Consider the following 141,809-nt stretch of genomic DNA (forward strand, 5'->3'; position numbering starts at 1 on the left):
TGAAAGGCATAAGATGAAGCTATTATGAAGCATGTTGACCTTGAATGAAGCTTCATCAGCTGGCCTTATGGTTATTTGATTATTAAGATGTTGCCATTGAATTTCTTTCAGCATCCATGCAAATGGTCGCTCAACTCAATGCCCTTAATGACGATCGCCATGAAAACATCAACTGCATGTTTGCGAAAGTCCTGAAGAAGGAGCATTATCTTTATGCTGAAGCCTCTAGTTTCTCTAGAGTGACTGCTGAGCTCGACTGTGATCTTTCACCTCAGTCTGCTGTTGGCCTCGGCTCCAAACCTGCTTGTGGATTTGAGAGCCTCAATATATGGGAACCAATAGTCAGCACAGCTTCATCAGCATACAAACGTCTCTTGGATATGGACAAAGGAGACCTTCCTCCCACAGAGAAAGAGTCTCCTCTCATGACCGAAGACACAGCGTTAGGTAATGCTGGAGCATCCATCCACCCAGCTCAGCATGTTGAGGCTCAATCCAACCTGCTCCGCCTTGTTGAGGCTCCATCCCATGAGGCTCAAACTGATGACTTCAAAATCATTGAGAGATTGAGACTGCTTCAGCACTCCCCCTTTGGTTTTGACAATGACTACCACCTGGAGACAGTTGGAAAGAGATACCTCTATGCTCCCCCATGTGACACATCTGGATTTGTGGCTGACTGCTGCTCACCCTGTGGATCCACTCTGGTCTGCCTGGATGAGTGGGAGCCACTGGTCAAATCCCACTTTGACTTGGAGAAGGAGGGATTTGGTGAGGAGCTCCTCTACGCTTCATCACATCTCTCTAGATTTGCAGTTGACTGCTCCCCACAGCATGGGCCATCTCTGGACCAGCTTGACAAATGGGAACCTGTTGTCAGCAGCACTGATTCTCATCTGATGCAGTTCCTCTCTCTCCTCCTGGAGGAGGAGGAACTTGGTGAAAAGCACATGTATGCTTCCTCATCAGTGAGTTCTACATTTATGGCTGCCTGCGCTGCACGCCATGTCCCTACTCAAGATCATCTTGATGAATGGGAGCCAATCGTCAGAGCTGATTCTAAACTGATGCTGTTCCTCCAGGACTTGGAGAAGGAGGAAGAACAATGTCCTTTTATCATCAAGAGGGAAACGGTCAACTCCTGTCCACAGATTGAGGCCGCTGCTGAAAGCTCTGTCCCCGTCCTGCATCAACCTGAATGTTGTGAGGGAACAGAAGTCACGGTCCTCTCTGCTGGACCTGACAATAACTCCACCTCAGAGGAGGCTCTCCCCGTCTCTCTTGCTGAATACACCCTGATTCACCTGCTTAAGGAAGGATCAACCAACCTGCTTCAGGAGTCCCAGGCTCCAGCCATCCAGGTTGAGGTCAAAGCTCCACCAAGTCTTGTGGTTGAAACTGTAAAGAACACCAAGGATCTGTCCGGTCTGACCCTGGAAAAGACACTTCCACCTGTCCAACTGGTCAAACCTACAGTACCTCAGAGTTCCAGTGCCAAAGACAGCCTGTCGACAAAACTGAAGAAGAAGTGTGGCTTCTTTTCTTGGCTATCCCGCATATTCAAGAAGAACAAGAAATCTGCTGACAACATGGCTGCAACAGCAGAGACGCTGCTCCAACAGACCTGCCAGACAGAAGCAGATGAGCCAAAGCCCTGCTTGACTGCCCTCTCACCTGCAGTCCACTTCTGAACTCCTGTCATCTTCCTATCCACTTTACAGAATTGAACAACTGAATCATTTTATTTGAATACATTTATTTGCACACTACTGTTACAGTGTCTTTGCGCATTTCTTCAAAACACACCTTTATTCCTGCAGTTATGGGTAACCTGTAGCCTAAAGCAGTGGAATTAGTATATATGTTGGCCATTAACATTTTCTATACCTCTATTACTAACAATATAATCAATATTTATTCTAAATGTGGTTGTTTTTTCACTGAGAGTCCACTTTCCAATTATTACCCCTTAATTCCCGGACTTCTTGTTTTGTTACCCTGTAACTACAGCATTGTTATTTTATTAGTACCCCATAATTACAAACTAGTTACACCGTAATTAGCGGGCTGTAAAATAAAACATTACCTAACATTTTAGCTTTTAGTATTTTTGTTCATTTCTCTGTCAAATCAGTCTAAAAATAATTGATTGCTTGGTATTTTTTTTTACCTCATTTTTGTTTTTATTGAGAAATACAAAGACTACCTTGGTCAACACATTGGCAAGGTATGCATTGAAAAGAGCATGTGGGAATAACTATGTCAGCAAAGTCTTTCAGTTACACACGTCAGTGGGTTTCTGAGGACAAAATAAATAAATAAAGAGAGAAGAGAAAAACTCCACTTCTTTTCCAGGTGGCAGTCAGTTCCTCATCATACAATTACATTCTGTAACACTTTCATCTGGGGAAAAAAAAAGAAAAAGAAATTAAAATAATAAATAAGTAAATAAAAAAAAACAACTCTCCTTTTCCTCACAATATATTTAAGACTTTGTATATTTCAAACAATGACCCACCATACTCAAATACAATGCAATGTCTACCAATAAGTTTTTCTCTCATTTTTTTTTTTTTTTTCCCAAAAGGTACCTTTTGGGATTGCTTGGTATTTTTTGTTTCTTTCTTTAATCCCTATGCACTCTGTCACCTCCTTTCTGTCACTCTATGTAGGTCTTTCTGCTCTTGCCTGATCAAGCCAGTCGGCAGTTCTCCTGAACTACGGGAGCTGGTGGAGGTCAATCTGGAGTTCCAGGTGGAGTTTATCCCTTTGACTTTATGAAGCAGTTTTCCCTAATGGGAGATAACACTTTAGATAATTATTACCCACCTATCATTCAAAGACATAACTCACTTTCCTTTTGAAAACACAGAATATGTTTTTTGTCGATTCCATGTTCATAATTTTCTGCAATTTATTTGCCAGTTTGCAATTATTGCTAAAGTCAGGAAGTTATTTTCACATCACTTCTCTCTCCAGAAAAGACTGGAGCAGCTGCTCTACAGTGATCGTTTCTTCAGAGAGGACTTTGCTGTTGTTCTTCAGCCCTTTCTGAAACTTGCTGACCCTCCCCGCCTCCCGGTAATCTATCCACACTTTAGCAATATCAAAGTGGCATAAGTGTCCGGCTTCATTAGATAAATCAATGTGAAACATTACACAGTAGTGATTGAATCATTCGGGGAAAGTTGATGGATGCAGCTTGGGGCTTCTGAAATGGGAGAGAAGCCGTGTTCCAACGCTCTCCATCAGGAAATCAACACCGGTTTACGCTTGTGTCCCTGAGCAGAACGGCAAGATCGATATGACCTTCTTCACTCACGACTGCTTCCACTTCACCATAAAGGGACACGAGGAGCTGGCCAAGGGGCTGTGGAACAACATGGTGAGCAATGATATACCTGTTGTTTTTGATGGAAGTATATTAGAGGTCTAAAGTCTGCTGCTGCCCTTCTGCTGCCCCTCTGCTGTTTTTGATGTTTACAGGAAGCAACTTTTTTCATCAGCACTTGAAAGCTTTCCTAGGTCTTTCTTTTTTTAACTTACAGTGAAAATACAAATAACAGTGATACCACAATTCAGTGCTTCCTCATGCCTCTGTCTCCTGCTCACAGTTTCAGCCTGAGGGAGGGAAGTTTATGGTGAGCAGTTTCTCGGACCCCATCAGCCTCATCTGTCCATCTTTGGTAAGACAGGTTTGAATATGAGAATATGTCTTTACTTTACCTTAGGGCATGTGACCAGTTCAGTACCAGATACTTTTACCACTTTTACCAACTATGAAATGTTTTGGGCATTATTCATGTAACAACCAAACCAAGGCACTACATGATAACATGTTGGGATATTCGTCTATTGGAACTCTCTGGTTCTAATCAAGTGATGTTTCATTTTAATTAAGGTGATGGTACTCAGTAAAAACACTAGAACTAGGACTATTTATCTCAAAAGATCAATAATATGTTTAATGATCAGTTTTTCCTCTTTAGTCTTTCAGTTGTTGTGTTGGTCAAAAAGTGCTTGTGGTGCTAAATAGAAAACTTATAAATTATACTGCATATTTATTATTATCCATGTAACTGATATATAATAAAAATTATATTAATAACTTTATTTGTATAGCACCTTTCATGCAGAGAAGCAGCTCAAAGTGCTTTCCAGCAGACAGATAATCAACATCACAAGAGGCAAAGCAATGATGAAACCACAAGATAAAAGAAAATAAAAATAATAGTAGCAGTAATAAATAAATAAAACAGTAGTGACATCATTACTTAATAAAAGCAATAAAACAGTGAGAATAAAAAAAAAGAAAAAAAAGAATAGAACAGAATACTATCATTCAAAATACAGTTTAAGTCATGATGATCTGCTTTGAGACACACCTAAACGTGACTGTAACTGACCCCGACACATCTGTATTCTATTTGTATTCTATTTGCAGGAGCACCCATACATCTTCACCCGACCAAGTGCAGCCAAGTCGGGCCAGTCCCCCGCTGAGTCCGGTGCTCCGTCTCAGGCAGCCCTCCTCCTGTTCCTCCTGCTCCCCCTGGGTTTCGGAGGTCTTGGGGTTCTGTAGCAAGCATGTCACTGCTGTACTGGTTATGGCTGAGGCAGGTGGTACAGCGGCAAAGGAAAGTTTGTGAACCACGTTGTTTTTTTTTGTCTTATGTGGTGTCAAAATGGCATTTAAAGCTACACAAGGTGACATTGCACGTTGGCGGCCCCGAATGGCAGCGAGAGGGAACTAATTGAGTTGAAGTTTGAAGAGCTCAAAACCCAGAGATCATGTAGTGTGACGTCAGTAAACTGCACACTCCTCTGATCTAAAGTCCCTCTTCTTAGTGTCTGGTGAGGGTGGAGGAGATGAAGAGGTTCAGGCATCGTTGGTGAGTCCAGCTTTCTGTGGAAGGAGTGATCGCTCAAACGCTCTTTAGGAGAACGTTTTGCATTTCGCTCTTGAGATTCAATTCGTCCACTTTCCCGCCAGTGATCATACCCGACACTAGAATCTCATTTGGGCAAATTGGCCGAATCTGTGGGGGATCTAGGGGCCGATATTCTCTGTTGCAGTCCCACTTTGTGATTTAGGCTGATAAGACGGGTGTATTGTTATATAAAAATCTAGCCTAGTGCAGCTTTAACTACACAGTATTACTTATTATACATGGCAGATATAGTAACCCAAACAATAGAAGAAGTAAAAACTGTTTAATAATTAGTTATTAATTATTGCAAATTAATTATTTGTGTGACCAAAATTATTTTTTAGGCCCAAGTAGTCCTTGCCCAAAAAAGTAAGTGAATATCTAGTAATTCTGGCAGTGCTTAAGGACATACTTAAAACATAGTTATTGCTGCTATGAAGATTTTAACCTATTATGGAAATTCGGGTTCACTTACTTTTTCTGCCAAAGTGCTAAATGTTCAATCTTTTCAACTCTTGTTAAATAGATAATGAATTAATTTTTTTTTAAGATTATTTCAAAGATTATAATAATTAAAAAAAAATCCATCCTTCCGTCTTATTGGATGTTGCATGCATAAGTAGCATTTTAATCCAAATTCTGACAAAAATTACTAACTGCCTGAAGCACCACATTATTTTTTTTTTTATTATTAATTTATTGAGTTGACTGAGCATGTTTGCTCATTTTTAAGCAGTAACCTGCTTCACATTCACACAGTTCCACACATTCACACTGGAAGCTGCTCAGTTCAAGGGCGTCTTGATGGTGGATTGAAGGAGGGAAAAGCATTTGTCATCCACTTTTCCCACCCAGATCTTCCCAGACGCTCTGAGGGTTCAAACTGGAGACCTTCTAGTCACAAGCCTGCCTCTTAAATCTCCAGGCTGCTGCTGGCCCACTTTCCTTTGCTGCTGCTCTGTCCTCCAGTAACTGCATTATCATGCGTTGAGCACTAGAGGAGGCACTGTCAGCCAGTACAGCAGCACATTGTGTCCTGATGCTGTGAAGAGCAAAAACACTAAATACTGTATATGCTGTTGGATGGCGAGCATGTTGTCAGTGCTATTTATCTATACACACTGAATATCAGCATTCAAAATAAGGAGCCATGCGATATGATCATCGACTACAGTAGACTTGCCCGTTCATCTTCTTTCCCATTACACAAAGCATATGTATTGACTGTATGTAATGACTATAATTACACAAAACAGCAGGGCAGGTGAAAGCTATATTAAGCTCATCTCATGTTACTCGGATTCGCTCAGAAATGTTAATTTAGTTCTGTTGTACCTATTGAATGAAACCACGGGAACCGTGTGCATTCAGCATGGCAGAGTTGAATTGTATATAGTAGAATAGGGTGGTTTTGAAAATCTTGTTTCAAGGTAAACATGTCTTACAGCAGCCGTAACCTTTTGCCTTTGGATGGGATACCTGAGAGGTCCTTTTTAATGTGTTTATTTAGTCAAACATTTGAGGAGGCATTTTTTTAAACAATCTACAATAAATGACACATCTTTGACATGAATTATGCGCAACCCATCAAGATGTATTCAAGGAAGAAATGTATTATTATGACTAATAAAGACATTTGAAACTTGTTTCAGCAGTTACCACCTAATATGTATTTTGATTCATCTTAAAACTTGGGATCTAAAATGTATATTTTCTGTGTAATTAATATTTAGACCTGCTACATCTTATCCACATTTTCTACCATTTCTCTTGGGTGATTCTGTGTGCTGAATTTCAATCAGCACAAGTCTGCCATGAGGTTTCATAATGACCTTATTGTTGCATTCAAAGAAAACCCTCTTCATGTTCAAACAATGCCACCGGCGGTTTATGCAGGACAAATATGGATCCACCTCTGACGCAAATTGTCCTTTATTGTTTCTCTGAAATCATTATGAGATCTTCAGGATCGGAGCATGGCGCAATAGGAAATTTGAAACAGCAAACAGTCCAGCCCACGCCTAGGAAGCCTGTCATTGTCTCGCGTTTTTAATGAATGTGTCGGTAACAAAAGAGAAAATGACCAACAAGGCCAATGCACATGTGAGACTCGATGCTTCGCTAAGAGAGCAAACAACTTTAGGATGATGCTTACTTTGGTCATATATGTAATACATCTCACATATGTTATATCATTCATAAACCCTTCCCAGCTGTAACAGTTTTATAAAAAATATTATCATTATATACATAGGGACATTTGACCTGAATGGGTATGAAATGCATATCCTTGTTTTGTTTAATTGACTGGCCTATCATCAGAATAACATTACAGTAGGCCATTTCAGTATATAGTCAGATATATCCACATCTTATTATTAATATAACTCTAAAACAGTCCTAATGGTGGACTTGCTCAAGGCTTTCAAAATCTTAAAAATACCACATTCAAAGGAGAACTGGCATGTATTATAAACCTTTAACACAGATTCTTTTTTCCATCTTTAGAGTCTTTAGTGCCTATTTCAAGGCTGGCAAATGACAACACCCATCGGCTGTCAAATAACATCAGCTGTATAAAAAGCTGTAAAAATAAATCTGAAGTCTTCTTCTCTCTCCACTTTTTCCATTATGTACTGTAGTATGAGACTGATGAATAGCAGGTTTCTGGAAGATCACTTTCAAAACATTTGTACAGATTAATTTATCATCTACAGATAACCCATGGATTACCCCTCCTCTAAAACATAAAACGATTACTCTCAGATTGATTACTCTTGATTTAGAGATTATTGCTTTTTAGCTTGATTGATGATTGCTTTGCTGCCAAAAATTAAAGAAAATTAGAGCACCAGTTCATGGGCAATGTAATTTGACTATAATGATATAACCTTGTTACCTGACAGAAGGGAATACAGTATGAGTTAAGGATCATATGTCTTTACCCACCCTTGAATAAAGCCTGTCCTACCTGTTGTAGGATTTTTCGGGGTAAATCCAAACCAGACTATATTCAAGACAGTCAAGGAATAAATCCAATATCTATTTTGCATAAATAAATAAATATTAAAACAATTAGGCGGGATCTTTCACATGGATCAGGCTAGATGCTTGTGCATGGAAGAGCCAAAACACCTTATGTGAAATAACCGTACTTGGAGTAGTCACAAAATGTATACCAACTAAACATTGGCTTATACAGTAACATTAGGATATCAGTACACCATAGACAAAAGCTGAGATGGGATCTTTTCTTTTCTTGTCGAAGGCTGGGGGGGAGGGGGGCTTGGGGGGCGTCCGGTCGTTGCACGGCCCTCTCTTGGGTCTTCCTTTCCTCTCTTCTTCTTTCTCTTCTCTTCTTCTCTTCTTACACCTCTTGGAGGGTTTTCCAAAATAGCATCCGTGTCAGGCTTTGTCCCACTAAGGAGAAGATTTTAGGGAGCTGATAGAGCCTGTCTCTGGTTACTCTTCTTCTGCTGAGGCATCATCCTGAAGGATTTATGTGTTCTTCTGTCTCTCTGGCTTCTATGCATTGACATGTTTGAGAGTTCCCCATGTAGTTCAGCCTGTCTTGCTGGAGACAAACACACTCATTCCTTTTTAAGAGATGGTTCACTCTATTCTATTCACTGCTTTAATACTTAATAGGCTATTCACTAATACTACTTTGAATGATTTATATATATTTGAATATTTATATTTGCTAACTTCACAAATCTTACACTGTTAAATATATTTATGTCATGTACACACACTTGGTTCTGCACTTCAGTCCAGGCGCTGTACAGCCTTCTGTTTTGCTAATCTGTTATCTCCATAATTTTGATGAATGTTTCCCCGTATGAAATTCCACATCAGGTTCTATGAGAAAGTAGAAACAGCTGTCAAAGTAATTGATGTCAGTAATTAAGTTCTGTAACAGGAGCATGATGAACACCTCAGAGCCAACTGGAGTCACAGCAGAACTCACATTGACTTACACTGAAATGTAATATAGCTGGAACGACCTGAAATAAGACTTGAATGGGAATAGTTTGTTGATATTTATGGATTTAAGAAGTCATTTCACAGTAAACCAAATGCTTTCTACATACTAAAACGACTATCGTAATGATTCTAATCTTATTCTGTCACATTTGGCACACTGAAATGAAGGACTGTGTACAAAAAAGTTGCAGGTCTAGAATGAAATGTGGCTGAAAATCCCCTGAAGTTGAAGCTTGAAGCCAATAATCTGCACTTTAACCTCACTGTGTCACTTTCAAAATGACAACACTGTGAAGCGGAAACAACAAAGTATGCTGCTGTCCAAAAATGTATGGACTTCACAATATCATAGTTATTAAGATATACAGTATATTATGTCATAGCTTCATTATACTGCATAATATTTTTATTAGTGATGAAGAAAGAGGGCCAAATGCCGTATTTGCCCAACAAATTGAACTTTTGTTTTTAGATAAGATAAGATAAGATAAGATAAGATAAGATGCACTTCATTGATCCCCTAGGGGAAATTTTAGCTGCATTGATGGGTTATGAAATGGAAAAAAAAGTTCAATTCATTTTATCCCTATTCAAGCCACCTGCTCACATGGTCAGAGAGTGGGCACTGTCACAGCAGTGACAGTTCATTTTCAATTAACCGTCACCTAGCAACACATTCAGGTAGTCAAGAGACATGATCAGCAAATAGGACGACAGCCTTTGTCCTAGATAAATATAGGAAGGCAGCTAAAGAGAGAGAGATGCACACCTATGCATCTATTCACTATCCTACTTGATGAAGAATGATGAAGGGTCTTTTCTCTACTGATTGACTTTTCTTTTTTTTTTGTATCTTCTATTTTTAGTTTCACATACAAGGTCATTACATTTACAGTAGAGCCTTTGCAAGCCTGAATCCCTCTGAAAGTCATCAAGGAGAATAAAATACAAACCTGGTGTACATTGTTACACCAGGCCAAAGCTCACTCAATGTAAGACATATTCTGAATGTATGTGGGTTTTTTTTCATTCATCCACTAATCTTCACAGACATTCATTCATACACAAGATAAAGGTGTAAATGAAAAACTAGAGTGCTCAGCACTATAGCAAGGATTTTAACTAAGTGTTTTATAATGTTTCTTTTAGATAAATTCATATGATCAAGCTATTTCTTCTAGTCAAATATCCTTGATATGTCCTTATAATATCAAAGCATTAGATATACTGTATACCCCCAAACACACCCTGGGTGGTAATCATCCACTCTCTAAAGTAAATAGATAGATAGATAGATAGATAGATAGATAGATAGATAGATAGATAGATAGATAGATAGATAGATCATCTAAAAATAAAACATGCTCAAGTACAATAAAACAAAACAAAACAAAACAAAACCAAATAACATTAAATATTACTGAGTACCCTACTACTCTGAAAATCTACTCAAGTGCAGTAACTAGAGTATTACCTAGTTTATTTCCACCTATATGCCAGGCTCCAGACCTGTATCCACCCTCAGCAGCAGCCAGGTTGCGTTAGGTATAACAGTGATCATTGTGTCCCAGGATGATGTCATTTCCTCCCCGCACATTGTCCTATAAAAGCGGCTGCTGTTGCGGCGAGGAGTCGGTGGAGAGACCAGAGGACGGAGGCTGCGGGGTCACGGATGCTGAAGGAAATTTAGCTCTCCAGAAATAACGAAAGGCGGCTAAGTTTTGTTCAGGATGAATCCGTAATCCACCGACTTCACTCGAGGGGGAAATCTCACCTTCTGAAATAAGCTTTGCCATTTTCTGTTCCTGGAGAGCTTAATGCGCCTCATTTGCAAAGATGATCGGGAGAGGATTGTTCATTTTGACAATATTATCCAACTGCGGTAAGAAAATGATAAACCTTGTTAAAGTTGATTGATATCACGGTATGTTCCCTTTGTTGAGAGAAATCTGCATTGTGTGCTGTCCCTGTTTCGGTTCAGCACCAAGGACAGCGCCAAACACTGTCGAAACACATTGCTGTTTGCATGAGATCTTTGCAGTGAAGCCTACCGGGCAAAAGATGGAGTGAATTTAACCTGCACCTTTAGCACATTTATTCCCCTTATACATCTTTCAAGTAGTCAAATTAATTGTCATTGCCTACACACCTTCATATAATCTGTATCTTATGGTGTAGCCTATTTTAAAAATTAGCACAAGATATATGATGTTCACGTCATGTTTTGCTTTTCTTCCAGTTCTGTCATTGCCAGTGACTTCAAGTCACTTGGAGAATGAGGACGTCAAGGTAAAGATTTGCTTAAATTATTGTTATATATTATTATTATTATTATTATTATTGTTATTATTATTATTATTAATATTATTATTATCATTATATTTATTATTACTATTATTGTTCTTGTTATTTTTATTGCTATGATTAGAATTATAATTGTTATTATTATTATTAGTAGTATAGTAACAGAAGCAGTAGTAGTGTTAGTATGAGCTAGACTTTTCTCTAACACTTACTCTGCTATTATATAAGAGTAACATGTAAACCTGTATTCAAATCTATTACACAAGAATTGTTTGATAAATTTAATAAATTATGTATTTTGACCAAAATATACCAAGTACAACCTCTATTCCTCATGACGTTTCCCACTCAAAGGGGAAGCGGTGGTTAGAAATACTTAATCAAAGCAATTGAATTTGTATTAAAGATCTTATCCACTAGGGGCAATCTCAATATGACCTTGCTAAAATCAATAGATACCATTCCTGGTTTGAGAGCAATGGAGAGTCCTGACCTTAATGGTTTTGTATTGGTGGATCCATTTCACATCCTGAATGTCTGGCAGCTGCTACTTAACTGGAGGGTGAGAAATAGACAGACAGATAGACAGATGGAGAGAGAGAGAGAGAGAGAGAGAGAGAGAGAGAGAGAGAGAGAGATGAAGGTGTTGCTAGAATTAGGTCTAGAGAGATGACAATACAAGAGAGACAGGAAAAAGCTATAAAGAGGAGCAAGAAAGAAATATGACCGAGTAACTTCCAGAGATCCAAGAGACGGAACTGGAGCGCTTTGACGAGTGAAGAGAGTAATCAGGCATGTGGGACTGCGGCTTGACATTGAAAGCACAATGGGAATTGAAATGTTTCTGCAAAGATTTTGATCTCCTTTAATGTGAGAGCGTCGCATCTTTGAATTAGAGAATGTGCACAAGCAGCATGCAGAAGCAGAGGAAATTCAAAATATACAAACTGTGTGAATATTGCCATAGACACCATGAAAATATCCATACATATACAATACATAATACATTTTCTACCAAAACATTCCTAACTCATTTTTAGACCAGTAGCATGTAGTTTAGTAATAGCATTAGCTTATGTCACTGAAACACTCACAGAAGCCAACAATTAAAATTCATGTAATTTCTTCATTTTCTGATCATATAGGCAGTAACCAGGCAAATAGCGAGTTGTCACAGTAACAGTAACTGTGTGCTGTCCGTCTCCTCAGGTGATGAAATGCATTGTGGAGGCGCTGGCAGAAGTGTTGTCAAGGCCACACTCCCTGCCTGTCAGTCAGGAGTGCCTGGTCACACTGAAGACGGGTAAGCCCCGCCCACTTTAGGGCACAGACCTCACCTTTAGTCGTTACACTGTCAGCTTAAATTAAAACAGAAATTCTTTGATTAGTAGATGGTGCAGTGGACTTGGATTTGGTCCCATACTCTTCCTCTCCCATTCCACTTTATCAGTCAGGTTTAATTTGGGCCATATCACTTTTTGCACAGGGTGCCATCTGTATTTGGGCAAGATTATATTCAATAAAGTACTCCCTTTTTGTATGAAGTGAATTCTTAATGTGCAGTTTCTACAAGTCTGCAACCTACAACACCAGGTTCTTGGTATCCGATGGTCAAGTTCTCTGGGATTTTTTTGCATTTCATTGTATTGAGCACTCAGCTGAAAGTATGTTTGGCTTGAATTCACCCCGAGGCAGTGTGGAGTACAAGGTTGGCTTAAACAGAACAAATAAATAAGGGTTTATCATCATGATCATGCTCCTACTAACCAGCAGCTTTTTGCTTATATACTTATAGAGCTCACTGTACGTCAACTGAAAGAAGTTGGCCCTAACATGGGAACAACACTGTCTTCAAACAAACCATGTCCCTTTCTAGTAGAACCAATATTTGCGCTCATTTTCATCATGAAAGCACGGCGCTCGCACCATAAGGTTAATGGATTGAAGCCGAGTGTTATATACAGAAGGGTCTCTAGGACTCAGTCAAGACTATTAAATTACATAGCCATTGTATTACCTTGATGCCGTCCTTGTTGTAAAAAATCAATCACGGCATTACTCACACAGCTTTTGTTACGGAGCGGGCGCTGTGAGAGGGAAACTGTACACCACTTATAGGAATAGAAAGAGATGGAGGTGGAGAGGGAGGGAGAGAGGGAGTCAAAGTCATGGGTGTGAAAGGGTGAGAGTGGAACAGCTATAAAAAACACATACAGCAAAAGACCGAAGAGAGGAATAGCAGAAGAAAGACAGAAAGAAAGAAAGAAAGAAAGAAAGAAAGAAAGAAAGAAGGAAAGAGGAGGCGGATATTGGAGCACAGTACAGTAGTTGTCTTTTCTGTGCTTGCTGCGTATGCAGAGCTCTCAGTGGGTCAGCAGAAAGACCAGCGCTCAGCGCCGCTGTAATTCTACTGGCGGCGTCTCTCTGGGCCAAATGATTAATTGTACTCTTGCTTTGAAAGCAGTAAATTTCAGGGCAATTAACTCTGACGAACACAGAGGCAAAGTGCTGAGTCCTGTGAACAAGTGATGGGGAATGACATGCACCTGTGTGTTTGCCCTGCAGCCTGCTCGATTGCTTTTTTTTGGGTTGGTTAGGGGGTGTTAACCATTTTTTTTGCATTTTTTGTTGATGTGTGTGTGTGTGTGTGTGTGTGTGCACGTTCTGCAGATGACAGGCTTGTCACTATCCTTCGCCACCATAACTTCCTGAAGGAGCTGCAGATCATTGCTGTTCAAGGTGAGCCACGGATCATACAGCGTGAAGGTGATAAAGCTGATGTTTGTTTGAACACTGAACATGCTGCAGTCCTGAGCTGTTCTCTATCAGCAAATGGACTTGTGAAGTTGCTGCATAGGTTGTTGCTTATATGTTTATGAAGACAGCGCAGGAGATATGGAAGGAAAAAACAAAATAACATAACTTTAACTTCACTCCAGGCGGCCAAGAGAGGGCTCAGCTGCAAGGTGACACTGCAGCATCTGATCATGTGACCCATGTTCCTCAGACCACAGACGATGTTGCTGGTGAGTTCCTTTAATGGTTATGACTCCTGTTAAGGGCAGCACCGGTCCTCCACCGTCCTGAACATGTGAATTATATGCAGGTGTGTGGAGGCTGACATTTTGAGATGTTCCATGTGAGTTGTGCTGTTTATTTTAATCACAAGTCAACAAAATCTGCTCTGTTCCATTTTGAGGAATATCTAATCTGCATGCTAAAGTGCACCAGCTGTCAAAATGATGCATTACTCCCCATTTCATGGTGTCGGTAGCGCAGGGCGGACAACCGGCTTGTGTGAATGCCATTTAGGGACTAGTGGAGGAGAGTTACTGAGGTGCATAATTTAAATTCTGCTGTTTTTTTTTTGTGCACAGAATTAGGCCATAGATGAAGCCCTTCTACCTGACAGCGCACGTGCCGATTAAAGTCAGCGCCAGACTCCTTGTTAAGCACACTGTGGGGAAAGGGCGCTACATTGACACGTGTGAAATAGCCACAGATAATTGGCAAGGATAGAACAAACAATGACAAAAACCTCCACAATGTCAGATGGCTTTCACTGCTAATACCTTGCTGTTGAAGTTTATGTCCTATAACAGATGCGGTAATATGTAGCCGTAACATGTACTTGTGAGGTTTTGGTACAAAGGCAGACACATTGTAGCATTATTTGGTGCACGTTTTAGTTATTTTCTGATAAAAACCGACTGACAATTACCCACTCATTCACTCCATCTAGCAAGAAAACAAGAAATCAATACTATGTGACCCCTTTAATAAACTGTAGTGCTTTTTAAGTAAGTACCGTCTTTTAATGTCCTTGGGAAATCAATTCCTCCTAGTGAATTATATCTCTGCCTCTCCCCTGCTCAGATCAATCCATGTTGGAGGCTCTGGGTGGACCTGGTGAAAGATCAATCCTAAACCAGAAGAGGAGGACGGGAAATGGAGATGGAGGGGAAGAAGAAGATGAGAGCCTTAGAGATAAAGAGTCACAGGAGCGCAATGAGATAGGAGGAAAGGGGCAAGAGAAGAGGGAAAAAGACGAGAGCCCGGGCAATCACGTGTCTGACTCTGTGAGTGACTGGAGTGAGGGCAAGGCTGAAAAGAGGGAGGAGGAGAAGGAGGAAGAAGAAGAAGATGATGAAGAGAAGCGGGCAAAGTCAGAGGAGAATTCTGAGGAAGGATTTGAGGAGGAAAACATGAGTAAGGACAAGAAAGGCAAGTGTATCTTCCTACTTTTTATATTTCTTCCTAGCTTGTCTTTTGTTTTTAATTCATCCTTTTGTTGACAATGAAAAACCACTGAGAGGAAACCATGAGAAAGCAAAAAGATGATGGGCAACACGCACACACAGATGTAGCGCACGTATAGTAAGGGTCTAGTCAAATCAAATTTATTTCCACTGGAGGAATAAAGGACATCCATCCAAATGAAAAGATCGAACGCAGTTGACCAAAGTAAGAGTGATAGCAGAATCTAAAGGAGGGAGGAGGGCAGAAAAACTGCCTTCTAGATGGAAGTGCCTGCACCACAGGGCTCGGTGATTGATAGAAGTGCCTCCATCTACATGATGAATTTCACCCACTCCCCCCCCCCCTCCCCATAGTGGAATGGAGCCAACATAACTGGCACTCTGATGGGACAGCAACATGATTAAATATCCCAATGTCCCTGGAATTCAAATGAGCCGGCCTGCTTGCTTATACATCCAATCATCCACAACAATCTGTAAAACTGTACTTGAAGGAACATGGGGAAAAGAAAGTGCACACAGAAAAAATAAAGGTGCGAACTGGAACCAAAAATGGTTCTTTGGAATGATGCCACAGAAGAACCATTTCTGGTTCCACAAAGAACCTTTCAAACCAGAAACGGTTCTTCTATGGCATCACTCTGAAGAACCATTTTCAGGTTCCAGTTCGCACCTTTAGTTTTCTGTGTGTGATCTAACTCTTAGCTTTTGCTATTGTATCTCCAAATGTTTTCAACTGATCATTGATGAAAAAAATATTCTCAAAGCTAAAATGGCAAAGCTCCAGCCGCACAATGAAATGCACATACGTATTCTACAAAGGCCGGCTTCAGCCAAGCAATCTGATTGTTCCAGTCATGCTGTTAATTCCCATAAAGCGCAGCTAGCAGTACTGTGGGCAAAGCTGCCAGCTGGCAAGAAATATTTCATTACCAGGAGTGGATTCTTGCTGATGGTAGGGAAGTGCTCTACAGGTAGTCTGAGGTGTTTCAGTCAGGAAACAGAGAGCAAGAGCGAGACCCAATTCTTTCTTTTTCATATCCCCAGGTGATGAATCCGCCGAAAAGAGAGACGCGCCTGAAAACAAACCGGAGGAGAAGAATTCCGCTGAAGAAGACGAGGAAGGGGTAGAGAAGAAGAGATCGGCACTTTTCTCACACGACGACACGCAAGTGGAGAGGGAGGAAGAGGAAGAGGAGGAGGATGAAGGGGAGATGAAGAGGGGAAGTAAGGACAGCCTGAAGCGATGGACCAAGAGGGCCAAGAGCTCGTCAGCGAAGAAGAGAGCGGGAGAAAAGGAGGAAGAGGAGCAGCAGCAGGCGGAAGTGCCACATCACTCCAAGGAGGTCGCGGGAGAAGAGGAGGACGAGAAGAAAGGAGAGACACAGGAGGAGAAGGAGCTGCAGATGATCGCTCGGAGGAATCCAGAGGAGAGGAGGGGGTTAGAGGAGGAGGGGAGCGCCAGCCGAAAGCCAGAGGTGTGTTTTTCCATCGCACTCTCTTCCATTGCACTGCAAAAAAAGACAAGCTGTCAAGTGATTTTAAGTCGTTTCGAGACCTATCAAGCTTATTTCATGATATTTTTAGTCAAATTATCTCACTGCACTGGCAGATAATCTTGCAGATTTCAATACATTTCACTCGATACATGCCAATATGACTTCTTTCAAGAAATCACCTTAAAACAATCAAGAAAATCTTGAAAAATCTTGAAAGAGGAAACTGTCTCCAATTTCACTTTTACCAAGTAAATGTCCTGAAACACGTTACATCATCCTGAAAAAAACAAAAAGCAAATTTGTTGAAACTGGTAAAATTATCTGCCAGTGTGGTAAGATGATTTCACAAAAAACAAAATCCTACAATACGCTTGATTAGTCTGGATACAAGATAAAAAAACAAGAAGTCTGTCAGTTTCTGCAGTGCGGTAACTGTGTTGTAGCTTCAGCTGACAGCTAAAATAATGACTCATGCAGAACATTCATTATTACTAGTTTTCAGAGTAAGTTGGTTGTTGGAGTGCAATTCCTGAGCAGACTGGTTTTGCTCGCTCAGGGCCAGGAACATTGAGTCAGGTGTCAAAGTGTTCTGCAGCGTGCCAAAAAAGATTTGGAGCAGAATCTGTCCTACAGCTTCAGTCCCATGAGGATACAAAATGCCGCAGCTACCGCTTGGCAGAATGTTCAAAGGAAGCTATCAAGAGACCAGTAGAGTTGATGGCCACAAACTGTCACACATTTATTAAACGTCATGGGACAGAGAGCCTGAAAGAGGCTGTTCTGGAAATGCTGTGTCCTTGCTGAAAGCCAGAACAACGCTGCAAGTTTATTGTGTGTGAGGATGGTTTTTAAATCCGGTGTGATCATATCTTTTCATATCTCACTATCTATTTCTCACTCGCTGTCCTCTCACTGTATCCGCAGGAGCCAGAGATTGAGAGTCTGGCAGCCATCGAGTCGGAACTGGAAAGCGTTGCCCAGAAACTCCACGAGCTGCGGCGAGGCTGAGAGGAGACGGATACAAGGATGACACCACAACCTCCTCTGCCTCCTCGTCCTCCTCCTCTTTACCAGCTGCCTCTGTTTTCCACAGATAGTGTGTGAATATGAGAAAAAAAGATCTGTATCTTTTGCTGTTTCCTGAGGATGCCCATTCGCGCCGCGCCGCCGCTGCAGCCTCCCTCGCGACTTTCTGTCCCTCACATATATTAGCATATAGGTGCACCATGCAGCTCGACATGCATACTAACAAGCATACAAACACACACATGTACACACATTATATAACATACACAGCACACACACACACACACAGCAAGGCTCTTATCGGACTATTTCTGTCACTGAAGGATAACAACTTGTTTTCCTTCCGTTTCTCTCTCTCTCTCTCTCTCTCTCTCTCTCTCTGCTTTAGCATAATGATGTATCTTGCCTGCTTTCCAAATAATTTTAGCACTGCACATCGACTTATGTGAAAAGTAAAGGCAGTTACAATTGTAGACCAACTGACAAGGTGGGGGTTGTACAGTAATTTCATGTATACTTGTACAAAGCTATTGACTCTTTCTGGGAAGTTCTGCTTGATTATTCTAGATACAGTTGAAAGAAATCAAGCCACGGCAATAAGTGGACATTTTTAACAGACAAACGGCTGGATTGTGATCTAAAACTGTATGGAGTTTATGTAAGAAAACAAATAAATTGGATAGTTTATCTGGAGATTTCTGTCTTGATAAATGCTTTGGGGCCTCTAAAATTTAATTAATAGTAGCACAATAACACTCACGCAATAAACTCAGCATACCAACAATTTTTTCGACGTTGTGGGAATCTTAATGAATCATTTAAATGATAAAACCTTGTGATCTTTGCATCAGCCTTGAATACCATGATCATGGAAAATTTTATATCTATGAAGCTGACAAAGGCAAATCTGCATACATATTGTCTTAATTTAATTGAATCTGATCTGATCTTTATCAAGTGAATTTACGAGAGTGAAATTTCAATTCATAGTCCATATTTTCTCACTGGAAAAAGAGACATATTGATTCACACTGGAGCTGCAGTCTACATTTGGTTGTGTTTGTGGGCGATAGGCTGAGAGCATGAATCACCACGCTGTGACACACAAGGCTGGTTATGTATCCGGTACCAAGACACCAAGATCTAAATCCCTGTTTGGCTTCAGCCTTACATTATTCTTTCATTGTTACTATCAAAGAGAAAGAGCAAGTGTGGATTTTCATCACACTGTGCAGTGTTAAGGGTTTTTGGTGCATATGGACTGCGTGTGTGTGTGTGTGTGTGTAACTTTTCAGAAGAGGTAAAAACATTGCGAGACTGAAAGGAGACAAGAATAGAATGTGGGCAGAAGAGAACTGAAAATGTACTTTTTGGGTTCTTTGGCAGCTGAAGTAAAAATAGAAGCAGCTGAAATTTTCTCTGTGCCTATTTCTAACATCTAACATCTTTCTAACATCTGAGGTGCAGGTACAGAGAGCCTTAAAATATCAGTTTTCCCTGCATGATCACCTAAACTTGATCAGTCACAAGAATTCTATTTCTTTTTTTCTTTACACATGCATTAAAATCAACAGATTCAACACTACACTGATGAACAGTTTCCTGAATGACAGTTTCATTCAAACTGTGTATATGCATGTTTGCTGGACTATTTGATGCAATACATGTAAATCTTAGGATGTATTTTAGCACACGCAAGCTGTATAAATTAAACCCATGATCTTTGTATGACTGTAAATAGAGAAAAATCAGATGATAAGTGGTAAATATCATATGTCACTTGCTTCTATATATCCAGTCTTTATCTAATCCAGTTGACATCTAAAGTTACGTTATGGAAAATGATCAAACATCAGTCATTTTGTACATGGAGATATGGCAGATACAAGAACCAGCAATCATATCTTAGACTGTTTAATTACTAATGTGGAGGATGTAAAACAAAAACATCAAGAAGAAGAGGGTTACACAGTTTAAAAAGGACAGCAGATGGCGACATTAGACTGTCGTTCTTCTTTTTCCAAGGTAAAGGTTATGAAAAAGGGGAGATTTGAAAGCATCATGGTCACATGACCACAGAAATTCCTATTTTGTTTAATCCTTTTTAAGCAGCTGTATTTAAGTGAAACACATTGAGATAAGTTCACTTTTTTCTGACTTGTCTTATGTTAAAACAAAAGAAAAAGATTTACAACAAAGCATGGAATACACTAAAATGAAAATGTCTTATGAGATGACATAAAATGTGTAATTCTCCCTACATTCAGTCTCTAAACCAGTCTTTCTCAACGTCGGGTCCGGGGACCACCAGGGGTCCTTGAGGGGGTTCCAGGGGGTCCCCAGCAAACTGATGAATTGTTAAACTTCCCCATTATTCCATTTACAAGAAGTTAAGGCAATTAGAGAGTGTAGAAGAATGCCTATTTTAGTTTCACTGTTATCTCTCTACCTGCAATACAGATAGTCTTGGAATTCTGGACAAAATCATATCTAACAATAAATATATTCTCAGATTTGGGTCCAAGAGACAAAATCTCATTAAATGGGGGTCCGTGGCCCAAATGTGGACTAAATTAGGGGTCCTTGATATGAAAAAGGTTGAGAATCACTGCTCTAAACTAAGAGACAAATCAGGATTAGGTAAACCAACATAATAGTTCTTTCTGCATTATTCCATTTGTTTGGTGTGCAAGAAGTTATCAAGCAGTAATCAAGAAGTGATCAATGTCACATTAACCCTGAGTAAAAAACTATGGAATCTGATCAACATATTAAAGCTCATTAAATGAAAATGATGCTCACTTTAAGAATTCATAGGTTATTCTTATGGTCTAGGACAGTTCAATCAATATTCATAAACACAAACACACACACACACACACACACACACACAATCCAGAGTGTTAAGACTCAAATTTGGGATGTCATCTGGAGCTGGTCCATGGACAATGAATGCGAGACTGATACCATGAAATTGCAGAATATTATAAGTTTTATTCCCAAATGAGCTTTATACTTTGATGGGTTTATCATTTATGAACCAGAAAATTGGTCTTTATCCCAAGAAAAATCCTTGTCATCTTTCCCACTTAAATCTCTGAGGAACATCACAGCTTAATGTCTTAGTTTTCTTGCTTCTGGCTTTGGGAGAGCGTTCTTCATGTTCATAATTATTACTTGCGCTGTCCAAAACCACATGAATTACATAAGAACATATGCTATTCTAGTTATGCTGATAAGTAACATATTAATTTTTCAATTGAGTGCTATTCTTGTTTACAGTAATATACACTGAAATTGAAAAGCTAAAGGGTCATACATGAAACAGTTTTGAATGTGAGAAGAATAATCAATCAATCTATCTATCTATCTATCTATCTATCTATCTATCTATCTATCTATCTATCTGTCTGTCTGTCTGTCTGTCTATCTATCTATCTATCTATCTATCTATCTATCCATCTATGTATCTATCTTTCTGTCTATCTATCTATCTATCTTTCTATCTATCTATCTATCTATCTATCTATCTATCTATCTATCTATGTATCTATCTATCTCTTCTATCAAAATGAAAGAATGAACAACTGGAGAGCTCTGGCATGTTTGTATAAAAATATAACATTTTATTTCCAGCTACAAAGTGAAAACATGTAACATTTTTGTCACACTTCTCAATAAAATAGTAAAAAATACTGTCGACAAAAAATACACTATCGATACATTTTGAAGCACAGAACAAATAACAATTTTGGCTTTTAAATTAACTTAAACTGTACAAATATATACATAATTTACACATCAACAATAAAAAAGGAATGAAATTACAATTCTTCCAGTCTTTCTTCTATTTGTTTTTTTTACAAAATAGACACTTTGTTCCTATAGTCGCTTGGTTCCTTCCTTCTGACCTGAATCAGTAAAAGTCAACATGTCTTTTTTTTTTTTTTTTTTTTTTTTCAGTGCCGTGGCGAAGCCTCGAGGCGCGCACGCCATGTTCCATATCCGACCCTAAACTCAGCACGCTGCTTTCTTCCTCACCCTACGCTCCACACGCCGGGCGGAAACCCTGACCTTTTCTTCACACTGCGAGCAGAGAAACAACGTAGAGGCGCAGAGACAAGGCCAACATTCAGGCCTGCGCTCACAGACACACACACACACACACACACACACACACAGGGGCACATTCAGACCTGTTTGGTTTGGACAGGAGGGGGGAACACTGGCCTGCTGTGGTCTGCTTGCTCCCTCTACAGCTGCTTGGAGTTTTTTGCAGGTCTGGTCTGGGCTCGGGGGTAAAGGGTGGGGGGGGGGGGGGGGGGGGGCTTTGTTTCCCACCTCATTTAGAGAGGAGGTCAAGATTATGGACACAGCTTTTAGATAAGGCATTAAAAGGCGTACAGTTAAATGGACGGGACATGGATAAGCTGACGACGGGATTTTAAGGGGAACGGAGTAGACAACCTGACAGTAGGTTTGTCAAAATACAAGTTATAGTGCAGGAATCTCTTGGAGCTGCTAGGCAACCCTCTGTCTGAGCTCTATGGGGCCGGTCGCACCAGCCATGCAAAACACACAGACACCTAGACAAGTGTCTGGACTTCTGACTTGTACAATGAGAAAAAATGACAAAACATGAAAGAAGAAAAACAAAAAACATATATACTGAGCTGCAAAATGAGATGGAGTTCTGTTGTTTTCAAGTCATAAGTTCAGATCTGTTCGTTCAGGCGGCTCACGCCATGTCTCCCATCATCTTCTTGTAGTACATGGACTCGAAGATGTCGTTCTCGCCGGGGCAGTTGTGGTGGCAGGCGCAGGACTTGATGAACATCATGTGCTTCTTCATGACCTGTCCGTCGGGGCATTTGAACTCCATGGGCAGGGTGGTGGTCCTGTGGGGGGTGCAGCAGCGGCCGTCCAGGCACACGCCGCAGAACTTGGGCCTGTAGGACTTGGTGGTGGTGCAGCCGGAGATCTCAAACTTCATGGGCTTGGAGAGTCTGGGGGTACGGATGCACTTTTTCCCTTTCTGCAGGAACAAATGAGGAAAACAAAACTTTTAGCAGGCATTCTTTGGTAGTCTTTTGGTTCTGTAGAGTTCATGTGCATAGATTGGTGGTTATTGAATGGCTGAGCAGTGGAGTGTTTGTTTCACATTATCTCGACTCACCCTGATGCTCTGCTCCAGGTGCGACTCGCAGGGTCTGACCATGCACAGCCGGGTCTGTTTCTCCAGGCGGCACTCGCGATTGTCATTGGTGACCCTGGTGGAGATCCCAAGGCCGCAGGTCTTAGAGCAGGCGCTCCACTCAGTAGTCTGAACCAGGCAGTTCTCCCTCATCATGGAGGGGTCTGGGCCGTAGGTCTCCTCCTCTCTGTAGGCTGGAAACACAGGAGGAAACACACGGTTAAAAACACCATCCTGATTACTGATCATGTATTGTATTGGAGCACCACCATGGGAAAATATTGTGTTTGAGCTACCACGACCAGACTAACCACTACTAATGCTGATACTCAAGATTAGTATGCGCTGAAAAACGAACTAAAAAACGAACTCACCAGCCAAGGCAGAGCCCATGAAGCTGTGTGTGTAGGGAGAATCGCACACCCACTCCTCGCAGCACTTCCCTGGCACCTTGACCCGTCGGGGCATGGGGCAGTCGGGGCTGGGCAGCCGGACGTCCATGGAGCAGAGCGGGACGCAGCCGACGGCTCCGTCCAGACAGGTGCACTGGTACTTGCAGCTGCTCTGGAAAGACTCTCCGCTCTTGTACACCATGCCTCCGAACACACAGGTGGCTCCCTCTTTAGCTGTGGAGGGGGAACGACAGGTTGTCATGATCCAGTCCATGCATAAATATTCATATTGTATTCATAATATCAGTATTATGGATTAATATGAATTGAGATTTGCAGGGACAGAGGAGACTTCTTAAAATGGGCTATATGTGATTATGTTGATTTATTGTACTATTGCAATAGCAGAGCTCACTTTGAATAAGAGCATCAGTAAATGCCTCAATTGGTCAAAGAGACTTTCTCCAAGCTACTGAGAAGATTTGGGTATAAGACAGACTAAATGCTATGAGGAGAGTATGTAAGAAGTCATTTAAAACCTCTCAGTAGACATTTTGAGGTAATAACTTACAGCAATTATTTCATTATTGCTGTTATCAATAGCTCACCTGTGCAGACTCCTATGCGCCTGTTAATGGGGGCTCCAAAGTCACAGTAGAGGCCTTTGTGTGGGTCACAGACGTCTCTCTCAGTGCAGAGCTCCCCCATCTGTTTGGCACACACCCTGCAGCAGCCACAGCTATCCAGCACCAGGCTGACTCCCGGGGGGCACTGGGGGGGCATGGAGGGGCACACACACTGCCCGCTGCACTCCTGGCCTGCAGCCTGAGCACAGAACACACACAGACACATGTTCAGTTATATATAATCACCATAAGTTGCATAATAGATAACATTATGTATGCATGGAGAACACATAGATACAGATACACACACACACTGGCAGCTGCAATCCTGACCTATTCCCTATACAGACTGTTAGAAGTTAGAGCTCAGCATTGATGCAAAACACACAATAAATGAGTTTCCTTAACTCCTGAAACATTTTGGACTTCATTCACCTGGTCGGTATGAAGTAAACTGCCTGACAACTGTGTCCATATGCTGTAAGTCTGACTGCAGCAGTAAAACACCAGCACATAGGCATGTTGCATTTGCTGTAGTTACTTACTTACTACATGTCTGTCACAATAATGTTTGGCTTACCATGTAGGAGAGCATAATGCACAGGAAAGGCAGCAAAATCATTCTGTTCATTCCAGCAGACATCTCTTCTCCTTTTTTAGAATTCAGATTCTTCCAAAAGTCTCGTCAGGAAAGTCTTCCTTTAGTCTCAGAGTTTGAGCTTGAGTTTGAGTCGAGAGAAACCGTTTGTCTCTGATCAAGTTGATCTCGTTGTCGGTTTGTCTTCTAGTATTTCTCTGCTGCTCCGGTCGCAGTCTTTCGTTCTTTCTTTCTTTCTGTCTTGGTGAAAGCTAGAGTTTAGCTTCGGTAGAGGAGTTGTTCTGAGTTCTGACCGGGGAGCTGAGCTCTCTTTATACTCGCTGGCCCTCGCTGCACGTCACTGGGGGCTGAATGGAGAGCCAGCCCTGGACAAACATGGACATACTTGGCATTCTTTCCTCGCTTCCTGACCCCCACTCCAGACATCCAACATTCCTGCTGTCTGAAGGCAAGGCTCTGCTGCTCGGCCAAACAACACCGTCTCTCTCAGAGAGGCTTTCATCTGGAATGGGAGGTTAAGTCTGGTTAGAGGCCTGGGACCCCACACTGGGAATTCCTGAAGACTGACTTCACAAACAGACAGCCGGTACCTATAAATATTAATTTAAAAAAAACGTTTCCTTTATGGCACATTTCAAAAAACCAATGGTACAAAGGAGTTTACATTAAAGAAGAAGAACAGTTAAAAAACAACAGGTATAAACCCATAAAAACACGAAAATATGTACCGGTAAGGTAAATCGATTGATGTGTAATGTGTGGTTAGGCTTTGGAGACCACAACAGCATTCCTCAACATTGGCTTCAAAGGCACACAGACAGCCTGTACTTTAGAAAATTAACAGCAAGTGGCCAGGGAAAGGAAATTCATCTGAGGCATTAACTTGAGCTGGTTATCTATCAAGGTGTTCTTTCCAGCACAACGCTTTGGCAGCTGCTGCAGTCTTGTAACTATGTCTACTGTACTTGTGTGGTTTTGTCTGGGACACCACAGTGGCATTCCTGCGCTCTGACATCAGCGGCTCACACAAATAGACAAACTGCAGCTATGAATAATAGTAATCCAAACATGCTGTATGAGCAGATTGTCTTCATTTATGCATGAATGGAGTATTGTAATACCTCTTTCAATTTTGTTGTATGATATACATAACTGTTTTGGATCATAAAAAATATGTCTTTTGTGAACCGTTTAGAGATTTCGTCTCTTAAATCTCACTTTATTCCCCTGTAGCTAAGAATATATGGCCACTGCCTGTCTGATGAGTCATTGAAAACTGGAATCCACGGGCCTGTAACTTTCATCATCGCAATAAAGCCTGCTTGTCTGCAATTAACTTCAGCATCTAATGAAACCCATTTTATTTAGATTTCCTATGATGAATTCAGTGATTTAAATGTCAATATTCAACCTCAAAGAACTGGAATAGGTTAATATGTGATGTATGTTTCTGTCATTTATCAATTCTATTAAATATGAGATGGTCCTGACAGTCTATTTCCTGAATTAACTGAACTGAATGTGCAGCCCAGTTTATATGTATTGCGGGTATTAAGGGAACAAAGACTAAATGTTCTCAGGCAATAGCAATTCTCAAAATGGATGGTTGTCAATTTGAACATTATGCTGCTTTTCTTACTTTCCGAAAAGCTGACATTGTTGGAGATATAAGGTTTTAATGAGACAGCAGCGGCATGCAGATACATTTTCTCTGGAAACAAAGACTGCATGTTCTCAGGTTGGTGAATTTATTTTACATTTGACAAGACAACGTTTTGACGCCACCAGGCCTGAGTCAGGACAAACGCTTATTAAAAACCCTGAGTGGACTGAAGTGAAAGTGCAGCCCGGCCCAGGTATGCGGACCAGATATTACGGGAACAAAGCCTACATGTTCTCTGGCTTCTCACCTGCCTAATGAGGTTTAGTCTGTGATGAACTTGAAAGGCCAGGTGTGCCCCGTCCCTGGCCGGGCTTATTTTACTACATCAAACCCCAGAGTGGAGGATTGCAGGAAAGGGGCTAGACGGTTGGTTTGTGTATTTTTTTGAAAAAGGATCACACACCAGGCCAGACTCTTATGAAAGGCAGCCCTGCTCCTTCTCCAGCCAGCGAATCGGAAATGAAAAACTCCCAGAGAAACCTGGAGCTGCAGGAATGCGAGGGAGAAGCCAGCAGACTGGGCTGTTACTACAGAGGAAGCTTCCCCATATAAGGACGTCTGCTCTTTTCCTAATATGGACATGTTCTCTCTCTATGCTGGCTCAGTACAGTAGGAACTCCTTTGAGACCGTCTGACCAAAAAAAAAAACCACACACACACAGCCATGAGTGAGAGTGAGAAAGACATAGACATAGTGTGTGTGTGTGTGTGTGTGTGTGTGTGTGTGTGTCTGAAGTATTCTGTCTCTCAAAACAGTCCCATTGACCAGAGAGAGAGAGAGAGAGAGAGAGGGAGAGAGAGTGAGTGTGAGTGTGTGTGTGTGTGTGTTGTCTGTCAGTACAGTCTCAGTGCCCAGAGTTCAACTCCAGATATCTAGGGGAAACAGCTTGATGGAGGAACGTAGCCTGATCACGCTGCAAAAAAAATCTAACTTAGCAGGCATTTTTTATCTTGCATTCAGCGTTATCTAGCTTGTTTCAGGATATTCAGTCAAATTATCTTAATGCATTGGCAATCGTTTTTTATGTTTTCAAGAAATGTCATCTGACTGAAGACAATGAAATTGTCTTTCAATTTTCATGTTTTGTTTTTTCTCATTTTAATGCTTGTTTAAAAGACTGCACAAAATTGATGATGGAATGGAGTCTAACTGAATATTAGATTACTGAAAATGAGTTTGACTCAATGTTACACTATTAAAATGGAGTGTGTCTGTGAGTATAGCTGAATGTTAGACTATTGGAATAGAGACAAACTGAATATTAGATGGACTAGAGTCTAACAAACTCTAGTGCAGGGTCATGGTGAGTCTATCTGACCTAATCTTACCAGAAAGCTAGATGGGTTGGGGTAAGACTCAATAAACCTGGATGTTGTTATGCCTGGCTATTGCAATGTTAGGAAACTGATCTTTTCTGGATGTTATTAGGATGCTGGTTGGTTGGTTGACTGACTGTTGGATTGCTGTCAGACTAAATGTTCACCAAGGTCAGGGTTTGCTGTCCTGACTAGCAGGCTGGCTGGCTGGGTGCTTCGTGTTCTGGTCCTCTCTGTGGTTTGTGGTTTCCCATTGCAGAGTTGGATGGGTCTAGATGGGCTTACTGTAGTGGCCAAAGGGAACATATTGCTCTGTGTGTGGCAGGGCTACATATGTCATGGCTAAGTATAGACGTAGATATTTAGGTAAGTGTGCAGCTGTGGGTTAACATCAGTAAAGGTACTATGGCGGTGAAACAGCACTAAGGTGATTATAGTCTATTCAGTCTATTCAGTTCTATTCAGCTCTGTCCCTGCTGTTATCACTAGCGTTGTAAACAGACCTGAGGACTGGCTGCTTAATCTTAAATCTACTACCCTTTCACAGTTCTAATCATTGTATTGTCGCCCTTTGCACTTGTGCAAACCAATTAATATACAGTATGTTAACCCTAAGTAGACTTTTGATGGTGCAATTCACTGATACTGTTGTACTTATTTCAAGTCACTCTGATAAGTGTCATAAAAATGCCTAAAATCTACTTGTAATTGCATTGCAATCGCATCATTAGTCTAGCAAACTTGTTGGCATCAATAGCGTAAATGGAGACGCAGTAGATGATAGATGTGGTATCATCAAATTGTAATAGTAGTAAATAGTTTTTGATAGTTGGCATTAGTAATGTAATTACAGTGGCACCAGCACTGACATTCTGTATACTGTAAAACTGCATACCGTAATCTGTCTCAGTGTTATAGTTGGCACCAATATGATAAACACAACTATGCCAGCATCAATAGTAATGTCATACTGATGTATCTTTGTAGCACAAGTTTATTCCTTTTCCAGTAGATAATCCCCACCCCCACCAAGTGAGTAAACTGATGGAGTAATGTTCTTAATTTGGCTCTTAAGTCATATTGATGGTCATGGTCATGTGACTCAACCAGTGATTCTGGGTCAGACATGCCTTATATCTTAGACTGGATTTACGCTTGTCTGCCAGTTACAGCCTCATTACCTCACTGCATAGTTACTGTATGACATCACTAGGAGCTAGAGAACCATGTCAGCTGGGAAGTTTCCAATTTTAGGATCTGAGGAGAGGACAGTGTCGCCATGAGGGGGTAGAACCTGTTCAGACTGAATCCTCAAAGCCCCAGGCCAGGCTGTGGTGACGACACTGTCCTCGCTTTGTTTTTCCCTCCTAGCGTGGAGGTTGGAAATTTCCCAGTTTTCTCGAACACCTCATGTGTGGCTGCAGGAGAGCGTTCCATCACACCATGGTTGATGATGTCATGGTGGATGCTGATGTCACAGAGGAGCCCTGTTTCTCGTAACTCCTCTCTACACGGTTTCCATGGTTCCCACACACTGTTCTTATTCAGTGCAGCTGCAGTCGTGCTCATACCTTCCCGACACTTTCAAATTAAAACCTGCTCATTCCTTCTCTGCGCGTTCAAATAAAAACAGGAAGATAAACATCACAAGCAGAGTGGAAAAGACTGTCAGTCATACCAAACACTGATTCACTATTCTGAGGTTGCACTTTTTCTCCACACTGGACCAGATATAGACTTTGATTTCACAGTGGATATTTTTGGTACATCTAGCATTTCTCAATACCCTATTAAATCAGCTGTGTGTTTTATTTACCTTTGTGTTCTTTCCATTTCACGCCATTTTAAAAATATGTGAAATTTGGTGGAAGCATTTATCCAAACCGCATTACAGTGCAGGCCTTTACTTTTATAGGGGGCCCCAGTGAGACTTGAACCCCTAACCTGAGTTGTCTTTGTGCCATGCTTTGTCCAAGTTAGGCCTTTTGAACTGTTGCAACAGTTTTGAAGTCTGATTTTTTTTCAATATACTGTATATAAACCACTTTGAAAAATAATATAACAGTTAAAATTCCTACTGATGAGCAAGTAACAAGAACATTTGGTAAAAGTGTGATTTTCAGATATGACTACTTCATCCAGTGCTTCTATCACCGAGCATTTGATGCAGCTATACCACAACAGATGGTATTTTTCATTAGCCTCAGTCCTTAAGTTTTGGCATTTTGAAGGGAGTTTGGAGGTATTGCCCTCTACTCCGGCCAATCAGAAACAACATATGCCAGAGTGTACATTTACTGTATGTATATGTATATGTATATGTATATGTATATGAAGATGTATATACAGTATATGAGTTTCGTTCCAAAATGAGATATCCACCATTTAAAAAAAATTAGACCCACTCTCCCATATTGACTACTGGCATGAAAGTTAAGCACATTATGGGTTAATATTGAAGTTAGGAGTCATCTTAAGACATAGTTCACTTTTTGAGGACAGAATCATTTATGTTTTTCAAATATTGCCTGTTGAATTACAGATAGAATGAAACATAGCAGATATATAGCATTTTGGAATTAAACCCTTCATATGTACAGTATATACTGTATATATATATATATACATACATGTGCATAACTATATGCATGTATACACACACACACAGCATTTTTTTCCCAAAACTGGATCCATATTTGAAGCTTTGGTTGAGTTATCTGCACCCAGCTGCCCATTTAAACTGAATTCCGTTAGCGGTAGTTGGCAGTCTATTTGAGGAATGTTCCCTGGCTTTAGCCTTCAAACCAACCATCTATATACCACTGTGTAAACTGAACATGAGACCAAGATCTCAAAATGATTTCCCTGACTGCATATTTCTGCTTCTTTGAACTGTCAGGCTGCCTGCAGAGAGTCAGTCAGGCTGGAAGAGTTGGAGACAACCTGGTTACTGACTGTAGATATACACTTATTTACTTCTGCATTCACGTTTTAGACATTTGAAGGTGACCTTCAACAAGTGCAAATAAGCTTATATTTTTGTATCACAAACACTGCAAGTGATCAGTTATAAGGAATGCAGAGCCAAAACAGTAGAATAAGTATTTAACATTCCTGTGTCATCTGGAATATCCGTGTATCAACAGCAAAGCAAGCAGCCTAATAAAGAAGTATTATGATGCTAAATTGTTCCTTTCCCAAACATTTTGCAGCCTGTCTGCAAAAAGACTTGTAGTGAAAAATGATAATAGACTGAATGGTGATTTGTTGAGATTTAACAGTGGAGAAGGATGGACAGGTCATTTGCTGGGGGGTTTGAAAGAGTTGGAAACTGATGGAAACATTTTGGAACCAGTCTATAAATAAAACAAGTAGTGGAAACTAATAATGGTTTGATAGCAGGGGATGATTTGTTGAGATTTAACAATGGGGTTGGTGGGTAGATGAATTGTCAAGGGGGAGAGAGGATGGAAACTGTCTATTTAAAGCCTGAGTGGTGGAAAGTGTTTAGACTGGAAACACACATGAGGCCCATTGTTTTTCAGGCACAGCTCCGTACAAAATAGTTGGGTTTAGGATTACTTAGGGGAATGGGGGTGAGATATAGTATAATGATTGTTTGAGGCCAGAGTGGTGTAGCTGGAAGGTAAATTGTTATTTTCCGTCCTAAAACGTATAGCTATCAACAGGAATGTATTTAATCGTTTGTGTTAACAAGGGAGAAGATATTCCATTCATCATCCCTTGGACAATCCTTTTTTTAGGAGAGAGAGATGTACAGGGACTGGATATAAAAAAAAATGTGAGGTGAAAACTAACAATAGATTGAGGGAGATTTGTTCAGATATAACAAGGGGGTGATGGGCAGGTAAATTACCAGCAGGAGATAGAATGGAAACTGCCTATTTAAAGCCTGTGTCCTGGAAAGTGTTTAGACTGGAAACACGTAATTCTTTCAACAAACAGCAGAAGCTCATCTCAGCTGTAGATTTACTGCCACACACATGGATATGGAAGTGCATGTGTCTGCGAAGGTGGTCTTTAGCTCCATATGGGTCCAGGATGGCCTCTGTGTCCATCCAGCCAGTGGGTTCAGCAGGTTAAAGGGAGTTTTCTAATCATAGTCATTCTGCCCGACACGCTGCACGGTGCAGTAAAACAAGAAAATGTAGCAGACAATCCAAACATTCCCACCTTGAGCTTCCTCCTCTGGACCTCATTTTGTAATTTTATGGTTAGGGGAAAACAGGCACAGGCCTTGTGGCGACCCAAGTTCAAACCTGGGTGCTGACCCACTTCTCCATCACCATACAGTCACTGGTTCTCGCATCAAAACTGACCCAGTTATTCATGGTGTTAAATCACATTGTGAACTCTAAGCATAGGGTCACAGAGTGTCCACTAACCGAACTAACAGGAGATTAATAATTGCCCAGGATGGTCTGTGTTTTACAGGTGATTTCTAAATATAGAAGTTCAGCTGCTGCCACACACATTGCTGCAATTATATTTACTGTACAGTGGAGACTTTTACCTGACACTCATTCAGAGTGACTAACAATGAGTGTAACATAGAATGAGTCACTATGTATGACTGCGGTTATACTTTTCTTGACTTTATCATCCGATCACAACAGGCCGAAAAAATTAGGCAGGTTTTCAATGTTCCCAAACTGGATTTTACTCACATTGTGATCCAATGAGTCAGACCACATCCCAAAGTTTTTCAATATTTCAGTTCTGGAAAAAAAAAAAAAAAAAACCCTGCAGAAGGTGAACTGAACCAATCCCTGCGGCTCACACAGAAGAGGGCATGAATACATGAATACGCTTTCGGAGGCCATCACTTCCCTGCAGGAATGTCAGCTTCCCCTATTAGCTTGGCACACGACTGCATACCTCAGCTAATTAGCTTCCTGTAAAAGCCTTGAATAAAAACATTGGCTTTAATCACACGCTGCTGGTTTGTCTCATTCACTGCCAAGGTAAATGTTACTTCAATCAGAGAAAAAACTGACATTTTGCTTTGTGGTTTTCTGTTTCCCAAACAGGTGTTTCAAACCGTGATACGCAGCGATCCAGGTCAAGTCTTCACCTTAACATTCCTCAACATCAAATAAACTCAGCCTGTTTTTCTATCATTTGACTTTTAAAAGGCTTTCATTTAAATTCATGTGACTTTTTTCGCCTTTCCTGAGCTTGCCTAAGATCTCAAGCTGGACATGAAAGTGGGTATTTACTGTCTGTTTTACCGAATGGTTATTTACTGGCTGTCAGCAACAGAACTGACCTCTCATAGAGTTTCATGGAGCTTAGTGGCTGTTTTTACTGTATGTTTATTTACTGTCAGAAACAGAGCGTACCTGCTACAGAGCTTGTTGACTATTTTCTGATTGTTTATTAAGTGGCTGACCGCCAGCAACAGCAGTCTTCATTCACCTCTATCCACCATACAGATAATTTACTTTTTTTAATTTACCAGCTGTTTATTTACTGCGTTCAGCAACAGATCTGTGCTCTCTCACAGAACTTGCTGGCTGCTTACTGACTGTTTACTGAATGATTAATCACTGATTGCTAATTCACTTATTAAGAGATACAGCTAGAGTGGATTATAATGAGTAAACATAGAGTGAGAGCTACTTGATTCCCCTACAGCAGGTTTGATGTCTCTTTATTGAGCAACTGTGAAGCTGATCCATCAAGGCCGTAATGGATGCTGGATACTGATATAGGTCATGTGTTGAATGTGGGACTTTAAAGGCATGTTTTAATCTGGCACTGGATACTCTGACTGCTGGATTTTGTCCCGCATTCATTAAATGATCAAATAGATCAGTGGCTTTATGATAAAGGGAAGTGGGTGATAAAGTAGGTGTGCATTATAAGGTAGGGTTTGAACTTAAAAGTATTTTGTGTATGGCTTAAACATAAAAAAAAGTTCAAAGACTAAACTTCCCATACTGGCACCTACACCAACACAGTGAAAAAACACAGATCTGAGAGAACAATGTTCAAGCCACAAAAGCTCTTATTAGAGGAGTGTGCAGTGAGCGCCTCTCATCACCGCTGCAGTTTTGGCTTTACCAGTGAAACCCAGTCGGACCTTTTGGCATCGGCAGTGAAAACCAGCGTCTGTGTGGTGTCTGGAGCAAAAGAACACTGAAGGTCAACAATAGATCTGTCCTCCGATGGAGCTGTAAGTGCTGAACGCTGCAAAAGGGAACAACTTTCTCAGATGACTAATGGGAATGGACAAAAGGCGAAAGATTAGCGCAGCGGAGAACTGTTCCTTCATAAACGGCTGTGAAAATATTGATCTTCCTTTTATGAAAAAGAGAATTTGCCTTTTGCTTGGCTGTCATTGGCGATACAAATTTGTTCCTGTCAGCTAAATAAAGGATAAAAAAAAAAAAGATATTGTTAGTTGTGGAAAAAAGTGAACTGCTCCTTTATCAGAGGTTGATGGAAAAATGAACTGTTTGTAGTTGCTTGTTAGTTTAGTGAGCAGTTCATTTCTAAATGGTTATTAGGAGAGCAAACTGTTCTTTATAAAGGGCTGATAGAGTAGCGCTGGGCCTTATAGAAATGGTCTGGCTGGGGTTCCCATCTGCTCTAATTGTTTCCAGATATGCAGTTTTGCAGAGTGGCTAACAGGACCCCTCCCTGTCTGTCTGTGCGTCTGGAACTACGGCCTCTCCCCATCTGTCTGTGAGCTGCAAGGTCAGACTGCAGCCTACACCCTGCCTCCATGTCTGTCTGTCTGTCTGTCTGTCTGTCTGTCTGGCGGTAGTCTGACCCCGGTAGTCTGTGTGTCTGTTAACTGGAAGGTCATGATTGGTCTACTGTTACTCTTGCTGGTTTTCTCTCTCTCTCGTTCACCTAAAGTAGCTCTGCCATACAGTGATGTTTGTAGTTACTTCGGTTGCTGCTCTGTTGCCAAATTTAGGCCTTTAATGTCATATTTTATGTGGATCCAAGGAGAATTGCTCCTGCTTTTGCTCACTGCAAAAAACGTCCATCTTAACAAGTCGGTTAGTCTCATATTCAACCTTCAAATCTTAAAATAAGAGAAAAATTCTGCAGATTGGGTGAGATAACTCCTCTTGTTTCCAATGCAGTTTCACTTGTTTCAATTTTTTCATTTGTTTTAAGACTGTTTTATGAATTGATAAGATGGAGATTTTTTGCAGTGCTGGAGCTAATGATAATCCAGATAAATGAAATAATGCATTTGCCATGCCATAATCCAACAAAGGCTGGAAAAGACTGATGATTTGTTGTGCAACAAGATGCAGGCTCAGGCTTTCTGTTCCTGTGTTAATGCATCCAGAACGACTAATAAAGGACAAGTGTGCTCTCTCAAACTCTACTGGATGAATAAATTCAAAATAAAACTGTTTTTCGTTAACCTGACAGAGGAGTCTTTACCTTGCAGACCCTACCTGCCCACTCTAAACTGACAGTGGAAAATATGCTCCCATGATGCTCTTCACAACAACATGGAATATTCCCCAGCTGGTGCAGTGGAAGGTGGATTCCTCAGCAGGGTGAGGAGGAAGTGATGACGCAGGAAGCAGCCATCGCTCAGTTAGCTGTCAAACCGGCAGCAGACAACCCAATTTTCACATGTTCCTCCTAGTTAAGGATAAACACTGAGAAATATGCTTCCCACTGCCAGCTGGGACAGGAATGAACTAGCAAAAAGTTTAAAATAGTTATGTAGTGGTGAATTAAAAGTTGTAAACTGTGACCTCAACAACCAATATAAACAAAAATCAGTTCTATTTTCAGAAAAACTACACTTTTTCCCCCAAAAGAACCTATCCTCATATTGTATAACTCACAGTATCAGTTCGATACTACTTACTATGATGTATACTATGAATTTACATCATAAGGATTTATGTCGGCCTACAAAGAAGCTCTTAACAAAAATCAATTCTATTTTCAGAGAAGCATTTATACTTTTTTTCATCAAAAACCCCCAATCCTCATGTTGTATAACTTACAATCAAGTCATAAGGATTTATATCAGCCTACAAAGGGGGGGAAACTCTATTCTGCAAATAAACAGATGGGTATACTGAGTTCATGTATCCTTGGTTTAAACTATGACCAGAACACAACAGGCTTAAACAAGAGCCAAAATGCAACACGGCAACACAAAGTCTGGAGCTGCATTAAGAGTTACGATTTTGTCATATTTCCAAATCCTAATCCAGCACTAATCTACATTCCTGTTATCCCCCAAATGTTGCTTGTGCATCATCAACTGTGAGCTCACTGCTATTTTTCCAGCTGTAGCCCATCCTGGTGAGTATATAAATCTATCAGCAGTGTGAGGAGGAGGTGGTGACGCAGGAGGAACCATTATTCAGGTATCTGCCAAAACAATGCAAGCCAAACAGGATCTAGCACAATAAATGTAATTCACCATCTAGATAATGTGCTACAAAGACTAGTTTCTAGCAGTATTCTCATTGCTGGGTTGCGATATAGTATTAAATTACAGTTTCATCCTCCAGAACGCTATCATAAACAATGGTTTCTTCACATTCCTACTAGAGAGTGTGATCACTTTTATCTTTTCAGCTATATTCAGTCTCGGTTGGTCTATCCGCATGAACAAACCATCGCTCAGCTATCTGACAAACCCAGATGAGGCCAACACACTTTTTACATTTTTACACTTTTTTATTAACTCCCTGACTGGACATTTTAACATTATTTTAGTTAGTTATATTATTTAGAAAAGATACAGATACAGTCAGGCCAACCAGCTAGTCTGTGGGCTATGGAGTCCAGCACACTGCAAAAAATATCCATCTTAAGAGGACAGTAGTCTAGTATTGAGTCTTAAAAGAGAAGAAAAGAGAAAAGAAAGAGAAAAAGAGAAAAAGTCTTCTAACGGAGTGAGTAATTTCACTTTTTTCCAATGCGATTCAACTTTTTTCAACAATTTCCTTGAATTAAGTGATGCGATCTTGATACTAGTGGAGTGATCCGCCTTATTTCAAGATATTGTCAAGAAAATTCTCTGTATTGGAAATAAGTGAAATCATTTGACCCCCCTGGCACATTTTTTTTCACTTATTTTAAGGATTTAAAGACTCACTACTAGACTAAATGGCTTGTTAAGGACATTTTTTACAGTGCACAAGTCTTTAGGATGAAATATTGTCTGTAAGCGTCACTGGAGTGCTAAAACAGAGTGTGTAGTAGGACAGAGTGGAGTTCAGCACATACAGGCAGCAGGGCCTCTGGCCGGGTCTCACTTACAGTACAATGATTGAATGTTGCGACAGTTATGTAACCATGAGGTGTCGTGTGATGCTGTGTGAATATGAAGCCTTGTCCCACTGAGGAGACCCTTTATGGGGCACGTCTGACTGGTAGGTGTTCTGTCACCGCGTGTCAATACGCTGCCTGTCTCGGAGGCCCGTCCGTCCCGCTGCAGGCCCGGCACATTTCCTTTCACCCTCTGCACGCTGACTTAACTTCATTTTCCCTCAAGTTTCCTAATTGTTTCTCGCTCCATCTGCTTTTCAGCTTTTCCCTCTTGCCATTTCCTTTCTTGCTCATTCCTTCTCTTTCTCTCTTCCACCCATCTCATTCCTCTTTTTCTCTGACTCTTTCCATGTTTTTCTTGCTCATTCCCTTCCCTTTCTCTCTTCTACCCATCTCATTCCTCTTTTTCTCTGACTCTTTCCATTTTTTTCTTGCTCATTCCCTTCCCTTTCTCTCTTCCACCCATCTCATTCCTCTTTTTCTCTGACTCAATCTCAGACTGAAGCACAGAGGTGCTAATAGTCTTATCATGTAATCCATATATTCCTTATACTGTTACCAGGCACACTGTAAAAAACCTCCATCTTTAGTCATTTAGTCTCATATTCAGCCTTCAAATCTTATTTTTCTTAAACCAAGAGAAAGATTCTACCAGTGAGGAGAGATAACTCCACTTGTTTCCAATGCAGCTTCACTTGTTTCAGGAGTTTTCTAGAAATGAGTGTCAGTATCTTGAAATAAATCAGAATAAGGCAGATCACTGCACTACTATCAAGAAAATGACACTTCTTGAAACAAGTTGATTTGCATTGGAAACAAGTGAAATTATCCAACCTCACTGGCATATTTTTTCACGTATTTTAAGAAAAATACAATTTTAGGACTCAATAATAGACTAAATGACTTGTTAAGATGGAGATTTTTTTGAAGTGCATGTTTTCCTCCTGAGTTTTGACCCTGTGGTGTAAATCTGTCTGTAGCATCGTAACCTAACTCTTACTTTCCACACTAGCTGTCAATAAGCATATATGAGTCTAAAGAAGTATGTTTATCTTCTGTCTTTTGACTGTGTGGTTAAGTGGTGGGACAATAATTCTCTTGGCTTTATCATTTCTCTTTTTACAGTTCCTGCTATATCCGTACTTTACCTTTGCTTCTCACGGTAACTATTCCCAGGTATGTTATTCCCCTGTCTTTGGGACATGTGGTTTAGTGTGTCTGGCAGGGCGGCAGGCAGCTCTCCTGGCCTGGTGTGTTTATGCAGGTGCAGGACATTCAGGACACACCGCCCTGCAGAGTATTTTGGAGGGGCCGTTCAGAGCAGCCGACCCTGCAGTATTAGGAGGGGCCGCCTATATGTGGCGTTTTAGTGGGACAGCCCAGAAATGGCATTTCCTCAGGTTACTGGAAGTGGAGCAGTAAAGGGTTTCAGAACCGAAAACATCAGAATCAGAAAAGGCAAAAGATGGTTGCTCAGAATTTGTGTTGCTATTACATTGTGAGACAACAACTACAGCAGTGCACAGCATGCAGTATTAGAACATGCAGCCTAACATTTTGTTTTCTATGTGGACCTGAGTTGCATGTTCCAATAATGAGTGGCCATATACTGTATACAAGTGCAATGCATGAACTGTGCAAGTGTTGTGGGACAGGAGAGCTGTTTTTGACCCTTGTATGCAAGTCACTCTTGCCTTGTATAAAGCTACATGGTCAAGGTTTAGGATCATGATTCCTTACAGAGTCAGAATGGACAGGATCCAGTATCTTTACAGAAATAACCAGGATGGTCAGGGTCAAGACAGGGCTTTCACATAGCCAGGGTTACAGTTCACATGGCAAGAGAACAGTGGTCGTCAGTAGAAGTATTAACAGGCAGGCAGATTGTGTGTCATGGGTTCATTGTCAGTAAGGACAGGGGAGGAGAATGGCCCAGTCCTGCTTGGCCCACAGTCTCTGCTCTGCAAAATGTTTCCTGGATTATGAATTCCTTTGGTTTTGTCAGCCAACAGTAGAAATGAGGAGAAAGGGGGAGGAGGGGTAAAGAGGGTAAGGGAGGGCCTGAGGTGTTTGTCCAGTCAGCAATGAGAGCGTTAACATGCCAGCATTGTGGATAATAGCAGATTATCGGTTAGGTAAGTGGATTGACTGGAAATGAAGGGGAGTGACCAGAAATGCAAAACAATAAGGTAAAGTTCAAGCATTTTATCTAGTCACTGTTCATGTATCTACAATGGAACTTTTTCACCAATTACAGGTCGTCAGGAATGCTAATATTTGAATTAGGCAAATGGTTGGGTGGCTGAAATGCATTAAAATACAAGGGCAAACTCCTGCTTCTTGAAAAAAAACAATTTCTAAATTGATGGAATTGAAAGTGAATTAAAACCAGGCCTGTTGGCTACAGAGAACAGAGTTCGGTCCAATGGGGATCTATCTGTAACTCTTAACGTGAACAACCTGCACTAAGGCTGGCTGGATTTACACAGGCTCAAAGTTTATGATTCTTAAGTCTTAATTGCAGCCCAACTTTCCATCTTCAAACTCCAGTACGTTCCACTTTAAAGCATGTGAACTTTGGCATCGGCTTAAAATGAGCACATGCTCAATGAGCCATACTGTTGCCGCATTGATAAAAACCCAGATGCACACTCGGTACACACGCGGGCGCACACCTCGAAACACACTCGGCACACACAGTACACAGCGCTTCTACACTGGAGCGAACTAGGTTGAGAAATTCAAAAGAAAACAAACAGGATTCCAGAGCGGTGCGGTGTGGCGTGAGGCTGCTGGACCCAAACACAAAGAGGGGCCTGTTCGCAGCGTACAGGAGCATTCCAGCTAACAGAACAGGCTCTGGGACACTGTTGACCTAAGCTACTTTAGAATGTTTGTGCAATTGCTTTTGACCGCTTGATTAAAAATATCGTTTGATGCCGGAGCGGCTGTGTCCTAGCGAGAGGCAGTTCAGACTGGTCTGAGCAGAGCAACATGTTAAGGAATGAACGGAGGGCTCTTATAAAGGCCTGCCTGAGGTGTTCAGCACGCCGCTCACCTGGAACAGTGAGCCACAGTCAAGTGATTGAGGATGAACATCCACGCCACTGTCTGTACACTGAGTTTGTAATTATATAATGGAATTTTAACTGGTGTGTCAACTTTTATATGAAGCCAGATATCAGTACGGTCTTGCAAAGGAGGACACTTTTATCCACTTGATTAAAATTTTTTGATGCTGGAGCTTTGTCCTCTCCAGAGTTAGTTGAGTACCATGGAGTGGACTGAACTGAAATAGCTGAGCTGTGACATGGTTCATCTGCTGGATATGCGTAGATCACAATTAAAGGAGAACTCACACCCAAAATTACACTGAAATATAGCTCATTTGCATGTAAAACTATAGCACATTCATCAAGAATATTACAGATAAACCATGATATACCTCAGCTTGTTTGGTTGAGCCACAGTTAATGTTCTAATTCAGTTCGTTTGCCTTTCAAAGACTGGATAAAAGGTGGGTCACGGGATGATTAAAACTGACCCACAAATTATTCTGGAGAGATTGATATCCACAGCTGCTGGTTGATAGGTTGCCAAAGCCTTCCTAAGTCCCCACAAATGAATGCTGGATTGGTTGTTATAAATTTCTATCATTACACAGAGGTCTAGTTCCAACATGCGGAGGCCTAAAGGTTAGACAAATGGGCTTGTGAGTAGAAGGTTGCGATTTTGAATCCTTGCATTGCCAAGGAAAATATAGTTGAGGGAAGTGAAACACGACTTGCTCTCGTCTCCCTCAGCCAATACCATTGAAATGCCCTTGAGCAAGGTTCTTAACCCCCAAATTGCTCTGGTGGAGCTGCCCAGCGGCCGACACTAGAAGACTGTGGTTGTACTGGGCAGCAGCCAGGTATGAATGTGTTTAACTGTGTATGTGTATAGCGGGGTGTCGATGAAAGAGAGCATGTGTGCTTGGCAAATATTCCCAGGATAAATTAAGTTTTAAAAAAAAAAAAGTCTATACTGCGATCTAAAATAATCGTTTGATGTGGTAGTGGATTTGTGCCTTTGAGGGTCGGCTCAAACCGGTCAGAGAAGAGAAACATGGCATGGAGTTCACTGAAGTCTGTCTCAAACCTGTATAGCTTATTGTATAGTTTGGTTGAGTAGATGCTGATTGAACTAACAGGACAGAGAGAGAATCTAAACTTAGGTAGAATAATCAAAGTTGTACTAAACTAGATTAAAATAATCCTACAGTTTTGTCAGAACTTGCTATGGTTCTTAATGATGGGACTGCATGATGATGATGATGATGATGATGATGATGATGATGGTATTTGTACTGATAATGTATTGCTGTGTTGATGCAGATAATCCTAACTCTAATGTTGGGAGTGTTGGGAAGGCAGCTATCCAGTCTCATTTCTTATTTGAGGGGTGATCAGGAAAGTTCATCTCATCTCATCTCATCTCATCTAAATCTCATCTCATCTCATCTCATCCCATCTCATCTCATCTCATCTCATCTCATCTAAATCTCATCTCATCTCATCTCATCCCATCTCATCTCATCTCATCTCATCTCATCTAAATCTCATCTCATCTAAATCTCATCTCATCTCATCTAAATCTTATCTCATCTAAATATCATCTCATCTCATCTCATCTAAATCTCATCTCATCTCATCTCATCTCATCTCATCTAACTCTCATCTCATCTCATCTCATCTAAATCTCATCTCATCTAAATCTCATCTCATCTCATCTAAATCTCATCTCATCTCATCTAAATCTCATCTCATCTAAATCTCATCTCATCTCATCTCATCTAAATCTCATCTCATCTCATCTAAATCTCATCTCATCTAAATCTCATCTCATCTCATCTCATCTAAATCTCATCTCATCTCATCTCATCTAAATCTCATCTCATCTCATCTAAATCTCATCTCATCTCATCTAAATCTCATCCCATCTCATCTCATCTCATCCCATCCCATCTCATCCCATCTCATCTCATCTCATCTCATCTCACCTAATCAAACTACAGTAAAACTACCTTGATCAAATCCTAGCAAAACTAAACTGGCTATCCAGTGCCAGTTGAAGGAAAATGTCAGAGAGTGAAATGGAAACAAGGAGTGTGAGAATCCCCCGGTATGAAAACATGACGAATGTATCACAACACTGTGAGTAAACTAAGGGCCTCCCTCCTTCACTCTCTCTCTCCATCGTTGTCTCTCTATCTATCTGCCCCCCCCCCCCCCCCCCCCCCCCGACCTCCCCTCTCTCTGGTCTGTGGTTATTCATACGTCTGGTGCGTTTGTGACAGCTAGCTGTATTTGCTGAGCGGCTTTCACCCCACCACCACCGCTGCCCCACCCATCAACCCCTCTTAACCTTTGACCTGGACACCCCCACCTGCCTCTTAGTCAAACTAAACACGCACACGCACACACTCTCACACCTCTCATTCTGTTAGCCTTGTCCTCTTCTGACGTCAAACCCCTTTCAATGCAGCTGATTAACAGGTATAATTCACTCAGGACTCAGGACCAGGATCTGTAAATAATGGGTGTGCATTCCTGCTGGCGTGACATTGTCTGGCAAAACAACTGCATTCTCCTCATTGAAATAATATCCATCTCAATAAGTGATTTAATGATGTATTAAATCGTCTTAAATCTTACTTTTCTCAAAACAGAAATCTTTCATTGGGTGGGATAATTTCACATGTGTGAAGAATAAATCATTTAGAACAGCTTGCAATGCTGAGGATGTTCCCAGTCTATATTGGATTACTGTTACCAGTCTTTATTTGGATTGTAAGCAGCTTCATATTTTGCAAATGTTATTCAGCGGTGACAGCCAAGTACGCTTGTACTGACACTCCTAAAATAAATACATCCCAAGAAAAAAAACACAAAATTGAGACTTGGCTCAGATGCACCAGCAACGAAAAATGACCATGTGCTGTATTTGCTGGGAATATGTGAGTATGCACAATATGAATGCTACACCACCCTTCATGTAACAATGATTTCCACTTTGAGTTTGTTCCTTTAGATTCACATGGACTATAAAGGAACATGTGGTGCTCAGCAAATTGACTGGCATTTCTCTCAGCCTCTGCTTATTTTTGTTACCATTACAAATTTATCGTTTCTCACCATTTTATAGTCTGCTAACAGCCAAGTCAGCCAAATATGTTAATGTTGACACAGCCAACATCGTGACAGCCCAACAAAAATACAAAATAGTGCAGATGCTTGGATTTGGTTCACTTCTTAGATTTGGCTCACTGATTATCTAAAAATATGTAGTTTGGATGGGAAGCATTGAGTAGGGGACAAGCTTGTACCCTGCTGCTGTGTTTTTCTCACTTCGTCCCGGTTCTGTATGTGTAACTGTGGTTCCGCAGTAACTTCTATCCTAGAGCCAAATTCCTCTAGTCCCACCATGATAAAAACCCACAATTTATTACTTACCATTATAGAAAAACCAAGAGTCAAATACCTAGCAGCGTACTAACCCAGAGCCTAATTCCTACGGTCCCACCATGGTGAAAACCCAGAGTTTAATACCCACCACTACATTACAATAACAAGAACTGGAAGTTTGGCGAGGCCTTACCGGTGTGTGTTTGTGCGTGTGTCTCTGTTTGTGCGTATGTGTGTGTGTGGTCTGACCAATGACCACATCCTTCCAGAGCAACAACATGGCCACCTAGGAGACACACATCCATTCCTCAATTACCTCCCTCCCTTCTTCCATCCCTACCTCCATCCTTCATTCTTCTTTCCCACCAACGGCGAGGCGGCTGGAGGTTATGACGTCCGTTTTGTTACTCAAGGTCACTGGAGTTTGTCTTCTCACATTTCTTCTCCTGGTTACGTTCCTCTACACAAACAGCACCCCCTCCCTATATAGGAGATGATTTAAGTGGACAAACCAGGATGGCCTTTCACTTGTTGACGCTAGATATGTAATACACCCCTCCTTTAACAAAATATTTGAAAGGGAATTTGAAGAAAACCTCCCTCACCATCTCCTTTGTTACAACGGAATAAATCAATGCACTGTCCATTATCAGAGATGTCTGCAGGTTGAGCAGCTAGGAGTTCAGGAATTTGCTAAAGGGCACTGCAGTACACTGTAGTATAGAGGGAATGCAGTAGGTGCAGCACAAGCCACCCTCCAATGTCAGCTCACAGCTTAGATGCAACCCTCTGGTTTCAAGGTTAGCCTCTTAAACAACAAGAAAAAACTGATGATAAACTGGAGGTGAGGAAGACTGGAAAGGAAAGGAAAGGAAAGGAAAGGAAAGGAAAGGAAAGGAAAGGAAAGGAGATGTAGACAGGGACCTGGGATAGTGAACAAGGAGAGAGGAGCTACAATTAAAGAGCTAGGAGTTACTGTAGGAGTTAATAGATAGAGTAGGAGTACTGATATAGGAGCAATGATAGGATTTCTTGTTTAACCCAAACTGGGGAAAGTCTCTCGCTCTGGAACCCAAGCTCACGAAAACATGCTAGTACTCTTGTGATGCAGAGACCCAGAAGGCACAGTAGTAGTTTAAGAAACTGTGGGCGAAGCGAGAGGACCAAGGGCTAGAGTTAAAAGCAGTGTACAGCTGTACAATAACAACCCCAGGCCACCTAGAACTGTATCTCAATCCGGAACATCATATTTAAAGCTGCATGAGGGAAAATTTTTATGTAAAAATGCATCCATCTTTTCAGCTGAAATCACAAAGCGGGGCTGCAATAGAGAACTAATTGAGACCCTGTAGATTTGACATATTTGTCTAAATGAAATTCTGGTGTCTGCTCCATCCAGAAAAAGCTGGACCCACCAATGTTAGATGCCTCTCTCATCCCTTTGGCATCATTTGGTATGAAGCATTGATAAATATGAGTGTGCTTTGTGCAGTTTACTGACGTCTTTTTACTTGATTTCTGAGTATTGGAGTTTGAAATTTTCAAGCAGTTACCTCTCGCTGCCATTAGGAGCCGCAAACGTACAAAGTTGCCCAGTGCAGCTTTAAAAATGAGAGCTTGTCCATGTTAAAAAAAACAGCATCTAGGCTTGCTTCATTTCAAAATTCGTTGTTTATTTGCTTTTCAGTGCAGAAGGAATAAACAGCTATGCACAGGTGTACTAAGGCTTTCTTCAGTGTGCAAGCCTGGAATTTTAACTTTGAGACAGCAGGTGAGCGCGGCGGTTTCTCCCGGTGTAGAACATCCTGTCATATACCCGAGGGCTACTTCCTCTTCAGAAAAACATCAATATTTACCAGAATACACAGAAGCCTCTAAACCTAAAAAACCCATACCCGCTGGCCTGTTTTTCTGTTCTAGTGCCAGCTGTCTTGTGTGTGTGCATGTCTCACCAGTGCCAGCTGTACCTCATCTTTATTTATGACTTTTTTTTTTTTTCTCTAAATATTCCTTTTCAGAGAGAGGCCACCACAGAGAACACACTTTGACAGCAAACACTCTGCATTCCTCCTGCAGGGCCGTAGCTGGACTCCAAAGTAAAGTTTACATTCCTGGGCTGCTGGGAGGAATGCTGCCCTCTGGGGCCCTGGGAGGCCCCGACCAGCCTGACCAATACAAGTCAGGGACCAGGGACGGAGACTGCAATGCTCACTTGCAGGTAAGTTTTGAGAAAGACAGCAACTCAGATTTCATTTGCACAGGCTCTAATAATCTAAATGTTAACTCCGTGTGGCACAGATCCTCTCATGGCTGTCTAAAGGAGGAGAATCCATACACAGCAACATTTCCAGCGTTGATCTTTCAGTGACAATTATTTGGAGTTGATAAATCCTGACTGGAGTGTTGTTTGTTCACTCAAAGAGCTTATATGGCTTTTGGGTGGGTGTTCAAAGTGTTAAATTAACTTATGTAAACACTGTCTTAGTATTGATGTTTCCACTCTCAGAGTTATATTAACAGTCAACAACTCAGGCTGCATTTCGATGAACACAAAAGATCTGACTTTTTAGTCTTTGAATAGTTGTGCTCCAAACGGTTAACCAGTTGTGACTCTTATCAGTAAGATGTCTAGATGCATGTTGAATCAAACACTTTACCCTGAAATAAACAACTGAGAATGAATGCTCTATTATTAACAAATGATTTACAGTTTCTATTTATATGATTGTTCTGACAGTGAGTTGACCCCAGCATGGCATCCTGCATGCTTCAGTGGGGCCTAAAAATACTGACAGCATCTGGAGCCATAGATACAGACCTGCTCTGATGGAGAGGAGAGGAGGAGAGGAGAGGAGGGGAGGGGAGAGTAGAGGAGAGGGGAGGATGGGAGAGGAGAGGAGAGGAGAGGAGGGGAGAGTAGAAGAGAAGAGAGGAGAGGAGAGGAGAGGAGTGGAGTGGATGCTGAAGGGCTTGAATTCAGGCCCTCCAGTTGAAGGATGGTCTCAAGTTTGATCCATGCTAATTAACATAAATCTGATCTTCCCATGACTGTTTTAATGAGCAAACATCAAATTCAAGGAGAAATCAACCTGACAAAGGTCTAGCTTTGATTTAATTTAATTTAGTGCAGATTTGATTATTCTACTTTTGTCCTGAAAACAGGGTTAGGCCGTGATACAGGGTTAAAAAACAGATCTTTTGTGTCTGTGGAAACGCAGCAATGATGATTAGATGATGTCTTATTGTATGGAGATGGATCTATGTAGTGTTAACAAGGTCATGTGTTAAAATCATCATCTGCATGTGTGTACTAAATGGTGAGTATTGACAGTATACAGGCTAGTATAGATCCTCTAGGGATTGTGTTATACTTGGACAAAGTCATGATGAAAATGCTCTGAAGAACAGCAATTCAGCCCTAAACAGAACTTTGTACAGATGAATCCATGGAAAGAATGATGAGGGCTAATAGTTTTACATGGTGGTACATATGGTATGAACTTCGACAGTATGGTAAAGTGATCCGGCACTGCCCCCTGCTGGCTGCAATGATTCTTTATTTTGAGCTGAGAAGTGGAAGTTTAAATTAAACATAAAGTGGTTGAAGGGACGTATATCTAATCCATGTCCACATAGAAATCTATTAACTCTGTGCCACTGGTCTGATCTTCTCACTGCTGTTTCAACACGGTGAAATCAATTTCCACATGGTTCCTCTTTGTCTAGACAGCAATGAGAAGATCAGATTTTTGACACAAAGACAAGAGGGTTTGTGACTGTAAATCCAGCCTTAACGGCAGGTTTTCCATTCAGTCAGCACGTATAACTGTTGTGACTAGCAGTGCATGGAGAGTTCAATAAAAACATGACCTACATTTTATCTTCAACTTCATCCTGAAGTTATTGTGCACGCCTGATTTATAAAGAACAATTACAACTGCGCACATAGAACTTTATTCACCTGTATGGAATACTGTTGCTAGGCTAGAATTACTCAACCTAGAATTACTACCACTATTTTATATTTCAAGCAATATTTTTGTTTTTTTGACATGACAGAGTTGTGTCTCCTCTACTCTATCTAGATCGGGTCCCTCTTTACCCCAAATAAAACCTGGAGGAAAAGGAACAAACATCAAAATGTGACCTTCAGTGCGAGCCAAGAACAGTCTCTGCAATATTTACATATTCAGAAATTCATATTCAGCTAACTTCGACCAACACTGTCCATATTATCACGTTTAACAAAGCTTCAGTGTTACTCCTTCATTGCAGCCTGATATTTGTGGAAAGGAAAACTCATAGCAACTTGTTATTTCCACCCTCAGTCTCCGTCTCTAAACCAACCCCCTGTTCTAATGACGCATCCAGAATAACTAACTTCAGTGTTTGTCCTGATGAGGTATCTGTCCAGTCAATGGCTCCTCCTGTCTCCCTGCATCACAGCAGACTGATACTTCCACACCCCGTCTCCCCAGTGAGTCCAAGCTCTGCTCCCTGCCAACACAATTTTGTCAGCAGGGGATGTGACTAAAACCTATGGCTACTCCGCCCTCTGATTTGCAGCAGCCTGTCATTATTTGTAATTCTTCCCCTGCCTACTGAAGGCAATATTGCCTGTCTCCATTGCTCCCAAATGTTGCTTGTGTAAGGAAAACTCATCAAGATGTTGCTTCCACCCACAGGCTCAGCCTAGATTACTGTCTGCTTTAATGACATATGGATTGCAGTTCAGCATTTGTTCAGATGAGGTATGTGTCAGTCAAATAAATGCAAAGAAAAATGACGTTTGAACGGCCGAACAACCTCCTTAAACATTTGAAAAAAATTCCCAGAGTCTCTATCCACTCTTCCACCCTCCCTGTCTCCATTTCTCTCACCAGGTCAAACTTTCCTCAACCTCCACACCTGTAATATTTCTGTCTGGAAGGAAAACCCCGCTCAGTTCTTTTTGCAGCTACCTGCTACTTCCACCGTCGGTCACCAGCCCAAAATATATTCCCTGTCCTACTGACGCTCAGTTCAACTCGTTCCCTGTCCCGGTGATGTAACGTCATGGCCAAATCCTCCTTGCCAAGGAAACCTTTGCTCTCTGTGTGTGACAGCAGTCTGTAACTTCCACAGCTCAGTCCAACTCCAACATTTTCTGTCCTGAAGTGCACAAGCGAACTTCTGCCTGCTTACTGATCTCATCTTCTCATGGCTCTCTAACCCTTATTTTCTACAGTCTATAGTCTAAGCAGTGAGACAACATAGAATCTGGCTTTGGCCTCTCGATGGGCCAGATCTTCTCAAAACTGTCCAAACATATCTTCACAGGGGCACAATAACATGGAATTTACTCACCATTTAGTAATTGCTCCTCCCTGAATTATTTTTAATAACAAAGCTATTTTTACATCCAACTCTTTGATCTCATCTTCTTAAGGCAGTCTAAAAAAAGGGGGGGGGAAAGAAACACCTAGAATAAAAAATTTTTTTATTTCTTTGTGCTCCAGATCTGATCTTCACTTGGTTGTTTGAACAGGGAGAAACCACACAATATCATTTCTGACAGCAAAATGAAGAACAGATCTGTTTTACTGTCAGTCACTGAGCAGCTATACTGGGGCAGGTGGGGGTTCAATGCCTTGCTCAAGGGCACCTGGACAGTCATTTATGGACAGTAATTCACTTTCCTCACCCACATTTTCCCAGCCGGTAGGGGATTCAAACGGTCCACTTCTCTGACCTCTAGGCTACTGCCGTCCAAACAACTTGAATGTTCTACTCAGGACTGGGTTCAACTCAGTTATGATTCAATTCAAACTAGAAATAACCGCCTCGCGGTTATATGCCTCCGCCAATAAATTTTGTTTTATCATTGCAAGGACAGTCTTTATTTATTGAACATATATAATTAATGTGATTATTAGGTCAACTTAAAGGATTCTGGTGTCTGCAAAAGTAAGTGACAGCACTTCCACCGTTTTTGTAGAATGAACCAAGATCGTTTTCTCAGCTACAGTGGTAAGCAAAACATTATGATGTCACAGTGAAGTTGACCTTTGAACTTTTGGATATAAAATGTCATCACAACACATTTTATCCTATTAGACATTTATGTGAAATTTTGTCATAATTAGCGTATTAATTCTTGAGTTACGGCCAAAAACGTCTTTTGTGAGGCCACAGTGACCTTGACCTTTGACCTTTGACCACCAAATTCTAATCAGTTCATCCTTGAGTCCAAGTGGACATTTGTGCCAGATGTAATGAAATTCCCTCCAGGCGTTCCTGAGATATCGCGTTCATGAGAATGGGATGGACGTGAGGTCACAGTGACCTTGACCTTTGACCACCAAAATCTAATCAGTTCATCCTTGAGTCCAAGTGGACGTTTGTGCCAAATTTGAAGAAATTCCCTCAAGGCGTTCCTGAGATATCGTGTTCATGAGAATGGGAATGGGAAAATGCATGCAGGGGTCGCCATATCCAAACTGGTCTTTTCTAGTCTAGTCTTGTTTATTTATATACCCCTTTACCTCAACAACCTAAATTGAACCTACATTGCAGCCAGGTTCAATTTAGGTGAATCAACCCATTAACCCGACCTGGTACTATCTCCATCCAAATCCCACCAAATTATATTTATATATTTTGCCCTCCCATTAACTTGTTTCCTCAACCCCCCTCACTCAGCCAAGAACATCCCGTTAGATCGATGCAGAACATCGGCCAACTTCAGTGAACTCTGTGTTTGTTCGGGTCTCTGGTCAGTCAACCGCTCCTCTCTCCGTGCTTTAGAGACGACTGAGAGATGACTCTGCAAATTCAGCAGTTTTTTCTTTTTTTTCTAAATTTAAAATCTGGAAAAAAGATAAGTATATCATATCCAAAGACTATTTGAGTATTGAAGAATATCCATTTCCTGAATTGAAGAAATTTAAAGTGAGCCCAGCCATTTTACCTGAAATGCACTGATTGTCCCATTACACTCCTGCCTAAGGAAGGAACAGAAGGAACAGGTTAACTTGGACGACATGGGAGTCACTTGCACCCAAATAGAGGCATCAAATGACATGTAGAGACGTGTCTGTCATTGACTCTCAGTAACCTGCCAATCTGTTTTCTGTCCTCCCATTTGTTTTGTAGCTTGTGTAAAATGATCACTCTCACCCTGTTTATGCAGTGTAGGTGACTGTTCTGCTATGAAGAACCAGTGGACCATCATAAAAGAAAGTCAATACTCAAACAAGCAGCATCTAGGATTTTTTAATATGTTGAATTCAATATATTATTTCATGCAGAACAATGCACAAACATTTAAGGCCTTTCTCAGAGTGAAAATTTCCCGAGGAAGAAGTTTTGGAACAGTAAATGCAAAAAGTATTTTAAGTAGTAAATAGTTAAAAATCAGATAATTTGTGAACTTCAGGTTCAGTTAATCCATCTGATTTATTCTGAACATGTTAGGCAGCACAAACTCTTAATATTAAAAATATATACACATGGTCAGAATTCACACCTGGGTCAAATAGTAGTGGCACATAATTTTTAGTGTTTTTCTTTAACCTACTTGGACCCCCGGATGGTTTGGATTCACCGTACCAGGACAGTTCAGATAAGTTGTCAAAAGTATTGGAAATTGCCTTTCGACTTTGACTGAGTTTTATGTAATTAAGTATCTAAGTAGGCTAAAACAAACCATAAAACATAATTGCGAGTATTATTTGACCCCGGCCTGCACTATTTACATATTGTACTTACATAATTGGTGTGTAATCATCGGTGGTACGACTACATACAGCAGGTGATTTGTTGAACAAGGTAATGTACCATGCTCCTCTCCTGATTACATGGAATGATTGGCTGATACAGACACAGGAGTGTAATGTCCTGACCACAGATTTAGGATTGATATTGAGGCCACTCCTTGATTTATCGTGAGAATATAAGACCATGCATTTGAATAGAAATTCACTAATTATCATTTTTTATTCATTAAAAGTGTGTAGGATCACAGGTTGATAGATAATAAAGGGGGGTATTGTCCTCACACACAGCACTGCATTAGAATAACCAGTTTGGCCACGTTGCACCATGGCTGGGTTCTATTTACTTTCAATTCATGAAGTGTATTTTATTCACAATTCAACAGCTGAAAAAACTTTCAGTGTGACAGGCTTTTCATATCCAACTGGAGAAGAGGTAATTACGAATGCAGCTGCAGCGTTATTAAAATCTGAAGTGATTGATTTGAAAGTTAATCAGCTCTTGCTCAGCTGTGGGCACCAAGCTGCTGATTCATTACAGCTAGAAATGTTGGCGGTATATTATGTAACCGTTCCCTCCATGACATCACCACACTTTGTTTATCCCCACCTCTGAGAATCAGGTGAAGAGTAAAGCCTTCTCATGCTTTCCTTACATCCTCTAATGCCTGAATCAGATTTTAAGCCCTCTAGAAACATTTCATTTAAACAACTGATTAAAACAAATTCATTAAAAGCTACCAGTGCTAGATTTCACGGTGTGTGAAGGAGTGTATGGTCCTAACACTGAGGAATACAGTATGTTAAAAAAAATCAGTGTATAACAATGATTTCACATGATGCTCTGAGTTCACCTTATGTCAAATTAATCTGCTTTTAACCCCCCTTCCCAAAAAACAAACAAACAAAAAATAATCGATACAATCAAGTAGAAAGAAAGAGACAGATAGACAACGTACTCTCTTAATGACACCCGACATGAGGGGAATGAGAAGAGGAGGCTGCAGAGGAGGGGAGGGGTAGTGTAGCCTTTGTCAGCTCCCCAGATAGTGAGTCAACGGGAGAGGAGGAGGAGGAGGAGGAGAGGAAGAGGAGGAAGCCTTCATCATTTGACAGCACCCCAGATGATGAGTCCTATAACAACAGCAGCTACAGCCAACACTATCATCAGGATGCATATCTTCTTACGGGAGCTCCGCTGGTAGAAAAAAAAAAGAAAGAACAAAACAGTTGTTTTTTTTCCACAAGCAGTCAAGTAATAAATATGTACAAGGGACAACAATCCAAATTTTAATGAAGCGATGGGTTTTTGGTCACCTCTGCTGCCCCCAGTGTGTCTGTCTCAGGCTGATTGATGGTTTTACTCTAAGTGACTCACAGTTTTGGCGCATCCTGGATCACCTTCCCACTCTGCTTTTTCTATTATCTTCTCCTCTGTACCATCTTCTCTTAACCCTTATTTACCCAAGCAAGTTGACTAAGAACTTGGTTAAATAAGGGAGTAGTTGCAGAAGGAGGGCAGGTCATACACACACACACACACACACACACACTGCAACCTGGGAGGAGCACAGTGAAACCAGTCCGTCTGTCCTGTCTTTGTGTCTATCCATCCTCTTGTTGAGGAAGGAATGGAAAAGTACCTACACTAAGCAACATTCTTACATGCTCACTTAATATTGTGGAAATAAACTCAGGCAGTTTGACAGGTTTATTCAATCTGCAGGTTGGGAGCCAAAAAACTCAAACTCTGGATGATTTCACAGAGTTTTATAGAGTTGAATCATGATTATGTTAATACAGATAGAATATAATAAGTATAAGGTCATATAAACAAGACTGAACAACCAATGACAATTATAGTTTTAGCACTTAAGGAGATGTGTAATAAGAGGTGACCACCCTCTTCTAGAAGACAACAAGTTTATTATTATTTTCCCAAGGCCACTTGGTCAATGTTATCTATGAGATTTGGGCATTTGCACATTCCAGGCTCACAGCTCTGTGAGAAACACACAAGATGTTACTTTATAGTTTAATCATATAATGGTGAAGCAGATTCAGTATTCTTGAGTTTTAGGCACTTAAGGTGTAAATATGGGACAAAGACTACACATTAAGGGAGGATATAGGAATGTTGCTCAGTATAGGTACTTTTCCATTTCTTCCTCAACACCCTCTTCTGTTTATCCTCCTCTCCATCCTCTGATACAGTGGGGTTTTTTTTTACCTGGTAGTCTGCAGCCCGTGCCAGCTGCTGCGTGCCACTCTGGACGCTCATGTCAGCATTCTCCACATTGGCTTCTATACTGTCTGCAGAATGCACACAGAAACACACACACACACACACACACACACACACACAAACAGAAACACCAAGTTTTAAAATATAGACAGGTGCAGTGTAGGTGGGCAGAAAGGGGAGCATGCAGTACTCAACACCACACAGTCCCATCTGCCTGCTCATTAGAGGAGTAGACAGACAGGGTGAGGAAGTGCAGATAGGATCACCTGTTTCATTTGTCACAAAGATTAACAAGAGGCACTTGAGCTGCCTGATGTCCCACCATAATCACTGTGATATATTGAACATAATTAGGCATACTAATGAGGTAATTAAGCTAATCAAAGCATTAACTAGTAAATATTTCTGTCAACATAACTATCTCCACATAACACATGGGGAGGTCTATATCTTAAAGTCACACTGAAATGAAAATGAAAAAAGCTCATTCATTCAACTGTCACCTAGTCTCAATTCAAGCCAAAAAAAAGTATTTTATTGTATTTTTAGATCAAAATCTCATTTCTTTTACTTCCTAGAAAACTTCCAGGAAGTAAAAGAAAAAAAAAGTTGCTTCCTGGCGACTTTATCGTGTACCAGGAGACTACCAGAGATTTATGAACAACCCCACCCCTCCGCCCTTCCCATCAAATAAAACTGTGCTTCTCTCCCCAACTGATATCCCATTGGTTCACACTTCAAATTAAGGAAGCAAGACACTCTCAAAATGCTGTTTCATTGTGACTTTAACGCATTAAGGAGTTACAGTAGTTCCAAGAAAATCTGTTATTCCTCATGAATATGCTAATTTATGCAGCAAGGTGCTCCAAAATCTAATCAGATCATCTACTCTATCGGGGGAACCGTGGTGTAAATATGACATTTCTATCATGTATTTTTTTGAGTTATTGTGTTCACAAGAATGTGTCAGACAGACAGACAGACACGCATGTAGCATGGTGGCGGGACATAAAAACATGAAGATACATTTTCATACCAGAAATATACTTTTGCACGTTCTGTAAAACATATCACAACTCCTCAAAATCATCTTGCAACCATGTGGGGGATCCTGGTCCCCAGGTTGAGAATCACTGCTACTGACACTCTAGACAGGCTCTGTGTAGATACTGAGTGGGTAGAGGTTTCTATTATAAAGATATACATTAAGGGAGGAATAGATAGGTAATGTATGTGGACTGTCTGCGCTGCTCACCTATCATGTCTCCCTGCTCATGCACCATCATCCCCAGGTCCTTGAAGATGTCATTGATATCTGTGATGTCCGACTGAACAGAAGAACACAAAGCAAAACAGGTGACTCGTGTATAAGGGGTCCTTGATGATGTCATTCATATCTGTGATATCAAGTGTAGGGCTGCAACTAACGATTATTTTCATTATCAATTAATTTATTGATTATTTTTTCAGTAATCGATCAATCTATAACATGTACCAGATCCCAAAGTGATGTCGTAAAATTGCTTACCTAGTCTGACCAGCAGCCAAAAGTAATTAAAAGTTAAGTAAGTAAAAAGGTAAAAGTATTAATTTTAGAATTATATGAAACTGAGAAAAGCAAGCAAATCTTAGCAGTAACCAGAAAATGTTTGATATTTTTACTTGATAAATGACTAAAGCGCTTCATCGATTATCAAAATTATAATCAATTAATTTTCTGTCGATCGGCTCATCGATTAATCGACTAATCGCTTCTGCATTAATCAAGAGTGAACACAAAAACACAAAGCTGATGATTCATGTATTAGCGGCCATACTGATTTTGGTGTGATTTGTATTTGTACCTCCAGCTGCCTGATGGCCGACTCTCTCTCCTGGATCAGCCTCAGGTCCTCTTCAGTGATGGCCTCAGCCTGAGCCAGCACCTGGGCATCACTGCAGTAGCAGACATACAGTATATTTCAATAAATAATACAACAAAATGCTAATGAGACAGGTCTCTGGGAGATAGCTTCCCCCTGAGCCTGCACTTCGGGGTCACTGGGATTATAAATATGGATGGAAATACACTCAATAAGGCAGCGGAGCATAAAAATAACGGAGATCCTCTGCAGTGAAGGTTTCAGTTTGGGTCTGCAAGCCACTGGAAAAAAACAATGAAAATAGGATAATAAGAAGCATACAGTCAACATGTTGCCTCTCACAAAAGAAGGAGTGTCGCCTTCGGTCCTGTCAGTGACAAAACTCTGTTACATCTTTAAGCTTTTTTCACTGACTGGAAAATCACAACATGATAGCTCACTATGGATGTGTTGACTGAGGATGACTATGGGCAGCTGAAGGACAGTACAATAGTATAAATGTGTAATATCAAGAACTAAACAAGCCAATGTGTTACACTATGTTTTCGAACAGGTATTATCTCAAGAATAGTATGAATTTCCAAAAGTTGACTGTTGTTCTCCTTTGATTCAAATATACATAAAGTACAATATGAATAGTTATAATTATCATATCCAAGATCAAATGTGGAAAAAATGCTGCTCCTAAACCCTGGGTATCTCTGATGAATATACAGTATATTATAATAATAATAAATAAAATAAAAAATACATTTTTAGAATAAAGATTCCAGTACTACTACTACTACTACTACTAATGATAATATTGATCAGAAATAGTTGACCCACCTTTGTAGAGAGGGCGCATGTCCAAAGCTGTCCTCAGGCTGGCCTCCCTGTTGAAGTCAATGAAAATTTAGGGGTCTTAGTAAAGGTATCTATTATAGTAATAATACTGAAAAGGACATTCTTTACAGTGACTATGGGTACGCCAATGATGCAATAGGAACAAGGTGCTACAATACCTACAGCACCCATAGCTATAATACCCACACAGTCCATTAAATATAATTTGATTTAAGAACTAATCTAGTATCGGCGGAATAGTTCAATATTAACAAACTCATGCATGTTGGCCTATCAGAAAATAAAACTGTTTTTTAGCTGCCAAGCCAACATACACTAAATGTGCAACATATTGGGGACACTTTGCATGACATACACTGATGAGGTGAATTCAGGTAAAATCCATTATTAGGGGTCCCAGCACATATTGTATTTGCTGGAATTATTCTGCTTCTTTCTTTCTTTCTTTTTCTCCGCTAAAAGTATCTGCAGCTCAGAAACCATAAGTCCTACAGCAGCCATATTTGGCAGGTGGGCTCCTATGGCCCACCACTACTCAGGCAAGGCAGCCCATGCACATTGGCCAGATGGTGGCGCTATAACAAGCAACTTTACATTTTGGCCAATAACTTCTGAACCGTGTGTCGTAGACTGAAAATATATCACTTTCAATGTCCACCATATTGCATTGTCCACCATTTTGAATTATTTAAGAAACACTTTTTTCGCAACTCCTCCTAGGCCATTCAGCCAATTCAAAAATCCAAACTTGGTGTGGAGATTCTTGGGACCGTCCTCTTTCAAAGTTGTATAAAGGTTATTGATAGGTCAAATGGTTTGGCTTTTATCGACCAATAAACTTTTAACGAAACACGCCATAACACTAAATTGGCCATAACTCATTAACCATTCATCTAATCAAGCCAAAATTTGAAACACATGTTGAGAAGTGTTGCGTGAACACACCCACAAAAGCATTTTGAGCTGTACCACTAGTGGGCGCTACAAATGCAAAAAGTTCATATCTCATAATTGACTGCGTAGATTTTTATGAAAATTTTTACACGTTCTAGGATGATGTCCAAGTCGATCCATGAAAATTGGTCATTATTGATGAAAGTGGGCGTGGCTTATTGCATAATAACCAAATCATTCACCACCTTCATTGGTATTAAGGTCACAACTTGAAAAATTCCTTAAAAATCAGCCGTATGTCCTAGAGAGCTGAAATTTTCAGGACATGTCGGCTGAAGTGAGATAAATCTTTCGTACACTGGTACCTACCCCCGATTCTGACGTCGCCCCCCTCTGTTTATAGCAAAAACTGACTGTGATCCCACAGTGTTGTCTTCCTAAACGGTACATTACAGGAAAAAAACAACATGATTTTTGATTTTTGATCGTCATACCTTAATTAGTAAACAGCCCAAAAATTATAATGATATCTTGAAAACTGAGCGCACAGTAGATGGAAATGTGCAGCTGCAAATAGTTTGATAAATTGACAATGTGATATGTTCAAGATAGTTTGATCTATCTTCATCAAACTAAATACAACTGATGTCTGGACTGTCAAGATGATGTCTGTAAAGCCATGTGTAAATTGATTAATGTGGCACGCTAGTACAGTTAGAATATTCTTTCTGAGGCTTTCAATACGGGTTGGACTAGCACCTGTGACCTATCACTTGTCCCTTTGTTTTGTTTCCCCACTGAGGCACACACCAAAGTGGAAGTTGACAGAGTGGTTAAGCTCAGGTCTTTGGACCACAAGGTTGTGAGTTCAAGTCCCTGATGGACTTTGACCATTTTGAAGTTTCATGAAAAGTAAATCAACACTAAATCACACAGTGCAGAAAACTCAAAGCAGGTGTTTGACATCATTTGTCAATGGCAAAATACCTGAATGTCATCACTGATTGGGGTGTGACCAGACCTTTCAACCCACAGAGAGCAGTGCAGCAGCAGTTTTCTGGCCCATGTGACTTAGTATTCTTTTATTCGTTAATGGAGAGCACTATAATGTTCTATAAAGTGATTAGCACTGTCAGTCTGTCAATCATAGGCTGCAGTATCACAGTACTTCTCCCTTTAGTTAGTTTCTCCTCACTAAACAGGCGTTTGGCTCAGTAGGTAAAGCATCAGCCTTTCATGTGGAAGATTGTGGGATCAAATCCAGACTTGTCCTTTCCAAAGTCGTTAGTCATTAAGGACAAGTAATAGAAAGTTTGGCCGTTGTGAACAACTCCAGCAATGTGGCTGTAATGAAAAGATTAACTTGACAGAAGTCACGGGCCAACACAAAAGCCGGTGTTAGATTGCATGTTCGATCTTCACAACATGTCAATTTTTGTGTGTGTCTTTCTGCCTTCTGTAATGTTTTGTCTATCTGTCTGTCGCCGCTTGTGGCTATATTCTCTTATTGATTTCCCTTATTAAATCTATACCAATAACAAATGAGGAGATGTAGATAAAGAGAAGCAGACGAGGTAGAGAAGGATTTTTAACCTTTGAGACGATTGAGATGTGGATTGTGCAAAAAGGGCTGCAACTCAGTATCAGGATGATGTTTCTAATATTTTGTACATTCAGTGTGTGTTACTGCCCAAGTATTCAAAGCAGTAAGGAACTGTTCCTGCTTATCAGCGTGAACGGAGCAGATACAGGTAGTTCTCTGTGTAGGGAGATAAGTGGGGAGGGAACAGAGTTGCCAAGCAGCCGCTCCTGAGGGAAACACTATCTAAACAGTCGCAAAGGGACCGTGACAGAGTGCTGCTGTGAGAAGAATATCTTGTAAACCTTTCTTTGTAAACTTTCAATTCCAATAAAAATGAATAAAATACTTTTTAGGTTACTTATATTTGCTGGTTTCATTTAATTTAACTTGGGAAATCTATGAGAAACCAACAACAAAAACACAGTCTTTTCACAACTGCATCTCTCCCTGATCCAAGTGTAGAAATAAACAAAAATGTATTGTCGTGGAACAGGATAGTTGAGATATCTCCACAACTTGGTTTGAGTCCAGCTGTGGCCAATGTCACTGATTGCTTTAAAGCGAAACATGCATGTCTATATAAACTCTACTGTCAGTGTCTGTAGAGTTCAGAGACAGAATTGTGAGGAGGCATAAATCTGGGCAAAGAGTATAAAACAACTTCCAAAGAGTTGGGAGATCACAAGAGCTCCATCCTTAGGACACGGAAAAAATATGGAACTACCCAGACTCTTCCTAGAGCTGGTTGTCCAACCAAACTGAACAACTGAGGAAGAAACTCTGTATGGCCAGGTGGAAGCCACTCCTGGAAAAACAGGCACATGACAGCAGGCCTGGAGTTTGAAAAGAGCATGTGAAAGACTCTGAGAGCATGACACAAAAGATTCTGTGGTCTGATGAAACAAAAACTGAACTCTTCTGGGAACTGGGCACAGCTCATAATCGATCTAACACCATCCCTGCATCCCTTTTCAGCGGTAGGGACTAGGAGACTCGCAAGGATAGAGGGAACAATGAATGGGACCACATACAGGCTAATCCTTCAGCAAAACCCGTATCTTGAATCTTGAAAGACTTGAATTCCATTGAAGATCTATTGGACGACCTGACGATAGCTGTTCGACGCTGGTACAGTATATTCTCACATCATTGGCAACTCACTAATATCTTGTCATGTCATTGGCTAATCACTCACTGGAACATTCACACATCACTGGCCGCTCACTGATATCTCGTCTCATCATTGGCTAATCACCCACTGGACTGCTCCTACCCTTCTGACATCATTGGCAACTCACTGATACCAAAACTCGTGATCGGTTACTCACCGATACCCTGGAGCTGGCTCTGACTCGGGCCACAAACTCTCTCTCTTTGTCGGCCACCTGGCGCTGGGTCTTCTGGAAGCTGTTCAGGGCGCTGGAGAAGTCATTCACCAGACGCTCCTTCTGCAGCTTTCTCTGTCGCTAAAAGACACACAATAAAATATTAAGAGAGTTGGCTCTAAAGTTAGAGAGTTAGAGTTAACGGGTTAGGGCTTGTTTGGTTTAGTTATAGTCTGGTCTGTGGTACCTAATCAGTATTAACAAGCAGGGAGGGGATTATGTTGATCGATCAACCAGTTTGGCTAATAAGAGTTACAGTTATGGTAGTTATGGAGGAGTTTAGTGAAGAGTTTAGTACCTGATCAGGGCCAACAGGCAGGGAGCTGAACACCTTGATCAGTCGGTCCGTCTCCTTGGCCAGCTGGTTGCTCTGCTGCTGTTTCTGTTGCCTGGTATCCAAAGACAAAACGACGTCACCCAACAATACAGGCTGAATCCTTTCTAAACGGATAAAGCACAGATAGACTGATAGACTGACAGATCAATGACAGAGACAGATGAATATCTTGGGACTCTACTTGCAGTGAAACTGATTAGCAGGCAATTTGTCTGACCAAACACACACACACAGTCACACACAGTTGTACATTTTTTTGGTTTTGATCAAAGCACTGCAACTCCTTTTTAAAAACCAAATGTAAACCATATGACCAAACCCTATAAAACTCCCAGATATTGGCATCGCTAGTGCCCCAACCTGTTCCTAACGGAGACACTCGGAGTGAATAGTCAGATACATACCAGGTGGGAAAATGTACACCAGCCACCTGCCATGGCTAGTAAGTTTGTCTACCCTAGCAGCCACTTCTGGCAGGTAACTCACCATCATGTGGAGGTTCTTTTCTCTTCTAAGAAGCTTCAATCATGTTTATAATTTAATCTGGCACATGCATGTTTCAATATAACATTTTTCAACTTTAAAAATAGTTAAAGTGGATGATGGATTCTTGGATCAACCAAGTGCTTTGACTGGTGGACAACAACCCCCCCCCCCCCCCCCCCCCCCCTCACCCCCCCACCCCGTAACTCACAGCGTCTGTCGTAGCTGGCTGCTGTCCTGCTCTGTTCCCAGCTGGGACACTCCTCTCTGCAGCTCGGAGGCTGGTGAGGGAGAGAGAGAGAGAGAGAGAGAGGAAGATGGCACACATTCATACTGCGATCTGTCTCGCCAAACAAAACTGTCCATATGTCCATTACGATTTTGTTTGTGTATACTGGAGCTAATGTGTGTCATTATGCCTGTATTACTCAGCAGTGTACTCTTGTGGATGATGGAGCTGATGGTGTGTGTGTTTGTGTGTGTGTGTGTGTGTGTATTACTCAGCAGCGTCAGCTTGTGGATATTGGAGCTGATGTTCTGAGCCAGAGCGCTGGGCTCCTCTGGATACCCAGCCTGGTAGGCCATGGTGGAGAGCTATGAAAACACACAAAAACACCGTCTGTTAGTTAATTAATTAATGAGTCAGGCAGTCAGGAACGTCGGGCTCCGGTACAGTTTGTTTGTTTGTTCTTTCTTCTTCTTTCTTAACTGGCCGAGTGGTGAGACAGCCATGTCTGCCAGCAAGAAACTGACAGACACCCCTATCTGCTCACTCATTGTCATTTGCTCTAGATAAGAAAACATAAATCAACCAGACACCAATCAGTCTAGCTGGCAAGCCAGACAGTCTGGCAAGTTTGACTAGAGCTAAATTAGTTTTTTGACATGTGTGCAACACAAGGCTGGGGTCAGTCCACTGTCAAGTCAATCAATTTGTAATTCATTTGCTAATGATAGAGCGTTCAGTTTCTTTTCTAACAAGCTCGAGGTAAGAAGGTTGAATATAACATCCTCCCCTTGCAGATGTTCTTCAGTATTTGAATTCATGAAAATCGACTTCCTGGGTTGGTAGGATGACTGAACCCAAGTCCAGTATGCAAATGACCAGCTGCTACAGAAGATTACAAACTGAGGCTATCCGACCCATGTGTTATTTCTCTGGGGACGGGTTGAATTCTGTTGATTTTATGGTCAACAAAGCTGGACATTTTGTTGACAAATCATACTTTCCCTATTAGTAAACACAAATTTGCTACAAGTCTCTCTCTCTCTCTGTCTCTCTCTCTCTACAGTAACTGCGAGCGAGAGAAACGCGGAAATCACGTTCGCTTTACTTTGACTAGAAGGAGAATGCATAGAGGTCACCATTCACTTATTATACAACTTCTGTTATTTGTTATTACTTGTTATTAAACTAACACGGTGTTTAGATATGAGCTTTATTCCACTATTAACTCAATTATGCCGCAGGTGCAGAAGTCACAGCTAAGTTACAATCAAAGTCGCAGCACAATTTCAAAATCTCTCTCTCTCGGTTTTTTTGGAGAACAAATGCATTTTCCTCATTCTTCCTCCCCGAGTCTCAAACGGCGTGACAACATCATGCACCCTACTGAATCAGGATTGTTAATCTTTTGTAAATGTTCGATTCGGCGCTGGGAAAGTTTGGTTTTACCTTCCTTGTGACTTGCAGCAGCGACGCGTTTCCTGATTTTCTCTCGCTCCCAAGTCACATGACGGCTTGGGTAAAAGCAAAAGCATTGTGGCAGTATCAGATCAAAAAGAGAAGTGCAATTATTTGCACAGGATTAATCATTCGTGGATAATGTCAGTTGCAGTCGAGGTGTTTATATTCGGAGGATGATTATTATGGGTGATGATGATGATGATGATTTTTTTTTTTATTTTATTTTATTTTTTTTACGTTTTTGGTTGAAATTTCTGTTTTTACACCATGTAAGTGAAGTCATTTAAATCCCAGTCGCCCCTCATGAATAAGAAAAACAGACAAACAAACAAATAATGATGATGGTGATGATGATGATGATGATGATGATGATTAATAGTAGTAGTAGTAGTAGTAGTAGTATTGTTAACCCAGATTCTAAGCCAGAAAAGAAACAAAGAAAGAAAGAAACCTTGGGTAGGTTTAGTGTCTCCCCCAAAAAGCACTGAGCAGTGATTTACCCCAGTCTCCTGCTGCCACTGTAAACTCAAAGGTCAAAATTTTCAAATAGTCCAATGCTCTTTCCTTCCCACCACCCAAGACAGATTTATGAGGGAAACACTGGAATGCAAATGCACAACAAGGGATTTAAAAGGATACTCGTATGTCAGTGCTGACTCTAAACTGCCTTTTGATCAGCAGTTCGATAACTTTACTGGACTTCTACTGTCTACTGTGTAAATCTGGCTGAACTCTGTGTCAACAAATAGAAGTTTAGCCAGGTTAATCAAATCACTGATGCAATGTCCATGGTCCATCTGTGGGACTCTTGATGCATCAGCATGTGATACATCCATTATCTATGCTGCCTCAGGCCATAGGACCAACCATATAGCCTTTGCAAAAAATACGGCCTGCACGTTGTCTCCGATCAATGGGCCTCATTTTGTTCTGGTTTTGTTATATAACTTTAATAGATGATTGTGTAGTATGATGAGAGTCACATGGACCGATTTCCCTAAGTCCACAGGTTTCTGGTTCAGCAATATGAGGTCCTGACCCTGGGTTATTGAACTTTAGGTTCCTGAAAACCAGGACACCGCTTCACCTCTTCCACAGATTGTTGGATAACAGTACACAGTGGTTATTTATTGGCTGGTTGCTGGTGCCCGAATGTGGCTTTACCTCTGTTTTTCACTGCTGATGGTCCCTTTGGGTTACATGCTTTAGAACTTTTTTCAAGTGACTTTCGGTCAATTCATAGGCAGGGGTCAAGTGAGTTTCAGTCAATTCAAAATATAAATTCAGTGTGCTAATGATAGAACATGATCTTATTTGTAATTTCATATGTTGGATGATTCATGAAAGGTTTGTCACATGAGAGGTTTGTCAAGAAAATCCACTTCTTGAATTGATTGATTGCTCTTTTCTGTTTATCCGTCCCTATTGTCCCTATTGTCCCGTCCCTACTGTATTTAAAGCTCTCTTTGATTCTGTGTGTGTGTAGGTGTGTGGGTGGGTGTGGGTGAGTTTCTCTTTCTGAGTATTTGGATTGTATTTTGCCCTGTGTCCACGCATTCTCTTATCTGTCTGTCATTGAGGGTCCACTGCACCACGTCACATGGTGTGTGAGATGAACATTTGAATGTGACCCAAGAGTACATAAGCCACGGGATTTTGAGGTGACCCTCAGTCCAGGTTACACTCTCCTGACTCCTCTCCATCTGACTTTGCAGTCTCCGTCCCGACTTTCCAACCATGCTGCGTCCGTTGGGCCTGTGCCTCCTCCTTGCATGCGCGGTGTCTCTCACCAGCTCTGCCGTAATCTTAGAGAACGGTTTCCCGATCCTGTGGCAGCAAACGGCCGCCCAGCTGACCGACCTGCCCAACCAGGATGGCGTCCTCAATCCCGACCCCTGGCACTACCTCCACCGAATGAGCCTCTACCGGCTGATCATCGCTGCTACTGACCCGTTTATGGGAACCATGGGGACGAACGCCACAGACAGTCCCATTTGGGGACTGCCACTGCAGCTGGGATGGGAGCTGACTTCAGGTAGGACAACAATTATTTACTTTATTTCATCAGTAACAATGCTGTCCATCTATAGGTACCGATCGATGATGTCATGTAATGTGTTGTGTTTGTAGGTCGTCTGGTTGACCCGACTGCTGCCACAACCTGCGGAATGCAAACAGGAGATACTATGTGCATCTCTACTCAGAGCTGGTGGGGATGTAAGTAAGATACACACACACACACACACTTAAACACACATACACACACACACACACACAGACCACTAATGCTATTTCTCTCTCCTCCAGGTGTGAACTACTTTGTCTCTGTGTTGCCCTTCCTGTCTGCCGCACAGCAAGGCTTTATGGGAGAAGGAACTCAGGTACTTGTGAAAACAGTTTTAGTGGACATTAGCAATTTGTCTCAAACTGGAATTGAGGCTGGAAATTATTCTCATAGCTGCACTCATGGGATATTTTTTGTAGCTGTTGTTTTCTTGCCTTCACTTCCAAACGTGGAAACTACAATACACTTCACATCACTCCATCCAATGTAGCAAGGTGGTAAATAAAGGCTATAAAAACACAACTCAAATATTCCACCTTGCAATATTGTTAGATAATAGCTTTGTCTTCACCAGATCTTCACTCAGACTAAAGCTTTGAGCGTCTTTTCTTCATCTTGTCCGCATTGCAGTTAGCAGATGATGATGGCAGTGATGAAGATGATGATGATGATGATGATGATTGTTATTATTATTAGGTCCAGATGCAGGTGCCTGTGGGTGTCGAGGACTATTGCACCACCTATACTGACTGTGCTACTCGCTTCCCTGATCCCATGGCTAAGTGGGATGCTTTCTTCCAGGTACACACACACACACACACACACACATACACACACACACACACACACACACACACAAGCGTGCACACACACACACACACACACGCACAAATACAAATACATTAGTGTTTTTAATTGACTAGTATTTGAGTAGCTGACATAGAGATATAACCCCCTAGTGTGCACACAAACATACTGCAAGTCAGATACCATGATTTTTGCTGTTTTGACCATGTCTGTGTGTGTGTGTGTGTGTGTGTGTGTGTGTGTGTTTCTGTGTATATGTGTGTGTCTAAAGGGTCTGAAGGCTGCTGCTGATTCCCCTCAGTCTGATCTTGAGAAGAAAGACAGTATCCTCGGTCTGTTCTGGGCTGCCCAACAATCCTCGATGTATGCCTCTGCAGCATGCAACGCCAGGTATCTATCTATCTATCTATCTATCTATCTATCTGTCTATCTGTCTATCTATCTATCTATGTAAACAACTTCTCTCCTCCTTTCCCTCTCTCCTCTTCTGTCTCCCCTCCTCTCTTCTCCTGCAGACAGAGCCACTACTCGGCTCCTGAAGTGTCGTTCGCCAACAGCTGGATGAACTCAGCAGAATACATAGCAGCCGCGCACTTCCAGTCCAACATCCAAAACTCTGTGCAGTTCATGACTCCTCTGCCAAGCCGAGTTTTAAAGGTATACATAGACCTCCATCTATCTATCTATCTGCCTATCTATCTATCTATCTATCACATTCGGATGACCTCCCTCTTATCTATCTGTGTAGGAGGGAGACGAACCACCTAACATCGCTGATCTGAGCCAGGAGGAGAACCACACACTGTCAATCTTCTCCTGGATGAGAAACATTAACAGTCTATTGGGTAGGACACACACACATACACACACACACACACACAGTAGGGTTTGTTCGATCGATATACAGCCTATATAGCTCCTATATAGTGTCCTATATAGCTGCTTGTACCAATACCAATGTTTTTCTATTGATATTTTGTGTCGATCGTGAATATGGTCAATATTCAAAATGTGATCATTTTCTTGCCCAATAAATTCCCCTAAAAAAGTATAAGAATTCAGTGTTTCCCCCAGAATTTTATTCTCGACAGGGTGGAAAAGTCTCTGAAATAGTATTTACACCATCAAGTGACAGTAAAATCTCCACTGAAACCAATACAAATGAAATTATTTTAGGTGGATTGGCAGCCAGTGCACCTATTCAATGGCAGAGTTAATTTACCAAAGCATTAATGAGCAATTTGTGCAAAGAAAATCTAATTTCGTTGGCGCTTTCACAGAGTTTTTTTATGAAGCTCCAGGAACCTCCGTTATATCAGCATCAAACCACATGAATGGCCAATATGTAACAACAGGCCAACATAGGCCTTTAGCATGATGCTAGAGAGAAAGGGTTATTTTTAGAGCATTATTAGGCTATTAATGATTAAAATGTGTGCCTTTTCCTAGGTGGATCACTGGTGCGTATGTGGCGTGGCGCCATGTGTTCAGTGGCCACCAGAGAGAAAGGCAGAGCTCTGCTGGAGCAGGTCTTACTGAATCCCGGCTTCGCCTCAACCACCTTCCTCTCTATCATAGCTGGAATGACTACTGGCTGCTGAGACACATACAAACACACACACACACACACACACACACACACACACACACACACACACACACACACACTGAATAATCTGATTACAGATGTTTTTTCATTAATGGAGGATTGCTTTTTGAGTTATTCAGACGCATGTCTGAATAAAAGAAAGGTCATTTTGGCATCAGATTAGACACAAATAGACACAACTGACATCTCATTGCCTTCAAGAGAAATTGTTCATTTCATGTTCTCTGGATTTGGAAGGAAAAGTAATCCAAATGCAGCTGAAAGTACGTTATGTCATTCAGCGTAGGCCACAGTCTGTAGCAGAGAGGAACCTTATCAATGGGTGCTGTAACTACCTTTGTGTTTTCCATTATGTTTGTCATTGTTCTGTTGACTGTATTGTCAATGTTTGTGTCCCAATAAACTACCAACAACCCTCAGTTTCACTGTTAACAATGTACACACTGCTTCTTCTTTATTTGTGATTTAACTGTTGTTGGAGACCCAAACTTAATGCATTACCGCCCTCAACACGTGGTGTGTGTGTGTGTGTGTGTGTGTGTGTGAGATCATGCACTGAAGCGTAAGTCATCAGTGTCCTCTCTTTACAATCTGTAGAGGGAGAAATGGCAAAGAAAAGATGGACAACAAAGATGAGTAGATTAGTGTAATGTTCGGATGTTCAGTTCACTGAGATGCAATACTAGTAACTGCGTTGTCTTCAGCAGATGAAATCAGCTCTGAGCCAGAATCCACAGACTCAGACTGATATGAGTACACGAATATCCAGGCAGTCGCAAGCTCAGAGCGCCACTTGTGTGGAAAGAAAGGTCACTGACATCATGGCTGTTGCAGGTGGATTATTTTGCTCTAGTCATTCTCCAGTCTAACAGCTCCCCCTAGTGGTCGTTTTATGTAAATACTAACTAGTGGTTATATGGTGTAAGTACCTAGCATGACCATGTGGCATTACCAAGCATGACAAGGGATTATATGATGGAAATATTGCAATACTACCTCCCATAATCATCTATTCTCCCATTTCTCTCATTTATTCTCTCATCTCTCATTCTCTCCTAGGTGGTGAAAAAATATCATACAAAAATGTGTGGTATTGATCCCATTAGAGACACTGGCAGAACAGTGTAAAAGAAAAAAGAACATATAAAAAACATGTTTGCCACTACACAGGATGTGATGTAGCTGTACTTTGTAGTATTAAACCAGGGTGTCTTTGGGGTAAAATGAAAGGAAAATGAAAGCTGATCTGTCCATTAGGTTGTAATGGACTCATATCAGACACAGCCATCATGGCCAGTCTAAGAGCCACATGACCAGACAATGCCGATCAGTATCAACAATCTGTCAATTCTATTTTTAGGGTTTACTGGCAAAGAATTACTGAGAGGGAACAGAAATACTTGACAAACTGTTGCTGACAATTTTCTTGAAGCCAAATGTGAAACAGGTGGATGTCTGGAAAAGTTTCACACCGCAACCCAAAGATGACATGTGAGGAAATGAGATTTGTGGAAAAATCTTTATTTCAACACAAAAATGTAACATTGACTTTAACAAAATACAACATACTGTACGATCTTGAATTTGTGTAGGTGATGGTATCAAATAAGAAGACATTTTTCAAAAGGTAGATACAGGGGCCGTTATAATCGCCATGGGGAAGCACAATAAAACCTTTCACATGTTATTAACATCATGCCTCTATGCTAGCTCGTGATTGTCTGTGGAAAAACAATATCAAATACAAACTCACAAAACAAAAGACATATGCAGAATGTGATATCCTGTCAAGGCTACGCAGTTTCACTGTCTCATGTTAAAAAAAACATTTAAAACAAAAGTATTTAGCACACTGTGTGCACTTTAAGGGCTGTAATTTATCATCCTTGTTTTTTAGAGAGCATTAGATCAGTGCTACCAACATTCTGCTCAGTTCTCAGTACATAAAACAATAGGGGGCATCCAAGTTTTTAATAATAACCAAGTTCAGGGGAAGCCAATAAAGCATATCAACATTTACTCACATGATAATACAAACACAGAATGTCCTAAAAATATTCTGTTTATAACTGCATACCATTCACTGACATTAACTTAAAAGGTATGGATTTTATTTTTGCATAAGCTGTGCCAGCTTCCAAACAGGACACACATGTAACATAACTCACAACACAGCCTGCTAAACATAATCAGGGATGGAGGTTTGACAATACATATGTTGCACTGGTTAATCTACAGCAACAGTAATGATCTCCTTGACAGTAACAGTATAGACCATTATCGGGAATCCATAAATAAGTGTTTTGCTCTATGTAGAGAAATTTTATGGGTTTTTTTGTAAAGTGTCACATTAAGCACCTTGGTATCCTGGCAACCGCAAGGATACAGAAAACAGACGTGGATTAAAAATGTCACCAAGCTCAAAAAGGAATGATAGTCGAGGCTGCTGCATCTCCCCGTTTCCTCTTAGCAGTGGATATAAATTCCAGTATGCTTGACAAAACCCGTGAAAGACGGCACAACTAACGCTGAGTGTGTCCAGATATAAAATAGGAATGTCACTGTGAAGTCTAAACACAGGAGAGGAGTGGAATTGGAAAGGGGAATTTAAACAGACATTAATCAAACCCACTCAGTTTCTCCCTACTATACTCCTACTGTAGATCTGGTGCAGCAAGTGAAGCAAGTGAAAATGCTTTAGCAAACCCTCTGGGAGAAACCTCCAAATAATACTGAAACACAGTGATGATATTGGGGGGGGGAAAGAAATCGTCCTTCTTCCTCACATTTCAGATTCAGGTTCAAAGTTGTCCTGCGCCTTTAAACGACAGCATGTGGTCTAGAGGTAAAGCATTTGCTGTATACAGTATTATCAATCTTGCTTTGGCTTCTTGCCGTTTGCAGCGGAGTGGTGAGGTAGAGAAACGACTGAGCGGCAGACATGCTGTTCGCCGATTTAGGAGTGAGATTGCATGTTAGTGATGTTTGCATCTGGAGTGTTGCTTGGCTATAATGAGAGGTAGAGGATCTCTGCTCCTCACACAGGAAACTGCCCTGAGCCTGCTAATGCACTGCGTACAATATGTGTGTGTGTGTTTGTTTGTGTGTGTGAGAGAAAGACAGAGAGAGTGTGTGTGTGTGTGTGTGTGTGGTCATTTTTATCCGAGAGAAAGCTTGGATTTTATACTAATATGCGTGCATGTCGTATCGTTTAATGTAAATGTGGGTACAGATATATAGTGTGTGTGTGTGTGTGTATTGGGAAGAATGTCCAGGGCATTATGGTTCTCCATAAGCTGAGGCCTTGTCTTTTAACAGGTCCAGACACAAGTGACAGCTCCAGCTCCCTGAAGGGGAGAGAGAGAGAGAGAGACAGAGAGAGAGAGAGACAGAGAGAGAGAGAGAGAGAGAGAGAGATGAGGCTGAATTCTCTCTCACTGAGCCCATATATAGCCATGGCCTCTTTCAAACATACATGATATGATATAATTTTTCCTCTGAGCCGGTATTGGCCCTTACCTTCGGGCGGCTGGGTCATGGGGGGCTTCAGGCAGTACATGTGGTATCCTCTGTCACAGTCATCACAGAACAGCAGCTGGTCCTACAGTTTAAATGGGCGGCACACGATCAACATGTCAATATTTTATATACAACTCACTGCTGTGCTTTACTGCTTTTATCCAAGGGAGTAAGGAACTAAGAGTATTTTTCACTCTTTAACAGATCCTCTGAGTCTGTCACTTATGGTTATGATTTTTTAATCTGAGACACTGAACCTTTTTTTCATGTGTAAAATTTGCATGGCAAGTAAGTAAAATCCAACTTGATGTATTGCCTGTGACAGGCTGAAAACTGGCTGTGGAACGTTCATGGGGTAATAAGAAAATTCAAATTGCATTCAAAATGTAGTCAAAGGGTGCATCTAATTACATTCAAACATTCACATTTTTGGACATTACATTTAGAAGATCATAGAAAGCTTGCTTCCTCTACACATACATCGTTCTCTGAGGTGCCGCAGAGGCTGCAGGACTTGCACTCGATGCACTGCCACTGGTACGTCCTCACCGCCTGCATCATGTTGTCCGTGAACTGCAGACAAGTGGGGTGACCTGTGGAGGGGCGGTGAGGAGAGGTGACACGAGGGGAGAGGAAAGGAGAGATGGGGGGAGAGAAAGAAGGGTTGAAAGTGTGGATTGTCAAAAATGTTTACAAACCAGTGTCAAGGCACTACTATTTATGTATGTATGATTTTAGAAGCTGTGAGTTGGTGCTTACAGCCCACACAGACACATACAATGGCTGATTTAGCATCCTCGCAAATTTTACATCACACCATATTTACATGATCTACAAAAAAAGTGGTTAACATTATCCACAGCTGGTTTTATTTTTTAAAGAAAATCCATAAAATCCATTTCCTGCAGTGACTGAATCAAAAGTGAATTGAACTCTCCAAGTCCTGCACTGCACAGCTTAAGATCAATAAAAGCCAACCATTTAATAGCCTCAACTCTATAGGAAACCCATATTTTCCCCATTATTCCAATTCATAACAGGATTACTGTCTTTTCAGTGCCAGCAGTAAGTGGTAACTGGGTCTTTGATTCGAAGAGAGAGAATAAACAACTCGACTTGCACGCCACACTATTGACACTCCATACAGCTGGATGGAATTTAGCACCAAAAGCAGTCTAGCCACAAGAGTCAAGCGATTATATGTTGAGAAAACACATTACAAGCCAAACACACCAACAAAAAAAACACTTGCATGTTCTCTTGGCAACGCTACTAACAGTAATCTTATGTGTTGATGTGTGTACTGGAAAATATAGTCATGTACCGTAATACTTCTACATTTATCCACAAGTGCTACACCAATGACAAAACATCTCCTAAAGCTTTGATATTAGAAATACAGTTGTCTTGGAAAATCTCTTGTTTACCACTACTGCCACAGCCTTATTTCTACATACAGTACATTGCCTCCCCACAGCACACGACTATTACAGTGCTGTGAGTATCTGCACAGAGCCAGCATGGTGTTATCTGCATCTCCCAGGTATCAATGGGGTATCAATGAGCCATAAACGAGCCATAATCAAGGATGAACTGATTTATCTAGACTGGGAAAGCAGCCAGGAACAAGAGAGAAAACATTTTCAACTGAGAGCTTCCCCTGTCAGCCTCTGTTAGGTGAATAAAGACAAATGCGACCTGAGTGGAATTTAAAGCAGAAATGTTTATGCTGCTGCTTGCCTCCCAAATTGAATTGATGACTTAGAATCAGAAAGAAATTAGTCGTGGTAGTTTGATGGCCTATCCGTTTAAATGGACTCCACATACCAGCGGGCAGTAGAGTAAACATTTCTACTCAGTGTTTGACAGGTGCCTACTGATAAATGAAAGGGCCTAAACTCTAAAAACAGAGAGGAGCAAAGGAATGCCGATTGGCTCTTACCTCTCGGCTACCTGTCCTCTCTGGCCAATGGAGTGACTCCACGTACATCCCTCCACCTGCCACATTACTGGCCACTCATGTTCATGTTGCCATGGAGACCTCAAGTCAATCATTCCTTTTTCCCTTGGCCTTTTTAGTCCAGAGGTAACAGTATTATAGCCATGAAGTTTAGTCTATAACCTTGTTTATCTTATGCAAATACAGTCAGGTTTAAGGTGTTTATTTCTTTTGTGCATGAAAAATGGAAAAATCTCTAGTATTGAACAATGAAATCCATATGAACATGGTAAAAAAAATGCCATTGTATCCATCAGGAAGACGAAATTTCCAAGAAAAAAGCTCTTCTGTTGGGTCTACTTGTCCTTTGAAGGTATATATGTCCTTCATATCTTCCAAAGAGTTTAAAACAAATCCGCCAAGTGTTTCTGGAAGAGGTGAACTTTGCCTTCAAGGTAAGACACTGTAGTCCAATCTGTGCCTTCACAGTCTTCCAGCGTTCCCTCAACAAAAACATCTAATCAGGAAATAGAGGTCCAGCTAGTCAAGAGAGCGGTCCTGTTATCAGCTGTCAGCCGCGGCATCAGCGTCTGAAAAGAAAATGTCTTCCAGCTCTGTATCTTCAAAGCCATGAAACGTGGACGCCTCGCTGTCTGACGCGTTGCCGAACAATTCTTCTAGCGCACTCGGCTTCCTCCCATCCTTCTTCACTCCTCCTCTTCCAGCTACCATGAAAACATCAGCGTCAGAGCAACAAAGACAAGGCCATACACTCTCTCGCAGCAACAGACTCTACCATAGCAACTCTAACGTAGCAAGCAAACACTTCACTTGCTGGAATGAATACCTTTCTCTGTTATTGCATGGGATGGTTGAATTGATTCCATAAAAGTCCAACAGAGGCAGCCTTGGCTAGTATTATGAAAAAAAAAAAAAAAAGGAAAATGAAACAAAAATGCAGCCAAATGTGCCATGGAGAAATGCATGAAAACTGAAGAACAAAAGAGTGAATGCATGTCGTCTAAAGGCAAAAGTCCTTACTGATGGACGTGTTGACAAGCTGACATGGAGAAGCATGCAGGATGGAAGCAAGCAGCGGACCCTACTAATCAATTCTCAATGGAAAAATGCAAAGAGTTCCTGCGGTTGGCTCTATAAGGCTCATTGACAACCCACTGAAAAGACACTGTACAAGTAGCACCATCAAAGCAGAATCCACTGCACACCATAGATGTTTAATCAAATCTACATTGTCAGTAAAGACACAGGTCAGTTTGGACAAAGATGATTTGGATCGACTAATGACATGAGGCTGTCCTTTGTGCTTTTGTGATTTGATTTTTTTATATCAACCAGAATGAACGGTATGAACATTAGATGACCCTTTCATTTTCCTGTAAACCATAAACCAAAGGCCTAACTAGACGTTGTAGTGATAGTGTAGTTATTGATGTGCCTGCCTTCCTACAGAAAAATGCAAAACAAATTATAGGATTATTAATTTGAATCTAAATTTGATGCACAGTCCTTAATCTTGTGTTGTAAGCAGATTTGTGGCCATTAGGGAGACACCATTACAGTCTATGTAGCAAAGATAAATATAGCAAGGAAGCGAGAAATACACATGAACAAGATTGTGGATAAAAAGGAAGCAAAAGTAAACAAAAATGAGATGTGTAGTAGACACAAATCAAAACTGAGTATGAGTCTTGTAGGCAACTCATTTCTGATCATCTTAATTATTTCTTTCTTTCATTTTCTAATCCTAATTAGTATTCTAGCTATTGCAACCAAGGCTATTTGAATCACTGGAATAAGAACTACTTCTTCTGAATCCACTGATGTGGTTCTCTTGAATGGAAACAAAGCTCAGTCCATTCCTTGCTGTCTACATTACTGCTGTGGAGAACAAAGAACCTGAAGCTTTAATGGAGACCCTCCAAGTGGTGGAGAGGGGCGACTCACCAGAGCGCCCGCAGTCGGAGCAGGAGACCAGCTCCTCGGCCTGGCCCGTCTTCCTGTTGGAGTCCTGGTCTCCCAGGCAGAAGTCACAGTAGTCGTTGGGGATAATGGTGCCGTCTGGGGCCTTCTGAGCTGTCAGCGGGGACAGACACATGTGAGGAGGAGAATGCAAAGTTGCCAAAAGCTGCCATTTATTTTCTGAATCAGGAAAAGCAATTGGACGTTTCAGAGCAAGCACTTGCATTCCTGTTGCGCTATGTAATGACAAGCTGGCCCGCCTCTTACGTTTGTGGTTGTCAGAGCGATGTGGAGGGGACGGGGTCATCTCCGGTTCCTTCTCCTCCTCACCCTCCTCCTCTGCCAGGTGAGTGTGGGTGTAGTGGTAGCTCAGGCCCGGACGGTTCTTGTAGCGTTTTCCACAGACTGGAAATCACACATCCCGGGTCCATTAGAACCTCATAGAACCATCATAACTTAGAACATCTACTATATTGGACTGAGAGTCTGCTCAAGATCAACTGTCATCAATGCCTGAATTATAATATAACAGATAGTCTGGAGGATGCCAAAGAAAATTTGCAGGTACTTCAACTCACAGTATGATCATTTACACTGCCAGAATTATTGTTTGACAGTCTGCACTTTGTCTCATAGTCATCTTTTATGTGAGATACAAATTTGAAGTGTACAGCAGAAATAATCTGTTTCACGTGACTGTCCCAATACATTCCCCTCTAAATGTTTTATACTCCTTGCAAGTTGCACAACAAATTAGTATCTGTTTTTCTTCTTCACAATTGCAATTGTGTGCTGTAGACATTAATGTAAGGATAAAGTTAGGGGGCACTATTAATCACACTTGTGCAGGTATATATAAAAATATGAAATGTCACCTACATATAAAATTGCCAAAAAAACAAAACAACAACAATGTTTAAACATTCTGACCATAATAATCCAAACACCCAAAACACGTATTGATTAAGTATTGATGGATCAAATGATGGGATGTAATATGGGATGTAATACAGTAGTCAAAGGAAAGCTGAGTTGTTTTCCTTGTTCCATCACTTTAAGACCAGGGCGTTGTTGTGAGCGTATATGATAGCAGCTAAAACAGTGTGAAAGCAAGCTTTATCTATTTAGAAAACCACTTCAATTTCAGAGATAGCAAAGCACTTCAACACCGAGAAAAACTGCTAAAAGATTAAAAGATACATTAAGGCAATACAACAGGCAGGACAGACAGCTATCCTATGATCAGGCTTTAGGTTGACTGAACAGCACCTGAAGACCACTGAGACTTATCAGTTGATATCTACTGCTCTAGGAGATCTACTGAAATGCCTGTTAATTACAGGGTAGCAACATGGGAATAGGTAACAGAGGGTTTTGTTTAGGGCTCTTTACACTAGTAATGTCTTTGTTAATTATTATGTACAAACCATCAAAAAGTTAGATCTTAAGAGACTTTTATCATGCTGTCATTTTGTTCTGTCCATCCAAGGAAATCACAAAGCCAATATATAAATATAGGATTGGTATGGCAGCACCTTATGTGCCAATAATATGAAAACTGCATATAGTTTTAATGTAGTATTGTTGTGGTTCCTGGGATCAACTGGGTGCTCTACACAGTGAGCACATTAGAGCGGTAGCCATCATATAAGTTCCCCATCATACAGTATACTGTAGCAGCTACTGCAGCCAGTTCATTCTCAACTTTAGTTTAGTGTAATCAAATAGTAATATTGTGAGTCAAAGCTTCAATCTCTCAATAAACTGATTTCCACACCATTCCTTGTGCCTTCCCATGGCTGAAAATTGATCAAAATATGAATTTTCCAAGAAATTCCTCTCAGTGTCTCAGTGCACACAGTATAAAAAATGTCACTTCTACAACGGCTACATCTGTAGGTGTCTCACATCACAGCTAGAGTGGCCGAAGAAACATGCATCCCTCAATGCGGCATTAGCGTAGCTGGTGCTTAAAGATCATTGGTGCATGCCTTGCAATGAGCAAGCATTAAAGCACATGGCATAGCGTTAGTGTCATGCAATGCTTGCGCTGATTTCAGAAAGGGATGCCTCCACTAGCATAAAGCATTTAAAGCATTGGATATCTCCAAAGGATTAGCATTCAATCAGCCATTCCCGCACCAGATGCCCATGAGCACAAAAGCTCATGATAAAAACAGTCCAAAACCCCCTAGAGAGACAAGATGGTGACAGGTTCAGATACCTTCTTCAGCCCTTTTTGAGTTATGCTTTTGTTTGTATCTATCTGGAACAGAGAAGACACAAAAGCAAACAATAAAAGAAAAGAAAGACAGAACAAGACAAAACAAAATAAGGATGAGATTCATTTGTCTGAGGCTCATTCAGAGAAGCTGTCTCTATCGACATCCCCGTGGCAATCCATTCCTAGGGGATTCTCTCCGAGTATGAAAGTTGCATGCTAGTCAGGTCTGGATTAACAGCAAACTCTTTCTTCATGCTGCAGAGGACTGCTCATATTTTAGGAATAGAGGGAAAGAGGGCTATCAATGAAAGATGAAAGCAAATGACCTGTCTACTATGTGTTTCTATTATTTTTTCTAAGTATTTTGAGGTGGCATATAGAGAAACTTGTACTGAATTATATTAAAAGGGGTTTTCCCTGGCAATAAGTATTCTTATCATGAAAATCTTGAGCTTAACTTAAATGAAAGATAAGTCTTTTGTAATGGTCACATCCGGGTGAAAGACAAGAAAGTTTCCCGATTCCAATCACATCCCCAATGACAAACTAATGTTACTGATCACATGATGGCACTAGATGTGAAAAGAGGCAGCGAAGTAGTTTTCTTTTCTCTTACTGTCACAGACGTAAGGTTTGTCCTGGTCGTCGTTGGGAACAGCTTCTGTCCTCCTGCGACCTGACCCTCTGCCCTGAAATGAATGAATACACCTCTGATATTTAATAATTTACTCTTTTAATAATGCTTTATGTTTTAGGATGTCATTCCAAAAAGCATACATCCATTTTGGAATTTGTTTCGCTGCCAAAAATTCATCAATTCATATTTCAAAAGCAAGGATGATTCTTCCGGAAGATATGGCTCAACTTTAATAATATCCTATAATCTGCTCTGCTTTCATGGTGGTAACATCTTGTAAGAATAGATTTGACTTTTTTCACTTGGTGGATCTTGTTTTGGAATGAAATTTTATCTTTATCTTGTGTTATCACTCTCTTTCTCACTCTCACACACTTTTTCATCTCCCACTAGCTCTTGATTACATTACCTGTTTTCTCTCTCTCTCTCCTATCTCTCCTGCACACACACACACACACACACACACACACACACACATGCACACACAAACACACACACACACTGTGTCTCTGTCTCTGACACTCACTTTGCCTCTGTTCCTGTTCTTTCTCTTTGGAGTATCCACCTCAAAGTCTTCATCATCATGGAAACCGTCCCCATTTTCCTCTGCCTCCAGGACTCTCTACAGAGGGCACAGAGGGCAAAGAGGTTGAAAAAGAGGGTGAATAGGACAAGAAGGAGGTATAGGTTAATATTTCACACCTTTTTTCCTAAGACATTTGGAGCATTGATGTTGAAAAAAAAACTACTACTAAACTACTTTCATGGCCATCCATCCATTTTCAAAAACTTTTAAGATCTTTTTTTTATTATTAATGTGTAACTGTCAAGGATTTTCAAGGCTCATGGGAAGCCAGTAAAAATGAGTATATGAGGTTTTTGACTAAAAATACAGTACAATACACACACCGTATTCATGTGTGACTGCTATAATACCAAGGCAGAAAAGGTGCAATTATTACAATTTTAGCCTCACGCAACAAAATACCTGTATTTCCAGCAAGGTCTCCTCCTCCTTGGTGATGCTGTTTTTTTTCTCCAGCAGGCCGTCGCCCCTCAGCAGGGCCTCCAGGGCTGTGGCCTCCCCAGGGGGCCCCTCCCGCTTGGGAGCCAGCTCTGCTTCTGAAAGGGTGAACAGAGGAGGGGGGGGGGGGTTTGGTAGGAGAGAATAAGAGAAAGAAAGGAGTATTTGAGAGGGCAGGTGTGTGTGTGTGTGTGTGAGGTGCATGTGTTCATGAGTACATACTGTATGTGTATAACATCTGTATGGGATATAGAGGGAGTTTTAGCTACAGCGGCAGGGAGAGCTGTTTTTCATTTGACTGGACAGCGGTGCCAATATCAGATTCAACACCAATAAAAGCTGAGGTGCACCAGGTGCTATGAACGAGAGAGGGATGAAACGGTCAAACAAAAATGAAAAAAAGAAGATTCTGTTTTTTATATATCCTCATTTTTCATTTAAGTCCCTAATTTTGGCCTCTCCCTATCTCCTATTTCTCACTCTTTCTATCCATCTCTCCCTCTTCTCTGCCCCAATCCCTATCTGTTTTCCCATTTCCCTTCTTCTGTCTATCTCTTTCTGCGTCTTTCTCTCTCAATTATTCTCCCTCTCTCTATCTCCCTTCCTCTCTCTCTGTCTCCCTCTTTTCATTTCCGTGGAGATGAACTCGACGCAGTGACTTTCAGTATTGACTCCCTTCCTCCTCTTTGAACTCTAATAACAGGATGAGAGCGGGATGCGAAAAGAAAGAGAGGGACTGAGGCGAGGCTGCTGAGGCTGTAAGCCACTCTTATTGAATGCAGAGCCGCTATACCTCTCTGTATCTCCTCTCTTCCTCCTCCTTCCATACTTCCTTTGTGTCCGTGTGGGCAGGTTGACTTTGACTAGACGTTTCCTTTCCCCTTTGCGCTCATTGTATCCCAGACCACAACCTGCCCCCCCCCCCCCCCCTCCTTCCTCCCGCGACCTTTCTTGGTCTTACTATACATCTCCCCACCTCCTCCAGCCAATTCCCTTCCACCTCACCCCTCATTCACACTGTTCTCCCCCGGCACCCTCCCTCCTCCTCCCCCCTCCTCATTTTCTTTCCTCTCCCCTCGATTGTTTTCTTTCTCCTCACCCTTCCTCCCTCCCCTCTTCCTCACCCTTCCTTTGACTCCCCTGGGAAAAGAGGGGGGGGGGGGGGGGATAGAGCAGAATGTTCTGCCAGGGAGGAGCGCACACACCCCCATCACACACACACACACACACACACACACAAACATTCATACACACACACAAATCATATTGATCTGAACCCACTGCCACAGGCCAGCAGAATGTTAAAAGGTGCGTGATGTCACGATCAAGCTCAAAGTCAATAGGCCAATGCCATCATAGCCCAGCAACCAATAACATGAGCAAGAACTACATCGCTACTTGTACATGAGAAGAAAAGCAGAGAGGAGATTTTACAATGCGTATTCAGTTTCTTAAACAGCCTTGAACGTCATCTATCATCCTATGGGTTGCATTCACTTGCACCATTTTGTATCCCTAATCAAATGAAACAAGGTGTTTTTTTTTATGGAGGGAGGCAAAATGGCTGCTGCAGCTGTGACATAAAGGGAAAGCAAAGGAGCTACAAAACAAGGAATACAATTCTGGTTTCAGATTGTTTCAAAGTAACCTTGTGACAGCGCCTCTGTGTATCTTCACAAACCTCTCAGCTCAGGAAGCATTAAATAAACATAAAGCATTTCCAAAAGCCCGAGAGAGGAGCAGTCACATTCCTCTCTCCTGTTATGATAGATATCTGGATATCTGGGCCAAACGGCACAATTGGATCTCTTCTGTCTGAAAAAGCTGAAGACTTCTACTGTTTCGCCCTCAATACAACACCACAAGCTACAAAGGCCTTCCTGTCCTTGTTAGCTATATTGCTAGTTTTCTTTCCCTGTGTGTGCTTTTGGTTGGTTGGCCAATGCTCTGGAGAGTTCCTTTTTTTTTTCCTGAAAATGATTCTGTCTTCTGCTTAAAGCTGAACCGTTCTTGGTACAAAGTCGGAGTATTATATTGCGTCTGGAAGACAGCGAGGGGAAACAATGGTGTGGCAAAGCAGAGACAAAGACTTGCCTTTATTTCTCCCTCTTATCAGGTTCCTGGGGCATTCCTTTGCTAAAATCCCCCCCATAACACACACATATGCATGCATGGATGCACGCACGCACACACACACACACACACACACACACACACACACACACACACACACACACACACACACAGAAACACACACCTCCACCTCATAGGACTCACTTACATTCTAATGCCTCATGGACAAATGATTATAGAGGCCCAGTTAGGGTGCTTCTGTGCTGCAAAGGAGAGGGAGAGGGATGTGTGTATGTGTGTGTTTGTGTGTGTGTGTGTGTGTGTGTGTGTCTACTGCCAGAGAACAGAGAGAGGAGGCATTGATTCAGGGGGAGAATGAACCTGGAGACCCGGAGAGAGAGACAGGCTAACCAGAGCCAGATGGTCAGATAGCTAGCATTAACGCCATTCAGCACGCCTAAAGCCCTGAGCAGGGGGACTGGGGGCACAATCACAACATGTATGTGCTTTTAGGCGAAGGTATTTTGAAAATGGAAAAGTTGCAAAAGTGAGAGGATGCATTGGTTACAGGGGCTTTCATTGGGAAACTGCTGTAGATCAATACTGAAATGCTGTTTGTGTTTTAGTGAAAAGGGGTCACTGCTATGGCTACGGCTTTTTTCTCTGTGCATATGATGTCAGTGCTCTGCTAAACTCTGTGTATGGTGTATGTGTGTATGTGTGTGTTTGTGTGTGTGTGTGTGTGTGTATGTGTGTTGTTTGTCTTACCCAGTCGGAGCTCACACAGGCGGAGCTGAGGGTCCAGGGGAGGGTGGAGTCGCCTCTTCTTTCTCCAGCAACGAGCGGGGTAGGTGTACATCTGTCCCGCAGCCTGGCCTGGATGCACACACACACACACACACACACACCCACACACACACACACACACACACACAGGCACACAGGAAGAATGTTAACAACCATTGGCAAGCAGACATTTTAACAAAATATGCATTGAGACCCCTCTACACAGACAAGCACACACACACACTGAATGTGAATTAGTCTTGTTTTCCTGTCACTTGATATGTACCGAGTGTTGACTTCAGGGCTGAAGGTCCATATATTTGGCCAGAGAAGATCCCAGCAACCGCTGTTTAACTCATGACTTGGACTTTTTGACTAGCCTATTTTCCTACTTTATTTTTTGTATGTGGAGCTAATGTTAGGCTAACTAACTGTAACAGTAAATGCTCAAATTTATCCATGCCAGCTCAGTTAACATTAGCCAAATGCTACCCATCCAGCTACAGTATATGGTTTGCGTTTGCCAGGTTGTGGTCTAGCTAGTTCGCAAGTCTTGCTAGCTGGATAGCAAGTAGCAAAAAAACGTAGAATGTAGAAATGTAATTGAAAGATGGGGATGGACATTTTCAGCTGCACTCTGAGTACGTTTTAAATGAGCTAGCCTACTTTTACTTGAGTAGTTTTGCTTCAACTTAAATTCTAGCAAAGTACTTGTACTCTAGTATAATATTTTAGTAGCCTACTCTTTCCACTCCTGTGTCTCATCATAATATTGCCCCATGAAGATGGAGGAGAAAAACGGAGGGAGGCAGAGAGAGATGGAAGGACAGAGAGAGGGAGGGACAGAAGGAAGGAGAGCGAGAGGAGAGAGAAAAAAAATCCAGGAAAGGAGGGGGGAGGGATAAACCCAGAATAAATGCATATAATGTGAGTTGGGTCTGCCACAAAGTATAGGGTGTGGCCTGAAGGGCTTTGCATACAAGATGGAGAGCGGTCTATTTGTGTCCGGCTCTCAGTGAGAAGCAGATTGTTCCCTTTGGCTGTACAGGCGACCCAGATGAGCGGATCGCTTTCTGACTGCTTGTCCCAGGTCAAATCAGCAAGACAGGAGTGGTAATTTATGAAATATACAAAAGAGGCATGGATGGGTTTATTGGTTGACTAATTCCAGAGGGAGAAAATCCATCCATCCATCCATCTACCCATCCATCCATCCATCCATCCATATGCCCTTTCTTATCTTAAAGAAAGCAGGAGTGGTAATTTATGATATGGACAAAAGAGAGATGGACAGCGGTACTAAGGAAAGCTCATAAGCTAGCTATCACTGGAGAGGATCTATCCATCTAACCAATTATTCCTCTATATATACACCTGTGCATATGTTTACATTATTCCACCGGACAGGAGAAGTTGTTGGGGTGTAACTGTAACTGTAATCCTTGGATTACATATTCAGATTCTAAAAATGAAGCAAGTTATGGAGATAAATTCGCCATTTTTTAGAGTTTTGAATAGGTATATAATTATAGCTATCTATCTATACCTATTTTTTTCCTGGAAATTTGTGTAAGTGATGCAAATAAAAAAAAATATATATATATTGGTAGATAAATTTGATTCATTGGTCATTTGGCTCCTAAAATATCATTATCAGTGGCAGAGAAATGGTACAGTAGATCAGTCGGGCCCCGGCACAAGGCCCCTGCAGTGTGTCGCACCTGGCTGGCGGTGGCGCTGTTCCATCCAGATGTAGCAGTTGTTCTGGGCCACGCCGGTTTGCGAGTCCAGGAAGGGCATGCGTACGCTGCGCTCGGCACACAGACGGGCGTTGTAGCTGCGACAGTGCTCGATGGCCTCCCTATAGAACTGGTCGCCCAGCCTGAGCACAGACAGACAGACAGACAGACAGACAGACAGACAGACAGGGATACAAGGATACAGACAGACAGACAAGGCAGCAGGTATACAAACAGATACACACACAAAAAGGAACACAGACAGAAAGACAGAAAGAGAGACAGGCAGGCCTTTGGTTAACAATGATCATTCAAGATTTACTTGCACAAGCCTCATAATTATTTATATCACATCATAATAATTACTTCATTCATTGAAAATAAATCAAAAATTATTTGTCCAAGAAACTCAAGTTGGCCTTTGCTTTTGTAAGTGTGCCACAATTTAATGATACGATATGCATATTATAGTGCTAAATTTGCCATTGATCCGGGCTATTTGCAGCAGCTGCTTGCTGTTTTCTGTGCGTTTAGTCATCCCTGCTGTTAAAGGCCCATCAGTTGAATGTTAACATTTTTTGGGTGGTTAATAGCAATGAGGCTGAAGATTTAGTATGGTCTGCAAAGCAGGCATCAGCGGGCCTGTCCAAATTCAGGTCTACTCTGGCTTACGCTCGCATGCCCGGACTTCTCTCTGCGTTTCGGTTCAGTTTGTTTCATAAAGTCTGGCTTTGCTGCATAAATCAGCTGGAACAGCATGTAGACAGCCGAGCTGAAAAGGAATGTCTATTCAGGTTGAGTAAAAGGGGCTCTGAAGTCGCACCCATGCAGGAAAATATGATGAACGAGAATAGATGAAATGTTTCATCCTGTCATAGAGATAGATGAGGGACAGTGACCGATCGAAGCACACGCAACAGATGGAGACATGGGCAAGCATACATATGTGAGACACACACACAAACCCACACACACAATCCATCAACTGTGCTAGACGCAGGGTATAAATCAGGATGAGAGCCATCGATAACCCCCACAGGCTCAGTCTAGAGTCAACACTTCTGCTGCTCAGATCATTACAGACAGAGACAAAGGGAAAGGATCAAAATGAAGTCACTTTTGCCAAACATGGCACCTCCAAGTGCACTTTAAGGCAGTGGACTGAACTAGTCAACTCTCCCTGGGCACAGTTTACCTTTTAGTTACCTTTGTTAAACGGGACACAGCTGTAAAGGAAAGCCTGCTGTCAGTATATCTCCTGTACAAGGTTTTCAACTGAACAGTGGCATTCTGATCCAGACAGCATCTTCATACAAGCCGACATCACCATCATGATCAGTGAAGGAAACGGAAAGGATGCCACCAAGGTCTCTGGCTGCTGGGGATGGACCCAGAAGAGGGGGGTGTCGTTGTCTATCTGTCTGTCTATATGCATATGTGTCTCCCTGCCTGTCTCCCTGCCTGTCTCTCTGCCCGTCTCTCTGCCCGTCTCTCGGACTGGGTCAGCAGAGATGGGCCCTCTGTGGATTCTTTACGCAGATATGTAAAGAATGCCAAGCTGGACAAAGACCAGCACTCTGGTCACACTGAATCTCACAAAGATGTGCAGTGTTCGGGGGAGGAGAAGGGGGGGGGTTGTGGATAGAGGAAGAGGATGGGGGAAGGGATGGGAAAAGGGAGAAGGGTGAGAGAGGGAGGCAGAGAGGGGAGAGAGGGGGTTTGAAGACGGGACAGAAGGTGGGAAATGGGAAGAGAGAGAGGGAAAGGGAGAGGGAGAAAGAGAGAGGTAGAGAGGTGAGGGTTGTATTTGTATGACAGTGAGCGATGAGTGAACCCAGGTGTTGCATATCTACGGATGAGGAAGCCAGTAAAAGGGAAAGTAGACAGGAAGAGAAGAGAAGAGTGTGTTTGATATGCAGCGGAAAAGAAAATATGAATAAAAGAGAGAGAGATGGAAACATACAGTAGGTCATGTGGAGTACAGATGAAGGGATCCATTACAGTCCCACTGTTTATAATCTTCTTGCACCGCTGCATTATTGCTGCTGCAGAGATGGATAGATTTGATGCTTTTGATGTTGGGATAGTGGAAGTGTGAGTGAATATAGAGTGTAATATAAAGTATAATAATAAGAGAATAGAATAGAATAGAATAGAAGGATGCACTCTGCACTGCACAATAAATAACATCAATGCTTTGTCCCAGATGAGAGGAAAAGCAGTGATATTTAGACAAAGCCTCAGAGGCAGAAAATCTGTCTAATTAACATGCTCCATTACTTAGCAATCCATTACTTACACTCCATCTAACAAAAATGATAGTACACATAATTAGAGCAGTGATTTCAGGTCTGTTGATGAGAACCTATACCACTAAAAATAGAATATGCTACGATCCATTCATACAGCTGTACTTTGTCTATAAACCTGATCTTAGCAAGGTACCTTGATCATGGCATATTAACGGGAGAGGAATTTAGCGTGACCGACTAAACATTGTCACATGAGAGGTTTTGGACTGGGGGTCAGGGAGGGCCAGCTCTTGAAGGCATATAGATATCACCCTCTTACACAAATTCAGTTTATAAAACAGACCGTAAGCAATATGTGAGACAGTATGCGTCTTTGTCGACTGAAAAATTAGGACTCAAGCGCTAGTGATGTACACCAGAAGCCATCAAAGTCCCAGTCAAGTCCGTGTAATTCATTATAGCGGTGGAGCAGCAGTGCAACAGCAGTGCAGCAAACATGTAAAAAGTGAAACCTGGGCTACAACACTCCAAATTCATACAGTGGTGCTGCATGTGGTGGTTGCTGGCTGAGGTTTTTCTGCAGAGAAACCGACAGAAATGAGGAATGCAGCTGGTGTCTTGGCGACATGTGTTTTTATGACAAAACAGCGGAGTGTCTGGGTCGGGTCCAACTCTCCAAAAGAGACTGCCTGTCACATAATTCACATTCCAAGAGGTGGAGCATCATCTCCGCTGTCACTTTTCGTTACCTGACTGTAGAAGTGTCTGCTCTCACTAAAAGGCTTTTCTCTTCTTTCTTTCTTTCTTTCTCTTTCCCTCACTCTCCCCCCCTCCCTCTCTCTGTCATCCCATATTCCCTGTATGTTTCTGTCCCATTTCCTACAACAAAGGGTCTGTATAATGTCCCCAGGCAGCTTCATAAACTCTTACATAAGTGTTTGTGTGTGTGCCTGTGTATAGTATTTGTCTGTGCGTTGTGTGTGTGTGGTTGCTTAAGTGAGAGTGAAGGGACAGAGAGAGAGAGAGCGAGAGTGTGTGTGTGTGTGTGTGTGTATCTGTATGCCTCCAAGACCATCTGTCTATGGCTTGCGTGTCCTGAGATCCCCTCCCCCCCCGACTCAAAAGACTGTACTGGTTTAAACTGTGTTCCTATCTGTACCCATTAAGGCATTTGTCCACTGTATGGCTGATCTTGGTGATGGGGCTTATGTAAGTAGAGTTTTGCATGTCAGGGAACACTTTCCTCTCAGTCAACAGCTTCCTGGATACTGATGGAATCTGCTGTTGCTGTATGTGTGTGTGTATTCGTGTGTGTGTGTGTGTGTCGGTGCCTGTGTATACCACTGAGATTGTGCAGTGTCTGAATTGTTCCCATACTAGCACAGAGGAGCTTTGTGTGTGTGAAGGTCACTTTTATCAAGTACAGAAGCGATGATGGGCAGACTGCCATTTCATCTGTTCTTGCTAATCGTTAACAGGTCACTGTTTCCAGGTAAGCTTACACTGCAAAAAACGTCCATCTCAACGAGTCATTTGGTTTCATATTCAGCCTTCAAATCTTATTTTTCTTAAACCAAGACAACAATTCTGCCAGTGAGGTGAGATAACTCCACTTGTTTCCAATGCAGTTTCACTTGTTTCATTGTCTAGAAATGAGTGTCAGTATCTTGAAACAAGTCAGAAAGAAGCAGATCATTGCACTAACTGTCAAGAAAATTCCTGAAACAAGTTGATTTGCATTGGAAACAAGTGAGATTGTCAAACCCCATTGGCAGATTTTTTCACTTATTTTAAAGGTATAGTATGTAACATTTCCGCATTAAAATATCTAAAAACGACTAGACCTATGTTATATATTTTTTTGAGTTGTGTACTTACATAGAGAGCCCAAGTCCCTCCCCTTCCGGTGGACCACCATGGGACCTTATTTCGGAAAAAAAATGTACGGTAGTCAACGGCGAGAGACAAATAATTGTTTGATCCCGTTTGAATTGTGCCATGAATTACACATATGATGTTTTGTCAATTTAAAAGATAATTTTGCAAGTCAAGAAAGTCGCAGTTTGTCGTAAAACTGTTTAAGTATAAGACAATACGTAATTAGAAAGACTACACACCCAAAAGTCGCGTAAGTGACGTCATAACTTCCTCTCTCCACAAGCTACCCAGAGCCACTGAAGCTAAGTCCCTCTCAGATAGCAGGAGTATTATACACAACCTGGAAGGTAGACAGTAAGAATGGATTTAAACTGGTTTAGGATAGTTTTAGTACAGTGGGGGCTAACGTTAACGCGATGCCTGTGTGTTTCCTATGTTTCGTTCCATGTTGGTGTTGGTGACGTATATTGTGCGAGACGAGAGATGTAGTTCACTGAGCGGTTTCACACAAAACTAAACGTTACTTTACTGTTTTACGACGAACCGCGACTTTCTTGACTTGAAAAATTATCTTTTAAATTGACAAAACATCATATGTGTAATTCATGGCACAATTCAAACGGAATCAAACAATTATTTGTCTCTCGCCGTTGACTACCGTACATATTTTTTCCGAAATAAGGTCCCATGGGGGACAGCGGAAGGGGAGGGACTTGGGCTCTCTATTATCCCAAATGTTTCCAACAATGTCATACCCCCTTTACCCCCTAACTTCCGGGGAAACACAGGAAACACCAGATGATACGTCAGAGAGTGAGGAAGGAAGTCGGCGAACTAGCTAGCTAGCCACTCTAGCCACTCTTGTTTTTTCATTCTATTGTTTTTATTGCTCACTCGTGATGGATCATGATTATTCATTCCTGTTTGCTGCGCGTTCCGTCGCCGAAGCTGTCCCCGTAAAAAAACTCCCATGATCCCACGGTACTTCACAACGTCATCAAACTACGTCTTTTGTTATTGTTTTGATTGAGAGACCCCTAGCGGCAGAAATGACATACTGTGCGTTTAAAGTCGAGAAGAAACGGCATTTCGAGAGTATCTAACTTCCGTATCGTGACGTATTTCCGAGTGAAACAGGAAAGACAGGCGGGACATAACGTTGGGAGGAATTTGATTTGAACGTTGAAAAGTGGGCGTGTCATAACACCCGAAGACACACCGAAGTACCATGCTGTTACTAGCTAGCTAACTAATGAATCTTAGCCTCTTAGCTCTGTGCGCTAAAAGTTGAAGATTGATTGATGGGTGGATGTCATGATATTATTGGTTGAAATTAGTTACGGGCATGCTTACGTAAGCACACGGCATATTTTGTTTTACAGGAAGAAAACATGATTGAATTTTGATATAAGAATACCATGAAATTGATTTTTGGTATTTTTTTTGGCATATATTGTTAAATAGGTGCAAAGTATGACCGGGGATGTGATCTAAAAGGGTTAAAAAGGCATTTTTCATTTCATCTCGTCTTTAAGGACTCAGTAATAGACTGAATGACTTGTTAAGATGGAGATTTTTTGCAGTGTAGAGACACAGTGGGAAAGAAGGAGAGGAGAGGAGAGGAGGAGAGGAGAGGAGAGGAGAAACGGAAAGAAATTGTCCATCCTCTGCCATTCTACTACCTTGCCCTCTCTCTCTCCCTCCCTCTCTCTCTCTCTCTCTCTTTGAATTCCCCCCTTTTTGTTCTGTGTTTGGACATCAAGGGCCTTCACCCTTCACAGGTGCCTATGAATGATTTATCGCAGCCAGGAGACATTTCATTGGACAGCTGAGGTGCTAATTGCATTTCATGTGCACTAAGCCTCTAGCGGACCAATAGCGTCCCACTCCCAATGAAGAGCTTGTGAACATTATGAATATTCAAACAGACAAGACGACTGAAGCCCTCTTAATCCTCTCTGTGGAAGCGAAGCTCTATTTATCAGCCCCTCTGTTTGGATGGCTGTTGTCGTTACTTCTCCATCAATCTTACTCTCATCTGCTATGCATTTCTCCTTTATTTCTGTATCACTGACAGCACCGCCCCTTCCTTCTCTCTAAATAAAATAATTAATCACTGACATAATTAATCACTGACATAATTAATCACGGTCATATTTCTCCTCTCCAGTTCTATATGTCCATCTCCTCCTCTACACCATATTCCCTTCCCCTTTCGCTACGTTCTGTCTGTCTTTTAGTTTTTGTGAAATTCTCCTGATATTGATACATTATATATGGTTTGGCCCTGTATCTAATGCTGGTATTGTCATTAGTGCTTAACCCTAACTCTGCAGGACGGATTCAGATTTATCACATGGTTATCGTAATTCCTATTCACATCTGTGCTGGCTCAAAGCTACAATATGTATCTTTTCACCTTGACTTTTCGCCCTGCTCCCTCTCAGTTGGTCAAGTTCCCATCCTAAAACTTGTCACTCATCTTGATGACCTATCTAGCCTGAGGCTGAGGTAACAACATGCATAAAGCCACCACAGGCCTTGAAGAAGCAGACGGCAAACGCAGGCAACCTGCAATACAAAAAAGCAAAGCCGACGTTCACCCCAAGTTTTTGAACAAGTCTTATCTGCCGCACGTTTAGCTTCCCTGTACTCTCTTTTCTTCTTGCTTTTTTTTCTTACTTTCCCCAGTTGTTGTTGTTGCTATGACTTCCCTGCACTGTGGCCACTAGCCTCACTTTGATAGCCACAACCCAGATCACCACTGGATGCGCCCATACGACACACACCCACAGCAAATGCCTACACCCCAAACACATTTCAGGCAAACAGGGGATTATGGCATTTACACACAGAATCACAGGCTGACAGACTTAAAATATATAATGTATCCTATGTATTATTGTTATTGTAATGTGAAAATTTGCATGTTGCCTGCATGTAAAGCTCAGGGAAAACAGAAATGTTGCCCTTTAGTGTTCTTCCTGGAAAATACATATATAAAAATAAAATATTAGCTTCTGGAGTCTGGCAATGTGCAAAAGGCATTAGGTCATCAACTAATTTAGTGGGAGGTGGAACTCATTTTTCTCACTGCTGTTTACCACAAAATGAGACACCCAATTAGATTAACTGGTCAGAAGTCTGCTTCTTATACACAGCCTCGATGTGTGTGTCTGAGTGCAGGCGTGCATGATGTGTGTTTGTGTGTGTGTGTGAGGTTGAATTTCTGTCAATCACCAACAAACGGCTTGAGGAGTTAAACAACCCTGTTGCTTTGAGACATACAGGCCACCTCAATGTTAGCTTCTCTTCACTTCACTTTCACCTCCTTTTTATATATTTTACACTTCTTGTTTTTATGCCTTCTTGCAAAGCACTTTGTAAACTCTGATTTTAGATAAATACTAAACAAAGTTTGGCATATTTTCAGTTTTTTAATATAGATGGTAGTAGTAGTGGTAGTTGTGGTAGTAGCAGTAGTCATGTTGTATTCAGTGATTGGTTAGCCTAATTACAGCATCACTCATGTAGCGTAACATTATGGGTAGCTTTTCACTCTACTATGTTCATCTTTTGTCGACGTACACTCATCATGTTGAAGAAACTATACTTTTTACATAATTTTCAAATGAAGTACAGTATACTGAAAAGGCCTACAGATCAGCTGGTAGTACACTGTGTGGCACACTTTCCAGACATAGCATCTCTCAGCTGCAGATCACTGAGTCAGAGGAAATATAAGACTATATATCCAGCTAACTCTTTCACACTGCACAGAGAGCTAAATGCAAGCCTCTTCAGCAGTGAAGTGGACATTGAATTCCTTCACGCACATATCCTTCTAATAAAGCCTGTGGATCTGCCTGTCAGAAGTTCTGAATAGTATTTTAAAGGGATGTTTAAAGTATCTGTGAATGACAGGCAGGGATACAAGAAATAGGGCCAAAGATGGCGAGGAGATGAGCTCCACTTTTGGCTGCAGATTTAGGGGAGAGGCCATAGACGAGAGCTGGAGAGGGGCTGGAATAGAAAGCGCAGGGCAGAGCAAGAACATGTGGGCACTGAGAGGGGTCTTTGTGGCACTTTGTAGGCCGAGCAGGGGAAGAAGGAAAGAGGAGGGAGGCGAGGAGGGAGGAGCCAAGGAGACAGAACGGGAGGGAAGAGGAGGGGTCCGATATGTCCCGGGGCACACGTGTTCCCTTTCAAACCCTGTCACACTCATTTTCTCTCACAGACATGCATGTGTGTACGCACGGGCGCACTCACACACACTTAATCCGTGCACAAACAGACACACAAAGGGGAAAAAAGGGAAAGGGTGCAGAGTGCAGTTTGAGGGGGAAACAAGAGGGTACAGCAAGCAGCTAAAGGGGGGAAAGGGGTATAGCATGGAGGTAGAGGGGAAACCCTGGTTCAGATTGTGCTGTTGTTTTGCTCCAGAGAAGCTGCAGCCTGGTGGGGTGGGGGGGCTGGAGACTTGGGTTCGACAGTAACTCACTACACACAGCGGGGTATCACTTGGATAAGAAAAATGATCTCCAAGCCAAAAAAATGTCTTTACTAGGAGCACTCATACACACTCTCCTATATATTTAAACAATAACATACATTCATATTTCTCTCCTCTCTCTCCCCTTGCAAATCTCTCTCTCTCTCTCTCTCACACACACACACACACGCACACACACACACAAACACAAACGCACATAAGGAGAGAAACATGTGCCAGTTCCGTCTGCAGAACAGGAAGAAAAAAAAAAGGATTGATCACTCCATGGAGTCTGCCTATAAAAAATGTTCCTGGCCATTTTAATTCCCTATGCCTGGAAACCATTCCCGGACATTCCCATTCCCTCGGCCCAGAGAGACAAAGGCCAGGGTTCGCCCCTGTGTTGAGAGTGCAGTATAAATGCATGCAGTAACTGCAGCCAGACAGACAATCCCCCCCATCACTCACTCATGCTCTCTCTCACGCAAATTGGGGGAGGGGCGCATGGCTCCAGAAAACCACCCACGCATGCTACAAACACACACACACACGACACATATAAACACACAACCCCATAGACACCCCCTCCCTCCCGCCCCCTTTACATTTCCCCAAATCTCAGCCCACATTATTTCAATCCTTATGCAAACACAGCCCAACGGCTTTCCACCTGAGCTCTTTCCCTCATTATAAATCCAAACGTAATGTAAAAAGAATGTAAAAGGACACATATTCACATAAAAAAAACATCTCTGCATATGAATTATGCTGCTCAGCTAAACCTTGTTCATGTTAGCTCCTCATTAAGTCTCATCCTGCACGGCCTCCCAGGTTTAAATCACAAAGAACCTCTCTGTAAAATGAGGGTTAAAATAAATCAAGTAAATATGCATGGATAAACATGAGTGAGCGAGTCTAGAAAGCCAGACGTATTTAATGCCAGCTGCTGACTATTGTAATTCATCTTAGACAGCTCTGCACTGGCAGGGGAGCTGGCTAGATTATTATCCTCCCCTTATTGACTGCATATGATTTACCAGCCACATCCTGGGGACAGAGGACAAGTCTCTCTTATTGTTTCCACAGACAATGGACTCAAACAATTGCACTGGCTGGAAAGTAGACCACAATATTATTTCCCATGGTAATAACTCATATGTAACTTGATGTTGTGACGTATAAACTAACAATCCTGTACGTTTTTGAATCTCTGTCTATTGCTCCAATGATAAGTGACTGACCTGTCAGGCTAATATTCAACATATTTTATTATTTCACAAACATTTTTATGACAATTTTCTGTATTGTGTGTGTATGTGTGTTAGTAGGTGGAGTCAGCCTTGCCACACACACAGACACACGCACACACACACCATTTTCCCTTTTTTTTTTGGGGGGGGGGGGGGGGGGGGGGCAGATGGGGTTCCCTCCCTCCATCTCTCCTTCCCTGTCTGTGTCATCCCACCATCCGTCCATCTTTCTTTCCATGTACCTCTGTCTCAACAGATGGACCCAGGAGGATAGTGGGACGCTCCTAATCTGCTGCTACACACACACACACACACACACATACATTACAGCCTAATCTATTTTGCTAGAACACAACAGTTTGATGCCATGTTCCCGTTACTGACACAAATGCATCTCAGACAATAATAATGTTGAAGTGCGTGTGTTGTCTGACCTTTTTGGTAGCCAACAGAAGGAAGCTCTACTACAACACAGAGCATCTTTTCACTTGAGGAACATTTCATACTCCTTTTCTGTCCTCAGAATATATTGGTTCATAATATATTATTCAGCATATGATTATATATTATGCCTTTCTAAAAGGCTTAGCAGGCCACACAATTTTATAGAGCCTGACAGCTGAGGAAGACTGACAATGGCAACCAGCTGAAAACATTTCTTTCCAACTGCAAAATAATATCTCTTGCAAAACTAGAACACTGCATGATTGCCTTTGTATGAAAGGCGGTAGATGCCATATGCTGTGAGCTTATTTGAGGCTTATTTGAAACCATCAGACCAAACTGTGTTCAGCTCATAATACTCCACCAATTTTCCTGTCAAAACATGCTATGTTAAAAACCTTCATTGCTCTGTTTGTCAAAGAATGCAGAGTTTGTATGACCTCCTGCACAATAGACTGTGTGATAACTGTGGAACTCTCCCCACATTCCACATGACAGTGGTAAACATCTGCTGTCAGCCAGCAGGAAGACACACATGCTTCTCACTCACCAATATTGGGCAAACAGTTGATCAAGCTAAAAGGTGTAGGTGCACTTCATGCATGACAAACATAAGAAAGATCTACCTTATAAATGACTAAAACGACTATATGCTTATCCCATTAATACTGAGAGGTACTGGTGAAGGTATAACTCCAGTGTCCTAACTCTAAGGTATAATAGCATTTGCATGTTTGAATTTTTTTTGCATATTTCCTCAAAAGATAACAATTTCAAATATATGACATATGGCCCTGTGGTTGGTGCTTTCACAAATTACAAGGAGCGAATTGCGTTTATAGGTGCGCCTATTATCAAGATCAAACACTGGTGCCGTTAAAAGTAAAATGTTTTTAAGCCTAGGCTATATGAAAACTTTAGAGAAACTCTGCACCACCCCTAAACCTGATTTAGCTTGCGGGTTTCCTTTCCAAGCAAAGGAAGCAGCTTGATATTGTATATTGTATATTTTCCAATTGATGGGCTGCGCATTGTATTTTTGACAGGCGCAGGAAAAACATGAGCCGTGCAGTGAGCGAGCGTCGTCCGTTCAATGTGCGCATTGTAACATTAATTGCATGCAATTACCTATGGAAATACATCCGTCCAGGACTGACAAAGAGCCTCACAAACTTCTGTCAGCCGTGTTTAAAACGGAGAATGTGCCCAATGGCAACTTTCTGTTTAAGTGAAACCAAGTGCATGTGAGTGAGCGCAGAAATCTGCGCGCGGGTTAGAGATATTTTCCTCTACAGTTTGTGTGTGAGTGCATGCTTTTTATTCCACAAGCCAGCAAATACACTACCTGCATTAAACACACACGGAGATTATCCAAGTAGATGGCAAAGTGTTAAATATGTGCATTTTATTTACACGCACATTTTAACCCTATATGAATCTTGCGCGCAAGCACTACATGCATTCAAACTATGCAATATTTTCTGATGGATTATTTTATAGTTTACTTACGATTTCAGAGGATTATGAATGACAGTCGCCATTTTCCTGCAGGACTGTAACGTAATATTCCAAATCTCGGTGTAGTTTGGGACCCTTATGAAAAAAAAACAGCCAATGCGGTCCTGGGCACTGTGCTCCCTACCAATACAACAGCAGCATCATGAAATTAGGCGTGGCTTCAGAGGAAACTGTCAAAATCAATGTCCCAAGTCTCCAAAGAGCAGGGTACATTTAATAACTTTAGGAAATAAATTCAAATTCTACTTTATTAAAGAGAAAACTACAGGTTTTGAAATTATTTAAAATACACCGTGACCTGTGTCAATATGGGGTGTGCTTTTCCAGGGTCTGTGATGAATAGTTGCTGATGGCCGTTTGGACAATGTGATCCACCAGCCTATAATGCAACAATTTCATTTTATTCATTGGAATTGAAAGAGGCTAAAATAAAATGCATTTGGTTTGTATTCGATAGTTATTTTGAGTGTGTATTTTGGTGTGTTTTGTCTGTTTTTCAATGAAAACTTTACCTTCCCGGTGAATCCAATGAAACAAATACAATTTCTATACCATATTTTGATGGCTTGGAAAAAATAATTCACTGGACAAAACAGCCAATGAATGGAACGATCAATGCCTGCAACGTCAGACATCATTGTGAACGGTCGACCAATGACATCTCTCAGAGGGCGGGACTTAATTAATCACGTGGCTCCAACATGGCAGGAACTTTGTGTACAGTATTTAGCTCATCGGGTATTTAACTGTAATGTTATGTAAAGAGTTTGGGAAGTATAGATAGTTTACCTCAGAAGGAAGCCGCGCTTATTAAAGCATTAAAAGGCGCTTTCAATTCTATCCAGTTTGAATGTTTAACAGGAATATCATCACTGTCGGGGAAGATGTCTAACGTTAGCACATGAATGCTAACGATAGCCAACTTGCTAGCTAAGAAAGTAAACACGCTGTATCGTTGTATCGCCGTGTTTCATAAACACACAAGTGAATGACAAAGTGCTGTCAGGATCATTTACTTTGGGGCCCAAACACCAGGGATGAAGAAGTGGAACTGGAAAGAGGGGCAGCGACCGCGCAGGCGCCACGGATGGTACAGAGGTAACAGGCACAGATCAACACAGGAAGAACACCGGTGAGTTAAAGTTAGTGATGAATTTGATCACTAATGCAAGTCATATGTAATTTACAACGAATGCAAACTAAATTGCCTTTACGTTATGCATGATTAAATTAGTTTGTAACTGTTTGTAACGTCAGCAAAATGCCATTCGTCCTTATGTTGATATTGAAGAATGCTTTATTTCCATCCACAGGTATGGACATAATGAAGCAGGGCCATCCTTTAGAGGCTCTCAGAGGAGCTATGAAGACCAGTCCTCCTCTTCCTCCTCATCTTCATCTTCCTCCTCCTCCTCCTCCTCCTCCTCCTCCTCCTCTTCTAAGGCCAGCAGTGCTGCACCTGGTCAGTACCACACAAGGCAATCACACTGCCGCTCTCCCATATCACTTTAGTTATTGTAGAATATCTCATTTAAATATGTCTGAAGACTGTAAGTGTAGTATCATCTGGTGGGATACTGTTCTCTCTGGTGTCAAGGATTACCTAGGTTCTTTCTTTGTTTACCTTTCCATAGTTTCCCTTCCTGTTCATAAGGGAGTGTCAACGAACTGCATTTCTTTACTATCTCAAGATAGTTTAACCATAGACAACTTTTCTGTGGTAGAAGATCATCTATGGTCATCTATAGTTTAACCATAGATGACCTACCGCAGAAAAGTTGTAGGAACAGTGACGGTAAGACAGAATCATGATACAGTATATTTCACTAGGCTCTGTATTAATGTGAAGCTAAAATATGTAAAGGGATTTTAAGGAGGCTGGCCTGTTTCAATATTAGTTGCCTTTTAGTTATTTTTCCAGTGGCTAAATATAAAATCCAAGTAGATACTTGCGTCCTTGTGGAGAAAGTCCTTCCCACGTTGTCTTGGATGGAATGAACGTCTCATGGAAGTGAGCACAGTGAAGTTACAGTTTGAGGTTTGACGTTGTACACGATCAATTAAGACACACAACTTTTCACTTTGCCATCCCTTTGAACCAGCTCTGTTCTAGACGATAGATATATGTGTAGATTTTATATAGATTATAGCACTGTAAACAGGATAGTTGGATGTACTTTAAATTGCCAGAAAAAGAGGCATGCATACTCCATTTGTCCACCTGTTATGCCCTTGTTCACACTCCGACCAATTTACCGTCTTTAACACATTCAGTGAACCCTGTCTGCTGTCCCATTGCCAGAGCTGCCAGGGTTCTACTTTGATCCAGAGAAAAACCGTTATTTCCGCCTGTTGCCGGGACACAACAACTGTAACCCGCTGACCAAAGAGCAGCTGCAGGAGAAAGAAAGGGAGAAACAGAGATCCAGGATGCTCACAGAGGATGAGAAGCCCAGGAAAGTAAGTCTGCTGTGGGGGGAAATCTCTAACCTTCTCTAGCTCTTAGCATTGTAATGTTGTACTTTATATTTGTAATGTTTTAGGTTGCTTGCAATAATGAAACTCACAAATAGACTTTTTCCTACTGTTGGTGTACACTTCTGGCAAGTCAGTCTAGATAAAAAAGATAAAAAATTTTAATTGTCCTTGAAATTGAAAGCTGATTAGGTCACGGATTAGTCATTAGATTGGATTGGATATTTAGTCCAGTAGGTTTGGTTGCCAAATAGAATGAACACATAAATGATCACTGCCTTGATAGAGACTGTGCTGAAGCATTTTTTATTGATATGATGCAACTTGTATCACCTGCTTAACAGAAAGCACCAAGAGCAGGACTGAACACATCTCTACTGCTGCAGAAAAGACACCTTGGCCTGTTACCTGGGAACTCCTACTGTAGGTACTGTATCAATGCTGTGTGTGTGCACACACATGGACGCACACACAGCTGTACTTCTAGTACCCTAATTACTTCTAATAATTTATTTGGATACCCACAGCTGTAATACATTACAGAAAATGACCCAAGTGGAACAAAGTCCTAAAATAATGCTAATCAGTTCTATATGAGGAGAGTTCATTTTCTTTCATTGTGTAGCCCAACTGGCACTTAGCAGTAATAATAGTGGTAATAAATTATTAAGTGGTTTTCAAAACAGTCATAAAATGCTTTGCAGTAAAAGGAAAACAGAAACATTGGGGAACACAGGGGAAATATGACATTTTAGGAACAGTAAAGGTATGGGCTGAAACCTGTGCCGCTTGACAATTGAATTTGAATTATGGGAATTTAATTGGCACATAATTGCTACAGTTACCAAACAAAATAATGGGAAGAAGTCAAGAAGGCAGACAAAATAATATTAGAGCTGGACTCGGGGGTCTGTTGTGGCGTGGGGCTCATTTTTGTGTTTCGTCACATGGTGTGGGATATTATGTCGTGATAGTGCTGTCTGTCTGTCTGTGTGTAGATAAAATGTAATTAATGTGTAATTGTAAAAGTGCCAGCAGTGCTAGCCAGTGTTACCATGGTTACTGTGTGTCTCCAGGTTGGTCCATGAGGTGAAGGTGAGCGGAATGAGACGCCACAAACTGGAGATCCAGAGCAGCGACAACAGCAACCCCGACACAGACAACTTCAGACTCATAGTGGTGAGTGCACACACACACACACACTAGGGCTTCACGATGTTGACACAAAAAATCATATTGTGATACGCTGAATATTGCAGTTGTAATACGTGTGGTCACAGGTTTTTCTACATCATTTTGTTTTCAGGAGTTAGAAAAACACAATTTTGTGTTATAAAATGGTGGCTAATCTTCAATTTGAATATTATGAAAGATCTTCTCCAATTTGCAAGTTGATTTATGGCCCAGAGATTCTGCACAAAACCAAAGAACATTGTTTAGGGACTGTCTGAAACACTTTTCCCTCTGGGAAAAAACGTAATTCTTATAATTTGGATATTTCAGTAGTCAGTATTGCAATTTCAGTTGCTTTTTGTTAATTGTGCAACCCTAACACACACATACACACACACACATACACACACACACACACACACACACACACACACAGAGGCTTATTCATATACACTACCAGCAACACTGTAATAAACAATTTAGGATTTACAGTAGGTCAGAAGCAGATTTGCTGAAGCACATACACAGCAAAATGGAGTATGTACAATTTTGAACTTTTTTCTAACATATTTGCTGATGTTCACAACATCTTTCTGCTCCATCCTCCTCCCACACCTTCCTCGTCTTCCCCAGGGGGACTCGGCGTGCGAGCGAGTGTTCACGGTCAACGATGTCTCTCATGGAGGCTGCAAGTACGGCATCATGCACTTCAGCGGCTGCAGCAAGGGCTCTCTGTCTGTGGAAATGTGTGACAACCTCTATTTTACAAACCGCAAGGTGGGAAGGGGTTGCAGGAGCCGGGGGCGCCGACCATGAATTTGTACACACCTTTTGTAGTTGAATTTAACCTGTGTTCTACCCTTTGCATCTGTCTTGTGGATGTGTACACCTCTTTAATTCAGTTAAATGTTCTATTTTTATACATTAATTAAAAATTTAGGTTGTCCCTCATATGCTGAGTGGGTTCCATGACCTCAGAGCCCATGAAGCCCATTCAATTCTCATCGTATATTTCCAAAAATGGCAAAATCTATCACTTTTTCTCAACTCCTGAACATTTTAATTTTGGAAATATGTGGTTTCATCCAACATCAGTGCATTTTTACACCTCTGTTCTGGTTAAATGTCTGTGTTTCAGGTGAACTCCATCTGCTGGGCCTCAGTCAACCACCCAGACTCTCACGTGTTGTATCCTTCTTATATTCTTAAACTCTTGTAGAGTTTTGAGCTTGTCCATTTGTCTCACAGCTCAAGTGCTGCTTTGGTTCAGCGGTTAATTCGACGACTTATCATTCCATCTCATAGAGCACTGCATACATGAATTATTCCTGTATTTCAGACACGATGTTAAAAACATCAGGAAGGCTGCCAGACCACTTGGGACGTCCCTTTACAGTTCTTCCTGATGTTTTCAACAGAAAGGATCCGCTATTAACAGTGTGGACAGTGAAGTGTGTTTTTATTGCTCAACGTGCCAGGCACTAAAAGTTAAAAATGTCCCATCTCTGTCAAAAGTGCAGTGCTTCAGATGGATTTCCTAATGTCACACAGCCAAAGCAGTAGCCATAACTTTTTCTTTCCACAAGCATCTGCTGCCTTTTATTTTCCTTGATTGAGCCCCTCTGTCAGGCTGTGTCTGGTGGGAATGGCAGACACTCCTGGCTGCGTCAGTTTACTGCCTGCTTCCCTCTTCAGCAACTCCAACCCTGGTAAGATTAAATAGAATAGTGTTTTTTCTCAGGTTACTCACACTACTTTAGACTATATTGGCCTACTGTATCGTATTTCAGCCAACTTAGGTTGCAGGGACTTACGTCAAGGCTTTGGCAACATAGCTTTTGAAAGCAATTTTGCCAGAATAGAAAATTAGAACATTCTGACCCTCATTAATCTATGACCTCTCACTAGGTTCCAACCCAGAAAAAAAGGACTACATCTATAATATATGCATGTGTGCAGTCTCTTCATACATATATCTGATGACCAGAAAGCACGCATTTTATGTCTACATTGATTTGTTTTCCTCCCCTTTTTAACTTTATCTGTCTCTAACACATTCTACCACTCTTCACCCACTCTCTACCCGCCTTCCTCCTCTCTCATCTTTGCTCTGGTGTCCTCTCCTCCTCAGACCAGCCAGGGATGCTGTGTAGCTTTAAGATATCCACAGCCTGGTCCTGTGCTTGGTGTCTCAACCCCCAGGCAGACAAGACCTTCAGCACAGGTCAGTCACATCATCACCATTTTACTGCTACTCATAATCAAATCAGGGGTGTCACTGGTTTCTGTAGAAGCTTAGGGTGATCAAGTTGCTAGTGGGGTGAGTTTTGCATGGCGATGGGGTGTTGAACACTCTAAAATCATCTTTATGGGCTAACAAGGCTACTGTAACACGGTTTGAAACCAAATCCAAGACTCGATTAGAAGTTATTCAAAAGCTACTGGCACAGAAAAGAAGTAAATATTTTAATAGCCAACATGGGGTTCGAATTTGCTTTGGGTCATAAAGGCTACATGGTCGGCTTAAAAGTTTAATATGTAGGGAAAACTCTTAGGATATTTTAATAGCAGTGTTTAAATGGATTACACAGTTCGGTCGTTTCTGACCATACAGAATGGAGTAAAATAAGGATAGAGTATAGAAAATAGAAACCAGACTGGCCAGCTGGCTACAGGCTCATGTTATACTTGGTTACAAACCAAAATATTTGTACGTTTCCTTTCCACAAAGTTCTAAAACTAAAATATGTGTGTGTGCTTGCATGTGTTGGCAGGCCTGTCTCGTAGGGTAATACTGAAGGATGCAGAGACGGGCCGAACGCAGACGTACAGCGTGAGCAGCGATGTCTTGGCACAGCAGTTTGCCCTTAGGGTGAGTTGTATGATGCATTAAACTGATTTAAGCATGTTTGCGTAAGAAATGGAAAATAGCAAGGAAGGAAAAATGTATCATTGATTTAAAGAAGTGAGCTCATCTCATCTACAGTTTCCACTCACTTATGTTATTCAAGAAGATGAACTACATGAACACATGAATGTAGTATTGCCACTAATACTGTATGCTTAAAACCTTCTTTCTCTTTACTCCTCACTCTCTTCCCTCTCTCTTCCCCCCAGGCCCCTGTGCTGTTTAACGGTTGCCGATCGGGGGAAATATTCAGCATTGACCTGCGGCAGCGCGGCCGCAGGGACCACAGCTGGAAGGCCAGCCGCTTCCACCAGGAATCGGCCATCACCTCCGTACGCATCCTGCAGGATGAGAACTACCTGCTGGCTGCTGACATGCTGGGCCAGGTCAGATGCTTGGCTTTAAAGCAAGATTTTTTTACACAATGGGTCACAGACCTATGCCTAGTGTGACAAAGCACTAGTATGTTTAATGTGCTTGGGTCCCGGGGTGAGGCTAATGTCCTCAATTTGGGTCTCATGGGAAATATTTGGCAGCCACTACTTAAATGTTAGCCACTTTTTCACAGCAGGGCCAAGTGGGGTTTTTGGGACCAGAGCCAACTCAATGTTTTTAATATTGCACAATGTATTTGAGGCTATATTCTACAGGGGAAAGATAAGTGAGATAATAATTAGCCATAGGATAGGATAGTGCATTATTGATCCTGAGGGGAAAATGCAGCATCACAGCAGCTAGGGCATGTAAGGACAGTACACTAAGAATAATAAACAAATTATAGAAGAGTAATAAAAATAATAATAGTATATATTGGTATTGCTGTTGAGCCCTTATCATTTGCAACTTTAGCTGACCAAAATCATATTGACCCTTTACATTTTACTATCTCAAGCCAAATGTACATTATACTTAGCAGCCATTGACCCAAAATGCCCTGATATGACCTAGTAGTTTGCACTGACCCAACCAAAGAGTGCTCTCAATGGAATCTAGGGTCTCTAAACTTTCTCAGCACAGGACCCAAATAAGAAATATAGTCTCATCCTGGGACCCTTATAAAGACATATACTCATGTGGGTGCTGTTGTTATTACATTGACTTCACTCATCCATCCTGAAATGGAAACATTTGTGTGGTTTTTTTTTTCCTTTTTTGTGTGCAGATCAAGTTGTGGGACGTGCGAGTGACGAAGGCAGTGCAGGAGTACAAAGGGCATCATAATGAGCACGCCTACCTTCCCATCCACGTCAATGAGCCTGAGGGGCTGCTGTTAGCAGGTAGGAGTAGACAACACATGCTGTACCTACATACTGACTACTGAGCACCATTTTGATTTTTAAACTACCTTACATACTTATGTCAACACAAGCCCCAACACACCATCATACAGTTACACACCACACATAAAAACACAGACACAATGCTCAGGGATAGTTCAGAGATAGTTTCAGAGATTGTGTGTGTTATGTGACTATGTGTGCTCCCACTGGCCTAGGATTGATTCCCACCAAAGCTCCTCTCCCCGCTTTCCTGATCTCGTAATGAAATATACAAAAAAATACCACGCAACACAGACACACACACCTTACACAACATCTTCTCATCTTCCTCCTTCTCGCCCTCTCTCTCTCCTCCTCCAGTGGGCCAGGATTGCTACACAAGGCTGTGGAGCCTAAAGGACGGCTCCCTGCTGAGGACCATCCCATCACCGCACCCGGCCGCAAAGGACCTGATCCCCAGCGTGGTCTTCTCCTCCCAACTGGGCGGCCGCAGGGGGCTTCCCGGCCTGCTCATGGCTGTCAAACACGACCTGTACTACTTCCCATATAACACCGACTACCAGGAAGGAGGGGAGCAGCAGGCGGGCTACTAGGGGAAGACGGCACCTAGCCTGAGCTGCGTTCAGTGAGAGGAACAGTACTGATTATTTGGTAATGTCATACATAGCAGAGCTGACATGCTTCCTCTTATGTTTCAAAAGATGGATGCCGTACTCTCCTGCTGAATGTATCCACAGTCTTGTATTCAGAGACTGAGCTGAAAACAAGGCTTCAGCTTCTAGATACTGCACACACACACTGCAATTCAAAGGGCTAGGCTAGCTAAAGAGATGTGACTATTCTTAACCCAAGAGCCAATATATGCAGTACATTTCCAAGAGTTTGTACTGAACGTGTAATTAGGAGGAAAACAGTGTTGTCCTCAAGAAAGTCACACTGAAGACTCAGGAGAATGAGATCATTTTATATGCAGACTTGTTGGTGCCAACGGGAAATGAGTGCTACATGCATGAGTGAACACAATTACTACAGTTAGATCTTGTCTACTGTATTTTGTCCAAAAGAAGTGCAATTACTTAAGACTTGATTAACTTGACTTTTTAGGATGGTGCTCATCTAGATTTTAAAAGGAAGATACTGTGTTTATTAGTCAATGCAACTTTTTGTAATTGTTGAATGGTGAAGATTATATTCTAAAAAATACATTAAAAACCATTGACTTTGTGACATTGTGGTTTGTTTTTGAAAGATACACACACAGATCATTGAGTTTCTGCAGTTTATTACATGAGCATACATGAACAAAAAGGTATTGATCTGTTCAGTCTGATATCTGTATTCTTTTAGCTTTGCTCTCTGAGACAGGAACAGTGATGATGAGAGAGTTCACTGATCAAGGTCAAAGGTCATTATTCCAGCTTATTTGTTTACATCCTGATTAAACCAACTCTCCCAGTCAGTTACTGGACAAAATACCTGGTTGCCTTCACTGCAGTCAGATTTCACAATGCCCTGGATAGGTGTTCAGCACAAAGCCCAACTGCACCCTATGATATATTAACCAAATAATTGTCAAGTCAGTTACGTGGCACGATGCAACTATCAATTATTCTGTGCAGTCTTGTTGCAATAAAGGCAACCTGGAACATCGCCGACTTGGCGCTGCAGCTCATTAAGTGATCCTAGCTAGCTAGCTACACAGCCTGAGTTGACGGAGTAAGGATTATCTCCTTATTATCTCCTGTTTTGAGGGGCCAGCCTCAAAGATGTTTTTTCTGTACCGTATTACTACTGTGAGCCAGCCACTCATTAAAAGCAGTTCCTGTTGCATTTCATTCCATTGCAGTCAGATTATGTCTTGTTGATAGAATTAGTAGTTTGACATTTTAAAAACAAAAGAGGCAATTTAAAAATGTCTTTTCCCTATTATAGTAAACGTTTTCCATATATATATTCTATATAAAATTAAACAGTCAATATGGACAGCATTATTAAGGCTATTCTATCATCATCTGCCCCTTCAAATGCACATACAACCACAAGGGGTCAAGGGATTATGCAGGTAGTTATTACTATTAAGTAATATAACATGGAATGCATCTTGGTGCTGCAGTACATCAGTGGCTTCTGATTCTTCTCATCCACTTGAAGCCAAAGACAGTGACAGGAAAGCTAAAGCTTGCAGGGCTGAAGCAGAGGAAAACTACTGTAGATCCATGACAAAATGGATCAAAATGAATTGTGGCGGATCATTTTGCAAGTTTTCCATCGTTTCCAAGTCCTCTAAAGCCATTCCTAAATATCTAGGCCGTCATGCATAAAGAATCTTAGAATAAAAGCGCTCACCTGAGATCGGGATATGACGCTCAATCAGTACTCGTATTATTAGAAGCTTTACGCATATAGTCCCAGACTACAAAAGGTTTTAATAGTACTAGTGTGTCACACCGGGATGGATTGTCAAAGGAGTTCAGGTTTGATGTGCATCAATACAAACAGATTTCATAGGATCAAAGGGATTACATAGAAATTAACCCGAGCTCAACTGTAATCAAGCGTATACGATACTCACTTTCATAACACCATTCTGAGTTGTTATATCTCTCCTTCCTTCTGGATATATCAGTCTCACTCTGACTGTTATTCTTCACAGTCTAAAATGTAGGTGTATTAAAGTGAAATAGCATAAAGGGACTGAGTTGACGTGAGGACGGCGTCAAAAAAAAAAAAAAAAAAAAAGGAGTCCAACCCACCACAGGCAGTCTAGTGGCAGCCAGGAAATGCCAATCAAAAACAACACTGGACTGAAGCGCTTTAGCCAGAGACAAGGGGTCAAAATGGTTCCAGTTCCTGTAGAGGCTGGCTTCCCGGACTGTCCCGCTGCGATCCCCCTCCTCGTCCTGCTAGAGCTCCCCCGGTTTCTGGCCGCAGCCGCTGCAGACCCTCACCGGGTGGTCCCAGCCTCGGGAGGGCACGGCGCGGCGCTCGGGGGAGCAGTCGTCGCACACGCCCTGGCCGCAGGCGCGACAGTGGTGGATGGAGAGACGCGGGGAGAACTCCCTCTGGCAGTCACAGCAGGAGTGGATGTCCTGATCCGGGACCCAGTAGGCCGGGCGCGCTGCGTCCTTCACCAAGCCTGGGAGTCAGCAGAGGTTATCGATGAGTGAGTGAGTCTGACTTACGGAGCAATTTGTGATTTCTAAAATTAGGGGAACTATAGAGAACTAGTAAACAACCATAGGTAACACTTAAAGTCCCCATGAATTAACCCTCCTATTACTTTTACTTCCTGGAAAACAGAGTAACAATCCCGCCCCTCCGCCCCTCCCATCAAATAAAACTGCCTTTCTCTGCTTGACAGATATTCAATTGGTTTACTGGTTGGAAATACATCAAATCAAAGAAGGAATGATGCCGTTTCATGGGGTCTTGAAGTTAGCATGAAGTGCGATGTGAACCCCTCCTAAATATCACTACCCAATTATTTTTACCTCTGTATGGCATTAATATCCACTTGACAGGACTGGTTTCAGTGTTCCCCACTCTCCTTGCTTCTAGTGGTAATGGCTTGAGCAATAGTGCTCTCTATCTGCATTATTTTGTCTATTGCGTCTTACTGAAGCCAAAGCTCACCGAGAGGGATGTCGATGGCGCCGACTACAGCTCCTAGAGTGTTCTGGACGGCCTCCCCAACCTTCCTGGCTATCAGGGTGCCTCCCTCCTCCTCCTCCAAGGCAGCATCCAGCAACTCTAGAACAGGGAAACATGCACACATAAAGTCAGGCATTTATGTTTCATACCCAGAACACAGAAACAGATATCTACAGACAGACAGAAGCATCTAAAAGTATGTAAATGTGTCTCAATACAATGGCTTCAATGTGTTAGAATAAAAAAGCTGATGCAAGGACTAATTTGCATACCGGTCGGGATCCCCCTGTTGTGGAAGCATGCATCGCAGACTCTGACGGGGGCCAGACCCCAGCCCCTCTCCGGGACCGGACGGGTCTTGGAGGAGCAGGCGTCACAGAAGCCTTCCCCACAGGCACGGCAGTGGTGCTTCGTGTCGTTGGGCTGGAACTCTTCCCCACATGTATGGCATTTCTACAACACACACATGAAGAGGACACATGGCATGAGAGTACTGCCAACTGTCATACTGTGGACATAAAGCGTGCATGTTGCAAATCGCTGTCGCCATGTGAAAACCCTGTAACTCTTGGTGATTTTCATGTTTTCACTTAAATGATTACATGGCCTTCTATAGGTTGAGACAATTCTACCATCCCTAGACTTAAAAAACCCTTTCAAACCCTCAAAAAGGCATGGTAGGCGAGCTAAAAATTAGGCTGCTTTTTTAGCTCCTGAAAAGTATACATTTTGGAGATACAAGGTTTTCACTCAACAGCGATGAAATACAAAATGTCTGTGGGAACATTCTGTAGAATCTAAAGGCAGCATAGAGTAGAGTCAGCATTCCACATCTTCAAACTCTATCCATGTAGGAGCCATATGCAAAGCTTGACTACTGAGTACCAACCAATCTAGACACCCATTTGCAGGCATCACTAGTGGCCTCTTGTGGGCAAAGCCTCTAGAAGCCCTGAAGCCCTACTGCTTAATGGAAATATGTTCTCTCTGTCAACCATCTGTCCTCTTTCCCCCTCACCACTGCTGCATTTGAGCAACCAATGCATGTTTCTCTTTAGTGTTTTAAAATGCTGCATCATTGCTATCAATTGTCAGAGCTATCTGAGTTTCACTGTGCTCTGTATACCAAGGTCTTTCTATGTAGAAAGTTGAGTTTTATCGAAATGAACAGCACAGGACTCTACAACACATTAGTTGCTCTAGGTAACTAGTTCAACTCATGATTTTTTTTTTTCCAGCTTTCTTTCTTTCCTTGGTGTTTGGCTCTGAAAAAGAATTCTACTCTCCGTGTTGGTCCCACAAACACTGATTTTCCACCTTGTGATGAAATTGTTCCATCAGTTCTAGTTATATACCAGGATAAGGGAGTTGGGTTTCCAGTAGGCTGGAGCGATCTGGTCAGTTAGCCAGGAGGTGACTGCTTTAGCAGGCTTGACGCTGAGCTCAGACACGGACTGGGAAATGTAGTTCACTCCATCCAGCAACCTCTGGGCTGCATTGTTGTTGTCTTTCAGAAAACCATCACACTGAAAGGAAGGCAAGAGAAAGAGAGAGCAGGCATTTTGAATTGCGAACAGCCATTAACAAAGACAGCATTAATAGCCTTGCTAGCTGTCCTGCATGACTAAGACATTTTTCCATCCATACTCAGCACTGATGACCAAATATGCTTTTATCAGCATTTTAACATACTAACAAGCTAACAGAATCACACACTAGGAATACACCAATTCCACTTAAAGCCTTTGAAGTCTTGGCTTGGAATTTTCTTTAAATCGATTTAAGTGAACCTCATTTAGGCTGTCCCAGTGTGGCCTTACCCCGGGCCAGATGTGCTGGATCTCAGTTCTGACCACTGTGTCCACTGGGTCCTGATTTCCATACCAGTACTGCCTGCTTCTGTAGATCACTGCACAGTTGGGACACTCGATCACATACCTGGACAAACACCAAATCATATCAATTCCAACATGATGGGACCAGATTACACTTGGTCTTAGAGGTGTTTACATTACAAAGGGAAACTCATGCTATCTTCTTCTATGTAAAGAATATTACCTTACATTTGTTATAGCACTTTCTCTTGTTCCAAGTTTATTCATTCCTTCGGGATGAATAAAGTTTTACTATCTATCTAAATGAGCAGTTTAACAGCCAGTGGGCGAGTTAACAAGGGGGTGAGATGACAAGAACACTGATGTTTTCCCTCGCATTTATTGTTAACAAAGGGGATGAATGTAATCATTTGTGTTAAGAGGGAGGCCATTTCTGTGGCAGCTGCACTCACCCAGACCAGGCGTAGATGGCCAGGCCAAACCAAGGCGAGTCAGATGAGGCCGTTGTCTTGGGAACCACTATTACCTCCTTCCCTCCCTCATAGCAGGCCTGAGAAGTCCAGCACAGATACTCAGAACCACGTCAAGCATGTATTCTTCAAAGTATGGGTGTGTGTGTGTGTGTGTGTGTGTCTGTACTTACCTTGCAGGTGTAGATGCGGTTGTCGTACTGTGCGGAGTAGCGGCAGCGATGTTTGGCTTCATGGTCGATCCCTTCCTTTAGGTGATTCATGCTCTTCTTACAGCCTGAACTGAAAGTGGGAGCACACCAAGTTAGCAGAGGCCAGAATTTATTTGGTTACAGTTCAGGGATATTCAAGGGTTTGATCCTTTTTCAACTTGCATTACCAATTACAACTCCCAATATAGGTGTGCTACTTCATTATTTAATAATAATAATTATAATGTCATACTTTATTGATCCCCAAAGGGAAATTTTAAAACATTACCAGTGTAAAAATACAATGTTTTATAGCCTCAAGACAAATATAGACTTATGTTTAGCTGTCATATACTCTTATAGTCTTTGTATCAAAAGCTCAGTCAATCAAATTCAGTGAAAATATGCCTTCCGTCCATGAATAAAAACATAAATGAAAGTGACTGTTGGGAAATTGCTGCAGCTGCAGACTGAGGCTTTACTTCAGCTAAGCCACTGAGAACATTACAGTAACAGGGCCAGTGAGTGGACCATAGAGGAATTAATGGGCACTACACAGTGGTGTATGGTGGCAAGCTCCTTCATTAAACCTCAGATGGCTGCCATAGCATTTTTATGATAATGCTTGTTGTTACACATAGAATGTTAAGTTAACTGATACCTTTTTTGTAACGTCACATCAGATCTTTCAGTTTCATGCACCAAATGAATATTCATTTCCGTGCCCATTCTATCCATTCCAGTGCTGTCAAGTGCACATTCAGTGATTTTGTGAGTGAACCGCGGGTGTTGTATAGTGATGAAAGAGACACGCACCCACAGCTGAGGCAGATGCTGGAGCAGGTAAAGTATTCATCTGGGAAGAAAGAGTTACTGGTCAGGTGTTCATCTGCAATCTCCCCGCTGAAGCGCTCACTCAGCGCCTGAGAGGGAGAGCGAGAGGAAGAGAGAGAGAGAGAGAGAGAGAGAGAGAGAGAGAGAGAGAGAGAGAGGGAGAGAGAGAGAGAGAGAGAGAGAGAGAGAGAGAGAGAGAGAGAGAGAGTCAGCAAAGCTCATTGTAAGTCAGCTAAATGCCTAAAATGTTAACAAATACATATGTATGCGCACGCACAAACACACACACAAACCTATTCTCTCTCCGACACATTACAAAAGGTCAAGACACATGACTATATGAGGGTCTCTGATAAGCATTCGTATTCTTACAAACACAAGCATCACAGAAAGTCAACAAAACAATTTCATGTTCAGCCTGCACCCCCACCTCCTTCCTACCTGCAGAGCCTTATAGATGACACTGGCTGAGCGTGGTGAACGGGTGGTGTTGTTATCCAGCTGCTGCTCCAGGCTGCGCAGCAGACCGCTGAAGTCTGTAGGAGGGTTGTAGGTCCGAGTCCCGCGGTACTGGATGGAGCTGAAAGCTTCCGGAAATAGACCCAACTTCCTGAAACGCTCCTGGAGCAGACGCTCGGCCGACTCGGATGGTTTGTCTAGGGAGGGAGAATAATAAGAGAGTAATAATAGAGAGTATCTTTGAACAATCTTATGTCAATCTTGCTCACTGAATTCGTACAGAGATAAAGTAGCATAAAAATAGCATCATAAGTGACTGATCGTCTGATGTACCAGATCCTAGTAGTTTGGTGTGGACTGTCTCATGGAAGATGATCACCGCAGGGCCCAGAGTGGACAACGGGACGTCCAGACCGCAGCGGGTCGTGGTCGCCTTCAGCTCCCTTGTGAAGTGCTTCAGGTAGGCGTCTGACGCATCACCGAGGAACTTGAAGAGGTCGTCATGGAGACGGTCGGCGTGGGTTCGGTAGATGACCAGGTCGGAGATAGCCAGGACCTTGAGGAGCAGCCGGGTTCGCTGGCCCTGGTTGGCTCCTGATGACCAGTGAAAGAGAGGAACGAATGCGTATGCCTGCTAATTCGACTGAAGTGTCTGCTTCACATAAATTCATAATTGTAAAAAACAAGCAATATCATGTTTCTGATAACAACCTCCCACTCTCCTGGGCTACATGATATGCTTTTGAACAAATATAGCATGATAATGGTAACTGATCCATTGTTTGAGCCTTACCAGCCCCCAGCAGTCCCTCCGTATCGATGACTACCACCCAGTGTATAGGGTCCATGGCTGCCCACACGCCCACTGTGCAGGACTCCTGGGTGGGGGAGGTCTTGAACACTTCCCTCCCAAGGAAAAAGGTATGGTTGAGGGTGTGGGACTTTCCCTCGCCAGTGTTCCCAAAGATGGAGACCACCTTGAGGAGCTCATCTGGCCTGCAGCCCAGTCTGCTCACAAAGTCGTCCTCACCCTTCAGCTGAGAGCACAGCAGGAAGCAACACACAACACTTTCATCATCATAAAACAGTGATCATATTCAAGAGGTTCTCACAAAACATTTTCTCAGACACCTTACCTGCATCTCCTCCTTGTCGTCCACCAAGAGGAAGCTGCACACCTTCTCCAGCTTGGCTTTCAGGGTCTCCATCTCTGTCTCCCCAGCTGCCACACCACTCTCCTGGGCAGCTTTGGCTGGAGGGTAAGGGGTCAGAGGGTGCTTTCTCTTGTTCACCCCGCTGTGGGTGCGCTTCTGGCAGTCCAAACACAGGTTGATCTTGCATCCCTGGCAGCGCACCACAGCTCTCAGTCGCCCGCCGTTGACCGGGCAGCTGGTGTCTCCTTTACAGGAGTCACAGAAAGGAACGTGACCCGGAGCGATCCGGACGCGGTCGTGGTTCCTCATCCGCTCCTGGCGATGGAGCTCCAGCTCACAGCGGACACACTGCAGGCTGCCACATTCATCACATTCAAACGCAGCCTCATCTGAGCCCCCACAGGCGTAGCTCTCCTGACACACTAGGACCGTATTCATTCCTTTATCTACAGATGGACCTTGACCGCTCATCTCAAACCTGACAGGTCGAGGTGATGCCCTTGTTGTTGATAACAAGTTGCAACTGAGGCTGTGAGTATTTCTGGAAGTAGACTAGGATTGCAAAAGTAAAGTAGTGCAAGAAACTAGGTTATGGCACAGTTTAGCAATCACTATAAAGATGTGATGCAAGTATTTTTTTTTCCAATGCTCCAAAAAGCCACTAACTCCTTTACAGTATTATGAAATGGTCAGCTAAGCACTTTGACAGAATGTGCCTGACCTGTAAATTAGGATACTGTTGTCTGTAGTACAGCAAGACAGTCCAGGCAGCAATTTTAAACATACATTTCCAGACATGTATTTACTTTATGTATTGCCAAAACAGCTCGCTAGCTAACGTTAGCTGCCCAGCATCTCTTGTCTTATATATCTGTCTTATATTAACGTTATACAGTTCAGCTGGCGATGCCAAGTTGTTAGTTAAAAGTAGCCTGACATGCTCGTCATTATGCCTAAACACGATTAGAAACTCGATAACACTTCAATTACTATAAATACACGAAGGGACACACTCCTGAAAAACAAACAAACAACCTTCATTAAAATTGACCTAGTGGCTAACAGTCCGGCGGACGACGGCTATTTCTAAATCTGAAACTGCTGCTTCAGCAAACAATAAGCCACTATCTAAAGTCGGACATATACACTATCTAACGCCATACCGTGTGCTACCACAGATAATGTTAGTTACAAACTTGGTTGAGCTGTTTTGTATCAGATCCCTGTAGATGTTGTTGCTAGTTTACATCAGCTGATCGGCTTGTTTTTATCCAGAGGTCAAAAGTCATTAAAAATAACACAATGCATTCTGGGAAATGGAGGATTTGCCAGTCAGTGTTGTATGGAATAACCAGCACGAAATCAATATCTTCCACTATGTATAAAATATTTATTTTATTTTTGTAGTATTCACACTATGCCTAAAATTAGCTAGGTAACATTTCAATAAATGTAGTAGAGAAAATAATATCGATTGCCCACAATGCTTTGCACTTTCCAGCTGCTGTATGTGAAGCCAGATTTTGGCGTCAATTCTGTCCTACTTCTCCTGGAAATATTCAATATTTTGTGCTGTTTCCGTTTTTTTTCTCATTCTGGCTCTAACCGAAATAAATTAGTATCGTGTGGATGCATGTATATGTCCTTTTTTACTTCAGTTACGAAGCACAACTTGATATGCTGCTAACCTAGCCCGTTCATAGCTAGCCAACGTTAGCTAAATTGTAAGCTATCTCCAGTGTTCAACTCGTCTGTGCTTCAGTTCTTCTTCATCTCATTCTCCTTCTTGTCTCTGAGACGCCGGACTTGCCTTCATTATGGAAGATGAGAGTTTCACCGACATAAATGGCAAAGCCATATCTCTGGACTGTCAAAGTCACTCCAGCCTCTGCAGGGAGTTCACTGTCAGCTCCCCCAAAGTGTCCATCGGCAAGGTGATGGTGTTCACCTGCTCTGTCTGGCTTGTCGCTTACGCCGTGTTCTGCTTCACAGAGGTAAGGCAAATATCAACCAGATGCTGTAAGGGTTGTGATATGATCTAACCTGGAGTGGACTCTTTTTTCATGCAATAGCATACTCACCCTTTCCATGTTATTCTATTGACAGATGAACTGACAGTCCAGTGTGCCCATCACTTGCATAAATAATTTGTATCAGTATCCATCTAGTGAGTGATCATGAGTCATGTTACGCCTCCTGCATCTCTATAGCAGTCCATCATTTGTATGAGTGTGTCTACTGCACGTGATATTCCATTAACATCTGCAATACTCCTGTATTGCGTTTTTAAGTTGGTGCATGTTGTTGTTGCAAGTCACATCATGATTTTTACAGTAACACGTATTATTTTCATTATGTTAAACCAGACCGAGATATCTCAGATAGACATATTAGACAAAATATTGGCATGTATACACCTTATCCCTGCTTTTTGTGATGTGTAATTTAAAATTTCTCAGTTTTTATTGGTAGTAATCAGAACATCCTTTTGATTCACGTGTACAGGGATATTCATGAACAGGATACAATAATGCATATTAACATTTTACCCTGAACAAGGCATTAACCAAGATGTGACATTATCTGTATTACCATACATGTGCATATAAATGTGTTTTCCCCCTCTCGTAGAACACCGCTGTCCTGTCCAGCGCTATACTCATCACCCTGGTCGGAATGATCCTTCACATCCACTTTGTGAAGATAGACCACGAGTCTTTGCTCGTCATCGACTGCTTGGGTATCCAGTTGTCTTCCAGCTATGCCTCTGGCCGAGAGAACACCACTTTCATTGAGATGAGCAAGATCAAGGACATCGTCATCAATGAAGCTGTTTACATGGTAATTAAATATACCATGTATTGCCATTCTTCTCCTGGGCTTTCCATTGAATTGTCTGCATATGTATATTATTCATACTACATTTTTGTGTCAGTTTCTGCTTTTTAAGATGGGGAAAGGTTTAATGTTTAATGTCTTTTTATTACAGCAGCGAATCATCTATTACCTTTGCATATTGCTGAAGGACCCGTCAGACCCTAATGCAGTGTCAAGTGTCGTCCCATTGTTTCAGGTGAGGATGAATGTACTACTGTTAGAGGGCTTTAATGTTGTGCCTTTGTACCTGTAGTTTCTATCACCGAAACTGATTTGCTTTTGTCTCAGACCTTGTGCTGTTCTACCCCTTTCTCAAAACATGCATGTTTACAATAAGCTGTTTCTAACAAAGTCCTCTCTTCATCTTTCAGAGTTCAAAGCCAAGGCTGAACTGCTTGGTGAAAGTTTATAAAAGCTGCCAGGAGATTCTTTCCAAGTGCTGACGACGTGCTAAGCCAAGTCATACATGTAACAGTGTTTCTGGTCATGTGACGTGCATTCAGTATTTCCCTGTATAGTGGAAGAAAACAGATAAGCTGTTTTTTATTTTGGTACATCTCAATTTGATCTAATGCACTGTATATTTGTCTTGATTTCCTCAACACACCTGTATTAATACACAAAGATTTTGGGAATGTATTGTGTTGAGTACTAAATTGTTGAGTACTAAAAAATGCTGCCATGTTAACCAGAGGAAGATGAAGATGAATGTCATTCTGACTTTATGCTACACTTATGTTATACTGTGTTGTATGGTTACTTGAATAACTATCTTAGAAAAATCTGTTTAAACCTTTAAAGCTGATCCTTTTTACTGACCTTGTATTGCAAACTCTTAACAAGATGGAAATCACATTTAAGAATTTTGCTTTTTGATTTATTTATGCTGTTAGATTTTCATCTAGTGATCATGTCCGTTTCTGAACGTTTTAATCCCTATCCCCTGTCCCCCTCCTGTATTTTTGATAAATTATATTTGATATGCTATTGTAATACTCTTGAACATAACTTGATTGTTTGCTCTGATTGAGAGATAAATTGTCTGTCTCATCTTTTTGAGGAGCTTTACTTTCCATTCCCACTAGGGGGCAGCACCACATTGAGTCAAGCACACTGCAACCTCATTCAAAATTAGTTTATAAATCAGATTTAACTTCAGCTTTTCCTGGCCATCTGAACTGGTGTTGTCACAAGTGTCTCAGTCAGTGCTTGATATTTTATAGACACACAAGATGATGAGCTGTAAGGTGAAACATTAATTTCAATGTGATCTGTTTGGCTTCCAAATAAATGTGGTCATGGCTGAGGTTTGGAAAGCCCTTGGAGGTCAGTTGGTGGAGGTTATGCAAGGTTTTTTTTTCCAGGAAATATTTTCTTTCCAAATAGCCCTAAGCTGAGCAGGGATGGTTTCCTTTTGCCTTCTACACAGCCGCTGTATTGGCAAGAAGACCTGCATGCAATTTTTGCATAACGTCAAGATCATGATTCCATTACTTTCAGAGATAGCAAAGATAGAAATTAATAAACACTGCAGTTGTGGAGGTTTGACCACATAATTAATTTAGATATAAAGCTCTTACCCTAACTGTTTGTCTCACAATTGGTACTCTAATTATTAGTCATAAAGTATAATTAGGCATAAGTGCTTTTTTAATTTAATCTGTCTAGAATAACTGTGGCCAGTGGACATTTATTTATTAATGCAGTACATTTCACTAATAGAATATTGACCCATTACCTTCAAAAGGCAGAAAACTTATGAAAAGAAGGTCAATCTGTTTGTAGTGTTGAAGTGTTTTTGAGAATAACATCCACACCTTCCTCATTTCCATGCACTTCCTCAACTATATTTACCCTGATCTCTTCGCTGAGGCAGTTAGTCAGGTTTACCTGTGGTTTGTTTGAAAGGTCTTTCACTTTGTTGGGGACGAGTGATTTACAAGGCTTGCTTTCAGAAACGTTACTCAAAGTAACATCAGAGATGACAGAGTAATGGAAGCATGCTGGATCAGTTTCAAAATTAGGTTTGTTGCACAGGAGTAGCCCTATTGATAAGGCATCATCATAGGAGTACTGGTGTGGGATTTCTGATCAGTGTTCATATAAAGTGTTTCAGAATATAAATGATGATCTGACACTAGTTTCTCATTAAACTGTAAGGTTTACTCCTATTGTTAAGTATACAATTACTATAAAAACTATGATGCAAGATGTGAAGCTGGTCCCAGATTAATCCTCAAGTTCTTAGAAGCTTAGAAGGCCTGATAGCAACCTTTTGTGTTTTTTTATCCACAATCAATGCCAAGACCATGCATGGACATTTTGGAGAACAGGCACCTAAGCAAAGAAGTGAAGGGCGATCCCTCACCAGAAAGTTAGAGGGGAGAAGTCCCATTTTTGAGCAAAGTATGTCTTTTCAGGAACTCCCCACCCTTTTCTAAGTGGAGATGATGGTAAACAAGGAGGGTGCATTTAATAATTTGTGCTAAGAGAGGAAGGCATCCTTTTTCAAATTGCCCTGTAACCAATCTATGAAGAGATGAGTTTCTTCCCTCTGGTCGGTGTTTCCCCTCCAGCCCTATAGTTTCCCTCCATTCTAATTCCCCGATGACCATCTGCAGCTCCCGGTCGGGCCTGTGTGTGAACCCCGTGCTCCGCAGGCCAACAAAACAAGCAGAAGGGTGTGATTTTCACGGGGCGAAGCGTTACGCCGCTGTGAAGAGTGGCCCTCTGACAGGATAATGGCCCCTCCTGGAGGTGTGAAACAGCCAGGAACCAGGGCCAGAGGAGAAAACCTGGGAGTGACCGGCCCACACCTCAGGGCTTCTGAGCGGGCCTCATAAAGCAGCGAGCCCCCCTGAGCGTAAATCAGAGGGAGTGGAGGGGTTTGGCGGGGCAGAGACACAGGGGCTTTCTCATGCCAGAGGAAAGGATTGGTTCTGCAATGTTGATAATTACCCCTCTTTGTAATAAGGGTTCAAATTGCACATTAACTAGCAATGCGGTTCGCTTCATTAGGGTCTGTGGATGCTTTGGACTTACTTTGTAGTAAATGTCCTGTAAAAATGAATGAACTCTTCTTGCATAGCCTTTCATTATATGTGCGTGTCTTAAAGTTGATGTAGTTCTATTTGTTTTATGAAAAAGAATAGGTCTAAGTACTGTAAATCAGGCTTGTGGCGGATGGTGTTTTGGGTGCGAGAACCTCAGGCTTCAGTGGGAAAGGAAGGCTTGGAACCCCACTGAGCCGGGGAGTTGCCCCCTTACCACCTGCAGTGCACACACACACACACACACACACCACACAACCCCAATCATGATAGACGTTCCCTCTCTCTGACCCGAGCGTGTCACATTCACAGGCTATGAGATAAGCAGAGCAACACTCTGGTGGTAGCGGATGAAGTCACGTATCCATGTAACAGTCTCTGAGGTACAGGGAGAGGTCATACAAAATGATTATAAATACTGATAAGGATACAGAGATATAAATACAATACCAGACAACAGACTTGTCAGTTGGCAGAGAATAAAACACTGTCATACAATGCAGTGATGCTACGCTCAATTTGTTGATTGTGTCTTTTTGTTGCCCTTGTATTGTGTTCCTGGCTGACAGGTGCTGAGGGAAGAACGAGTCTTAGCATTGTTTGAAATGTGTCAGTTTATCCACTCTACCTGCTGGTCCAGGTGTAACCGGATTCCAGTTTGGATTTGAATCTCAAAAACTCCCTACCTGCCTCACTGATACCGTCAGAGGGAGGTAACCAGTCAGCTCTCGCTCTCTCTCTCTCGCTCTCGCTCTCTCTCTCTCTCTCTCTCTGTCATCAGAGCTTACCTTGGGGATTACAGTTGCCCCTCCTACTCACTAAAACTGCAGGAGGGCTTGCAGAATCATCTCTCTAACCACAGCATGTTTCTTTTTATTCTGTGCATTATTGTTTTCTCTATTTTCATCCAGCAGGCTTAGGCTGCTGGAGTTGCGGCAACAATATTGCAAAGTACAGGGAAACTGTTAAGTTAACAGTTAAGATTTAGCACTTTTAAGACAATAAAATATCCACATCAGAACAGTTTTAACATCTGGTTGATAAATTAAGATAACAGAAATTAATAAAAAACGGTGAAAACAACAAAATATGTCTGTAGATTGTCTATTCACCTACTGATATGTTACAATTACATGCTGATGTTCACAGATTTGCAAATTTACAGATAACAGAAGCTGTTAGCGTGAACAGTGCTCAGCCTCCTCCTCACTAGCCGGGGCTCTGCAGTGCAGATTATGTTCAGATTAGGTACAGATAACAAAAGTGCAGATAAGAAGAACTCATCTGCCTCCTAGCTGGTTGGGGATAAGCCTGGCATGGTGGGAGGCATTGTAGAACCGGTCTTGACACAAAGGAGCATTTAAAAAGCTCTTTATGTGAGCCACTGACTGAAGGCACATTGTACTGCGACAGCTCATCATGGGAGAAAGTGGGACACATGGTTCATAAAAGGCAAAACATTAATCAATGTGAAACCAAAACCAAAATTCATAACCAAACACTGCAAAAAAATCTCCATATTAACAAGTCATTTAGTCTATTATTGAGTCCTAAAATCATAATTTTCTTAAAAATAAGTGAAAAAATCTGCCAGTGGGTTGAGATCATTTCACTTGTTTCCAATGCAGATCAACTTGTTTCAAGAATTTAGTAGAATCAAGCGTCATTTTCTTGATAGTAGTGCAGTGATCTGCCTTAATGTGACTTGTTTCAAAGATAGTGACACTCGTTTCTAGAACATTCCTGAAACAAGTGAAGCTGCATTGGAAACAAGTGGAATTATCTCATCTCATTGGCAGAATCTTTCTCTTGATTTAAGAAAAATAAGATTTGAAGGAGGAATATGAGACTAAATGACTTGGAAGATGGACGTTTATGCAGTGAACCATCACTGCTCCAAAAAACTGTACATGTGTAATCCTGCTCTAGTTCCTCTCTTTTGATAGTCTTCATATTGAGGCAGAGGGTCTTTGAGCTGCACACATGCATCACACACACATTTCCCTGGGTGAACCTTCACCCAAACACTTCCTCTCTATTCAAATAATGCAACTGCTGCCCAGTGTCCCGCAACCAGAACTGGGTGTGTTCTTGCATGTTTATTTTATCTCTTGTCCCAAAAATAGACAATGGGTGCTTTGAATATATGGCTCAATGCTTCTGCAATACTAATTTCCGATGGCTATGGAATAATGGATACCATGCTGATGAATGGCTTCAAGTTTATTTGTTTGACAAGGACTTTGGGATGGCTGGAACCAGTGTGATTGATTAGTTTTTCTTTGGGGGAGATTTGTTCTTATTTGCTCAGAGACCAGTTTCCTCCCTGGGCAGGAAGTCCCAGTGCTGCCGTCAGTGTTGATGTCAATGTGGAGCTTGTCGAAATATATTTACCCAAGTCTTTATCACCTTAAGGACCCTGCCTGTCCTCAGTGAAACTTCTAATGATAAATATTAGGTGATAATCCTGTTCAACCATAGGTAAGGCTCGTAAGCCCACTAGCTCCCTCCCTCCCTCCCTCCCTCTGTTTTCCAATCTGCTCTTGATACACCAGTCTGTTTAAATGCAAATTATTTTAGACAGCGTAATGAAAAGAAAGAAAAACAAACGACTCTACTCCAAGCCTGAGTGGGAGCCACGCCCTTCCAGCGTCACCTGGTAGATGTGAGGTTAGTGAGACGAACTTCAAGTCCGACCGGCTGGCAGGAGATAAGAGAGAGAAGCCTGCTGGACTGGTCTGTCAGGAGCGCTGACAGGAGCGCTACCTGCAAACACACATCCGCTTTCTCTGCTGCAGTCTCAGGAAGAGTTGTGCTATTGGCAGGAGTAATGCAAATGTCTGTGTGTGTGTGTGTGTGTGTGTGTGTGTGTGTGTGAAGGCAGGTTTGAACCGGCAGATTGAAATCTTCTGACCGCATCTGCACTGCTCATATAACTGAATCTCATTTGATTGTTGTGGATATAAGTGATTTGATTATGTGTGTGTGCGTGTGTGTGTGTGTGTGTGTGTGTGATGTAGTGTTCCTCGTGCACAGCTCTATTCCCATTCCCATATCAGTCATATATTGTAATGAAAGTCCCTCAGTTTCTTCATCACTGTGGTGCCGCCATGTCTGTGTTGGTTAACCACCAATGATTGAGTCAGTTTGCGTAAAACTGCATTGAAAAGGCAATTAACAAGAGAATGTGACTTTAGCACAGGGGCCTTTATGTTTATATTCATGGAGTGTCAGTTTAGTTTGATTTATTTACAATAAATCATACTGAACAAGCAGATCATAAATGCAAACATAAAAACAATCCGTCAACTTGCTTTTGTTAATGACTTTTTAAGTTGTAGGCTACAATGCTTTGTCTAAAATTTGGTTTTCATCTTTGACTCTTTTGTGAATTCTGCTTTTGTATCTTATCTTGAGCATCACTTGAGCATACCGACACCAAAACCTCCCCTCAGACAATTACTGATGTAATGATAGGGCTGTTTCCATGATGCCTGACAGTAGTTAGGCATGTACAGTTAGGAATGTCGAGGAGAAGAATGCTAGTTCTGTAATCAGCTGTTGCAGAGATGTGGATTTCGAACATACTATGTCACGTGTTCAGAAAATACCCGCATGGTTACCACATACCAATGGCATGAGCTACACACGCAAAGTGACATCACATTTTAGCAGACAATAGAGAATGAGTGACTGACGATTTGGATATGGTCACAATAAAGACAAAAGATGTGGAGGTGACATGTGCACTGTAACCTTTAATTTATTCGAGAGACAGAATCTGTCGTAAATCTCCTCATTGTTGATAGTACAGAGAAGATGACAGACAGATCTGCTCTGTTTTGTTGTTGAGCGCAAGGAATACAAACTCATAACTTACTGCTGTACGCATGTGAAAACCTCCTAACTCCAATTTTGGTGATTTTCATGTTTTAACTTCAGTTGAAGGATTGCAGGATCCTCTATGGGTTGAGAAAATTATGAAACCCTTTCAAAACCCATTGGATAATGTCAAAGATGTATAAAAATGTGACATTTTGGAGATACAAGGTTTTCACCTGACAATGGCATTATATCACTTGATTACATTTTGTCATCTTAGATTGAATTGGTGTTATCAGTGAAGGCTGCACACTGTGGAAAATAACCTGAGTTTGGAAAAGGTTGTGTGCCCTGCAGGCTGTCACTGCCTTGAAGCCTGGGATGCCCCACAGCCAGTTTCTGTTACACCATCAACACATGACGCATCCACCCCGTCCTGGAAGACTCGAGTACCTCATTGGAATAGAGACCTTGTACGTGAACAGCTGTGCTTTCAAATACGAGGATTTCTCAACCTAAAAGTAAATGAGCGTTACTGATAAGAGTATCAACCGGAGTCGGGGTTGGTCCGCTTGAAGAACTCTGCTGTGTTTTGATCTAACTGGACTGCTGCTCTCCTGTGTCTTCTTCAGCTTCCATCCATAGCTGAAGGCTGTTTTTGTGCTCCTGAGGTTAAACAATGGTCATCATGCCTGCTAAACATCACTACTGTTGACATGACATACATTAACACTGTTTGGTCTGTGTCACAACTCACACCATAGACAACATGTTTATAGAAGAGTGACTGTACCTTCTTTATTTGAGTTGTTTGCTTGTTAGAGTCTTTTAACACCATTGGGGGGAAAAAACAGATACATATTCTATTCTATTCTATTCTATCCTATTCTATTTCATCCTTTCTGCACCCCAGGACTAATTTGTTCTGTATTCATAAATATCCACTGCTGTCTTCTATAGCCAGAAACAAGAAAGGAGTGTTTGTCCCACTGCCAAATTTGTAATTTCATATGAACAGGAAAAGATGGAAGAGGACATGATTTTCTGGGAATAAGGATATCCTGTACGGGAGGGGTGTAGAAGTGATTGCACTAATATAAAAGTTTAGATCAACGTACTGTATCCACAAAGACAGTCCCCCATTCATTGTCAATGGAGCAGCTCCAGATCAGTCTGATATCACAGACTTGGTTCTCTGGTTCCAGGTTTGGTCCTGATTATGAACCACATGTGAATCCCTGTAGTGAGGGTTTTTTCTCATGAGGATTTCAACAGAATCTCTTTTTTTTTAACCTGATAAAGATGCCTCCCCTTGGTGGTGACACAGACAGAGTGAGTAATCCACTGGGCTGTGAGTAACCGGACAGTAACCAGTCACTCTCTACAGAACAAGTCCTAACACACCTAGATCGCTCTCTTCATCGCGAAATTTGACCGAAACACACAATATCTATTGTCATTAACCCATTACACTACATCATGTCTCAACACACTGTCTGTAATTAATGTCTACCCATCCAACTGTTGGTTAAGTGTGTGTATGTATATACACACTACCAGTCAAAAGTTTGGACAAAAAAAATGTGGAACGTTTTTCAACATTTTAGAATAATATTTAAGACATCAAAACTATGAAAAAACACAAATGAAATTATGCAGTGACCAAAAAAAGTGTTAAACAAATCAAAACTATCTTATATTTTAGATTCTTGAAAGTAGCCGCCCTTTGTCTTGATGGAAAGGCAAAGGCTTTGGAAAGAAATTCATACATAGGCATCAACTTCACTATTTATATTTGTCTAAGAAACAAATTTCAAGCATTTAATCATAAGCCTTTAGATCAAAATGGCTTTAAGATAATGAAAAACATTCAGTCAGGTGTGTCCAAACTTTTGACTGGTAGTGTATCTGTGTACCTTTTACCTGTGTGTGTGTTTGGGTGTGTGATTTAATGCTCCTCATCCACACTCATATTCCTATTCTCATATCTCATATCGTTCATGTGTGTTTACACATACGTGCGTGTGTGTGTGTGTGTGCAGGACAGGGTACATGGGACAATGGGGGTTGTGTCTAGTTGCATCATGCCCTCACTTGCTCCACTGCCACCATGTGTGTGTTGTGTGGATGTCACAACACCCCCTGCCTCCCTCCCCTCCTTATCCCCGAAACGCCAGTGTGAGAACATCACACCCCCTTGATTCCCAGACGTGGTCACACCCCATGTACAAACTCACGGCCAATCAAAACACACACTTCCCGTATGCAAATGATACCTACTATTCCCTCATAAACATGTTTAACTGTCACTTTTCAAAACAGTGAATCCTGACAACACTCTGTCATAGAACGGCCCTTGGCTCGTCTTCCCATCTCTTCTCCAGCTTACTGATTCAGATGCAGTTTGTCTGTTTACAAACCAAATTAATACTGCTTGGTGCTCCATCTCTACTGTTTTTTTGCTGTACATTTCATATTATAGCCTATATCTCTTCCAGACAGTAGAGAACCAAATACTTGCCCTGGGCCAAAACAGCCTGCACACCCTCAGCCTTACCTGAAAACACTGAATTTATTTGATATATTTTGATATTTCATATTCTCTTTAATCTTATTCTACTAAAATAGCTTTCCCTATTCTCTCTTTTTTCTTCATTTTTCTAAATTTAGCTGTTGTCTGTGTACATCTGGTACAAATTCCACGGTCTTGATGAGATAAAAATAGGCAGTCAGAATCAAAATCACTCTCAGCATCCCACTGTAGTAGTAGTAGGAGTAGTGTGTTGTAGATAACGGTGGAAAATGAGACCACCATGTCAATCTTGTCAACATTCCTGAAGTCATGCGGTGAAAATGGATTCTGCCCTGTATGATATGCAGGAAAGGAAACATACTTTGGGCTTTTTGTCACAACATTAGCACAAAAAGCCAAGACGCTCCTTTGGGCGTCTCTGTTTTAATCCACAACCAATGTGTATCTCACACTTGATGGTGATGGCTAGTTGACTGTGTGTTGTGTCATCCCAACCCCCCCAAACCACCACACACACACACACACACACCCTTTCTCACTCTTCCCAGGCTTCTCACATCAGGTAGCCATTGACTCTTTTCATTCAAACCACAAGCAAGGTGTTAAGATGTGACACAGATCACTGCTACTCTCTATTCTGGAAAGATAACATGGTCATTTACTGATGATCTTCAAGGGGATGGGAACGAAGTATTGAGTGTATGTTGATAAGATTGTGACACCTTTAGTGAGTTAACCATCACTTCACAGGGTTAGGGGATACTATCTCATAAAGGTGAGGAGTACAACTGTAAACCTGTGATTTTGAAGCCAGAGCATGGCTCAATTTAAATCACAATCACAATCACAATCAGACATTTTTATTGGCCAAGCAAGTTTGCACATACAAGGAATTCGACTTTAGCATGGCACAGCACAAAATTATTATTAAAGAAAATAGTATATAAAAAATGTAAAAGTAGCCTAGAAATTAGGCTAATTAAAAGGCTAATTAGGCATAAGCCTTTTTTGATGTAGTATATAAGCAAAGTGATATATGAGTATAAATAGTATAAGTACATAAAAATTACATACATAAAAATTAAAAATAGAAATTCAAGAAGACTTTGTCTAGACTGTTTTAGACTGTTTAGAACAATTCACTGCAAGACATCACAGCAATTGATGAGTAGGTGTTTTAGCAAATATGTTCTCTGAATAATCTTTTTCTTCTTCAGGAGATGACCCATAATTTTCACAATATGATTGAAGACTCAATGGATGAGGTGTCATATTTCTGTGTGGTGACGCAGGTCAATCAAAGCACATGAAAACACACTACGCACCAGTCTTCCTACTTCACACTCTGTCCTCAGCTGTGGAGGGCTGATAGTGTCCCGGGTCTCTATGGGTAATGTAATGAGACCTCCGATAGGCTGTTTGAAGTGCTAATCACCTCATTGGTCCCTGAGTGCTAAATGTCCTCTTCAGCTCTCTTGTCTCTGGGGCTGCGTGTAATTCAGGTCTGCACCACTTTGATCATGTGCAATCACTGATGGTCACGCTGAAGTCATTATTTCCCTCTTGATGACTGAAGCTTAAGATAAAAGTCAAAACTGACAACATAGAAAGAGCTTCGCCAAATAGGCCTGTATCTGATAATGCCTTGAATGGCTCTGGTGTATTACAAACACATGGACATGAAATTAAAGTGTCATTATGCAAAATGAGTGATCTATTATGATTAGTCACTGTTGTCGAGTTTGTTTGCGTTTGTTTCAATCTGCCTGAATACAGTTTAAAAACGTAATTCAACCACATCAATGACAAGCCCAAAAGACCCAACAGATTCATGGAGAGACATTAAAGCAGTTGACTGTGGGACAGAAGTAATCGTTGCTGCCTGCAGGCACAGTAGTAAACAACTGGGAGGACGCTTTGCTCTACACCCGAAACTGACAGTTTATGTTTCAACAGAAATAATTAGTTCAACAGACTTGCACAGTAGGCAAGACTGATATGTTGGCTATTTTAGATTGTGTTTTAACACTTGAGGTAAACAGAACGATAACAGAATGAAACTAAAAATAATGCACTGTATGACTAAATTCATACATTTGATTTGATTTGATTTGATTTATTTGATCATTTTAAAACAAGTTACATACATACAATATACTGTAATGCACCTGGTTAAAAAAACAATCGAGAAAGTCCAAGACTTATTTCCATTGTGGTCCTCTAGTCCAAGAGGTTTAATAGCCATAACCTGCGTTTCAACTCTATAAGGTAAAAATGTAACATATGTTGCTAGTCTATAAATGACAAAAACAAAATGCATCCTGTCATGTTTGGTCATGCAACACCACAGCTTGTCCTCAACTATAGTTTTTCTCACCGCTACCCAATCAAGATGACACACACCTGTCTCAGATTCACAACCACATGACCAGCCATTAGAGGGGAGAAAAATCACAACAACCACTGTTTTTGTCTGTGTGAGAGCGGCACAATGTGAGTAGTGCCAAGTCTTCCCCGAGGCATAACTGCTTCAACTGCCAATTTAGATGACCAGGGAACAGGCACCGGTGAGCCAATGGGCTCGATCGTCGGCCAGCCAGACCTGTCAGTGCACCTGCTGATTCCCAGGCCTCCTTGCCAATCTTTGACTACACTGAAACCCAGAGAGAGAGTGAAACTGGCCCAGAGCCAGAGGAAGAGCTGCTTGACTACACCTGACAGGCTCGCTAAGAGCAGGGGATCCTGGAAGGAGGAACAACCCTCCTTGTGGAGATGAGAGGAATAAAGGGATGACTAACCGTGAGAAGAGAGAGGAGAGGAGGAGGAGGAGGAGAAGGAACACCTCACTGTACCGACTCCTGGGAACCTAAAACCTGTCCAACATGGCCCTCACGATTGCTCAATGAGTGTACCTGTTCTATGACTGTACAGCTGTGTGTGTGTGTGTGTGTGTGTGTGTGTGTGTGTGTGTGTGTGTGTGTGCGTGTGTGTGCGTGCGACTGCATGCATTCAAGTGAGTCATAGAATATCATTTTGTATCAAAGTGGAAAAAGTGATTTTGTTGAGCATCCCTGAGCATCTCTGCATATAATAACATATCGTCATTGTCAATTTTGGTGTTTTTCATGTTTTAACTTTGATTGAAAGATTACATGGTTCTCTATGGGTTGAGAAAATTCTCTAACCTCTTGAGTTTATGAAACGCTTTCAAAACCCAATGGATAACGTCAAAAATGCATTTTCATCAGTCTAAAAACAGGGTTGTTTTCTTAGCTCCTGATAATTCCTTGACAATATGCTGCTTATTTGGATGTCTTTTTGATTTTGCTCGATCACTGACCGGTCTGACCATTTGCCCTGGGGGTCGGTGCAGAGTGCATCATGGGTCCACTTGTGTCAGCGGTGTCGGGTGACAAAATGTCCGTGCCTGTGACCTCACCATAGGTCATCGGGTGTAGCAGTCGGACGGCCTGCTTTCTCCCCATAGATAACCGGCGTTCAAATAGAGCTCTGACACATTCATGCGTGTTGCGCAAGATGGATGGGGCACACTGACTAATGGCAAACAGATTGCGGTGTTGTGTTGTGATGTATTGGAGTGAGTGTGTTTTTGATCCTGCCTCGCTCATCTGTGACTCATGCACTCTGAACAAATGCAGACTAGAGCTGTCACGTCCAGAAGCATTTTATACACCCCCACCCCAGACACACACACACACACACACACCACCCCTCACCCCTCTCTCCCTCATGTTGCACTCACTCTTCCATACAAAGAATCCGCTAACCCTAACCCTGTTCATTTTCCCCCCAACTCTTATTATTATTCTTACTCTCATTATTTGTACTTTTAAAGTGAGTGTTGGAGGCCTTTTTGCATTTGAGTTTTCACTGTCTATCAGCCCAATGTCATCGATGTTGTCAGGCTTCATAAACAATGTGCCGACACCATTGTTGTGATAAAACAGCACACTGCCACTGTTTATTCTCAATCAGCAAATTTGACTCAATCACACTCCTTTAAAACGCCGTCCTCCCGTCTTTCCAGACTCCTCTGAACGGCACAATCAGACGCAGCCATCAGTCACAGCATGGCACTGCCATTCTCCATCAGCGGTCATGTGGATTCCATTCGAATTGGTCACCCCAAGCACAGCTGGAGTCCCGGGGCTCACTTATCATACCCTTGGACAGAGGGACGGTTCAGGAAAAGTACCTGGAGTGGCCATGCAGATTATCCAGACTCCCTGCAGAGAACAATGCTCGACGCTCTACTGCTTTTACTGACTCCTCTTCAAAACTCTTCCCCCTGAATTTAAAGCAGCTATCAGACTTGTTAAGTGGGGTTGGTTGTGAATTGCACAGACATAACATTGCATAAATGTTGTGGTTCTAATAATACAAATAACCCAGATAACCCCTGTGCTTTTCACTTCATTTATTTGCATCACATCACTCCAACATGTAAAAAAGACACACAAGTCAGAGCAGAAGATGGTAATCTTGAGATTAGTGACAATGATAGAAAATGATCGCAAAAATAGTCAGTTGAGTACACCAATGCATTGAAAATCTGTGTCTTTTTTAATATTTCAACCAATAAAAACATGACAAATAAACTGTTTTTTAACAAACAGAATAGCTCATACATTAAGCCGACTTCCACAAGAAGCATAGTAAAGCCAAGCCCTGGTTCTGGCCACTTGGTTTGTTCAGCAGATGTAATTACACTGTAGCGGGGAATACGACATTGTACTGCACAAATGTGACACCGAGGCTATTACAAGTGTATGCTCACATTGAAGCAGAGGCTATACAGCTTCCTCTAACTGTACACACCATGGCCTACGAAGCAGCAGGTTATTGAGGAGATAGGGAGGAGTGTATTGAGCATATAAACAAAGAGGGGCTGCTGGATAAAAAAAGCCATGTGTCAGGCTGGTGGTGGTGGGATGCTCAGCAGGGTGGAACTCCAGACTCCAGCAGTGCTTGCTTTTACAGATGCAGATTGTCGGGAGACAGGAGTGAAAAGGCAAAGGTTACCGCTGTCCTGCACCCGTTCACCTCAGGCAAGGGGGTTTACAAACCGGTTCCTGTGGCTATCAGAGGATTAATCAGACCGAGGGAATACATTCGTTTCTGATTTGTCACAAACTTATCACCCTGCCGTGCTGCTTTTTCATGAATGCCGTCAGCTGATAAAATTACTGTTAAAGCAAAATGTTAGGGGTGTTAATGTTGTCAGTTGATTGATTGAGTCAAAGACCAGATAATAACAACCCCTATATACACACCGGCCGGGAGAGCTTTCACACACAGGTAAGAATTTGGTACCTCGCACTGCGACTTCAGCCTCCGACTGCTGCATATAAATGGGCCGGTGTAGCCAGGCAGCAAAGACTACAATGGAGATATGGCTAACGCCTTTTCTGCTCAACCCACTCTCTGTCTTTGGCAAACACAGCCCTCTTTCTCTTTCTGTCTCTCACTCACTCACACACAGCGAAGGCTGCAGTGGGTAGTAATCCAGCTCATGCAAATCCACAGCATTTACATGACTGTGAGTCTCTTCCCTCTCTGGCAGGGCGTTCAGCACGTCCTTGGTTTGATAAAGTTTCTTCTACAAAGCCTCAGTTCAGTGCCCTTTCCTCTCCACAGGCTTGCCACTGATGCCTATACATAAGAGCAGATGCATAGTTTCATTTTCGATATGAGGACTTTGCTTTCTCTGTTGACATGAAGCAAACAGGCATGTGAATATAATGTAATCGTCAATCTATCTGATGAGTTCTCAAACCAGACCCAGGCTGAGAGAGAATTCCCCAAAATCCACTCTGCTGCCTCCATGTGTTGCTTTCCCTTGCGCCATTTTGCATCCCGGACACAATTAAGCCGAACACTGACTGAAAGATGGTTAACTGTGACATCAAGTGAAAGCAAACGATGGGTTCAATAAATAATAATAAGTTCTGTCCACAACCCACAGGGTCAATTTGTCAGTTCAGTGAGTTCAGACGAAGCAGAAGAACTTCTTCCAGCTGCACCTGGAGAAAGCTTTGGTGCGCCTGTCGGAGGACCTCCTCTTCTTGGCCTTGCGGGCTTTGTGCTTGATGGCGGCAAAGATGGCCGCGTCGAACGCCTCCTTCAGGTTCTTCTGGGTGAGAGAGGAACACTCGACATAGTCCGTGGCCCTGATCTTCTCCGCCATGCTCCGGGCCCGGGAGCTGAGGACCGGCTTCACCTTGGAGCGGTCCAGGTTGATCAGGACGTTAACGTCCAGCAAGAGGTCCGACTGAGTCCCCACAAGGACGATGGGCGCGGAGGGGTTGCAGGCCCGGATCTCTGGAACCCACTTCTTAATGATGTTGTGAAATGAGGTGGGGTTGACCACGCTGAAGCACAGGAGGAAGACGTCCGTGTGGGCGTAGGACAGCGACCGGAACTCATCAAATTCTTCCTGAAATGCAACATGAAGACAGAAAGCACCGGTTAGTCATATTCAAACTGTGTGTAGTGTGGGCATCTGGAGACATCAAGGACCAAGAACAAGGACTGAGTGAAAGAAACTGACTGAGCATTCAATCACATTCAAGTCATTGTTGATTGCAACAATAACTTGATGTTGCAATCACTATTCTGTTCAACATAAATTATTATCAATCATTTCACAGAATGAATAAAACAGATGGGAATTTTGGGTTCAAAACACAAAATAGGCTACTGACAAAACAAGAACTTGTAAAATCACATCGTTGTTGAAATGGTATATCTTGGGATAAAAAAGTCCAGATATTCTTACCTGTCCAGCAGTGTCCAGTAGTTGAACTTTGACAGGAGCTCCCTCTACTTGGACCTGACCTGTTGGAAACCACAGATATAAGAGTCAGACAGTGAGTAAAAAGTTTAGTTTCAAATGATAGACTTCTATTGGCAACTACCAGTAAGCGTTCACAGTGATAAAATCTAACTATGAAGTTGTAACATTCAAATTTATATAACTATAGATTGTATGGCTGTATAGACTTGTAAGCAGTGATATAGTTGATAAAAAGGTTGGTAAACAATGTCCTCTACAAATAGGTAATTATAAGGCAAATCCACCAGCATTAATGCATTGATTTTTGCCTTTTTTCTTTCAAAAGATCATGTCTTCCTATAATTTACATAGTTTGATATTACTTAGGCTACTATCATGTATACTATACATTTCTATTATCATAAAAAACATATGTCAGCCTAAAGTTGTGATTAAACCCCAAACCACAAATAAAAAAATTATAAAAATGAGTTTACAATATAAGTGTATTTTCACTCACCGGAGAAGACGTCAAAGCCCGTCTGTTTATACTCCGTCGGGTATCCGTTGGATGTGTAGCTGACAATCATGCTGGTCTTCCCGACGGCTCCGTCCCCGACCAGCATGCAGCTGATGGCCCCGGGCTCCAGCTCATCCTCCTGGGTCAGCCCGCAGGCGGAGGGCACTCGGGACTCGTGGTAGAAATACTCCATGTGAGGTGGCATGTCGAGACGCACATTAACCTCCTAAAACTCTGGCTTCCCCCTCTTGTCTGACCTGTATGTGTGAGACTGGATAAATGGGCTGCTGCCGTGATCACATCGCCTGTGCTGTCTCTCCTCTGAATGACGACAGGCGACATGCGGGTTTTGGCTTTAAGCTTTGGCAACTTTCCGCTCAGACAGGTTGTGATTTGCATAGCCACCCCCACTGGGACAAACGGTGTGAACGCTTCCTGGCTCCTACAGACGGTTGTCAACCGCTGAAATTGATCTGCGTTGCCAAAATGACGCACACTCATATAATGTGATACTTTATTGCACTGCTTTATTTGAGGAAATCGCTTTTCCCTTGAAATTTGGTCTCTCTAAACTGACCCAGATGACTGTTTTATAGATTTTCAAGTGGATTCCTGCTTAATAATGCAACAAAAAGCGCAAACATGTCTTCAGAAAATAACAAAACTCTCACTCAAAACAATGTTATAACGCATTAATTAAAACAATACTGAGTGACAACAATTAAAACAGCAGCACTCAGGGCGCTGATTCATCATCAGGTTATACTAAGCCTTTAATATCCCATAATAAACGGCTCACACTAAATTTGGATGAATTGCGCCCTCTGATGGCAAAGAAAAAGCACTACACTAATTTTGGTCACATGATTCCCAACCGTCACCTGACTGCATGAGTCCACCCTGTGTTGTGCCACTCGGAAGCTAAGCTAGTTGTGTTCATGTCTTGTATGTTTTCAAATATGATATACTTCCTACCTTTATGTTCCAGCGTAAACTTTCATATTCTGTATCAGGGCCGGTTTTAGCCTGCTATATTAGGGTGGGCTGGTAGAAATAATAGGTGGGCAACTTGGGTGGTAGGTAGCCCAGAGGTTAGAGAAGCAGACTAGTAGTCCGAAGGTTGCCGGTTTGAATCCCTGGCCAGATGGCACAAAAATCTGACAAAATGACAGCTGGCAACCGGAGGGTCAGAGTCAAGATCAGATGCAAGCTCCTGCTATTGTGCCCTCAGGCCTCTCCAGCTCGTGTTTGTGTGTGGGGTGTTTGGATGGGTTAAATGCAGAAGATTAATTTCCCCATGGGGATTAATAAAGAAGTATTTTATTCTATTCTAGTTTATAAAGAACAATTTGAAGCAGGGAAATTGGGAGGTAGTGAAGCAGCATTTCTAAATTTGCTGCTACCCTATGATTTGAGTCAGTGGAGGGCAGATTGATTTACCCTAAAATAAAAAAATTCCTTCATCCAGATTTTAACATATCGTAATCAACTCCATAACATTTCTTTTCATTGGATGAGCTTAGTTCTCAAATAAAATTAAAACCTAATCAAGAGACTTCTCACCATAGCCAATATTTACAAAACTAGAAGGTAGTCTTATTCAAACTCAAACTGAAAGGTGACAAAGAAAACTAAATCAACTAACTCAAGCGAGCCTATACTCAAACTTCAATGTATATATATATATATGTATATATATATATATGTATATATATATATATATATATATATATATATATATATATATACATAATTCTATTAACTAATATTGTTATTCACATTATTTTTTGTTAATTTCATTCCTTAACATTTGTCTTTCATAATCGTAATTGTGCTTTGGCAACACGTCAAATGTCATGCCAATAAAGCCTATTGAATTCAATTCAATTCAATTGAGAGAGAGAGAGGGAGAGAGAGAGAGAGAGAGCAGCGGTGATCCAGCGAGCTAGAGAAATAAAACGTTATTTTCTGATTGTTTCACAGCGGTTACCTTCTAAAGCACAAATAAACACGCCCACACCTCCGCACAACCCTGCGGGAAGTGCCACAACGCCTGATCCGGTGTGAATAGGCCACACTGTGCAGCCATGTGTGCAGCGGACGGGTCTGCTTCCGAGCTCTGTGTGTTTGTGCCTGAACACGACGAGAAGGGGGGGTGGGCAGTGGGCGACTTTGGAGGCGGGCTGTAGGCTGCCCACCCAATCAGAAGTTAAAAACGGTATTGGTATTTTCTGTGCTATTTTTCCATTGACTGAACAAAACAATTTTTTTTCTTAACTTTTGATTGGGTGGGCAAGACGCAGGTTTGGGTGGGCTAAGCCCATAGCTACCCCCGGCCTTGTTCTGTATATTTCTTCTCAATTAGACGCATGCAAATAGAGGAAACGCATCGCTGAGACCTTCACGGGTGGAAAGTAATAACCGCGTAGTCATGTCATCATAGGATTTTCTCGCCAGGTCTCTATTTGCAGGCCATTTATTTTAAAGTATTCCTCGTGAAATTAGGTAAATTCAGCCATGGCTTCAGTTCTGGATGAATACGAGGACTCGCAAAACACCAGGCAAAGCGCGCAACAGCACAGCCGCCTGTCGGCTGCCAACATCGGGATAACGCACTCAGGTAGGTCGGGGAGTCTGGGCCCTTCTCAAGACTGCGGTAACGTGAGCCGCCGAGTGCGAAACCATGGTCAAACCAGCCGCCGTCTGAATTTAGTTGCGCCTAAAGTAGTGTAATTATGGTAAGGCCGGCCTCTGAGCGAGGCGAAGGTCCTGAAAGATATATATACGCGTTTTCTTTCATGTTCTTTCTGTGTTCTTTTATGAACATAATGCTGACATCGGTTTGCATTGTACTTTTTCCTCATGTTTGACCTGTTGTAAGTTTTATTTTGCCAATGGGTTATCAGATAAATCCTAAAGATTGCTGTTTCCGATATCCTCTCTAACAGTATTAAAGTCGAGTCAACCTGTTTGTGGAAATTGCAAAATAAAATAATCTCTTAGCTCTGTAGGCAGTCTGGTGTGTTTGTTTCATCTATTTTGGGCTTTGATGAAACATTTTTGCATTGTTTTGCAGACACTTCCAATGCACCACACTTTATGGTGTCTTATTAAACTGTGATCAAATCTTACGAGAAAACAAAGCCAATCCATTCACATGATTGGCTTAGCATCATCTTTGTCAATCATTTGATTGGATAAGAGCACATTAATACATTGTGGTTGGATGATGGATAACAGGGTGTTCAAGCTGTGGAAACGTATAGCACAGTTTTCTAAATGGTACGATTTCACAATGCAATGAGAATTATTACTATATCTGTAAATGATAAAATTTATAAGTAATGTGACACGACCAAGTACGCTTAACGTAGGTTTACATTTGGTCATCTTTCTTCTGTCAACTCAGTTTCAAGTGTGACATCCGCAAATTTTTTAGTAGCTTAGTTATAGTTGTTGTGGTTGCTAACTCCTAATCTCCTCTTCTATCATTGCATGAAAAAACACCCTGTTATTCATCATCCAACCACAATGTATTAATGTGCTCTTATCCAATCAAATGATTGACAAAGATGATGCTAAGCCAATCATGTGAATGGATTGGCTTTGTTTTCTCGTAGGATTTGATCACAGTTTAATAAGACACCATAAAGTGTGGTGCATTGGAAGTGTCTGCGAAACAATGCAAAAATGTTTCATCAAAGCCCAAAATAGATGAAACAAACACACCAGACTGCCTACAGAGCTAAGAGATTATTTTATTTTGCAATTTCCACAAACAGGTTGACTCGACTTTAATACTGTTAGAGAGGACATCGGAAACAGCAATCTTTAGGATTTATCTGATAACCCATTGGCAAAATAAAACTTGTCATTAATAATAATAATAATAATAATAATAATAATAATAACAATAGTAATAATAATAGTAATATATAATAATAATAATAATAATAATAATATATAATATATAATATATAATAATCATAATAATAAAACAGGTCAAACATGAGGAAAAAGTACAATGCAAAACGATGTCAGCATTATGTTCATAAAAGAACAGAAAGAAAATGAAAGAAAACGCGTATATGTATCTTTTAGGACCTTCGCCTCGCTCAGAGGCCGTCTTTACCGTAATTACACTACTTTAGGCGCAACGAAATTCAGACGGCGGCTGGCTTGACCACGGTTTCGTACTCGGCGGCTCACGTTACCGCAGTTTCTCACGAGATGCTCCATCTGACTCCCACATACACATGCAGTGATGCTGTTTCATCACATGAACAAGAAAGCTCACAGCTCACACGTAAATAACGCTGGTATTTGTTGAAAGACTACTTTTACTGACTTGGGTTTGTTTCCTAGGCTTTGTGAATGTGAGGCTTGAGGAGGAGAAGCCGATATTCAACAAGCAGAGGATCGATTTTTCACCGCCCGAGAAGATCAACCACTTCGCAGTCTGCAACAATCAGCTATGCATGAGTCTGGGGAAGGACACTCTGCTGAGGCAAATAACAGTATCAAAAGCACTGCACAATCTTAATGGTCACTGGTCTGAGGGAAAGTCTGTATAGGCTGCAGACAGATTGGATTAGGTGTTTCAATGGCAATTCTTCACAGTGATTAGTACTGATTTACAGTGGATTGAGTCTAGAGGAAGCTGTAAATGAGTTGTGATGATTTGTTTGCTGATGGCAATATTTGTTATGTTAATGATCTATAGGCCTACATGACAGCTGTTTTAATATTCTATTCTATTCTATTCTAATCTATTCTATTCTATTCTAATCTATTCCTTTCAGGATTGACCTGACCAAACCAGATCAGCCTAACCAGATTGAACGAGGACGGAAAGATGACAGTAAAGTGAACAAACTGTTCCTGGACCCCACAGGTGAGAACAGACTCAATATTAGAGTGTCAACTGATTCAGATTTTCTTTAGGAAATGAGTAAGAGTGTCTGCTTGCATTTGTGACCAGAGGCCATTTAATTAAACAGCATCTGATTGACCATATGCATTGGTTATTTTGATAGGGCCTCCTGTCAGGTCTACTCTGTAGTGTGTCATTACTTGCTGATTTGATTTACCCAAAGCTATGTAAATGTAAAATATGTTTTTAAATTGTGTTTGTGTCCTTTCTCCAATGGCCAAATACTACTAGTCATTTCACATACAAGTTTGTTACAGAGAGATGGAAATTTTACAAGCCTTCTCAGCTTGGATTAGTACAAAATTATCTTCTAGACAGCATTTTTATGTGATAAAGTGGAAATCTCTGCGCGATGCCCCAAATCCTAAAATTTCATCCCTGACGCAGCGCTACTACATAATTGATAAGATTGTTGTCCCGGTGGCTTGGTTATGACCTACTAACAACAGCAACTATATCCTCCTCCTTATTTTCCCGTTGCAGGCTCCCATCTGCTGATCAGCCTGAGCACCAGCGAGTGTCTGTATCTTAACCGGAACACCCAGAAGGTGCGCAGCTTGTCCCGCTGGCGAGGCCACCTCATCGAGAGCGTGGGCTGGAACAAGCTGCTGGGCAGCGAGACCAACACAGGACCCATCTTGGTTGGCACCAGCCAAGGCATCATCTTTGAGGCTGAGATCTCAGCAACTGAGGGCAGCCTGTTCAACACCAATCCAGACCAATACTTCAGACAGGTCAGAGGGCAGCAGAAGGTTCATGTGTAAAGGGGAATACCTCCCGGGGGGGTTTTCATGGGGATAAGTGTACATTTTTTCTTTCAGAACTGATAAAAGTACAGTAATTTTAAGCTCATTCTGGTTTCTAAACATTCCATTTTGATGACATCAGTGGATTGATTCTTAGCTGTCCAGTTCTAGCTCAGAGTTTTTCATGTTCACAAATGTATCGTGACAGTCCTAACTACAAGAATAACACATACTACTTCTTTTTTTCAATTATAGTTTTTATTGTTTCCTTCAGACAAACATAAAATCAAACAACACAAGACATAAGACACAAAGAAGGAAAAGAAATAAATAAAATAAAATAAAACGCATACTACTTCTTAAATTGAAAAATATTCCCCTGTCATGTGACTCATGCAGAGTTTTAAGTGCAGTAGTTTGCCATGTGAGTGCCATTGTTGCGTATGCATAGTTTATTTGGTAGTACTTTCAAATTTGTCCATACTATACAATCCATAACCCCGGTGCCCTGGCAAAATTTCCCCCCAAAAAACAGGCCTTCCTTCCATCATGGCCACCTAATCATCCCTCGTTACCTAATTGGCTCTTTCAGTCCTCTACTCTCCACTGAGATAGCTGATGTGTGGTGAGCGTTCTGGCGCAAAACTGGCTGCCGTGCATCACCCAGGTGGGTGCTACACACCGGTGGTAGTGAAGCGCTTTGAGTGCCTTGAAAAGCGCTATATAAATGTAATCAATTATTATTAATTATTATTAATTATTAAGAGCTGTAGTGCGCTCATGTTTTTTAAAGGCCTCTACATTTTATTACTACCTCTTGGTACGTGACTGAACAAATACTCTATCCCTTTCCCGGGGCAGGTCCACTCCCTGAAGGAGGATGGGAAGCCGGCTCCGGTCTGCTGCCTGGAGGTGGAGCGCGGCCTGGAGAACAAGTTCTTCATCATCGCCACCACCCGCAAACACCTGTTCCAGTTTGTGGGCAAGGTGGCCGAGGGCTCAGAGCAGCAAGGCTTCAGCTCCATCTTCACCCAGAACCAGGACCTGCTGCCCAGCTTCCAGGAGTTCCCGGCCAACATGGGCTACAGCGAGATCACTTTCTACACCTCCAAGCTCCGTTCCTGCCCCAAAGCCTTCGCCTGGATGATGGGTAATGGAGTTCTCTATGGGCAGCTGGACTACGTCAGGCCTGATTCCCTGCTCAGCGATGTGCAGGTATACATCTGTATGAAAGAGCTTTTTTTTAAATGGATCTTATTCATCAGCAGCTTAAAGACCCGTTGAAATGGCATCTTTACTTCCTGGATTTGATGCGTTTCCTGTTGAAACAGGATGTTGGGGTGGGACATAATGCAGTGAGGGATCATTCAAAAGTCTAAACCAATGGGATATGAGTCAGGGAGAGAAAGGCAATTTTATTTGATGGGAGGGGTGCGAAGGGGTGTGATTGTTAAAAAATCTGATGATTTTATTGGTTAGAAATTTATATTTACGTCTTCCAGTGCAGCATGAGGTCACCATGAAAGATTTTGTGTTTTCCTGGAAGTAAAAATAATGGGAGTTCATTTCATGGGGGCTTGAAAGTGGTGCCTTTACATCAGTTGTACACATGCATTACAAACTTTTCTCCCACCAGCTTTAATAATGTTGTCATCATTCATAGCTCTGCCATTTTCTTCTTCTTCTTCTTCTTCTTCTTCTTCTTCTTCTTCTTCTTCTTCTCCGTCTTTATGTTTTCCTTAATTTCTCCTTCTTTCCTCCCTCCCGTTCTCTCTCTCTCTCTATCCATCAGGTATGGGAGTACACCACCGACATAGACCTCAGTTTCAACAAGCCCATCTCCATTGTGCTGACGCAGTTCCACTTCTTGCTGTTGCTCCCCGACCGAGTCAAGGCCATCTGCACCCTGAATGGCCAGGTGGTGTATGAGGATGTGTTCCCAGATAAGTTTGGCATCCTCAAGAAGATGATCAAGGACCCAGTGGGCGGCTTGGTGTGGATCTACACTGAGCGGGCGGTCTTCCGGTACCACATCCAGCGCGAGGCCAGGGACGTCTGGCAGATGTACATGAGCATGAATAAGTTCGATCTGGCCAAGGAGTACTGCCGGGACCGGCCCGAGTGCATGGACATGGTGCTGGCCAAGGAGGCCGAGCACTGCTTCCAGAATAAGCGATTCCTAGAGAGCGCCAAGTGCTACGCGCTGACGCAGAACTACTTTGAGGAGATAGCGCTCAAGTTCATCGAGGCCAAACAAGAGGAAGCCCTGAAGGAGTTCTTACTGAAGAAACTAAACAATCTGAAGCAGAGTGAGAGAACCCAGATCACCTTGCTGGTCACCTGGCTCGCAGAGCTCTACCTGAACCGGCTGGGCCAGCTGGAGAGCGATCACAACAGCATCATCTTCCAGGAGACCCGGGATGAGTTCCGCCAGTTCCTCAGCAGCTCCAAGCACAAGGAATGCCTGTTCAACAACCGCACCACCATCTACGACCTGCTGGCCAGCCACGGCAACGTGGACGACATGGTCTACTTCTCGGTCATCATGCAGGACTACGAGAGGGTCATATCCCACCACTGTCAGCACGACGACTACAGCGCTGCTCTGGACGTGCTCTCCAAGCACTGTGACGAGAAGCTTTTTTACAAGTTCTCCCCCGTGCTCATGCAGCACATCCCCAAGAAAGTGGTGGACGCCTGGATTCAGATGGGCAAGCGGCTGGACCCGAAGAAGCTCATCCCGGCCCTGATGAACTACAGCCAGATGGGCAGCACCCAGCAGATCAACGAGACCATCCGCTACATGGAGTTCTGTGTGTACCAGCTGACTGTGACAGAGGAGGCCATCCACAACTACCTGCTGTCTCTGTATGCCAAGTACAAGCCCGACTCTCTGCTGTGGTATCTGGAGCAGGCAGGGACCCACGCCTCGGAGATCCACTACGACTTGAAGTACGCTCTCAGGCTGTGTGCAGAACACGGCTACCTCCAGGCCTGCGTCCTGGTCTATAAGATTATGGAGCTCTATGAGGAGGCAGTGGATCTTGCTTTGCAAGTAAGTGATGTGTATTTTTGGGTCAGGATTGTATGTGATGAAATACTATTTAATCATAACATATCCAAATCACATATCCATTAAATGTGTATTGATTTAATTATCTTGTATGGAAAAAAAAATCATATTATTGTCAAAATGTGAATAAAACTGCATTACTTATCTTTCATCTGTTTATGTTCAAATGTTCTGTATGCTAACAAATGCCATTAACTCATATATTCACATGTATCTTCTACAGGTGGATGTGGATCTGGCTAAGTCGTGCGCCGACCTGCCTGAGGATGACGAGGAGCTGAGGAAAAAGCTGTGGCTGAAGATCGCCCGCCATGTGGTGCAGGAGGAGAAAGATGTGAAGAAAGCCATGAACTGTCTGTCCAGCTGCAACCTGCTCAAGATCGAAGACATCCTGCCCTTCTTCCCTGACTTTGTCACCATTGACCACTTAAAGGTCTGTATGATATCACTTATTAAATGCACTTGAGTCATGAAGTAGAGACGGGTTAAAGAAAACTCATTGTATGCTTATTTAACCTAAATATGCACAACTTATAGTACATAATACAGAAAGCTGTGAAGGAGACCACTGCCTCAAATCAGTACAATTCATCATCTGTTCATCCTTGTATCTCAGGAGGCCATCTGCAGCTCCCTGGAGGAGTACAACCAGCACATCGAGGAGCTGAAGCAGGAGATGGAGGAGGCGACGGAGAGCGCCAAGCGCATCCGAGAGGACATCCAGGAAATGAGGAACAAGTATGGCGTGGTGGAGTCCCAGGAGAAGTGCGCTGCTTGTGACTTCCCCTTGCTCAACAGGCCCTTCTACCTGTTCCTGTGTGGACACATGTTCCACTATGACTGTCTGTTCCAGGTAACAGTAGGGCTGCATCCAAACTGCTTTATCACTAACAATACCAATTCAGACCACTTAATCCTGTTCATTACTCTTTCTGAACAAAACAGACTTAGGCCAGTTAGTTTATATTGACATATAATCCATTTGTCGTCTTTAGAGATATCTAACATCCTCATTTGTTTGGATAAAGACAGGAAATTACGTTTATTTGCTTGTTGAAGTTTGACGTGCTAAACGTGGGTCTTGGTTTCAAATTTTATTATTGGTGAAATTCTCTATACCTTATTGTAGCCTAATATCAGCCCAATATCTGATACAAATATTGATATCAGTGCATGCCTACCACTAAGTAACTAACAGTGGTGGTGAGGTGACAAGTGCTACTATGTTCACGAGATGTTATGTGTTTCTGCTTTTCTTTAATTTGCTGAAATTTTTATTTTAGTAACCATCTTATGAAAAAAGATAAACTCCTGTGGGAAACCTAATTCAAATATGATAAATTCTCAAGACACCAATTCAGTTAGTCCTCTGATTGCGGGGATAACATGTTTTTTTTTTTTTACCCTGTAGGAAGTGACCCCCCACCTGACGGTCTACAAGCAGAGTCGTCTGGAGGAGCTGCAGAAGAAGCTGGCCGCAGCCACGCAGTCCTCCAAGTCCCGCCACCGCCCAGCGCCCAAGGAGGACGGTGACTCCACCAGCCTGGGCAAGGGCAGCGCGGGCGCCACCCGCGAGCAGATAAAGTCAGACATCGATGACATCATCGCGTGCGAGTGTGTGTACTGCGGCGAACTGATGATCAACACCATCGACAAGCCGTTCATCAATCCTCAGAAGTTTGAGGAGAAGTCCAATGCAAATGTCTGTGTGTTTTTGTGTGTGTTTGTGTTTGTGTGTGTGTGTTTATACAGTATGTGTGTGTGTGTGTGTGTGAAGACAGGTTTGAACCGGCAGATTGAAATCTTCTGACCGCATCTGCGCTGCTCATATAACTGAATCTCATTTGATTGTTGTGGATATAAGTGATTTGATTATGTGTGTGCGCGTGTGTGTGTGTGTGTGTGTGTGTGATATAGTGTTCCTCGTGCACAGCTCTATTCCCATTCCCATATCAGTCATATATTGTAATTAAACTCCCTCAGTTTCTTCATCACTGTGGTGCCGCCATGTCTGTGTTGGTTAACCACCAATGATTGAGTCAGTTTGCGGCATTATGTCACTTGATTACATTTTGTCATCTTAGATTGAATTGGTGTTATCAGTGAAGGCTGCACACTGTGGAAAATAACCTGAGTTTGGAAAAGGTTGTTTGCCCTGCAGGCTGTCACTGCCTTGAAGCCTGGG

General features: G+C 41.8%; 10 protein-coding genes across 14 annotated transcripts in view; 5 read left to right on the forward strand and 5 right to left on the reverse strand.

The window, feature by feature from the left end:
• The first annotated feature begins 10,564 nt into the window (after positions 1–10,564).
• On the forward strand, positions 10,565–18,695 carry chga (chromogranin A). The gene is made up of 8 exons (XM_071904255.2): positions 10,565–10,800; positions 11,158–11,207; positions 12,432–12,525; positions 13,893–13,961; positions 14,162–14,248; positions 15,099–15,446; positions 16,529–16,959; positions 17,905–18,695. The coding sequence occupies exons 1-8, from the start codon at positions 10,755–10,757 to the stop codon at positions 17,986–17,988; spliced, it is 1,209 nt and encodes a 402-aa protein (XP_071760356.2). The 5' UTR covers positions 10,565–10,754; the 3' UTR covers positions 17,989–18,695.
• A 2,914-nt stretch (positions 18,696–21,609) lies between these two features.
• Positions 21,610–25,079, reverse strand: ccn2a (cellular communication network factor 2a). Its single transcript, XM_071900677.2, has 5 exons — positions 24,799–25,079; positions 24,201–24,417; positions 23,575–23,826; positions 23,183–23,394; positions 21,610–23,041 (listed from the first exon to the last, which is right to left on the reverse strand). The coding sequence occupies exons 1-5, from the start codon at positions 24,859–24,861 to the stop codon at positions 22,745–22,747; spliced, it is 1,041 nt and encodes a 346-aa protein (XP_071756778.1). The 5' UTR covers positions 24,862–25,079; the 3' UTR covers positions 21,610–22,744.
• Positions 25,080–50,778: 25,699 nt separating this feature from the next.
• Positions 50,779–62,634, reverse strand: stx7l (syntaxin 7-like). Of its 2 annotated transcripts, none has more exons than XM_071903596.2 (10): positions 62,597–62,634; positions 61,422–61,515; positions 61,133–61,202; positions 60,400–60,490; positions 60,045–60,182; positions 56,223–56,269; positions 55,377–55,467; positions 54,788–54,860; positions 53,518–53,600; positions 50,779–52,485 (listed from the first exon to the last, which is right to left on the reverse strand). In XM_071903596.2, the coding sequence occupies exons 2-10, from the start codon at positions 61,504–61,506 to the stop codon at positions 52,393–52,395; spliced, it is 771 nt and encodes a 256-aa protein (XP_071759697.1). In that variant the 5' UTR covers positions 61,507–61,515; positions 62,597–62,634; the 3' UTR covers positions 50,779–52,392. The 2 variants fall into 2 exon arrangements, with proteins under 2 accessions (XP_071759697.1, XP_071759626.1); XM_071903525.2 differs by having other exon boundaries at positions 56,223–56,272.
• A 1,711-nt stretch (positions 62,635–64,345) lies between these two features.
• On the forward strand, positions 64,346–67,081 carry LOC139919059 (protein LEG1 homolog). Its single transcript, XM_071904720.2, has 8 exons — positions 64,346–64,643; positions 64,739–64,825; positions 64,916–64,989; positions 65,370–65,474; positions 65,752–65,870; positions 65,996–66,137; positions 66,229–66,325; positions 66,930–67,081. Exons 1-8 carry the CDS (start codon positions 64,346–64,348, stop codon positions 67,079–67,081), a joined length of 1,074 nt encoding a protein of 357 aa, XP_071760821.1.
• Positions 67,082–68,624: 1,543 nt separating this feature from the next.
• Positions 68,625–94,918, reverse strand: dpf3 (double PHD fingers 3). 3 transcript variants are annotated; one of them, XM_071901325.2, is made up of 12 exons: positions 94,836–94,918; positions 82,993–83,153; positions 81,254–81,361; positions 78,377–78,510; positions 77,915–78,010; positions 77,368–77,440; positions 76,752–76,793; positions 74,795–74,932; positions 74,513–74,641; positions 71,089–71,201; positions 70,609–70,690; positions 68,625–70,436 (listed from the first exon to the last, which is right to left on the reverse strand). In XM_071901325.2, exons 1-12 carry the CDS (start codon positions 94,865–94,867, stop codon positions 70,369–70,371), a joined length of 1,176 nt encoding a protein of 391 aa, XP_071757426.1. In that variant the 5' UTR covers positions 94,868–94,918; the 3' UTR covers positions 68,625–70,368. The 3 variants fall into 3 exon arrangements, 2 of the variants coding, with proteins under 2 accessions (XP_071757426.1, XP_071757541.1); XR_011784717.2 differs by lacking the exon at positions 68,625–70,436 and adding an exon at positions 72,551–73,272 and having other exon boundaries at positions 70,665–70,690; XM_071901440.2 differs by lacking the exons at positions 68,625–70,436; positions 70,609–70,690; positions 71,089–71,201 and adding an exon at positions 72,459–73,272.
• A 630-nt stretch (positions 94,919–95,548) lies between these two features.
• wdr21 (WD repeat domain 21) lies at positions 95,549–103,873 on the forward strand. 2 transcript variants are annotated; one of them, XM_071903024.2, is made up of 13 exons: positions 95,549–95,976; positions 96,158–96,306; positions 97,147–97,304; positions 97,664–97,746; positions 98,396–98,498; positions 99,126–99,269; positions 99,631–99,680; positions 100,122–100,201; positions 100,624–100,716; positions 101,267–101,364; positions 101,610–101,786; positions 102,563–102,677; positions 103,041–103,828. In XM_071903024.2, exons 1-13 carry the CDS (start codon positions 95,882–95,884, stop codon positions 103,271–103,273), a joined length of 1,578 nt encoding a protein of 525 aa, XP_071759125.1. In that variant the 5' UTR covers positions 95,549–95,881; the 3' UTR covers positions 103,274–103,828. The 2 variants fall into 2 exon arrangements, with proteins under 2 accessions (XP_071759125.1, XP_078145937.1); XM_078289811.1 differs by lacking the exons at positions 95,549–95,976; positions 96,158–96,306 and having other exon boundaries at positions 97,249–97,304; positions 97,664–97,742; positions 103,041–103,873.
• Positions 103,874–103,945: 72 nt separating this feature from the next.
• On the reverse strand, positions 103,946–111,875 carry zfyve1 (zinc finger, FYVE domain containing 1). Its single transcript, XM_071902849.2, has 12 exons — positions 111,257–111,875; positions 110,914–111,157; positions 110,454–110,714; positions 110,103–110,317; positions 109,644–109,750; positions 108,810–108,918; positions 108,619–108,716; positions 108,152–108,269; positions 107,687–107,857; positions 106,604–106,784; positions 106,314–106,430; positions 103,946–105,816 (listed from the first exon to the last, which is right to left on the reverse strand). The coding sequence occupies exons 1-12, from the start codon at positions 111,743–111,745 to the stop codon at positions 105,584–105,586; spliced, it is 2,343 nt and encodes a 780-aa protein (XP_071758950.1). The 5' UTR covers positions 111,746–111,875; the 3' UTR covers positions 103,946–105,583.
• An 841-nt stretch (positions 111,876–112,716) lies between these two features.
• Positions 112,717–115,390, forward strand: pigh (phosphatidylinositol glycan anchor biosynthesis, class H). The gene is made up of 4 exons (XM_071907491.2): positions 112,717–113,268; positions 113,906–114,115; positions 114,264–114,347; positions 114,523–115,390. The coding sequence occupies exons 1-4, from the start codon at positions 113,092–113,094 to the stop codon at positions 114,592–114,594; spliced, it is 543 nt and encodes a 180-aa protein (XP_071763592.1). The 5' UTR covers positions 112,717–113,091; the 3' UTR covers positions 114,595–115,390.
• Positions 115,391–128,117: 12,727 nt separating this feature from the next.
• LOC139917749 (rho-related GTP-binding protein RhoV-like) lies at positions 128,118–131,189 on the reverse strand. Its single transcript, XM_071906967.2, has 3 exons — positions 130,873–131,189; positions 130,356–130,414; positions 128,118–130,013 (listed from the first exon to the last, which is right to left on the reverse strand). Exons 1-3 carry the CDS (start codon positions 131,075–131,077, stop codon positions 129,567–129,569), a joined length of 711 nt encoding a protein of 236 aa, XP_071763068.1. The 5' UTR covers positions 131,078–131,189; the 3' UTR covers positions 128,118–129,566.
• A 2,063-nt stretch (positions 131,190–133,252) lies between these two features.
• LOC139913579 (vacuolar protein sorting-associated protein 18 homolog) overlaps positions 133,253–141,809 on the forward strand; it is an 8,695-nt gene continuing 138 nt past the window's right edge. The window contains exons 1-10 of the mRNA XM_071901672.2: positions 133,253–133,492; positions 135,238–135,379; positions 135,675–135,766; positions 136,289–136,539; positions 137,413–137,766; positions 138,344–139,606; positions 139,848–140,057; positions 140,241–140,477; positions 141,036–141,326; positions 141,786–141,809. The exon at positions 141,786–141,809 is cut by the window's right edge and continues 138 nt beyond it. Coding sequence (XP_071757773.2) covers positions 133,390–133,492; positions 135,238–135,379; positions 135,675–135,766; positions 136,289–136,539; positions 137,413–137,766; positions 138,344–139,606; positions 139,848–140,057; positions 140,241–140,477; positions 141,036–141,326; positions 141,786–141,809 — 2,967 coding nt within the window. The 5' untranslated portion in view covers positions 133,253–133,389. The remainder of the gene's footprint in view (positions 133,493–135,237; positions 135,380–135,674; positions 135,767–136,288; positions 136,540–137,412; positions 137,767–138,343; positions 139,607–139,847; positions 140,058–140,240; positions 140,478–141,035; positions 141,327–141,785) is intronic.

Source organism: Centroberyx gerrardi, chromosome 18, assembly GCF_048128805.1.
Source record: "Centroberyx gerrardi isolate f3 chromosome 18, fCenGer3.hap1.cur.20231027, whole genome shotgun sequence".
Taxonomy (NCBI): domain Eukaryota; kingdom Metazoa; phylum Chordata; class Actinopteri; order Beryciformes; family Berycidae; genus Centroberyx; species Centroberyx gerrardi.

Excerpts from the sequence above, each read along its gene's own strand:
- ccn2a (XM_071900677.2), bottom strand. The coding sequence starts at position 24,861 with ATGTCTGCTGGAATGAACAGAATGATTTTGCTGCCTTTCCTGTGCATT. Across the intron at positions 23,827-24,200 it reads GCGCATAGGAGTCTGCACAG|CTAAAGAGGGAGCCACCTGT; the intron begins GTGAGCTATTGA and ends CCCCCTCCACAG. Across the intron at positions 23,395-23,574 it reads CATGGGCTCTGCCTTGGCTG|CCTACAGAGAGGAGGAGACC; the intron begins GTGAGTTCGTTT and ends CTGTGTTTCCAG.
- LOC139917749 (XM_071906967.2), bottom strand. The coding sequence starts at position 131,077 with ATGCCACCTCACATGGAGTATTTCTACCACGAGTCCCGAGTGCCCTCC. Across the intron at positions 130,415-130,872 it reads GGGCTTTGACGTCTTCTCCG|GTCAGGTCCAAGTAGAGGGA; the intron begins GTGAGTGAAAAT and ends GGTTTCCAACAG. Across the intron at positions 130,014-130,355 it reads TACTGGACACTGCTGGACAG|GAAGAATTTGATGAGTTCCG; the intron begins GTAAGAATATCT and ends GTTGCATTTCAG.
- wdr21 (XM_071903024.2), top strand. The coding sequence starts at position 95,882 with ATGAAGAAGTGGAACTGGAAAGAGGGGCAGCGACCGCGCAGGCGCCAC. Across the intron at positions 96,307-97,146 it reads GGCCAGCAGTGCTGCACCTG|AGCTGCCAGGGTTCTACTTT; the intron begins GTCAGTACCACA and ends TCCCATTGCCAG. Across the intron at positions 102,678-103,040 it reads TGAGGGGCTGCTGTTAGCAG|TGGGCCAGGATTGCTACACA; the intron begins GTAGGAGTAGAC and ends CTCCTCCTCCAG.
- stx7l (XM_071903525.2), bottom strand. The coding sequence starts at position 61,506 with ATGGCCTACCAGGCTGGGTATCCAGAGGAGCCCAGCGCTCTGGCTCAG. Across the intron at positions 60,491-61,132 it reads AGCCAGCTACGACAGACGCT|GCAACAGAAACAGCAGCAGA; the intron begins GTGAGTTACGGG and ends TTTGGATACCAG. Across the intron at positions 55,468-56,222 it reads CATGCGCCCTCTCTACAAAG|TGATGCCCAGGTGCTGGCTC; the intron begins GTGGGTCAACTA and ends CTGCTACTGCAG.
- LOC139919059 (XM_071904720.2), top strand. The coding sequence starts at position 64,346 with ATGCTGCGTCCGTTGGGCCTGTGCCTCCTCCTTGCATGCGCGGTGTCT. Across the intron at positions 66,138-66,228 it reads TGCCAAGCCGAGTTTTAAAG|GAGGGAGACGAACCACCTAA; the intron begins GTATACATAGAC and ends CTATCTGTGTAG. Across the intron at positions 66,326-66,929 it reads AAACATTAACAGTCTATTGG|GTGGATCACTGGTGCGTATG; the intron begins GTAGGACACACA and ends GCCTTTTCCTAG.
- pigh (XM_071907491.2), top strand. The coding sequence starts at position 113,092 with ATGGAAGATGAGAGTTTCACCGACATAAATGGCAAAGCCATATCTCTG. Across the intron at positions 114,116-114,263 it reads TCAATGAAGCTGTTTACATG|CAGCGAATCATCTATTACCT; the intron begins GTAATTAAATAT and ends TTTTTATTACAG. Across the intron at positions 114,348-114,522 it reads GTGTCGTCCCATTGTTTCAG|AGTTCAAAGCCAAGGCTGAA; the intron begins GTGAGGATGAAT and ends TTCATCTTTCAG.
- zfyve1 (XM_071902849.2), bottom strand. The coding sequence starts at position 111,745 with ATGAGCGGTCAAGGTCCATCTGTAGATAAAGGAATGAATACGGTCCTA. Across the intron at positions 108,717-108,809 it reads ACCGCATCTACACCTGCAAG|GCCTGCTATGAGGGAGGGAA; the intron begins GTAAGTACAGAC and ends TGGACTTCTCAG. Across the intron at positions 108,270-108,618 it reads GCCATCTACGCCTGGTCTGG|GTATGTGATCGAGTGTCCCA; the intron begins GTGAGTGCAGCT and ends GTGTTTGTCCAG.
- dpf3 (XM_071901325.2), bottom strand. The coding sequence starts at position 94,867 with ATGGCGACTGTCATTCATAATCCTCTGAAATC. Across the intron at positions 78,511-81,253 it reads CCTGTGTGAGCTCCGACTGG|AAGCAGAGCTGGCTCCCAAG; the intron begins GTAAGACAAACA and ends TCACCCTTTCAG. Across the intron at positions 70,691-71,088 it reads GCGGCACCTCAGAGAACGAT|GACCAGCTGCTGTTCTGTGA; the intron begins GTATGTGTAGAG and ends TTTAAACTGTAG.
- chga (XM_071904255.2), top strand. The coding sequence starts at position 10,755 with ATGATCGGGAGAGGATTGTTCATTTTGACAATATTATCCAACTGCG. Across the intron at positions 11,208-12,431 it reads TGGAGAATGAGGACGTCAAG|GTGATGAAATGCATTGTGGA; the intron begins GTAAAGATTTGC and ends CCGTCTCCTCAG. Across the intron at positions 16,960-17,904 it reads GCGCCAGCCGAAAGCCAGAG|GAGCCAGAGATTGAGAGTCT; the intron begins GTGTGTTTTTCC and ends CTGTATCCGCAG.